Here is a 143,262-nt window from a genome sequence, read left to right as displayed (position 1 = left end):
TGGGCTCTGGTGTTAGTGGGTCTACTCAGGATAGTCAAGGGAATGGCTCTGTCTCCTTGGGGCTACTAATGTTTAGGGACTTTATTCTTATCCAGCAGAGTTCTTCTGTCCTTAGCTTTTGCCAGCTCAGAAATTCCTCTTCTTCGTCTTTTTCTTATTCATTTTTATGAGTTCCAAATTCTCTCGTCAAGGAAAGCAAATTCATCTTGTACTGCCTTAATTTTTTATGATTTCTGGGCCACCGACCTGCTTGCTACTCCTATTCCAGGGCAAAGGAAGGCTCTCTTTGTATATAATGAAATAAAATTCGAAAGAGATGGGAGTTCTCAGAGATTTTCCTTGACCCGGGGAAAGACTCTCATCAACATCATCCCATATTTTAGTGAGGAAAGCACAAAGCAAAATCTCGGAGGTGCTTCATCAGGCTTTGCAAATGGTGCCGCAGGGCTCAGTTATCTTCCACTCCATTTTAATTACCCTATAGGCTCTGGCAGCCTGTCCCATCCTGCTGTGGATATCTGAGCAGTAGGAACACTCTACATTAATGGGGGAGGGGAGTAGTCTTGGAGTAAAAGGGAGGGATGGATGAGAAGATTAAGACACATCAAAGGAGAAGATAAAGACTGATTAAAATCAAGCACCAGGGCTGAACATTCCATCTGTGAACTGATCTAGGGCGGATTTCAGCACCACATGTATTGTATATATTTCACACAAGGCAATCGGGCCTATTTTGCATATCTCCTGGAAGGTAGGAAAAGAAGCTTAAGGGCTCCAGTCATAGCAGATGTCATGGACTGGATGGACTCAGAGGATGGTAGAAGGCACCAGCTGGGGAACAACAAAGAGACAAAGTGTCAGGGAATCAGGAGCAGGAGCACTGGGGAGAGAGGATTGGGAGAGCGAAGGGGAAGAATCTGAGGGCAGCGTAGGGGAGTATGACAGTGGCCCGAGAGATTCCATGAGCTTCTCCAGCGAATCAGAAGATTCCCAGAAGGGGGCGCCGATGGTCAGGGCAAGGGGGGTCCCAGGGGGGACGCACCAGAAACAAGGAGCCAGAGGGGAACCCCAAAGCAGCAGTGGAGGATCGGGACCAGTTTCCCCACCAGAGCATAGTGGGGGGGAGGAGTCACATGTGTCAGGGCCAGCGTCTCCTCCAGAGAGGGAGTCAGGGCTGACCACGCCTCCATCGGAGAGTGGGGGAACGGAAGGGAGGTCAGTTGCAGCTAGCCCCCCCGAAGGGGGAAGCAGTGGCAGCAGCAGTGAAACGGTCAGGAGGAAAGCTGCTGGCTGGGCGCGCGCGCCAAGTTCAAATGTGCAGGCGCGCGGAACAGCAGGAGACCCGGATGGGGAACCAGCTCCTAAAGCCCGCCGGAGGGAGGGAGAAGGCTCAGGGGAATCAGCGGGAGAAGAGGCTAGAAAGGGCGGAACCCCGGCGGGCAGGCGGACCCAGAGGAGGAAGGAGCAGCGGAGAAGGTGGAGCAAGGCTAGGATCTTAAATTGGTGTCAGGGGGGAGGAGACTCAGACGGAGCATCAGTGGTCTGACACTTTAGACGTGGGGCTGCGCGCTGCGGCTCTGGAAGTGAAACTGAACTTCAATAAAGACTTTTATACTTAACAACGAAGCAGCGTTGGTCCTTTGTGAGCTGGGACCTAGGGCAGCCCTGACAGTATGCTCCGTCTCCCATAAAAACCTCGCAGCGTGAGTTGGTGCAGCGAGGGGCAAGACTTGGTGTTTTGCGAGCTCACGAAGATAGGCAAAGATGACTACAGAGAGCCAGGTGAAAGAACTGCAAGAAGCAGTCACGACGCTTTACGCAGAAGTAGCAGCATCCAGGAAAAGAGAAGAAGAAGCAGTAGCGCTCTGCCGGGATCTGCAGGCCAGGTGGGACCGTTGGGGGAAAGAGGGGCTGCCAGGACCCAAACCGGAGGGAGTTGGCCTCGGGAAGAGGGGGGGCAGCCTAGTAGCCCACTTTGATGGGAACCTGCAGCAATACCCTAACTTCAGAGCTGACGTGGTTTACGCGCTCAATTTGCTTCGGAAAGACTTTAGAGATGAGGAAGAGAAGGTGGGCTTCATAATCACTCATTTGCATGGGGAAGCAAAAGCGTGGCTGCGGAATTTGTGGCGCGAAAAAGACCCCGCCCTCAAAGAGTCCGATGCATTTATCAAAGCTATGGACGCTTGCTTTAAATCTACGGTAGATGTAGATATTGCTCGGAGGGAAATGCATGGACTACAGCAAGGGAAAGCGACGGTGAGGCAATATCACTCGCGCTTTTTTGCCTTACTGAACGTGCTGGGCTGGGAGAAGGACTCTATTGCTGTCAGAGACCTGTTCTGGGAGGGGCTAAGTGGAGAGGTGAAAGATGAGCTGGCAAGAGGGGAACGACCCCAAAGTACCCAAGAAGTTGCCCAAAGAGCGTTGGCAATTGGTGTGCGCCTGGAAGGACGCCCTTGGAGCAGGGAGGAAGGACGTAAGGCAAGCACCCCAGCCAGGACAACCCCTTTCTTTCCCAGAGAGGCGGGGCGGGCGCTGTCCATGCCTCCTTTGGGAAGGGGAGAAGAGCCGATGGAGATTGGTGGTGCCAGGGCTCAGACTGCCAGCAGAGCCCAAACACCGGGAGCAGTCAAGGGGAAGGCTCCTAGAGGGACCAGGAAGTGTTACATCTGCGACAGTGCACAGCACATGGCCAAAGAGTGTCCCCAGAGGCTCCAGAAGCACACTGCAGCCTCAGCAACAGTAAAGGGAACAGGTGAGCAGCCGAAACAGCTGCAGGGGGAAGAAGAAGCCTGGTTGGAAACAGAGCCACTGGGGCCCAACCAGGCAAGTCAGTGAAGCAGTCCCCAGAGATTTTACAGCCCACAGACCCCCTCCCACCCAAACCAGTGGTGCAACTCACCGCATCGCTCCAGTTGCCCAATGGGCACACCATGCAAGTACCAATAACCATTGACTCTGGGAGCAACGCAGACTTTATTGGAGTGGACTTTATCAAGCAACATCGCATAGCACTCATGCCAGCCACGATGCCCCTAAACGTCGTCACGGTCGATGGCAGGAAGCTACTGGGAGGAGAGGTGGTACAGCAAACACCACTGATGGTGGTGCAAATTGGAAACCACCGCGAAGTCATCAGCTTCAACGTCACCCACCTGTCGGACACGCCCATAGTGTTGGGTATGAGTTGGCTGGACAGGCACAGCCCGGCATTAGCATGGTACCAGCGGCAGTTGACCTTCTGCTCCTCCTACTGCGCAGAACACTGCATCCAGACCCGCCAGGAGGAGGAGGGGCAAGAGGATGAACCGCAGCTACACCTAGGCATGGTGCAAGCGGTACCCAACAAGTACAAGGAGTTTTTGGAGGTCTTCTGCGAGAGGGAAGGGATAAGCTGCCTCCCCACAGGCCTTACGACTGCAAGATTGACCTCCTGCCGGGAGCAACGCTGCCGACTGGGAAACTGTATTCCATGTCTGAAGATGAACTGCAAGAACTCAGGGAGTTCATAGATCACAACTTGAAGCGGGGGTTCATCCAAGAATCTAAAGCAGTGGGGGGGCAGTCCCGTGTTTTTCGTGAAGAAGAAGGACACGCCCCAACGGAGACTCATAGTTGATTATAGGACCATAAATTCCAAAACAAAGCCCGCAGCATTCCCCATGCCCAAGATCGACGACCTGCTCGCGACGGTGAGGAAGGGACGGATCTTCACCAAGTTGGATCTACGAGGGGCGTACAACCTTATACGCATGCGGGAGGGCGATGAGTGGAAGACAGCCATGTTTACACCTTTAGGCACCTATGAATATCGCGTAATGCCTTTTGGTCTGCAAAATGGCTCCCATACCTTCCAAGCTTTCATGCATCACGTGTTAGCGGGACTCCTCTACAAGAAGTGCGTCTGCTTCCTGGACGACATTCTGATCTTCTCGGAATCGCAGGAGGCTCACGAGAGGGACGTCAAGGAGGTCCTGCAGAGGCTACGGGAGCACAGACTTTACGCCAAATTAGAGAAGTGCCAGTTCGACATGACGGAGGTGGATTTTCTGGGCTACAAGCTGTCCGACAAGGGACTCGCCATGGACAGCGCCAAGGTCCGCGCGGTGTTGGACTGGAAGAGCCCGCGCAATCGGAAGGAGGTCCAGAAGTTCGTCGGCTTCGCCAACTTTTATCGCAAGTTCATCAAAGGGTTCGCGAAGGAGACGGCGGCCATCACGGACACCCTCAGCTCCAAGAAGAAGAAGTTCACCTGGACGGACCAGGCGGAGCAGTCCTTTCGGAGACTCAAGCGTCTCTTCGCGTCCGAAGAACAGCTGCTACATGTAAACCCCAGCAGACCAATGAGGGTTGAGACGGACGCCTCAGACAGAGCGGTGGGGGCCGTCCTGTTGCAGCAAGATCCGCAAGGGGAATGGAGGCCGTGCGCATTCTACTCCAGGAAACTCAGCAAGGCGGAACAGAACTACACCATCTGGGACAGGGAGTTGCTGGCCATTCATGCAGCTTTCAAGGCGTGGCGGCACTTCCTCGTTGGAGCCAGACACACAGTGCAAGTCCGCACGGACCATAAGAACCTGGAGTACTGGCGCACGGCGCGGTTCCTGAACCAGAGACACATCCGCTGGGCGGAGTTCTTTGCGGATTTCGATTTCCGGATAGAATACATCCCGGGAGACAACAACGTCATGGCGGATGCACTATCCAGGAAGCCGCAGTATCTCGAGGAAGCGGCGCCGGTGGCGGCCAAGCACATTTTCGCACCGAAAGCGTGGGCGTGCGCTTCAGCTGCCGTGGACCTGGACGCGGTGCGTCGAGCGCTGCAGACGGATTCGTTCGCACAATCCAAGATGGAGGAGGTGCGAAAAGGCACAGCGAAGGACGACGAGTTCCAGATACGAGACGGACTGCTCATCCGCAAAGGGGCTCTCTACGTGCCCGGAGACGACCTCCGCGCGAAAGTCTTGCAGCAGCTACACGACGCGCCCAGCGCTGGGCACTTCGGCAAGGACAAAACGGCGGAATTAGTAACCAGAGACTTTTGGTGGCCCAAGGTGAGGGGAGAAGTCGCGGATTACGTCTCCAGGTGTGACACCTGCCAAAGGGCCAAGCCAGTACACAGGAAGCCGGCGGGTCTACTAGAACCCCTACAGACGCCGCTCGAACCGTGGGAGAGAGTGGCCCTGGACTTTGTCACAGATCTGCCCAGCTCGCGAGGCAAAACAGCGGTGCTCGTGGTCGTAGACATGTTCACCAAGATGGCGCACTTTATTCCGTGCGCGAAGGTGGCCACAGCGGAACAGACCACCAAGCTGTTCATAGACCACGTGTTCAAAGCTCACGGCTTGCCGCGGTCCATCCTGTCCGACCGGGGTCGCCAATTCGTCTCGAGCTTCTGGCAGAAGCTGCTGGGCATCCTGAACGTCAAGATCAACTTAGCGTCGGCACGACACCCGCAGACCAACGGACAAGCGGAGAGGGTCAACGCCATCATGCAGCAGTACCTGCGATGCTACGCCAATCAACAACCCTCGACCTGGGTGGACTACCTACCGCTGGCCGAGTTTGCCTACAACAACACGAAGCACGGGTCTACGGGAGTGACACCGTTCTTCGCCAATAATGGGCGGCATCCCAGAACTTTCCCGGGGTTAGAGACGAAGGGGGAGGGGGAGCCAAGGGGAGCAGAGCACTTAGCAGCAGAGTTACAGGAGGTCCACGAGCAACTCCGAAGGCAATTGGAACTGGCGAAACACGCCTACAAAATGCAGGCAGACAAGCACAGGAGGGTCGGGGAGGACATCCAGGTGGGGGACTGGGTCTGGTTAGCAGCCCAGGCAGTGCCAGCCAGGACGCTAGCTAAGAGGAAGCTCAAGCACAAGCAGCTGGGACCTTACCAGGTCGCGGCACAAATCAATCCAGTGGCCTTCCGGTTGACACTCCCGGAGGGCTCCAGAATGCACCCAGTCTTTCATAGGTCAGTGCTCACACCCTACAGGGAACCCCACAGGTTTCAGGCGACAGGGAACGCGCCAGACACACTTAGTGAATCTCCGAAGAGGGAGGGGTCACGGAGGGCGACGCCACTCAACGAGGTCATGGAGATTTTGGACTCGAGGTGGGGGGAAGAGGGGGTGGAATACCTCCTCGCCAGGGAAGGTACCCCAGCCAGTGCCAACAGGTGGGTACCGTGCTATGCCGTGGAGGAGCACTATCTTAAAGACGAGTTCCATGCACTCTTCCCACACAGACCTATGCCGGCAGAGTTTTTCGACGACTGGCTCTTCACACCCACACTGTCAGCCAGTACGTTCCAGGGTTTTTCATCAGCTGAAGAGATGACGCCGGACACTAGCTCCTCGGAGGGGTCTCTCTCGGGGTTTGCCACAGACCGCTCCTATTGGTGGGACACTCAACCGGAGGTGGGGTGGCACAGGGAGCTGCTGCGGGGACCTTTGCAAGCAGTCTCACCAGAGGTACCCGGGGGAGGGGAGGACATGGACGTGTTGGGGGAGGATCCTGGATTCGAGCACATCAGCAGAGAGATGGAAGCAGAGGAAATCGACGTCGACGAGCCCGTTGCGGTTGGGCCGGATCCAGTGGACCGGCTACACACCAGGGGGGAAGAATGGTATCCCGCACTCACACCCACAGGACTGGAGCACCCGGAACCCACACCCGAAGAGGGGGAGGGGGGAAGGGGGGCTTCGAGGGGGGGATGGATGTCAGGGAATCAGGAGCAGGAGCACTGGGGAGAGAGGATTGGGAGAGCGAAGGGGAAGAATCTGAGGGCATCGTAGGGGAGTATGACAGTGGCCCGAGAGATTCCATGAGCTTCTCCAGCGAATCAGAAGATTCCCAGAAGGGGGCGCCGATGGTCAGGGCAAGGGGGGTCCCAGGGGGGACGCACCAGAAACAAGGAGCCAGAGGGGAACCCCAAAGCAGCAGTGGAGGATCGGGACCAGTTTCCCCACCAGAGCATAGTGGGGGGGAGGAGTCACATGTGTCAGGGCCAGCGTCTCCTCCAGAGAGGGAGTCAGGGCTGACCACGCCTCCATCGGAGAGTGGGGGAACGGAAGGGAGGTCAGTTGCAGCTAGCCCCCCCGAAGGGGGAAGCAGTGGCAGCAGCAGTGAAACGGTCAGGAGGAAAGCTGCTGGCTGGGCGCGCGCGCCAAGTTCAAATGTGCAGGCGCGCGGAACAGCAGGAGACCCGGATGGAGAACCAGCTCCTAAAGCCCGCCGGAGGGAGGGAGAAGGCTCAGGGGAATCAGCGGGAGAAGAGGCTAGAAAGGGCGGAACCCCGGCGGGCAGGCGGACCCAGAGGAGGAAGGAGCAGCGGAGAAGGTGGAGCAAGGCTAGGATCTTAAATTGGTGTCAGGGGGGAGGAGACTCAGACGGAGCATCAGTGGTCTGACACTTTAGACGTGGGGCTGCGCGCTGCGGCTCTGGAAGTGAAACTGAACTTCAATAAAGACTTTTATACTTAACAACGAAGCAGCGTTGGTCCTTTGTGAGCTGGGACCTAGGGCAGCCCTGACACAAAGGTTCAGAGCCAGGGGATTTGTCATGGGATGATGACCAGTAGTCAGAGGGAGAAGCCTCGGGGTGGGGAGGTGTCGGAAGATGAAGAGGTTACAGGGTTTAGTGAGTAGGGGGAGTCAATGGCAGAGAGCAGTCCAGAATCAGAATCAGAGGCAGAAGAGGAGGAAGGCCAGGATAAAGGTGGGATAACTGCAATACATACATACATACATACATACATACATACATACATACATACTCTATACATGAGCAGAATGTATCAGCAAGTCCTAGAAAACCCCAAAGTTTGCACAGGGACAAAGAATCTTTGATGGAAAAGGGACCCAAAGAGGAGACTCCAGAAAAGTCCAATGGGGACTGAGCATGCTCAGTAGGCATGGAACACCAACTGACCTGGAGGTGGGGTGGAAAAGTGGAAAGTAGACTGAATTGAATGGAGCAATCTGGAAAGGGCTGGCACACCGAACTGGAGTATTCCAGTATTTTATTTATTTTTTGCAGGTCAGATCTGCTCATTCCTGTGTAGAAACAAACAAGTCAGCTCTGCATTTCAGATCATCATTGCAGTGAGGTCAAAATGTGTCCTCTACCCTCCAACTGTGTCATTCCAAATTTTGGAAGATGAGGCTACCCATGGCTGCCAGCCATGACGACTATGCTCTGCCTTAATATCTGGAGGCAGCAAAGTTTCTGAATGAATGAATGAATGAATGAATGAATGAATGAATTGATTTATTACGGCCACAGATCAGAGATATGGAAAGCTTCTCAATCCCAACTGCTGGGAGGAGCCACAGGAGGGGAGAGCTCTTGTGCTTGGGTCCTGCTTGTGGTTTTCCCATAGGAACATCTAGTTGCCCCAAAAGTGAGAACAGGATGCTGGACTACACTGACACCAACTCCTGGGGGCCCTGGGGACCTGGGGGCCCACAAATTTTTTGCTGTGGGTGCCTGGTCTCTGCCCCTGCAACCACCACATGCTGCCTTACCCCTGGCACAACAGAGATCCCACAGCGGCACAGGCACCACTGTGGTGCTGGAGTGCCAGAGGTAAGGCACACTGTGCAGCAAGTCATGGCTTGATGTCATGATGTCACGTCACGCCAATGTCTTGACGCATAGTGTTGGACAACCGTGGTGTGGGGCCCAAGTCAGCATGCCTGTAGGACTAGATGGGCCATTGGCCTGATCCAGCAGGGCTGTTCTGATGTTCTTATGAATAGGATCCTACATCTCATCCCCCAGGGATTTGCATCTTCCTACCGAGGGATTCGTAAGGGACGCGAGTGGTGCTGTGGGTTAAACCACAGAGCCTAGGACTTGCCGATCAGGTCAGAGGTTCGAATCCCTGCAATGGGGTGAGCTCCCGTTGCTCGGTCCCTGCTTCTGCCAACCTAGCAGTTCGAAAGCACGTCAAAGTGCAAGTAGATAAATAGGTACAGCTCCAGCGGGAAGGTAAACGGCGTTTCCGTGCGCTGCTCTGGTTCGCCATGCTGGCCACATGACCCGGAAGCTGTACGCCGGCTCCCTCAGCCAATAAAGCAAGATGAGCGCCGCAACCCCAGAGTCGGCCACGACTGGACCTAATGGTCAGGGGTCCCTTTACCTTTACCGAGGGGATTCATGTAGGGGAACATCCTGTATCCACAGGCAAATCTCACCCATCCCGGTGTCAGTAAATGATGCTGATGTTTAACTACACTAAAGCACCACACCCAAAAAAAAAGTTGCTTTTTTTCCCCTGATGAACTCTTCAACTTGGGTAAAAAAAAAAAGGTCAATCCTCTTATCTCCTTTGACTTTTTATCCTCAGAAGATTGATTCTTCTCCTTGCCCAAGATAGCAGGTGCTTTATCCAAATAGCCTCTTTCAATTTATAGTCCAGTGCCTTGGAAAAGTTAATGTTTATAGCAGTTCCATGTGCTTTTTATTTTATTGCTCCTATAAATTATCCGCCTTCTTCGTGCTAGGGCAGCCGAACTCCTTGCCTCCTCTCTACCCCCATTCACACATTAAGCTGCAATCCTGCTTAACGTTTTCCTTGGAATAAGCCCCGTTCAGCACTAGAACTTGTGGATGTCCAGTGAAGCTGAATGGATGAAGATTCGGGACAGAGAAAAGAAAGCATTTCCTCTCGCAGTGCCTAGTTGAACTATGGAACTCACTTCCTCAGGAAGTGGGGGTGCCCACCAACCTGTATGGCTTAAAAAGAGGATTGGACAAATTTGCTACTAGTCACAATTGTTATGTAAGTTCATTGCCCGCAAAGTACCAGTTTCTAGGCTTGAATGCAAATGCAGGGGATCCAGTAGTGCTCCTTGTGGAAATAAAATGTTGCATGAGATGTGATTTCATGGGCCCTCACTCTTTCAGGCATCTCAGGGGGCTGGACACTACAATTCTATGAGCCAGGCATCTGTAAGTGAGCAAAAGAGCACTAGGCATGAGTTGACTTGTGCAGTGCAGACCAAACCAATAGATTCAGCATCCTTTACTCTGCCACACAGGAGGAATCTCTTCTCTTCCTTTCAGTTAGGGTAATTCCCCACTCCCTGTTAATCAGCCTTCCTGACAGCTCATCCATCCTTCCAGTTGGCCAGCTCAGCAGCACCAGCACTCCATGCAAGGCTCTTTCCCAGCTGCAAACCAGCCCCCCCCCCCACAATTTTTTCATGTTTTGTGATAACTTTTTTTGTTGATTCCCTGCTTGCTAAGGAGTGTTGCAAACCTGGGCATCAGCCTCTGGCTTGACTGCTGATCAGTGGCTTCAGGATGCATGGCAGATGGCACTCCGGGGCAAAATCAAAGAGCAAAGAGGAACAACACAGTTTCTGATGATTTTGTTGAACACTGGCACTACTCTGTTCAGTATTTTTGAAACCGCGAATGAACAAAGTTCCTACTGGCAGTTTGTGGACAATTGTGGGTAGATCTGTTAGGATCAACATAAGATAGAATCATAGGATTGAAAGTCCAACCCTCCCACAATGCAGGAATCACAGGTCCATTCCACTTACTGGTGGGGAGGAGTTGCAGTGGACTGCATGGCCACCCTCTTTCCTTCGGGGGTGGGGGTTGAAGTCTTGCGTTGCCCCAGGGATCCCGGCCATGTCCTCACCAGCTGGCCAATCTGGTGGCTGGGGGGCATGGCCAGGAACAATTTAAGCAGTGGCGCAAGTGGGGCTAGGACCATGACACGACCCCAGTGGGAACATCTGGGGGAGCTCGAGTTGGTCTGCATCGACGGGGCTCCCCTTTCTGGTGATTTACCCTTACCAGACTTCCTGTGCAGCAGGCAGGAGTCAGATATAGTTGGGTTCATTCAATGGCTAAGCCAAAACCGCTCACAGTCTAATCAATAAAGTTGTGGCCAAAATTTGCCCAATAACATTAACACAATACCTGTGTCCTGGTGTCTTCTTCTTTACAACGGGGTGGTCGTGGGGTCTCGACACGCAACTAAAGAATCCTTGACATTCTAGCCCTTCAACCTCTTTTAAAAAATCTCCAATTAGTCTACCACCTTCTGAGGGAGTCTGTTCCACTGTCAAGCAGCTCTTGCTTTCTAATGTTTAGTCGGATCTCTTTCCTTGTCATTTGAATTCATTGGTCCAGGTCCTCCCAACTGGAGCAGCAGAAAACAAGCTTGCTCCATCCTGCATGTGACAGCTCTTTTGATATTTGAAGATAACTATTGTATCTCTTCCTGCCAACCTAGCAGTTCGAAAGCACGTCAAAGTGCAAGTAGATAAATAGGTACCGCTCCGGCGGGAAGGTAAACAGCGTTTCCATGTGCTGCTCTGGTTCGCCAGAAGCGGCTTAGTCATGCTGGCCACATGACCCAGAAGCTGTACACCGGCTCCCTTGGCCAGTAAAGCGAGATGAGCTCCGCAACCCCAGAGTCGGTCACGACTGGACCTAACAGTCAGGGGTCCCTTTACCTTATTGTATCACTTCTCAGTCTTTTCTTCTCTGGGCTAAACATACCTAACTCCCTCAGCCTTTCCTCATAATGTTTGGTTTCCAGACCCTTTTATCATCTTGGTCTCCCTCATCCTGCACCCCTTTTGGCTTGTCAAAAGTTCTGTTGTGCTTTGTGAACATTTCGACAAGTATGGCATTTATACTTACCTTAATGCAGCTACCGGTAGTTAGAAATCTAGATACTCAAGGACAGCAGAGGGATTGGGATGAAGAGTGTACCGATTTAATTCTTGTTTCTTCATAAATACTGTGTTCTTGAAAATCAAGTTGAATATTGACAAGCTAGAACATATGCAGAGGATACGGATAATAAAAGGGTCTGGAAACCTAGCCTAAGGAGGAACGCTTCAGAGAGTTGGGTATGTTTGGCCTGAAAAAGGAGACTGAGAGGAGGAGATATGATAGCCATCTTCAAATTACCTGTGGCACAATGAGTCAGTGCACCTGCCTGTTAACCAGAAGGTTGGTGGTTCAAGGCCACTCAGGTATGGCTGTGGGCAAGATTTGGTTGGACTACATAACCCTTGGGGTCTCTGACTTCCGGGTTAGCGCCATCGGCTAATGGCAGATTCCCTCCGAGCTCCGGAGGGAATTGGCTCCGTAGGAGTTGGGTCTTGCCGCGGCGGTGACGCGGGGACCCTCAGAAACCACAGGCGCCGAAGCCTGTGGACCTGGTGACTCGGCGGGCACCATTAGCGCCCCCCGACCCGCGAAGGAGCCTTTTTAAAGGCTTCGGAGTGGGGGACGGGGTGAGCGGCGCGGTGCTGAGAGTCTATTGCTTCTCCTGCGGAGTGAAGCCGCGCTGCCATGGCTGGAGAGCGCTGACTTTTTCTTGTGATTTGGACCTAAAAACAACAACCCGTGAGTAGTATGGAATTTGGATTCGTAAAGGAAATTTCTTTTGAATTAGGCACAATCGGGGAAGACGTAAACAGGAAGCCAGTCTCCCCGTCCTGTAAATAACTTAAAACAAGGACCTGCTAACTAAGGTCGTGAGAACTCTTTCTTTTATTGGGCAAAAGATATTAATTTCACGATTTGGCACTACAAGTAATTGTACTGGAGGATAAGAGCTAATTTTGAGCTGAGGTACCACCCCCCCTCAGATCCGGGAGGGATCCGCGAGAAAGCCTGTTGGAAAGGTACTGAAGAATTTGACAGCTGTCAAACTAGCTGTCAAGACGGAAAAAGGGAACCTTGTTTCTACTGCTTCTGCTGGTTATATCTGTAACAATTTGATTATACTTTGTTGAAAATAAGGAAGAACTGATACAAACTAACTTGACTTTTGGATTCGAACTGTAAGGAACACTAAGTAACCAAAATCCCCCTAGAGGGCGTTTGGGATATTACAAGAATGGCTGAAGGAAGGGAAATTCAAGCTAAGTTGGACAGAGTTTTTGTTCTCTTGGGAAAGCTACAAGGCCAAGTGGATGTTTTGACCACAAATGTTGAAACTCTGGACTTAACAGTAAACAAATTCATTGAATTTGATAAGGATTTGACCCAGGAAGCCTATGCAGCTGGCCAAGAAGAGAAACTTGAGAGATTTGAGAGTGAGGGGAAAGAAGTATATGCTGTTCCGGAAGAAAAGGAAGGAGAAGCTGTAATGTTGTTAAAGATAAAGGAAGGCCAGAGGCCTGACACGACGGCTACAAAGGAAAATAAGAACTTGATGAAGAAAATCTGGTTTGAATCGGAAACTGAAAAATGGAGGGATCTCCTTATGTGGAGATCTAAAGACCTAAGGATTACAAATTTGATCAAGGTGGAAGGTGGAGCTTTGGGGACATTTGGATTTGAAAGGATTAAGAAACAAGATTCAGGCTCCACTTTTAAGTATGGAGGTCTGGCTGGAAGAAATATGGACCATATTGGACTAGAGCTCCTCCAAGATTTGGTGTTTAACACTAAGGACTATCAAAAAAACCGGCAGAGAGGAATGGAGAGAGAACTAAGAGCCTCCGACGTGAGGTCTCCAGGCTGATAGTAGATGGGCTGATGGACGTTTCAAGGGGATTGAAACCGGGAAAGGGGGGGTGGAGTTTGGGAATCCAAAGGGTGTATAATCTAACTTGTTCTGTTTTTATTTTGTTTGGATATCTATATGAAAATGGGGGAAATCGTGGAAGGGAATTTAGGCCGACTTTAGAAAAAGGTTTAAAGAATAAGCAATGATGTATAAACATGAAGTCTATAAGGCAAAATTGGTTTTATAGAAAAAGGAATTAAATATAAAAAGGTTTAAAAATAGGGATAAGAGCTTGTTGAACCAACAATTGGACCTGGAATACAAGAGGGAGAGGTTTGGGGAAGTCAGGGAAATATGTTATAGAAAATAAGGATTGTGAACCATATGTGTTTTTAAATTTTTTTCTTGTTCTTTTTGGTTTTTTCTTTTTTTTTCTTTCCTTTTAGGTTTTGTTATTGTATTATGGTGGAAAATTTTAATAAATAATATTTTTTTTAAAAAAATACATAACCCTTGGGGTCTCTTCCAACTATGATTCTATGAGGACGGTAGGTGGTATCAGAGCCAAGGGCTGCTGTTTGCTCCTAAGCCTTTTTCTCTGGAGTCTGCAATGAAGGGCTTCCTTTCCCTGGCAAACACTTTGGCTTGAATCCTGAGCACATGTACTTAGAGGTCCTGCTGGAGTCAATACATTACATGCAGACAAGGTCCTTGCAGTCAACTTGGATGACTTCAGAAGACGATTAGACAGATCCATGGAGGAAGTTAATGCTATCAGTGGTTCTGGAGGCTGTGACTCAGTGGTAGAGGACATCCTTTGCAGATACACCTGTTCATACCAACATTATCTCTCAATCTTGTTTCAGCTCCTGTGTTTCGATGGAATTGTTTCATTGCATATTTTAACTAAAGATCACAGAATCATAGACGGGACCCTGACATTCATCTAGTCCAACTCCCTGCAATGAAGGAATATGCAGCTGTCCCATATGATATTTATAGTCCTAGCGTTTTAATGAGATTGTTTCATTGTGCATTTTCATGGTGGATGCTTGTATTTTAACGCTATTGCAATAACCTGCTTAACAAGTGTCTTCTAACATTGTGATATATAAATTAATGCCATGCTTTGCCTACTAAAGGTCCCAAGTTCAATCCCAAGTTCATTTCCCAGGCAGGGCCAGGAGACACCCTGGCCTGAAACCCTGGAGAGCTGCTGCCAGTCAGTGTAGAAAATACTAAACTAGATGGACGAACAGTCTGAGGCTTCTTTCTTCGGAGCAACTGCCTTGGCAGGAGGGAGCATGGCCAGAGGTCTTGGGTTCCAAGCCACCAGTCTCAAAACTGAGATCAGGGCCTGGGTCTTACCCTTCTGCTGGGGGATGTAGTGTAGATGGACTCAAATGGGTCTTGAATCAATCCTTCGGGGGGGAAACTAGTTGGAAACCGAAACCGACGTGAGCTTCCGTGCAAAGCTTTGGTTAACTGTTAATTTTACAGTTCTAAATGACAGGCTTTGGAGAGATTGCATATTTCTTCTCTCTTTCCTCCCCACCCCCACTTTAATTCCGTGCATTCACAACACCAGTTCATTTGTCTGCAACTGTCACTTTTCTGTATCACCCAATATTTCACTTGAGATAAATTCATTTTTATGGCTGATCCATAAATCTCACAAGGAAGGAAAGAGGGGCTGTTGGAGGGAAAAGGAGCTTTATCATTTGTCACTCTTAACAAAGTGTAAATGGGATGTGAAAATTTTGGCTCGTGCTCCCTACAGCCCTGGAGCAGTGCTAAGTGGTGGCTGTTGGGGCCGATGGGGAGGGAAGGCAAGGAGGTCAACAGCAGGTGGCGCTATAATTGGTAAGTTCCTTTCCTATCCTGCTTCCTGCTGAATTCTAAAAGGGATGAAGGAAGAGGAGGAAGCTGCTAGGCAGGACCACCCTCTGGGATGGTTGCAAGTAAGAAGGTAGTCAGGTGGGGGCTCACTGCCAGGCTTCAGGGAATCCAATCCCCCTCCCTCATGGCTGGCAGCCAGAAATGGGAAAACAAGACGTTCTTACAATGGTATTTTATTCAACATTCACAGAGAGAGATGGATGATGCCACTTCTCAGGTAACGGCGTTACTCTGAGTAAAGTTCCACCGGGGTGAATGAAGGCGTTGTGACACCCAGGGCGGGGCGCCGCTACGTAGGGCGCATGTGCGGTGTCTCTACGTATGACGCATGCACCGTACTTAACAACGCCGGACATGCACTGTACATAGTGGTTTGCTGCCACTGGCGCTCCAGTGCCGTACGGACAATGGCGGGATCCCTCCATTGCCGCTACAGCCACAAATGGAGGATCCTCTGCATGCGGCTGTAGCGGCGGCAGAGGGATCCCACCACCGTCCGTACAGTGCTCGAGCGTGCCGGCGGCACACCGCTATGTACAGCACATGCATGGAGGCGTTACGTACAGCGCATGTGTGCAACAATGCACGTGCGCTGTGCATAGCGGTTTGCTGCCGGGGCGGGATCCTCTGCTCGTGGCTGCAGCGGCAAACGGAGGATCCTCCACATGCGACTGTGTTGGCGCGATGGCTGCTGGCACTGCCACAAGCCCCCGTGGGGTGCCTTCTTGTCACCCCCCCAGACATGGCGCCCAGGGCACATCACCCCCCATTGCGACGCCACTGAGTCCCACCCCCTCCATCTCTGCTATTATACATCATCTCTACATTGGCTGATCTGTGTTTTCTGCCTCTGAGCTTCCTGTTCTACTACTCTCAATGCACGCTGGGTCCTGGGAGAGGGGCAGGTCAGGAATGCTGTCTAAAGACACTGCGTCTGTGAGCCGTCTCTCCCCTGGTGCATCTTCTTCCTCCCAGTATTTCCCAGCTTCTCCCCTCTGCTGCCTCTGAACTATGACCACTGTTCTAAATCTATACTGTCCTCCTCTTCTTGGGAAGGTTCAGGAAATGGGGGGTCCCTGACACTCAGTGAGGGCAGACTGGGGTTGGTGGGACTATTTGCCTTTATGGGACCACTGCCCTGAAACGGCTTTGTGGGGTGGGGAGAGGTGGCTGGAGGTGAAACTCTCACCCAGGTGGAATCACACAGAGAAAACCCTCAGAGTTTTGTTTAGTTTTTTTAAAACCCTATGATGCCATTAAATTACCTGCTGCCCATCAGCAGATGACAAATCCATATTTCCAGTGGCCAAAAACTTGAATCATCCTAAGACATAGAGCTATATTCAACACTGTTCCCGCTCAAGGTAGACTGATGGGAAGCAATGGATGTGACTAATAATGGATCTACTCTGAGTTGGACCAGCGCTGGAGACACCCATGGACTCAAAGAGCTGGGAAGGATCCCAGAAGACATCTAGATCTGAAATATACTCAAAGTCCTGTAGTGATTTCATGCTCTTTATTGCTTGTAAACAGTGATTGAATTGCCCCCCAAACCTCAGGCTTTTATATACATTATTTACACAACGAGTCCCATCTGATTGGCTGATTCTGCTTCCCTCCTGGTGCCTGATTGGTCTTTTCCTGCAGGCCAATCAGTTGTTGCATTCTACGATCCTACCAGCCTAATAGGCTAATTAACTTCCTCCTGGAGCCTGATTGGTCTTTTCCTGCAAGCCAATCAGTTGTTGCATGCTACAATCCTACTTGCCTATTGTTCTAGGATCCAAGCTTAGTACATTACAAGATCAAGCTTCTGTAAAGCACAGGATCTACTGTGCAGGATGCAACTACACCATCCCTGCAAGGTGTCTTGCCTCTGCTTCAATATCTCCAGCAGAGGAGAGCCCACCACCTCCAGTGGCAGTCTGTGCCACAAGGTCATGGACAAATGCCAGGTCCTCTGTGATGCCTTCTACCAGAGCTTCTGGGAAAGTAAGTTCCACGTGTCCCTGACACACTTCAAGGGCGGTTGTCAAGAAAGGGCCAAGGAATCAGCTGTCCTACCAGGGATGAAGTTGCCTGGCGTAAGAGCCATCATCTTACTTAAATACCCAGCTGACAGAAATGGCACAAAGAGGAGGAGAGATGGATGTTTCAGGCCACCCTCTGTTTCCTCTACCTGTCAGGAATGCTTGGATTGACAAGGCGGGCTTTGCTAATTAAGCGCTGTGTTGATGGAAAACACATCATCACCCACCCATGTTAAATATTCCGGCATGGACTATTCAGGAGACAAAGCTCTCATTTTTGAGACTCAGGCGCCACACACTCTTGACATCTGTCTCCACCCACCAACCTTGTGCCCTCTAGACATTTTGGACTACAAATCCCATCAGTTCCCAGCTGGGGTGGGGGTTTCACAGTCCAAAATAGCTGGAGACTCGGATAAGAACTATCGTCGGAAACATCTGGAGGGCATCATCTTGCAGAAGGCTGCTTTGGATATAGGAGTGATTGACGGCTTTAGCAGAGGATTGGGCAAATTTGCAGAGGAGAGAGCTATCAATGGCTACTAGCTCCATGGCTCCATGTTCAGAGGCAGTGATGCTTCTGAATACCAGCTGCTGAGAAACACAGGAGGGGAAAGGACTCTAGTACCTAGGTCCTGCATGTGGGTTTCTCATGATCATCTGCTTGGCCACTGTGAGAACAGAATGCTGAACTAGATGAGTCACTGGCTTGATCCTGCAGGCCCTGCTAATGCTCCTGTGTTGTGTTTCTACCACCAATCCCATTCTGTTTCCACAATAATTGCTGGTCCATTCTATAGGCAGGCAAAATAAAACCTTGAGAGCCCTGGCAAGCCCCCCCCCCCACGAGAGAGGTTGAAGCTCTGGAACAAAAATACCATAGATCAAAGAGAATGTGCTCACAAAGCAAGGAACTAGGACGGATGCACTTTGCATGAGAAATGGGCCTTTCATCCTCTAATGCAAAACAACAAGGGAGTTAGGCAGTCAGAGAAGCAACTGGGTTCAAAGGGGCCTGGCCTGCCCCACTGCCTATGGGGAAGCAAAGGGAAGGGGATGTGCTACGACCAGGACAGAGCAAACTGCCCTGGCTGGCTCCTTTGGGATTGTCAATGAAGGGAAGACAGGACAGGGCAATCATGATGAATGGGAGAGGAGGCGGAGCTCAGGCAGAGCTCAGTGGGGAAACGGGCTGGTGAAAGTGCTTAATGAAAGGGAAAGGCTCCTCTCTGGGGCCCTGGAGAGCTGGCTTGATCCAACAGGCTCTTCTTATGTTCTTAACCCTGGCATCATAGGGAGTGCCTGCGATGCCAGCTGGGGCTGATGGGAATTGTAGTCCCAAACATATAGAGGGCAGGGAAGAGGGGGCAGGGAGGTTGATAAAGGTAAAGGCGCCCCTGACCATTAGGTCCAGTCGTGGCCGACTCTGGGGTTGTGGCGCTCATCTCGCTTTTCTGGCCGAGGGAGCCGGCGTACAGCTTCCGGGTCATGTGGCCAGCATGACTAAGCTGCTTCTGGCGACCAGAGCAGCACACGGAAACGCCGTTTACCTTCCCGCCGGAGCAATACCTATTTATCTACTTGCACTTGCTTTCAAACTGCTAGGTTGGCAGGAGCAGGGACCGAGCAACGGGAGCAGGGATTCGAATTGCCGACCTTCCAATCGGCAAGCCCTAGGCCCTGTGGTTTAGCCCACAGCGCCACCCACAAGGGAGGCTGATATCACTATCCAAATCACCTGCTCAATATTCATGTTGCAAACCCAACTGAAGAAGCCCTTTTAAGCCTCATTTTTGAGAAGAGAAGAGAAGAGAAGAGAAGAGAAGAGAAGAGAAGAGAAGAGAAGAGAAGAGAAGAGAAGAGTAATATAATAATAATTTATTATTTATACCCCGCCCATCTGGCTGGGTGCCCCCAGCCACTCTGGGCTGCTCCCAAAGGAATATTTAAAACATGATAAAATATCAAACATTAAAAACTTCCCTAAACAGGAGGAGTTTGAGAGGCGTCTGGGCAAAGTTTCCTCCAGTGGGACCCTTAGTTTCAGTAGCAGCTGCTGCCTTTGGGACTGGTTGGGCAGAAGACAGGGAACCCAACAGTAGGTGGCGCCAGAGCCAATGACAAGCAGAGCAAACAAATTCTAGTTTCGTTTGCTGAGTTCCACAAGGGCTAAGGAGGAGGAGAAAGCTGACAGGTGGTGCAGCCCCTTGGACTGGATGCCATTGGGAAAGGCAGGCAGGTGGAAGCTGGCTGTGGACAGACTGAGGCTGGGGGGCAGTTCACCATTTGCCCCCATTGACCAGCCTCTGTTGCCTGCTCTTTCAGTGGGTACTGGCAGGCATAGCAAGTTGTAGTTGGGGGCCAGCGATCTAAGCTATCACCTCTTCAATTTCCCACAATCCCCTAGAGAAAGAGGCATCCTGGGAAATTAAAATGGAGGTTCATTCTAGCCATCTGTCACTGCTCAGAGGGCTGGTTCAGACAATCTTTATAAGAGGGGGCAGAGTAGCCATCAGCAGGGGGCCTTGTTAAGTAAGGTTACCAGATTTTTTCAAAGAATCCGGGGACACTTTTTTTTTTTGAAAAGAGAAAAAAAGTTATTAAAAAGTTTTTTTTTTTAAAAAAAAGAAGAAGTAATATATTCTTTTCTGTAGTCTCCTCTGTCACGCAGCCTTCCTCTGGGCCCTGGCCTGCTCTCTTGGAGCGCTAGCCGCCATGGAGTAGGCTCGGCTCGGTCCTGGGCTCAGTCATGTGTCCTTGCACTCTTGGTACTCTTCTACCTTTCCTCCTCAGCGGCGGCAGTGGCGCAGCAAGGTCAGGGCTCCTTTCTCTCTTTTTCTCCTTCCTCTTTCTCTCTTCTTTCTCCTCCTCCTCTCCTCCTCCTCCCTGCATCGATTCTGGGGGTTTTCCTGGCCCTGGAGCGCCGCTGGGCAGTTGGCTGGCTGCTCTCACTCCCAGCTCGATTTGGGTCAGCGGTTCCCCCAGTTGATGCACTGGGCGTCCCCGGTTCCCCCTTGGCAGTGGCAATGGCAGTGGCAGTCTCAGCAGCCCAGAGCCAGCCTGGTTGGCTCTGGCTGTTGGCTCTGGCTGGCTTCAGGAGAGCCAGTGTGGTGTAGTGGTTAAGAGTGGTAGATTCGTAATCTGGAGAACCGGGTTCGTGTCTCCGCTCCTCCACATGCAGCTGCTGGGTGACGTTGGGCTAGTCACACTTCTCTGAAGTCTCTCAGCCCCACTCACCTCACAGAGTGTTTGTGTGGGGGAGGAAGGGAAAGGAGAATGTTAGCCGCTTTGAGACTCCTTTGGGTAGTGATAAAGTGGGATATCAAATCCAAACTCTTCTTCTTCTTCTGTTGTGGCACCCACCATTTTGCCTCTCCGGAAGTCCCCATATGATGTGTCTTGTGCCGTTGAACCAATCACTCAACATTCATTCCCTACTAATAAATCTGGGGGACATTAAATGAAATCCAGGGACGGATTTTGTCCGGGGAGAGATTTGTAAATCCGGGGACTGTCCCCAGGAAACAGGGAAGTCTGGTAACCAAACTGTTAAGGCATTGCAGCCTCACAACTGCCCAAGGATTCAGGTAGTGGTGTTGATTCTGCTCCGATTTAACACCCCCGCTTGCCTGAAACCATTGTCCCATGAGGACTAGAAAGCTGCCCAGAGATGCACAGTTAGAGAAAGAAAATGAGCTTCCACCCAGGGAAATAACAACAACAGCAAAAAAACCTAAGACTTTGGGAGAATAAAAAGAGGCTTTTACAAACTGTATGTGGAGAGAAAATCTCAGGAAGGAAACTGCCTCATTAATAAATGAGGCAGGGATGATTAAATTAATGATAACTCAAAGAAAAATGTCTTTAGTTACTGAAACATTCTGAAAATCTGTGTTAAAATAAAAGTGATGTTGGGATAATAAAGGAGTAGAAGAGAATCTCGGGGTGGAAGTAAGAATATGAATGAACCCGGCTTGGCTTGGTGGCAGATTTGGCAAGGGATCTTCACTCCCATTGCATCGCATGTGGGTCAAGATCATGTGGGGCTCATGGCACTAACAGGATTAGGAAATGAATTCGGCAGAAAAGGCTCACACTTCACGGAAGGAGAAGAGGAGAAAAAGAAATGCATGCGATGTGGTTATCTGCAGAGGATATAGCAGAGCAATTTAGAAGCAATCTGAGCCTTGGCTTATTATGACGAGTCTAATTAGGAAACCTATTAAGATAATGGAACAAAACATACAGTAAAGGGAAGACCTGCAAAGGTGAGATGCATTATTGCAGGCTTGGAAGGAGAGAAGGTAATGGAACCAGCCTTAACTGGATTCTTCCTCAATTCAGTAGTTTTGTACTTCTGGGATGGTTTTGAGAGTCGGACATTGTCCACATTTTCACCATACATTTAAAGCACCACGATACCACTTTAAACAGTAATTGGTTTCCCCTAAAATATCTCGGGAGCCATAGTTTGTTAAGGGTGTTGAGATGTCCCCCCTATCCCCCCTCACAGTGTCAGGAGTTCAGCCCTACACTCGAGTAGGACCCTGGCAGAGACACATGCCCGACTGGCATGTTCCCTCCCTCCTGGTCTATCATTCGGGAGCTTCAAAAGCTTTATTCAGCCCAAACATCACACTGACCGATGCCAACGGACATCAGCACACTTAGGGATCCATGGAGTTTGTGCATCATGTGTAACACCACCACATCCAACCTCTGTTCAAAAGCCTCCAGTGAAGAGAGTTCGCTGTCGACTGACGATCGTCCATTCTACCCTCAACCAGCTCTTACCATCAGAAACTTCTTCCTAATGTTTAGCTGGAATCTCCATTCTTGTAACTTGAATCTGTTGGTTTGGGTCCTCCTCTCTGGAGGAGCAGAAAAGACCCCTTAAAATATTTGAAGACAACTCTTCAGATAGGTCTTATTTCCACAGAGAACCCTCCAACCACAGTGTGGCTAGGAGACAAAAGTAATAGTCGTTTATAAAAGAGAGAAGCAAAGACTTGTTTTTCAACTGTGTGTGAGCCCTTTCTCCCTGGAGATGGAACACTTTCAGGGTCCCTCTGTTGATCATTTCTTTGTCTTTTTGTGCAAAAACAGTTTAAGCTCAGCTGCTTTTAAGCATTTGCAACCCATTGCACACAGCACTTTCCTATACTCTCATTTCCCGTGCATGTGTTTGGTTGTTGTTTGCAGTTTAAAGGCGGAGAATCATTAACAATCTGATCTGTGTGCCTTTTGAAAATTGCCCATGAAATGGCAACATTTTTCTTTACCTATGTCTGAAATTTCACAGGTCCCTTGAGAGAGCAGGAGAACTGCAGCAAACATCGTGCTGGCTGGATCAAAAGCAAACACAACAGTTACGGGCAGCAGAAGAGCAGCTGGATCTTCCCACGTAAAGCAATGGGAAACCAACAACACAGTCTAAAGCACACCCGTTTCAAAAGTAGAACCAGAGAGTTCAAAGGGGCTTGCTCGTGAGTAAGTGATCTAGGAGTGCAGCCTTAATGGAAGCAGGGAAAACAAATTAAAGCACAACAGAACTGAAGGTGGCTTCAATAAAAAGAAGTTCTGATAATGAAAACTAATGGAATGAATGAATGAATGAATGAATGAATGAATGAATGAATAACTTCACCATTCCCCCCCCCTCTTTTTTCTATTTCCAATCACCCAGCCAGTGTGGCTAATGGCCAATGATGCCAATGATCTGGAGGGCCACAGGTCTCTTGTGGCACCCTGAGCTTCTGATCTGCTGGGAAACCCTTCAGCCTGACCAAGAGGGATGCATTGTCTGGAGTCGCCTCCATTAGTCATCCTACGTGCGCACAGCTTTCTTTGCAAAGGTTGGTCAGTGGCATTAATATTTCATGCCGCCGTCCCCAGTGAGTTCCTAAGAGCAGAGTCGAGATAAAGGAGTCTGAACAAGCAGGACCTGAGCATAATAGCAACACGCATTCCTCTTGCAGTTTCCGGCAACTGGTATTCAGAAGCATTAAAAAATATATGAATAGCCTGTTGGATCAGGCCAATAGGCTGTCTAGTCCAGCATCCTGTTCTCACAGTGGACACCCAGATAGATGCCTGTGGGAAACTTGCAAGCAGGACCTGAACACAAGAGCCCTCTCTCCTCCTGTGATGTCCAGAAACTGATATTCAGAAGCCAAGCCTCATTAGGAACACTTGAGCAGACTCAACTGGTCCTGAATGTGGAGAACTCCCTGGTTCTGAATGGGGTAACTGTGCCCCTGAAGGACCGTGTGTGCAGCCTGGGAGTCATTTTGGACTCACAGCTGTCCATGGAGGTGTGGGTCAATTCTGTGTCCAGGGCACCTATCTACCAGCTCCATCTGGTACACAGGCTAAGACCCTACCTGCCCACAGACCTCTCACCAGAGTGATGCATGCTCTGGTCATCTCCTGTTTGGACTACTGCAATGTGCTCAACGTGGGGCTACCTTTGAATGTGACCCAGAAACTGCAACTAATCCAGAATGCAGCAGCTAGACTGGTGACTGGGAATGGCCGCCAAGACCATATAACACCGGTTCTGAAAGACCTGCATTGGCTCCCAGTACGTTTCCGAGCACAGTTCAAAGTGTTGGTGCTGACCTTTAAAGTCCTAAACGGCCTTGGCCCAGTATACCTGAAGGAGCGTCTCCACCCCCATCATTCAGCCCGGACACTGAGGTCCAGCACCGAGGGCCTTCTGGCTGTTCCCTCACTGCGAGAAGTGAGGTTACAGGGAACCAGGCAGAGGGCCTTCTTGGTGGTGGCACCCACCCTGTGGAACGCCCTCCCATCAGATGTCAAGGAAATAAACAACTAACTGACTTTTAAAAGACATCTGAAGGCAACCCTGTTTAGGGAAGTTTTTAATGTTTGATGTTCTGTTGGGCTTTTAATTCTGTTGGGTGGCTGGGGAAACCCAGCCAGATGGGTGGAGTATAAATAAATTATTATTATTATTATTATTATTATTATTATTATTATTATGCGGCCCTCAGAAGATTGCCCAGAACAGAATGTGGCCCTTGGGCTGAGAAAAGGTTCTCCACCCCTGCCCTAATTTCTCATCATGAATCTTTTATACGAGGCCACAGTTGCCTTGCCATGGTGCATGTGGGGGAAATGAGCTAAATTATGTACCGCTCAAAACCACAGATGGTTCTATGATCGTGCAGATCAAAGATAATGAAGAGGGTCAAGCTCCTGCTGCTGCAGTGAAGCTGTAATTTTTCTCCAGCTTCTCTCCCTGCCGGCCGTGTCTCAAGCAACTCTGATTCATTTTCTGTCTCTCCTGCTCATCCCAAGGTCACATCTACAGCTCCTACCTGGTGATCCTGATTCTTACCTTTAATTTTTAACACAGGGTGGGGGAATCTTTTGGGTCCAGTGGGCCAGATCCCGTTTTGCCCCCGCCCTAATGGACCAACTTGGGCAGTTGAGTGGGACAACCCACCTGCCAGTCCTCAGGTGCCATAATGCTGTCAGGTGATTGACACCTGTCAAAGTCCCTGGAGCAGTGCTTCCCAAATACCCAACAGTCAGGGGCAGGGAACTTCCAGTCTGGAAGCTGAATGCAGACCTTTCAAGTACCCCTATTTTCCAGGGACAGTCCCTGATTTAGAGAAGCTGTCCCGGTTTCTGATTTGATCCTGGAATGTCTCACTTTTCGTTAGGACATCCCTATTTTCATTGGTGAAATGATATTTTTTTATATATGTTGGGATGCGGGTGGCGCTGTGTTCTAAACCACTGAGTCTAGGGCTTGCTGATTGGAAGGCGGCGGTTCAAATCCCTGTGACGGGGTGAGCTCCTGTTGCTCGGACCCATCTCTTGCCAACCTAGCAGTTTGAAAGCACGTCAAAGTGCATGTAGATAAATAGGTACCACTCCGGCGGGAAGGTAAACGGTGTTTCCGTGAGCTGCTCTGGTTTTGCCAGAAGTGGCTTAGTCATGTTGGCCACATTACCTGGAAAAACTGTCTGCGGACAAACGTCTGCTCCCTCGGCTAGTAAAGCGAGATGAGCGCCGCAACCCCAGAGTCATTCGCGACTGGACTTAACTGTCAGGGGTTTCTTTACCTTTACCTAATATATGCTGGAAGCTGCCCAGAGTGGCTGGAGCAACCCAGTCAGATTGGAAGAAGGAGAAGGAGAAGGAGAAGGAGAAGGAGAAAAAGAAGAAGAAGAAGAAGAAGAAGAAGAAGAAGAAGAAGAAGAAGAAGAAGTCCCTATTTTCATCAGAGAAATATTGGAGGGTATGTGAACATGGTCCTCAATGTTTCTCTACCTGGCCCTTGGGATGCTTTCTAGGCCATGCCCCCTCCTAGAGACACACCGCTCTCTGGGCCTGATGGGCAATCTTCTTGATAAAGCCTCTTGTTTGCTTGGATAGAGCAGGCATGTCCAACAGGTAGATCGTGATCTACCAGTAGATCACTGGACATCTGTGGTAGATCATTGGCTCCCCTCAAAGAAGCTGAACAACTGTGGCTCCCCTAAAAAAAGCTAAACATTTTACCTTCTCCCTGAAAAAACTCAACAACTTTGACCTGAACCCAAAAAAAGGGTATAGATCACTGCCAGTTTTTAACTCTGTGAGTAGATTGCAGTCTCTTGGGAGTTGGCCACCTTTGGGATAAAGAATGGAGAGATTTGTGTAGCGTGTGTGTGCACCTTCACAGAAACCTCTTCTGTCGGGCTGTAGCAGGCTGTCCAAAGGTTAGAGTCATACCTGTTGCTCTGCCCACTTTTGTGTCACCTGACCCTTGGAAAAAGCGATAAAAGTGTTGGAAGTGAGCCGTAGCTCAGTGACTAGGAACTGCAGAAGGGTGCAGGTTCAATCCCTGCCTGAAACCCTGGAGAGCTGCCGCCAATCAGTGTACACAAGACTGAGCAAAATGGACTCGGTGCGAGGCAGCTTTCCTGCATTCCTCTGTTCCTACCCTCAGCCAGAGAAAGTAAACAGCTGTTTAGCATTCTTGGGTACCCCTCAACCTGAAATCGCCTCCCTCTTATGAACAATGATAAGCTGCCCCTAAAATCCCCAGAGACCAAGGAGAGGCCATTGGAGGAGCTGTTTTGCATCTCCCTGAAGACCGGCAACCCTTCAAGGTACTTGTTAATGGACAAAGCAGGTTTATTAATATGCACAGCCTCACACTCATATGCCCACGCTGGATAACTGCTTTGCCTCAATGCACCATAGTTTGGGGTGGAAACTTTGTCTTAACTGGTGCTGAAACCCAGACTTCCCAAGGCATTTTGCTGTCTGTGGAAAAGATGGCATCATCCCAATTCCATGTACGACAGCAGGCTGGACTGGCAGTGGGATTTTACTTCAGGCTGGTCCTCTACCGCACCTGTAAATCTGTCTAATGGTAGGGCTGGCCTTGGCTAAAGCTGGGAGCTGAGTTGCTCACTGCACTCCTCACACAGTACATTCCAAGCACATGGTTTCTCTCAGAGAATTCTGAGACGCGTAATAATAATAATAATAATAATAATAATAATAATAATAATAATTTATTATTTATACCCCGCCCATCTGGCTGGGTTTCCCCAGCCACTCTGGGCGGCTTCCAACAAAACACTAAAATACAATAACCTATTAAACATTAAAAGCTTCCCTAAACAGGGCTGCCTTCAGATGTCTTCTAAAAGTTTGGTAGTTATTTTTCTCTTTGACATCTGGTGGTAGGGTGTTCCACAGGGCAGGCGCCACTACTGAGAAGGCCCTCTGCCTGGTTCCCTGTAACTTGGCTTCTCGCAGCGAGGGAACCGCCAGAAGGCCCTCAGAGCTGGACCTCAGTGTCCAGGCAGAACAATGGAGGTGGAGACGCTCCTTCAGGTATACTGGACTGAGGCCGTTTAGGGTTTTAAAGGTCAACACTAACACTTTGAATTGTGCTCGGAAACATATTGGTAGTTTACCTCACACTGAGCTATCATTCCCAGCACGCTGTAGGGTAAACAGTATTGTTGGGATATATTTGCTATCATCATTATCTGTTTTCATTTACCGTCTTCATTATTTCTATCATTAACGTATCTCCTTTTTATGTTTTGACTTTCACATATTTTTATTGACAACAAGAAGAAGAACATTAATGGGGAAATGAAGAAACCCATCACCCGTTGTTACTTTTAATAATAAATTAAATCCAAGAATAACTAAATCTAATTATAAGAGAGCCAGTGGTGATCATAGTGGTTAGACAGTTTGGACTAAGGACCTGGGAGAGACCAGGGTTTAAATCTCCACTTGGCCATAAAGCTCACTGGGTGATTTTGGCCCAGTCACTGCCTCTCAGCCTAACCTACCTCACAGGGTTGTTTTGGAGATTAAACGAGGCGAGAGAGAACCATGAGCACCTTGGAGGAAAAGGTGAGATATAATTGCAATAAAAAGGTAAAGGTAAAGGGACCCCTGAGCATTTGGTCCAGTCGTGACTGACTCTGGGGTTGCGGCGCTCATCTCGCTTTATTGGCCAAGGGAGCCAGTGTACAGCTGGTCATGTGGCCAGCATGACTAAGCCGCTTCTGGCGTACCAGAGCAGCACACGGAAACGCCGTTTACCTTTCTACCGGAGCAGTAACTGTTTATCTACTTGCACTTGGACATGCTTTGGAACTGCTAGGTTGGCAGGAGCTGGGACCGAGCAACGGGAGCTCACCCCGTCACGGGGATTCGAACCGCCGACCTTCTGATCAGCGAGTCCTAGGCTCTGTGGTTTAACCCACGGCGCCACCCGCGTCCCATAATTGCAATAAATAATTGCAACAAATAATTATTTATTTATAATTGCAATAAATAAGTGAAATACATAATAATCAGAAAAAAGTAACTCATGGGACATTGTAATAAGAATGCACAAGGAATCCCTGGAATGAATGAATAAACCCATTTTGCTAAATAAATGTAGGGCCACATATACAATTCCACAGAGAGATGGGGGGGGGGGGAGAGAGAGAGGGAGGAATTCAGTATAACACTATCACAATCATTCTGGCAGTGCAAGCAGCTCCACCAGACAGAATGTTGCCACGTGATGGCCCTGCGTTCCACCACCAGAAATATTTTTTGGAGGGTGAATCCAGCACACAGGAGGATTCTTCTGCTAGCATGACTTGTTAGTTGAATCCTTCCCATAGGTTTGTACCCAACATCAGTCATACTAGGAAGAGGCTCGTTGCAATGAATGGACATGACTAACTTAGGTCCATTCATTTAAACAGGCCTATTCTGCATAGAATGGGATGCGGGTGGCGCTGTGGGTTAAACCACAGAGCCTAGGGCTTGCCGATCAGAAGGTCGGCGGTTCGAATCCCCGCAACGGGGTGAGCTCCCATTGCTCAGTCCCTGCTCCTGCCAACCTAGCAGTTCGAAAGCACGTCAAATGTGCAAGTAGATGAATAGGTACCGCTCTGGCGGGAAGGTAAAGGGTGTTTCCGTGTGCTGCTCTGGTTCGCCAGAAGCGGCTTAGTCATGCTGGCCGCATGACCCGGAAGCTGCACGCCGGCTCCCTCAGCCAATAAAGCGAGATGAGCGCCGCAACCCCAGAGTCAGTCACGACTGGACCTAATGGTCAGGGGTCCCTTTACCTTTACTTATTCTGCATAGAATTTAGTTGGGTTCAGTCCATACTGGATTTTAAATGTCATATGGCTGCAGGGACCTTGTAATAAAAGGCGGGGGAAGGGTGGGAGTGATAAACAAAGCAGTTTTGCTAAATAAATGCAGGTTCACACAGACAATCCCTATAGTCCTATCCAATGCTGATCACACTGGGGGTAGGCCAGCTGTAATTAACAGACATGGCACACTTATAAGGAATAAAGCTTATAGCAGAACAAGTGTTTCAGAATGGCGGCTGTGTTTGAACCTTCCCCACCCCGGGCTTCCTTCCCTGTTCCATTTCCCTTGTGCGTAATTTTTATTTTTATTTAGATATTCTGGGCAGGAGGGACTGTCTCGTTTCAGTCGTATGTAAACCACTCTGGGAGAGTTTTTTGGCTGAAGAGCAGAGCACTTTAAATATATAAATAAAAACCCAGGTCCATTAAAATTAATGGGTTTGCTCTGGGTGGAATTTAGCTGGATTGAACCCAGAGATATAGCTGGCCACACACACACACACACACACACACACACACACACACACAGATGCACATATATTGCATTCAGAACATCTAAGGTAGATGCTGTGTCTCAGTCGTGCAGAGATTTCAGCTGCTTCTCTATGATTGCTTTTATTTTTAATTGAATTCCCCTGACCATGCTGAGAGCGGTGGAAAGGGGTGACTTTCAAACATGAATCGCAGCCTAGATTCTCATTTAAGGCAGGGAATTCATTTGCTGCAGAAGTTGCAGAGACATTTCCCCCCAGAATAAACAGTTTCTTTTTAAAAGGGACTCCCGTCTGGTTAAAAATAATAGAATCTTTAACATCTTTCCCCATATCACTAATGACGCCTTTGGGTATTAAAGGCAGAGCAGTGGAACGAATCCAATTCTCTCTCTCTCTCCTCTCGCTCCCTGCAAGTTTTTTTGTTTGTTTTTCCTTCCTTTAGCTCGCATGGTGAAAATAGGGCAGTGCCATTCTTTAGCGGCTTCCCCAACCTGGTGCACTCCACATGTTTTGGATCGCAACTCCCGTCAGCACAGTCAATAGACAGGGGTCGAGGAAGCTGTTTTCCAGCAGAATCTGGAGGGCCATAAGTTCCCCATTTCTGATATAGGCTCATGTCCTGTCCTGGCTTTAACTGAAAGACCACAGGACACAAGGCAGGCCAGCAGTTTCAGCACCATGGAGAATTCTAAGTGAGCTACTTGCTCCTGGAGTGCCTCAGCCTTTTATGCTTCCAGGGACAACACACTCCTCCCACATTCCTCTCCTGTCTCAATCGGTGGAAGGCTGTGTGGTTTGGTCCAGGATATCAGATTGGGAGAAGACTGGTGAGAGAAAAGAGCACAGAGAAGAAACATGGAGTTTGGTTCCAAAGAGAAAGGGAACTAAAGGAAAAAGGCTGGAGTCAAAATCTTGTCATCCCGCCCCCGTACAAAAAAAACCAAGCCTGTAGCCCAAAGCATCTGGAAAGCTACCTGGTTGGCGAGAGCCATTCTTTGCTCTCCAGATAGGATTGCCAACTGAACAGGAAAACACCCAGACCCTGTGCTTATGAATGCAGCTTTGTTTGCAATAATAAAAGTGATAGGTGGAGCTTTATACAGCAGGGAGAAAATCACTGTCAATTGCTAAAGACCTCATGCCTTCAAGACACAGAAACATATTGGTGGGCTGTTTTTGGTGTTAGCTGTTTTTACTCCTGCCACCCTTTCCTCAGTTTCCCCGTGTCAGTTACTAAATTCTAAGCTAAATAGTACAAGGGACTTTTCCTCTGTTGCTCTGAACACTGGTACTTTGAGCTGCTTTACATGCACTCCAGTTTCACTGTATAAATCATTCCCCCTACATCTGATGTTCTAGCTGTGAATGCCAATGATTATGCCATCGTGGCTGGTGACGTAGTGACCTACAGTTTGGGGCCCCTGAAGCCTGAACTCTCATGTGCAAAAGAGGGAATGTACTCTGCTGTATGAATAAACTCATTATAGCGTGAGTTAGGAAGGATAATATTTAATCAATATATCCTCTCTTGCTACCCACAACATTCCCACAGTTCCTTCGGTGCTTCTATGCCTGTTACCTTTCTGTGTTGGAAAAGGCTTCATTGGCTGTGTTTCTGAGAGTCGATCCGCTGTTAAATATGCAGGAGAAGGAAGGGAGCAGCCATTGAGATGGAGGCTGCCTGCCTGAGTCCACAACAGCTTTTCCATCCGCCATGCAAAGGATTCTGAGAGGTCAGGGAGGGCAACTGAATCTATTGAAGCCCAGCTGTACATTTTGGCGAGATCCTGGAGGCTGCGGTGGCGTGCCTGAGACCCAATGCATCGCGGATAAAGGAGAGGCCAATTAATGAACAGACTGAACAACAAAGTAAATGAGCAAGGCATTAAATGAACATTAAGTAAATGAATGTGAGGTGCCAGCATCCCACAACCACCGCGACGAGGTACCCAGTTGCTAATAACTTCCAAGCCAATTTCTCAGAACCATCGAAGGGACTCTCCCCACAGACTCATAACTCTCACCTATGGGGAAGGCAGGAAAAAAGAGAGCAGAGAGGGATCAGACAGGATGAGGATTAAGATGGGGAGGGGGATATGTGGATATGCCGAAGCATTTAAGGAAAAGGACTTGGTTGGAGGGCAGCTTTGTGAAGCTTCTGGGCCAAATCTGGTCTCCCCTCCACACACCCAAGGTGTACTATGTTTTTATTATTGTTATTATATCTATTTATGCCCCACTTTTCTCCAAAAGTTCCCATATTTTAAAACAATGCAGTGGTACCTCGGGTTACATATAGAATCATAGAATCATAGAGTTGGAAGAGACCACAAGGGCCATCGAGTCCAACCTCCTGCCAAGCAGGAAACACCATCAGAGCACTCCTGACATATGGTTGTCAAGCCTCTGCTTAAAGACCTCCAAAGAAGGAGACTCCACCATGCTAAATATGCTTCAGGTTACATACGCTTCAGGTTACAGACTCCGCTAACCCAGAAATAGTGCTTCAGGTTAAGAACTTTGCTTCAGGATGAGAACAGAAATCGTGCTCCGGTGGCGTAGCCGCAGGAGGCCCCATAGGCTAAAGTAGTGCTTCAGGTTAAGAACAGTTTCAGGTTAAGAACGGACCTCCGGAATGAATTAAGTACTTAACCCGAGGTACCATTGTATTATAGAACACAAAGAAATTTTGGGGGGGTTAAGAACAATAATTAAAGCACATCAGAACATACCGTATTTTTCCGTGTATAACACGTCCCCATGTAGAAGATGACTGCTATTTTTGGCGACCCCAAATTAAGGAAATGGAGGGAGATTTCCCAGAGTTGTTGAGCATTTGGGGGGCGGGAATTGCCCCAGGTTATTGAGCTCTTTTTAGGTGAGGTTGCTGACAATCGATCACCCGCTTGAACGCCACTGCCCATCGCACGCCTGGCAGAAGCCACCAATTGTCTGCCCGCTCACCACCATTTCTTTACAATAAAAAACAGTGTCTTATACGTGAAAAAATACAGTATTTAGAACAAGCAATTAAAACCTAGTTTGCCCTGAGTGCAGCCTAATGGCATCTTAGTTTTCAGTCTGAACAAGGAGGTCTGCCAGCAGGAGGATAACAGAAAGGGAGGGACTCCCACAATACTGAAAAGGTTCTCTTTCGGGTCATTGCCAACAGTGTTTTTCCAAGGCAGCTTTAAGGGCAACCTTGCACAGCACACAATGCAGTAACTCAGCCTTGAGCTTAGCAAAGCAGGAAAGGCTTGCATCTCTCCTGGGTGCTGTATCCCAGTGTTGGGGAAGCAGTGATGCTGCACCTGGTGAATTCTTACCTGCTATGCAACCTGTCAAGGCACAGTGCCTCTGTCAGGGGGTGGGAGGTAGCAGCATAAGCTTAGTGGGGAAAGGAGACCCAGCTCATGGGTTAAAAACATCCAGGAATGGCTTAACAAGGAGGGGGAAGCTTATACAAAAGCAAGGACCAGGCCTGAGCTCAGACAGTATCAAAGAGCCCATGTATTGGTAATGAGGGCCTGGTTTTCTCTCTCTCTGCCTTACAGTGTAAATCATTTTTTATGCTGTGTAAACTTAGGGTGGCTGTCGAGTTCATCTGCACATCTCAGGTGTAACTCCATGCTCACTCAGTGCAGCTCTCTTTCGCCCTCTAGTGGCTGCTGCATCTATGCAGGTGTGTGTGTTGCAGGCCAGTGGAGGATTTTCCAACGCAATTTGTCCACTGGGAAAGTGGGTCCATTTTCCCTCAAAGAGTCAGCAATTTTTTCATTTCCAAAATATTTCCAACTGGCTCCCTTAGGAATGTCCTTGGTTCTTAGCGCTGCATCAAAAATTTGCAGTATACAGGAGGGAGTAGAACATCTGATGAGCCACCTGATGAACAGGCTGATGGACTAGCTAGCCAGTGGTAGATCAGGATGCTTATGGGAAGCCTGAAAGATGGGTAGGAGCAAGAAGCCACACTCTGCCCACCTGTGGTTCCCAGCAACTGGTCTTCAGAGGCATAATTCAGAGGCATAATGTTCCCCCATGCTTGGTGCAGGACTGCATCAATTGCACCACAGAGCATCCCAGAAGGTCCAGAAGCTGGTTGAGGTCCCTGGTGATGTCCAGAGAGGCCCATTCCCACAGTTCACTAAACACACAAGATGTAACCGGCTGTACGTTTGAAAAAATAATATATGCTATTCATTGTATTGAATTGTAGATTTCAACAGTAACGAATAAAGTTCAACGAATAAAGTAGAAGACCCAGTGGATCAGTTCATTCTCTAATCAGTTTATGCATAAGGTCCATATATGTGAAAGTGTCTATTCCACCTGTCTGTTCATAGAGTCCAACAATCCACACAAAAGGTTGTTCTACAGAATCCTTTCACAGAGTCTAAGACAAGGTTTTCCAGAATATTAGCCTTGTTTCACCGTCTTGGGCTTCATCAGTAGTACAAACTCTAGGTAATGCAAATAAGTAAAGGTAAAGGGACCCCTGACCATTAGGTCCAGTTGTGACCGACTCTGGGGTTGCGGCGCTCATCTCGCTTTATTAGCCGAGGGAGCCGGCATACAGCTTCCGGGTCATGTGGCCAGCATGACTAAGCCGCTTCTGGCAAACCAGAGCAGCGCACGGAAACGCCGTTTACCTTCCCACCAGAGCAGTACCTATTTATCTACTTGCACTTTGACGTGCGTTCGAACTGCTAGGTTGGCAGGAGCAGGGACCGAGCAACGGGAGCTCACCCCGTCGCGGGGATTCGAATCGCCGACCTTCTGATCGGCAAGTCCTAGGCTCACCACAGCGCCACCCGCATCCCTAATGCAAATAAATACAATATCATAATCTCACACATTTTTACAGCAAAAATAATATAAAAACCATCAACAACAGTACATACCATATATGATATCACAGGACAGTGGATCTTATAGCATAGTAAAGGTAAAGGTAAAGGTAAAGGTACCCCTGCCCGTACGGGCCAGTCTTGACAGACTCTAGGGTTGTGCGCCCATCTCACTCAAGAGGCCGGGGGCCAGCGCTGTCTGGAGACACTTCCGGGTCACGTGGCCAGCGTGACATCGCTGCTCTGGCGAGCCAGAGCCGCACACGGAAACGCCGTTTACCTTCCCGCTGGTAAGCGGTCCCTATTTATCTACTTGCACCCGGGAGTGCTTTCGAACTGCTAGGTTGGCAGGCGCTGGGACTGAACAACGGGAGCGCACCCCGCCGCGGGGATTCGAACCGCCGACCTTTCGATCAGCAAGCCCTAGGGACTGAGGCTTTTACCAACAGCGCCACCCGCGTCCCTATAGCATAGTAGTTTTGTGCATTCCCACAGTTCAAATTCTTAGATCAATAATCAGAGCACTCAGCATTTATATTGCCCCATTCCAGACAGTCTGTTAGCCTCTATCTAAGCCACTGGATCAAGCCAATGGCCCATTTAGTCATAGAATCATAGAATTGTAGAGTCAGAAGGGACCCCAGCAGTCATCTAGTCCAACCCCCTGCAATGCGGCGTCCTGTTCTCACAGCGGCGAGCCAGATGTCCCTATGGGAAGCATGCAAGCTGGACATGAGTGCAACAACCCCTCTGCCCCACCTGCGATTCTCAACAGCACTTATCCAGAGGAGCAATGCCTCTGGAAGTGGACGGAGAAGACAGCCATCATGACTAGTAGCTGCTGACAGCCATGCCCTCACTGAATTTCTCTAATCCCCTTTTAATGAGAGAGGCGCTGGTTGTATAAGCCCCAGCAGATCGTGGCTGAGAGTTGTCAGACTTCCCGGCAAGTTCCCTGTGCTCTGCTATTGACCTGAAGACCGAAGCGTCTGTCCCCTGCCTGTCTGCAGGGCTGGAACAGGGCTGGAGAGACCCTTCCCACAGAAACAGAGGTTGTTGATTCAAGATGAGAACCCCGAGTCAAGCCACTCCAGGGGAGCTTTTGAGAAACTCTGTTTCCCGATCGCTGCACCGCTGAGCACTTGAGGGGCTCCGGGTAAGGGAGCGGATGAGAAGGAGGGCACTCAGCACTCAGAAGGATGCGGCTCCCAGTGAGCCAGTCTGTTCCTACCGCAGTGTCAACACTCTGGTAGGAGCCCAGTCGTAGCAGAGCTGATTAATATTTGCAGAGCACTTTCGCAATGAGAGGCGCTGAGCGGGGTTAAGACTGCAAAGCTCAGGATGTGGCTGTCGGAACCTCACTGCGTCTGGGAGTCGGGAACAGCTGGCCCCACTCTTGGGGAGCAGGAGAGGTGCCTTGCAGTGGTGCGGGGGGGGGGGACAAAACCCCATCACAGCAGCATGTGGTTAGAATGGGAGTGAGCAAGCTTTTTTTTCCTACCAAAGGCCACATTCCCTTGGAGATAATCTCTCTCTCTCTCTCTCTCTCTGTCTCTGTCTCTTTCTCTCTCTCTCTCTACACACCCACACCCACACCCACCCACCCATCTCTCTCTCTCTCTCTCTCTCTCTCTCTCTCTCTCTCTCTCTCTCTCTCTCTCTCAGACCATATGCTAGGATGAATTTAGCCCAGTGGTACGTGGGTAGAGCTGTGGGTTAAACCACAGAGCCTAGGACTTGTCGATCAGAAGGTCGGCGGTTCGAATCCCCGCGACGGGGTAAGCTCCCATTGCTCGATCCCTGCTCCTGCCCACCTAGCAGTTCGAAAGCACGTCAAAGTGCAAGTAGATAAATAGGTACCACTCCGGCGGGAAGGTAAACAGCGTTTCCGTGCGCTGCTCTGGTTAGCCAGAAGCGGCTTAGTCATGCTGGCCACATGACCTGGAAGCTGTACGCTGGCTTCCTCGGCCAATAAAGAGAGATGAGCGTGCAACCCCAGAGTCGTCCGCGACTGGACCTAATGGTCAGGGGTCCCTTTACCTTTACCTTAATGCTGCAGGAAGTGGATACACTCATCTAATTCAGCACATTTACAGTGGACGCTCAGGTTGTGAACGTGATCCTTGCGGGATGCACGTTCGCAACTCGCAGCGTTCGCAACCCGTGTCTGTGCATGCGCAGGTTGTGATTCGGCACTTCTGCGCATGAACAGAGCATAATTTAGCGCTTCTGCACATGCGCGACTGCCGAAACCTGGAAGTAACCCATTCTGCAACCTGAAGTGGAGGTATGACTGTACTTATTTTTTAGTTTTACATTGCAAATTTAAATTCAAGCATTAACATCAACATCATCATTTAGATTCCCTGAATCCTTCAACTTCCCTCCACCCTTCCATGGTTACCATTGTCCTTCTTTTTTTCAACTGCTTCCCTTAATTTTCTCTATTTTTTAAAAGAATCCATTTCTACCATAGCTTTTCGTACTTTACAAGCATTACTCAAATCCTGCCAAAGTTTTTAGTTGTTTACCGTGTTCTCTTCAGTACATTGTAAAAATTTCCCATTTCCTTCTTAAAGTTCTTCTCTCCCTAGTGTCTGATTTTTTCAGGTCAGTTTTGCCATTTTGGCGTAGTCCATCATCTTCATCCACCATTTGTCTCAGGTTGGGACTTTATTTAATTCAGCACATTTAGAGAGCCTGAGGTGTACCAGCATATGAAGAAATGTACAAGTCCCCCAAATTCCCCAGGGGAGACCTCACACCTTACCTGCAAGTATTTATAGCAAGGATTGGGGGTGTGCTGGTCCTCCAACTCCCATCAGCCTCCAGGTTGTGGGATGTATTCCATTGGGAGCAGTCAAGTACAACATTCCTTGTTTTCCTAGAGTGGACATGCAAGGGATTGTTTGGTCCTGCCAGTCAAAACTTCCTGTTCCTCCTGGACTGGAGCATCCTTCCTTGCATGTGAATAGTGGGTGGGCATGACCTTTCCAGACCTGGTAAAAGGCCAAGTCACACTGCTACCTTTCTCTTTTTTCGACCTTCCTGTTCGTCCTGTCTGCTTCCTGCATCACCTGGACTGTACTGCTGGCTGCCACAGCAGTTCTCTAGGTTATCTCCCAAATGGGGTAAACCTGTTTGTACATGTTTGCAACTTTAAGCCTAAAGCCTGCCTTCAGGGATTGCACTGTGCTCTGCCTGATCGTGAGTAAAACTACTTTTTGCTACTTATGAATAAGACTGTAGTGTCTTTATTCTTTTAGGAGGGATTCAAAGGGGTCTTACCAGGAATATTAGAACATATCTCAGTCTGGACAAGCCAGATTGAATTGCTTATTGTCTTAAGAAAATCATGAGTTTGCAACCAGCTTTCTGCTGTGTGAGAAGGGGAATGCAGTCTGCTAAGTGCAGAAACTTGCTAGCACAAGTTAGGAAGGATATTAATAAACAATATATCCTCTCCTGCCACCCTAAACATTCCCACACTAGTAGCACAGTCAGTGTTCAAAAATGATGGGAGTTGTGGTCCAGCAGCATGGTTGGGGGGACCAACAGGTACCCCTGTGTTCTGCCTCCACTGTCAGTATGCCTCCGGACGCCAGTTGCCAGGAATTTCTGGTGCTGTTGCGCTCATGCCCAGCTTGCACGCTTCTCACAAGCATCATCATGGTCTGGCTGGATGCAGAGGAATGGTGGGAGAAACCAGCTGGGGAGCCCCCAAGGGAGCCCCCAGGAAAAGAAGACTCAGAGTCAGGGGTTTGGTGGTGGGACAATGATGAGTGGACAGAGGAAGAAGAAGGAGCAGACTGGGAGGATGCGGTGTTGGACACTGAAGAGGTAGCAGGGTTTCGTGAGCAGGAAGAGGCTGTGTCAGAGAGCAGTCCAGAATCAGAGGCAGCAGTGGAGGCTGGAGGGGAATGGGTCCAGGAGGCAAAGATGAGGCTGGCTGCTGAGTAAGTCTCCCTCTCCAGATGGGATCAGCTCCTCTCCCCCTTGGTGTCCCCGAACCTGACGAGGTATGAAGAGGGTGGATCAAAGTCTGATAAGACAAAGGAGACCCAGGTTGCTTGGGAAGAACCCAGAGGAGACTTAGGGGGTGGGGTGGGGAGGCAGGGAGCTTCAGTCCTCATTGGGGCAAGACCTACTGAGAAGAGCTGCTGTGATCATTAGGCCTGAGCTGCTTTGTTTCTTTGAATAAAGAGTAAACTTCACTGACACCTTGTGAGTTATTGCTGACCTGCTCCTGACTCCTACCTTGACGGGCATCTAGTTGGCCACCGTGAGAACTGGATGCTGGACTAGACAGGCCATTGTCCTTATCCTGCAGGGCTGTTCTTAGATTCTTATGGCCTGTGATGCTCCAGATGTTTGGGGACTGCTCCTCCCATCAACCTCAGCAAGCACAGACAACGGTCAGGGGGACAATGGGGATGTTGTTGTTGTCCAACAAAAGCTAGAGGGTCACAGAATCCTTAGCCCTAGACTTCAGGATGGCTTGGAGATTAGAGATGCTGAACCCCAGATGGGCAATACAGTAGTAGCTCGGGTTACATACGCTTCAGGTTACAGACTCCGCTAACCCAGAAATAGTACCACAGGTTAAGAACTTTGCTTTAGGATGAGAACAGAAATCGTGCTCCGGCGGTGCAGCAGCAGCAGGAGGCCCCATTAGCTAAAGTGCTGCTTCAGGTTAAGAACAGTTTCAGGTTAAGTACGGACCTCCGGAATGAATTAAGTACTTAACCCGAGGTACCACTGTACTGACCCCTTTGCCTTCCACTCAGGAGCCATAAGTAGCTGACCCAATGGGATGATTGACAGAGCACAGGAGGCTCCCAGCTTGAATCCTCTCCGATCCTAAGAGGCAGAATCCCCTCGCGATGCAACACACACACCCCGGGTGTATCAAGGTGGGCCACCCACACGCCTGTTGTCAGGCGCTGCATCTGTTCAGCCACCCCGTGAGAGGAGCAGAGTGTGCCTGCGGAGGTTGAAACGAGGACAGAAAATTGACCGCGCAGCTCTAAAGAATAAAAATGAAGTGGCTGGGGGAAGAAGGGGGGAAACGGCAACGTCGAGCTGGAACAAAGACACAGCTGTTGTGTACATCTCCAATGCACAGCTGCTGGTGGGTTAAGGCTGTGGGCGATTGAGGGATCTCACAAGTCCAGTCTTTCCTAGCTCAAGGACACAGTTTGGGGGTGCTTAGCCCAAGGGCCACATTACCTTCAGGGGAACTGCTTGAGAGCCATGTGCCAGGGGAGGGTGGGGCCAAGGTTGGGGCAACAAATACAACTCCCCACCCCGCTTTGCACAGGAGGCTGGTTTCTTCACACCCACAGACATCACCTCTATCTAGCCAGGCAAGCAAAAGTCATCAGTGGTGCTTTTCTTCTATATATATGTCAGGCGGCAGAGGAACCAGCTCCCACGGCAGGTTGCCAGGAATGGATAAGACAAGGAAAAGTCCTTATCACCTGCTTATTATTCAATATTTACAGAAAGAGGCTTGGGAATGCAGCCTCTTGGAATAATGGCATTGTCCTGAATGACTCTCCACCTCCTCTGTCTCCCACTTCCTCATTCGTCATCTCTCACTGAGGGCCCTTTGCTTCTGAGCCCTTTACTCTCCTACTTTCAAGGCTCGCCGGGTTCTGGGAGAGGCGGCTCTTGAATGCTTTCTGTGTCCGTCAGCTGGTGCTCCGTCTTCCTCCTCCTCCTCTCCCATTATTTCCCAGCTTTCCCCCTCATCCACCTCTGAGCTGAGATCTCCCTCAAACCCCTGTTGTAATTCTGAACTGTCTTCTCCTCTGGAAGGGTCAGGCTGGGGAGGTGGTCTCCACCCAGTTCCTGACAATGTATATAAAAGGTTCCAGTACTTACCATGAAAATGTTACAGTAAGTGTCACACTTTTAACCAGTGTTTTCCTTCTAGGGAAAAATGTGCCGGTCACGGGCACCATCTAAGGGGGGGCAAGGGGGCGAGGGCCCAAAAAAATTTTAAAGGGAGGGATGGGCCCCCTGAATATTCCACGACCTATGGTGTGAGGTGATAGCATCTCCAGGTACAGTGGGGACCAGCACGGTCAAGCAGGCTTACACAGCATTGGGAGAGCATGTGACGTCACATGTCTCATGTGTGATGTCACATGTGTGCGCCAGGCTTCTTCGATCTTGAGGGCAACCCGGTGCCTGTGGTGCTGGCACTGCGTACACTTGAGGACTGCTAGAAGAAGAAAGCACCATTCATAGACTTCCCAGAGTCTTTTCTGCCCATATTCTCTGCTGAGGGCAGCACAACCAATTGCAAACAGCCGGTGGCAGCTGGTGTCTATTGAGACCGGTACTGAAGAAAGCAGGGAGACCCACAGTAGGTGCCTCCAGAACCAACAACTGGTGGAGTCATGTTTGAAGACTCATTGTAAACAACTTAAAACATTAGCAGGATTGACAGCAAACCAGTGCAGTAAGAAATAATTAAAAGGAAATGCAAAGGGGAAATAGCAAACAGGCTTGAACTGGGTATGTTTTTTTGTTAAATATATTTGTAAAATGAGAAAATTGGGGGGGGGGGGACACACAACCTGGCAGAGTCAACTGAGTAGGTTTGTTTCTGTCTTCCTCCTTACTGAGTTCTGTGAGGGAAACACAGAGACCATAAGGTGGAGGAGGAAGCTGACAGCTGTTCTTATCAGCTTTGGTTCTGTTTGACTCCTTTTTCAATAAGTATATACACTTTTGGTTTAAGGAATTTTCAGGGGGTGGGTTTTATTGGATCTTTCAAAAAACAGAGCAGTTTGCCAGAGGCCACTAGATGAACTCCTACCGGTAATGAGATTTAAACAAGGGACTGCCTGGTGCACGGCTTAGCCTTTCAACCATTCCGCCAAACAAGGTTCTCTATTTACACAATCTTGTTAAGTCGCAGGAACAATCCTCAGATTTGCTTTGTCTTTTGCTTTCTGTTAATAGGAGTTCTGCTGTGTGCTTTACTCATTTAGTGCACAACGGGGATACACAGGAGCCAAGTCCTAGGACCTAGAGGAAGAGGTCCCTTCGTCCCCTCCAAAATAAAATATTTGAGGCAGCCTAGCCCCCCCCCCAAGTTGATAGGTATTACCATTCAAAAGGTATGTGTGCACTGTGTCTTGTGATAGAATATGTGAGGTGGGGCTTACCTCCCTTCCCCCAATATTTTATTCAAGTTGGCACCCCTGAAATAAGACACTGCCTTATCCTGAGTCAGACCATTTGCCCATCCAGCTCTATATTGCTTACACCAATGGTGTCCAAACCTTTTTCAAAGAGGGCCAGATTTGATGAAGGGCGTGAGGGCCAGCTTTTTTAAGGATTTTGCCCCAAAGTTGTTGAGCTCCCTAAAGCAGAAGAGGAGAGGAGACAGAAGGGAACAGTGACTGTGGTCAAACTTCAAAGAAACAAGCTCGCCATTATTATTGGCATCTCCTTTCCTGGGCTCCTTCAACTCCTGAGACTCTACAGCAGCCTTTGTCAACCTGTTGCCCCAGATGATGGAGACTACAACATGCAGCAGCAGCAGCAGATAGCATGAGAACTGAGGCATGATTTTATGAAGTGAACATGCCTGCACTACCACTGAGCCTTCCATTATACCGCTAGCTCATCTAAGCTAGTGTTGGCCACACTGACTGGCAGCAGTTCTCCTGTGTTTTAAACCTGCAACCTGGAGATGCAGTGGGATTGAACCTGCGTACCTTCTGCAACGTGTGTTATGTGTTCACTTTCTCTCTTTTTGTCTTCGGGAGTGTTTGTGTGTTCTGAGAATCACCAGGGAGATGGTGCCCACAGCATTCGCTCAAAAGTTCAAATGTATCCAAAATATTGGTGACCCTGGAAAAAAGGTAAGATGCCAGCTCTAAACCCTTTTGAGCAACAACTCTAAGAAATCACACCGGCAATGTTTTCATAAGGTATCCTCCAAAGGCAACAGGGAAGACGGTTTATGGAGTGCCAGGAAACGGGATCTGTTCCTGGGAAATAGGGACAGTTGAAGCATATGCTGTGAGCCCGTCGGCTATTTGTGCGATGTCTGCAAAGAGTGCTAAATAGCCCTCCAGCCTTTCTGGGTGATTGGCGCCAGCAGAACCTTACAGACACTTCAGAACATTACGCTGCAGAGTTGATCGCAGCCTCACATCTGCCAGGTGAGTCTGCAAGTTTGGCACAGACAAGCGATGCCAACGCAGGGGCTGACTGCACCGTCATGCAGCAAGTAGTCCTCTTCTCTCTAAGAGGCAGCTTGGTGCAGTGGTTAGAGTGTCAGGCTAGGAGCTGGGAGGCCAGAGTTCAAATCTGTACTTGGCCATGAAACTCACTGGGGGATTGTGTAGGCCATTCCCTGTCTCTCACCCCAGCCAACCTCACAGGGTGGCAGTCCAACCCCCTAAATTCACCCTTTGCTAGCAGTGCCTGGTCAACCTACACATCTGCCAGCCCCACCAAGCCTGGAGGTTTGTCTCCATCCAAGAGCCAAAATCACCCTGTTTCAGCAAGAGGGGCCCTTCTGTGATCACTCAGGTGTGCCTCTGCTTCTTATAAGTTTGCAGAGCTGCTTTTAATCAATGGCAAAGTGAGAAATAAGCAGGAAAGAATCAGGGTTTGAGTGCAACCTGGAAATAAATGAGGTGGGGGAGAGAGAGAGAAGGTTTCTGAGCTGGAATGGATTTCTGTTCTTCTGGGCTACCCCCCACCCCCGCACTGGCCTTCTGATGAGGACAACTGATTTCAACAGTGATGCAGCTTGGGAGCAACCAGCCATCTAGCTCAGGGAAGGAGGGGAGAGAGAGAGAGAGAGAGAGAATTACCCTGGAGATTGAAGTGTTTATTTGAGTGTCTTTTCATTTTCATAATTGACATGCCCAGCAGCCGCAGTTCCTGCCTCCCTGTCCACAGCTGCCAATCAAAAGTCATGGAAATCTCACAGAGAGCGAGACCCTTTTGTTTAGCAGATCTCTCCATTCAGGAGGCAAGTGATGTGTGTGCCTCAAAGCTTCAGCTGTGTGCTTTCGGCAGAGCAGGGGAAAGCAGGGGGTTCAAGGAGCATGACACTGAACCAGGAGGTGTGCAGTGCAAGGCCAGTCCAATACCTCAAGGGGCCCTTGGCACAGTACCACTGGCCCCACCTCAACACCACCCCCAGCCCCATGCATGCCTCTTCAGCCAGTGCTAGGATCTTCCATTCACATATCCATTCATAAATTGGCGTCAGTTGCATTATGCCTTTCTCAGACAAAAGCAATCAGTTCCTGATCCCTAGGAGGTGACATTCCTTGTGATCTGAGCAGTTCAGCCAATGGCAGTCCCTGGGACTTAACCCAGGCAGGCAGCTGAACCAATCATCAGCAGAGAATCCACCAACAGGGTCTCCATTAGCTGCCCAGAGTGACTTGGGCAACCCAGCAAGATGGACGGGGTATAAATAACAAATATTATTATTATTATTATTATTATTATTATTATTATTATTAAACATCCCACAGCAAATACAGAATTGGCCCAAGCTAAAACCAGCGTCTTCCTAGGTCTGGGTTTGCACTGATTCAATTTCATGTCCACGTTCTGCTTTAAATTTAGATATATTTTAGATCTCTCTGTGGCTTACGATTTCTATGTTTTGACATTTTGGAACAGACCAATGGAGCTAAATGCATAGGTTTGTTTTGATGTTATAAGACCAAGTATATGGTTGCAGGGTTTGGGACTTTTTAGTTTAGAAAAATGGTGAGGCAACATGCTAGAACTTTATAAAATCATGCATGGCGCAGAGAAAATGGATAAAGTTTTCCTCCTTCTCTCATAACGCTAGAACTTGTGGACATCCAATGAGGCTGAATTTTGGAAGATCCGGGACAGATAAAAGGAAGGGCTTATTAATGCAGCACAGAGTTAAACTACAGAACTCATGACAGAGGTGGCAAGGCAGTGTGGTGTAGTGGTTAGAGTGTTGGACAAGGACCTGGGAGAACAGGGTTCAAAATCCCCACTTGGCTATGAAGCTCACTGGGTGATGTTGGGCCAGCCACTGTCTCTCAGGCTGACCTACCTCACAGGGTTGTTGTGGGGATTAGGTGAGGAGAAGGAGAACTGTGTACAGTGGTACCTCAGGTTAAGAACTTAATTCATTCTGGAGGTCTGTTCTTAACCTGAAACTGTTCTTAACCTGAAGCACCACTTTAGCTAATGGGGCCTCCCGCTGCTGCCGCACCGACAGAGCACGATTTCTGTTCTCATCCTGAAGCAAAGTATTTAACCCGAGGTACCATTTCTGGGTTAGCGGAGTCTGTAACCTGAAGCATCTGTAACCTGAGGTACCACTGTACACTGCCTTGATCTCCTTGGAGAAAAAGGTGGGATGTCAATACAAACAAACAAACAAACAAACAAATCTGTGAATGATCACCATGATTCAGGAGACTGAGCTAAGCTGCTGCTCTCAGGTGGAAGGCAGGTTGCTGCTCTATCCACAGTTCTGAAGTAAGATTCAGCTGCCCTTCTGCTCAGCTTCTTTATAAGGAATGGTAGGAATCTTGCCCTCTGCCTCACAATATCTTGGCTGATTGCTGTCCCTGGTTTGTCTTGTTCTCCCTCCCGCATCTTGCAACATCTGGTTTGAGTGCAAACCATTGTTGTTCTTCAAGGCATGTATGTTCAACCGGAGTTAAACCTCAGGGAGCAAACGTATCACAACATTGATATATGTGTGTGGATGTAAGTCCATAAGAACGTAAGAAATGCCTAGTGGATCAGGCCAATGGCCCATCTAGTCCAGCCTCCTGGTCTCACAGTGGCCAAGCAGATGCCTGTGGGAAGCCAGCAAGCTGGATCCAAGCACAAGAGCCCTTTCCCCTCCTGTGGTTTCCAGCAACTGGTACTCCGAAGCATCGCTGTCTCGGAGGCGAAGTATGGCCATCATAGCTAGTACCCATTTATGGAGCCTTCCTCTGCATAAATTTGTCCAATCCTCTTTTAAATCCATCCAGGTTGATGGCCAACACAGCTTCCGATGGGAGCAAGTTCCATAGCTGCATGAAGAAGGACTTTATTTTATCCTGAATCTTCCAACATTTGTTTAAAAGTCCCTGCGTTTAAACTCTGCCTGCCAATTCATTCATAGTACCTGCTAATGTATATTTTGAACTGCTGGTCGTCTGTTGTAAGGCAATTACAGTTTTCAAGTGTGCCATTAATCAAAAGCACAAACACACTCCTGGATTTTGCAGAAGCTGGAGTAAAGTCTTCTCCAACTGTGTGTGTGTGTGTGTGTGTGTGTGTGTGTGTGTGTGTGTGTGTGTGAAAGAGAGAGTGAGAGAGAGGTGACCTTGAGCAGTCATCATACAATGGGTGCTCCCCGTTTTCATCTATAAAAAGGCAAAGAAATTGTCCTAAGACCACATTCACATCTCATCTTTAAAGCCTGCAGCTTCCCCTCAAAGAATCCTGGGAACTGTAGTTTGTTAAGGGTGTTAGGCATTGGAGCTCTGCAAGGGACACACTGTGGTTCTCAGGATTACTGGAGGAAGCCATGCACTTTAAATGTGCTGTGAATGGATGGTGATCTCGTGTCTCTCTAGGCCTAAATCGCATCACGTGTCTCTGAAAGTTCTATAAGTTTCCTCACCTCTAGGACCAGCCCTACCATTAAACAAGTGAGACAGCAGCCTCAGGTGGCCAAAGAAGCTGAGAGGGGAATGGCGGCAGCATCCTGTAGGACACAATGGGAGTGCCAGGTGGCCTGCCTTGTGTTAGTCTTCTTTCCTCAGGTGCTGTGACAATTGCTGTCCCATTACCAGTGGTGAAGCAAGATCATTCATCTGCCGGTCTGGTCAGCTTCAGTACATGGTAATAGCTTTAACAGAGGATTGGACAAATTCATGGACGCTAGTGATGGGTACTAGCCACGATGGCTATTCTCTACCTCCACCATCAGAGGCAATGATGCTTCAGAGTACCAGCTGCTGGGAACCACAGGAGGGGAGAATTGCTCTTGTGCTCAGGTCTTGCTTAAGGGTTTCCCACAGGGCATCTGGTTGGCCACTGTGAGACCAGGTTGCTGGACTAGACGGGCCATTGGCCTGATCCAACAGGCTCTTCTTGTGCAAGGCAGATAGCACCATTTTCGGGGCAGCTCAGGACCTTCACACACACTGTCCAGGCTTGTGCCCCAGGGAGGTCACCTTGGTGCTGCTAACACAGTGGTTTGACTTCACCCCCAGAAGTGCACTCCATTGGCTCTTGAGATGGATGCCAACAATGTTCTCCAGGATTGCAGGCAAGATTGACTTCACCCTCAGAGGTACGTTCCATTGTCTCTTGAGACAGATGGATACCAACAACAACAACAGTCATAACTGAGTGGTGCAGCATCTGCTTTGCTTGCAGCAGGTCCCAGGTTAAATCCCATGCATTTCCTGGCAGGGCTGGGAGAGACCCCTGTCTGAAATACTATAGTACCACTACTAATCAGTGTAGACAACTAGGTGAACCAATGGCTCTGACTCAGTATAAGGCAGCTCCCTATGTTTCTGTGTTCCTTTGTTCTGTGCCCCAAGTGGCAAAGCTTTCAGATGCATTGCTATTTCAACAACTATGTTCAAAATCATACAGTATGGAATACCAGTTAGAGTGTCAGGCTAGGAGCCAGGAGACCCAGCTTCTCAAATCCCCGTTCAGCCACATGGCTGACCTCCAGCCACCCAGCCGTCATCTCTTGACCCAGCCTACCTTGTTGGGCAGAGGAAATGGAGACAGGAGGGGGAGAAGAACCATGTGCAATGCCTTCAGCTCCTGGAAGGGAAAGTGGGATCTAAATGCAATGAGTGGATAAATACAACAGCAGGATCCACAGATGCTGCCTAGGGGTGTCCATCGTTGTGGTCTAGAAGAGATGGGAGGCCTTTCTCATCCCAGCTGGAGACACTTTAGGTTAGGGCCAACAAGGCTGGTGGCTGTGCCCACTTTGCATGCACTGGGTCCTGGGTGTTAAGTGCTCTACAGACCAGGGGGCACAACCAACAAAGGCCCTTGTGCTGCAGTCTGAATTCTGGACAAATGAGCACAATGGAGATGGTGGTGTTTTTTTTAAGTACTGCCTGTACTTTCTCTCTTCTTAATCCATTCCCATCCCTCCCTACCATTTTGGGCTCCCCCTCTGCAATCAAACGATGGCTCCATTTCTTTAGGAGATGCAGGGGATTTTAAAATAGATGAAATGCTTGGCCAGCAAAGTAGGAGGCCTTTGAACATGTACTACAAAAGATAGGAAAGAGAACAGCAAGACCAAACTGAGTGTGGCTGTCTGCATACAAGGTGTGTGGCTGCCTTGCAAGGAGAAGGTCCTAGATCCAGCCCCCAGTATCTCCATTGGGGCCTCCTGTTAGAAACCCTGGAGAACTGCTGCCATTTATTGTACACAATACAGAGCTAGATGGACCCCAGGCCTGGCTCACTATGAGGCAACTCTCTCTCTCTCTCTCTCTCTCTCTCTCTCTCTCTCTCTCTCTCTCTCTCTCTGTGTGTGTGTGTGTGTGTGTGTAGGGATGTACCGGCACTTCCTGGCTGTTGCCATTTTAGAATTTTCAGGTGAGATCTACAATCATGTACCAGTTTGCCCAATCAAAGATGATTTGGAGCTCTTGTGCAACAAACCTGCCTCCTTAAAAGACCACACCTTTTTGCAGTAAGGAAAGTGACTGGGAAATGCACTGGAAACCACAGAGTAACATTTGCTTGATGTAACATTGCCTGACCTCCCCACAAGCAAACCAGAACAAATGCTCAATAAACAGCCGATGTCGTCTAACCTTCCCGCAAACAAATCAGGAGTGCTCAATAAACTGGTTCTCCACTGTCCTGTGTGTCTATTGTCTTCCTTTCCTACCCCCATAAAGGATCGTTTGAGAGGCCCAAACAGCACCCAGAAGGAACGAAGGGTTCTTTTCATTTATACCTACTGCTTGGCCAGGCTCCAGGTGTTTTTAAGCCAACAGCCTGTGTGTTCCAGGGCTGGGAGGACACACAAAACCCATACTGGTTGTGGGAGGCAGTAGCTGAGCAGCCGGAGCATCTGCCTTGTGTGCGCAGGGTCCAAGGTCCAATATCCCAGTAGGGCTGGGAAAGAGAACTGTGTCACTGCCGGTCAGTGTCGACAGTACTGAGCTCGGTATATAAGGCAGCACCCTCTGTTCCGGGGTGTTGTTACTGGACAGGGGGAAGCTTTCTGCCTTCTGGACGTGGGTGCGGTGTGCTCCCCAAGGGCAGCCAAATGTGCAGTGCTCAAGTGTGGCGTGTGTGAGATGAGGAGTGGGTGGAATCTGAGCAAGGAGGTGAATGTTTCTCCCCTGCCCCCACCGCCCGCTCTCTCTCTCCTGCATGTTGCCGATCTTTTCCTCCTATTGATTTAGATGTTCCGCCACTCAGATGTTCATTTGGTTGGTAGTGGGGGGAGTCATGTGTGCATTGTACGTGTGCTGGGTGTGTGTGTGCGCGTGAGAGGGGGAGTCCGGGGGAGCAAGCAAAAGCGGGAAGAAGCCACACAGCTACACCGATTGGAGAGGCAAAGACTGCAAGAGAAACGGAGATTAAATTAAAAAAATAAATAGAAAGAGTCTGCCACTGAACTCCTACCGAGGGAAAACTTGCCACTGGGGTGGCACCCTCTCCCCCTCCTCTTCTCCCACCCCCTCCCCATGTGCAACCTCAGGGAGCTGGCCTAGAGCCATGCTGTGCAGCATCTAGCTCCACGAGGTCTTCTGCAGCTGAGTATTTTTTTTCAGGCTCCAGCGAGGAAGGATTGCAGCCTTGCGCTGTGACACGCTCAGAGCCAGCAGCAAAGGGACATGAGAGTTGCTGGTGAATGGAGAAGAACTGATTCTTCCTCTTCCTCCCCGGTTTCGAGGCTGGGGGTTTAGGAATTGGCTGCGGCGGGTGGCGAGGGGGGTGGGAGGGAGAGGAATCCTTTCGCCCCCGGAATTTTGCCACCTGGTTATTTGGATGCGGACAACAGGAGAAAGTCTCGCTGTGCTGTTCACCTGTGCAGAAGCAGCATCGGAGGCGGTTTTTGGAGAGAGAGAGAGAGAGAGAGAGAGAGCCCTTTCCACCGTGGCCCTAAATCTCTTCGAGGCCGGGGTGGCGAGGCTCCGATTTCAGCCGGAGTCGTCGGGATCTGCCGCGCCAAGGATCTGTTGTGACTAACATAACAACCACTTTTTAAAAAATATATTAAAAGAGTTGCGGTTTCTGCTGTGGTTGGGGACAAGGAGGGGGCTTCTCTCTTTGGCTCCGGGAAGACCACAGGTAGCCCCGTGGCAGGTGCGAGCCCTGCCTCCCTTTCCTGCGCTGCTGTGTGTCCGGCCAGGTCGCTTCCTATGACATTTGGGATTAAAGTTTGGCTTTCTGAGAGCGGCTGCCACCATGCCTTTCCACCCAGTCACCGCGGCGTTAATGTACCGGGGCATTTATACCATCCCCAATATCCTTGCAACGGAGCAGCATCCTGTTGACATACCTGAAGATGAACTGGAAGGTGAGTCTGTTTTGGGAACAAGCGTTAAAAACCAAAACCAAACCGGGTGGTGGTGGTTGCTTTCTTCTCTCTCTCTCTCTCTCGGGATGAGAGAAATGGTCCGCAGCGGTGAAAAACAACCAAGGTAGAGATGGTGGCATCTCAGACCCGGGGTATCTTTCGGTGTTGACTTGGGTCTGTGTTGCAGGTAGAGAGGAGAGGGCAGGATGGGACCCGTTTGGGGTTTGTTTGTTTTTTTGGTCCTAGGGATTCCAGCAGTCGAGGAACTGGGGGTAAACCCCGAAATACGCATCAGCCAGAAGGAGATGGCTGGCTGGCTATTGTGTGCTCGCGTGTCAGAGATTGTGTGTGCTTGCGCGTATACTGTAGATGTCACTTGGGAGGACAAAGGGCAGGAGGGCGAGGAAAGAGAGGGGTCAGGAAGGGGGTGCAAGCCTGTCCAAGTCCGGATCAGGTCCGGGAAGTGAGGCGGAAACACCAGCAGCCTCAGGACAAGGAAGCTCCCCAACCCCGTAAAAAAGGATCTGGTTTGCTGAGGGAAAGGTGGAGGAAGTGGGGTGGTGGAAGAACCAGCTCCAGGTGGCTGTGAGGCCGGCAGGTATCCGATGGGGGGTGTCGCAGGTGGGGAGAAAACTTCCGTCCGCGCCCCCTTTCTCTTCCTCTCCCTCGCTTTTGCACCCACCATCTCGCTCGCTCTCTCTCTCTCTCTCTGGGAAGGGAGATTTTCTGCAGTCCGTGCGTGGTGGTGGAACAGGTAGCGGAGGTGTGCATGGCGGGTTTGCTCCGGGCATCCACGAAGGAGACGGAGTCCTTCATGCGTCTCTCTCGCCAGCGAGGCACCCACTCATGGCTTCATCCTGGAGTTGTAACTTGGGAAGCACGCACGCCAGCAACCCTCCTTCCCCTCCTAGACGCACCTGGGGCTGTGGATACTCTAATGCAGGTGGGGTGCCCCACCGCCACCCGGTCTACCTTGGGCATCACCAAGCCTGACGGCGGTGGCCCCACAATGCAGAAGAATGTATGTATGTATGTATGTATGTATGTACCGGTATGTATGAATGAATGAATGTATTGGGGGGGTGGTCTGTGCCTGCTGCACCCGTGAGCTGAGGCTGTGAAGAGGGAATCTCTCAAACCCCCCCCATCACTTCCTTTCCACAGCTCGCCCCCCCCCCCACTCCAAGAGCTCCCGACCGTTCACTGCGCTTCCCCCGATTGAAATTCCGCTCGCCTCTCTTGAAGAATCCAATCTGTTTGGGTTGAAGGCGAAGCGGAGGAGAAGCCTCTCAAGCACCCCCCCTCCACACTCAATCGCAACCAGCCCCCCCCATCTCCGCCGCCTTCCCTTCCTTGCCTCAGTCAATCTATCGATTTGCCAAAGTCATCAGAGAGTGGCAGGGCGAGCGGGTTTGTTATTATTATTTTTCTTTTTTAGGAGAGGCTTAATGGAGATTGGCAGTGGGGTAGAGAAAGCGGGGGGAAGGGGGCGAGTGGTCAGAGCTCTTAAGTGTGTGCCGCGGGGGGGGCAGGGGGGGGGCTGTTGCTGTGTGTGACTGAGCATGGATCAACAAGTCCCTATCCGAAAAGTATCAAGGTCCTCAAGGAGCTGGCCCTGCTAGACTTATCTCTGTGGGAGGGGCTGTAGTTCAAATGCTTTGACTGCAGAAGGTCTCGGGTTCCATCCCCGGTCTCTCCGTGCAGGACTGAGAATGTTGCCCATCTGAAACCCAGGAGAGCAGCTGCCAGTCCGTGTTGGAAATACTGAGCTAGGTGGACCGATGACCTGACTCAGTATAGTGGAGGGCAGTTGCTGTGGCAGAGCACCGGCTTTGCATGCAAAGGATGTCAGGTCAAACCATTGGGTCCATCTAGCTCAGTATTCCCTACACTGGCTGGAAGCAGCTCTCCGGGGTTTCAGAGAAGAGTCCTTTCCAGCCCTCCTGGGACCTTCTGAATGCAAAGCAGCTGCTCTACCTCTGAGGACGCATCTCATCCTCAGGAGCTAACCTTAAGGATAAGTCAGGTCACTGGTCTGTTTAGCTCAATATTGTCTGCACTGACTGGCAGTGGTTCTTGGGGGTTTCAGTCCTTCCTCTAAAGCTGTTTTTGGAGGCTACACTGAGGGCGGTTTCTGAACCTCTTTTAGCTTGCCTGTTCACTTAACCCCTGCTGCTTACTCTCAGGAGCAGTTGCTCCCTGGGGTCTCAGGCCATTGACCCTTTTAGGTAGGGAGGCTGAACCAGCAGCCTTCTTCAAATCATGCTCAACCACCAGCTCTTCATATAGGAGAATGCTATGGATAGCTACTAGCCATGATGCCTATGTTCTCCCTCCACCATGGGAGGCCCCCATGCTCCTGAATACCAGTTGCTGGAAACTGCAGGTAGGAAGAACGCTCTTGCACTTTGGTCCTGCTTATGAGCTTCCCATTGGAGCATCTGGTTGGCCACTGTGAGATCAGGATGCTGGACTAGATGGGCCATTGGTGTGATCTAGCAAGCCCATCTTATGTTCTTCTGTTCCTCTTGCCTCCCCTAGTGAATGCTGGGCTGGATTTTCTGGTGCTTCCAGTATCCTTAGAAGCTCTGTTTAGAAAGGGCAGGGGTGGCTTTTTCCTTCCTAGAACTATTATTATTATTATTAAATGTATATGTCACCCTTCATCCAAAGTTCACAGGGTGTTTCATAACATAAAACACAGAATTAAAACACAACACACACATCTTAAAAGGTGCTCCTATCCAAGCCGAGGCTGGGTCATCCGGAAACAATGGTTTGCCTTTACTCACTGCTGGGCAATGCATGGAAAGATACTTGCCATTCCCCAGTTATTCCCCATCAGTTGTGCCAAACTAGCAGCCAGAGAGAGGAGAGGACCACCTCCTAGGCAAGCCCCCTTGGCAGACAAGAGCTGTCTGCTGGGACATCGCTGCTGTGCTGGATAATATCACTGTGCAGAAACCTGCTCTGAAAGTCCGCTTTGCCATCACGGCTTTCCTCTGCATGTGCCTATAATTGCTAGTAAAAGAGAGAGAGAGGAAGCTGCCTTATACTGAGTCAGACCACTGGGCTATGTAGTCCAATATTGTGTACACTTACTGGCAGCAGCTCTTTGGGGTTTCAGGCAGAAACCCATACCCTGAAATTTCAGGGACTGAACCTTTTTGCATGGAAGGAATGTCCTGTAAAGGAAGCTAAATCACAGTGAGTCAAACCATTACTTCATCTAGCTTGGTATTGTCTACACTGGCTTGCAGCAGCTCTCCGGGGTTTCAGGTGGGACGTTCCAAGCCCTACCTGGAGATGCCAGGGTTTGAGCCTGGGACCTTCAGCATGAAAGGCAAGCCCACTGCCATAGGAGGGTGTCTTATTCTGAGCCAGACCATTGGTCCGTCTAGCTCACTATTGTATACCCTGACGAGTTGTGGCTCTCCAGGGTTTCAGATCGGGGAAGTCTCCCTTTCCCAGCCCTGCTTGGAGATTCCTAGGATTAACCTGGGACTTTCTGCATGCAGAAAAGATGCTCTTCCCCTGAATCCACAGCCTGTCCCTACCACAAGGCTCTCCCTGCAAGCAGGGACCTCAGATGCAACAATTTACTCTAGACGGTGGAAGAGAACCTCTCACCCTACGGGAGAGAGTAAAGGTAAAGGGACCCCTGACCATTAGGTCGAGTCACGGACGACTCTGGGGTTGCGGTGCTCATCTCGCTTTACTGGCCAATGGAGCCAGCGAACAGCTTCCGGGTCATGTGGCCAGCATGACTAAGCTGCTTCTGGCGAACCAGAGCAGCACACGGAAACGCCGTTTACCTTCCCGCTGGAGCGGTACCTATTTATCTACTTCCATTTTGATGTGCTTTCGAACTGCTAGGTTGGCTGGAGCTGGGACCGAGCAACGGGAGCTCACCCCATCACGGGGATTTGAACCGCCGACCTTCTGATCGGCAAGTCCTAGGCTCTGTGGTTTAACCCACAGCACCACCCACGTCCCCATATGGGAGAGAGTAGAGGGGTGCATTTGGGGACATCCTCAAGGAAGGGTCAAATCTGCACACTCTGCTGTTGATTCTGCTCTTCACAGAGATGGCTTTCGACTGCAGAGCCTGATATTACTGCCTCACACATGCAGTGGAACAGACGGCAAGCCTTGGACACGGCATGGTGGTATCTGCGCTGGCTTCCTTCTGATGCAGCAGTCATAAATGGGTCGGTAGGGGCATCCCCAAGACCACCTCTCTCTGTGTGTCACAAGAGCACAATACATCCACTGATCACCTAGTTTGCAGTGGAGGAAGCAGGTAGAAAAGAAGACGGGTCTGCTGCGCCTTTCATAGTTGCGTAAAGGAAAGGGGGATTTTAGCAGGTGTAGCTCGCCATGCCAATGATGATTGCTCAAATGCACTTTGTACTCAACTATTAAAGGAGTGGAGGCAGAATGGAACATTGGAAGATGCCTGTACAAAGGAGAAGAGGAGGTTCCCTTACATTGAGTGGGGCCATTGCTCCATCTAGCTCATTATTGTTGACACTGACTGGCAGCAGCTCTCCAGGGTTTCAGGCAGGTAATATTCACTGCTTCATCTAGAGATGCCCTTGGGGATTGAACCTGAGACCGGTTGCCTGCAAGGCAGGTGCTCTACCACTGAGCTACTGCCCTTCTCCTAAAAATAAATTAAGTTTCTAGTCCTTATGGTTTTTAAAAGAGAGAACTGAATTAAATAGGAATCAGACCATTGGTCCATCTAGTCCAATATAGTCTGCACTGACTGGAAGCAGCTCTGCAGGGTGTCAGACATGGAATCTCTCCCAGCCCTACTATGGCAGGGATTGAACCTGGGATCTGCTTTGCCACTGGGCTATGGGTTTTCCATGGTGCCTTCCTCGAGGTTTTTCTCCAAACTGTTTTTCCATAGCTCGTAGCATCTTTTGACTCATATCTGATCATCTGACACATGGGTGCCTATTGATACTGTTCTCCTCCCAGAGCTACAGTTCCAAGAGTCAATTCCCCTTCACAGGGAATTCTGGGAATTCTGGCTCTAGGACAAAATAATGGGGGGGGGGTGTCTTCTAACAACTCTCAGCACCCTGAGGTCGGCGGTTTGAATCCCTATGACAGGGTGAGCTCCCACTGCTCAGTCCCTGCTCCTGCCAACCTAGCAGTTCGAAAGCACATCAAAGTGCAAGTAGATAAATAGGTACCACTCCAGCAGGAAGGTAAACGGTGTTTCCGTGTGCTGCTCAGGTTTCGCCAGAAGGGCTTAAGTCATGCTGGCTACATGACCTGGAAAAAATGTCTGTGGACAAATGTCGGCTCCCTCGGCCAGTAAAGCGAGATGAGCGCCGCAACCCCAGAGTCGTTCGTGACCGGACTTAACTGTCAGAGGTCCTTTACCTTTACCTTTTATGACAGTTTAAAGTGGCATCATAGTGCTTTAAATGTACAGTATGAATGTGGCCCTAACCAGGCAAATCAGGAACCCTTGATAATCAACTGCAAACCATCCAGAGATCTTCCAAGTGCTCCTGGTTGGTGAGCACTGGCTGGCAGCAGCTGTCTAGTGCTTCAGTCAGAGAGTCATTCCCAGAGGTACTGAGGATTGAACCTGGGCCCTTCTGCATGCAAGGCAGGTGCTCCACCACAGAGCCAGGGCACTTTCCTTAGCACACAGGAGCACTGAAAGCTACCTGAAGCAGATAATGGTCCATCTAGCACATCACTGTCTGCGCTGACCAGCAGTGGTTCTCCAAGGTTTCACGGTGGAGTCTTCCTGGAGGTACCAAGGCTTGGGCTCCTGGGACCTTCTGCATGCAAATCCAGTGCTCTGCCTCCAAGCTACAATCTTTCCTCCTCCAAGGTCTCTCGAAATTCAGCAGCATGCAATGCAATTCATCATCATCCTTAGTGCACATGCATGCAGATGCACCACCAATATGCATGAGCACTAAGGTCCCATGCAGAGGACAGGTTGGAGCTGGTGGCATAGATTCCAAGCTGTCAACATCACCGCAGTGTGTAGGACTGGCGTGCTTTCCTTGTGCACCTTCAACAGCAGCAGCAAAAAGGAACACCTGCTCGTCTTTTGGATTAATGGGAGAAAGACAATTGTAGAATCAAGGAACAGAGAATGTGGAGAAACAGCAGTATTTGGAGCATAGCAATCTATAATAATACGGCAGGTGGTGAGTTTTAATAGGCAACAAAGAGAAACCCAATTTTGTTTGTGATTTAACGAGAAGCTTCTTAATCGCACTTCTTCTCAAACCAGTACGTGATCTGGTGCGCAGAATACCCTTCGAAATTTGCCCTCCTACGAATTTTGCAATGCAGTATTCCAACCGATGTGTACAAAGAACACATATCTTAGGGAGGAGGCTTGGAAATGTATATATTTGTGGAAGTAACCTACAAAAATACATTAGATCAGGGGACGTAGCTTGCAAAAAAATGTGTATATTAATCAAAAACAGCACACACACAAAAGTATTTATTAGAAGACACTTATTCAAAAATGCTGGTGGATTTTCTGTGAGGATTTTTAAAATTATTATTTTGCAATAAAGAAATAAATCGTGAATTACTGCGGAAATGTGACAGACTGAATGTATGACTGAAACACCGAGAAGCAGAGAAACCTAAAATGGGCTGATATCTCCATCCCCATGGAGGGGTGAGGAGCAATCCCTTGGGATGAGGCTGGGGGTGTCACATGAGCTCCTATTATTATTATTATTATTATTATTATTATTATTATTATTATTTTCTGCAAAATGTTGAAGGGCATGGAGATGTACCTTGGAGTTCTCTGCAACAGAGCAGGGACCTTCCTGCACTGCATTTCTCCACCACTTCTTCAGTGCCCGGAAAGAAATAACAAAAAAAATTGCCATCTCAGTAACTGCCTAGGTGAGGCACCCTGTGTGATGCTCAGGTTGCCTCAGAACGATGCAAAGTATTGGGGTGAAATCTCAGCAAATTGGGGCTGACTCCTCAAGACCTTTCTGGCAGGGATGTTGCCTAGCAGTCGGCTGCTGTGATTTCATTGCGATCTAACAGTGCCATTGATTCGTATAATATGCCAGGCCTGGGAAAGTGATGGTTTGCTCTTCCCAAGCTATGTGGATTATGCAACACAGGGGCGAGACTATCTTTCCATCAAAGTGCATCATTGTGCTTTTTACATAATATGGGAAAGGGGGCTATAACCTGGAGAAACAGGAGCTGGTGGCAACGCAGAGCAGATTACAGTTGCTTATCACTGCTGATACGTTTCTGAAGGCAATCACTCTCTTGGTTCGCGTTGTCATGATAATGATGGAGAAGGTGAGAGCTTTCATAGGTTCAGGACAAGAGACAACCATTTCAAATTCTTTACTGTGTGAGACAGGGTTAGGGTGGGGTGGAGGAAGGCTTCTCAGCATCGTTTAAAAACCTTGCCCTTGGATATACGCACTGGAGAACTCAGCCCAAAATGCCCGAGAATATGAAACTGCTAAAATAAAGCCTAGCTGGACAGCATTTTGCTGTGGTCATTTTGGAACCTCTCTGGGAAACTGCTGTTGACATTAGCAAAGCTGTGTTCACAATGTTACCAATGCAATGGAGGTGGGTGGGAGGGAGAGAAGAGGGGGAGAAAATGTGCCTTTGGTGCGCATAGCTGGCACATAGAGCCATTTTTGTGGCTTCTGATTACAGTCACACTGTGTGGCATTGAGGAACGAGTTGTTTGTTACCCACAAACAGGTGTAATGAGGCCGTGATTGTTCGTTTTTAAATGAAAAGCAGCCGCTGGGGGCTGCAATTCTGAGCAGATAAGAAGTGTGCTTAACCCTTTCTTTGCAAGCTGTGTTTGCACTTCATCTTCCAGCTAACATCCCACCCCTCACCGCCCTGTGGGCTTCCAGATTCTAGATGTGTGATTACTCAGGGCTTCCCCAGATCGACCTGAGATTTATTTATTTAATCTAGAGATTTCTGTGCTGTAACGAATCGTGGCTTCATCAGCTAGTGAGCACCAGGGTGACATAACATGCTCTCACCCCCCTCCCACTGTGGTTCATATCCGGCTCTTCAGTTCTGTCTATGCCAAGCCACAGTTTCGCATGACGTTCAACACAAGAAAATGCCAGCGGTGTCTGTTTACAAGCTGAGATCTGAAATCTGGTTCAGACTATGCCATCTTAATCTTGGAGATGTCTGAGGGTGTCGGATTGTAAATCTGGGAGCTTCCATTTTTACAATCCACAGGGCACCCAATATAGTGTCACTCTGGGGTATTGTGGGAAGTTGAAATGCCAGCTCTTTGTGGACCAGAGCTGATCAGAGCTTTGCTGATGTTGCTGCAGCCAGGCAAGTCCACTGAGAACCACCACAAAGGAGAGCGTCCAATGATGTAGGAAGGGGATCAATGGAAGGCGATTTGCTGGTGAGGTGTGCCCCACCTTGGAACTGGCTCTGGTGAAAGCAGCAACCATTCCTCATTGTTTTTGCTAGTAGATTGCCTTCTCAGTCTGGGAGTTCTATTGTTATTTCCACTCCTAACAACCATCGATTCACTTTTTGCATGGCAAGTGCCCTCCCCCTATGTGAAATGAAGACACGGACACATTATTTAAGTTAATGGGCATAAAAGGTCACAACTTTATTGATTACAGGAATTGGAAGGTATTGGCCTTAGGCATTGGCTCCTATCGACTACCCGGCATGGAGGGTTATCCACCAATCGTGGGGGTCCTGTTGAAGTACGCCAACTAGGATCCCACGGGTGTCACCACTTGGGGGCGTGCCGGAGGCCCTCACCTCCCTAGGTTTTGGACAAGGCAACGCCCCCCGGAGTCCTTTACCGGACTACCCTTTTTCATTGGGGGAAGGTGATGGCGCTTCCTTCCTCCCTTCATTTGCATAAGAATTACCCCTGCCAATGCCTAACCGCCAATACCGAGGAAGTTGTGACGTTTGCTACGAGGTAGGTGAAAAAAACCAAATGGCTGGAAGTGCACCAAATGGAAAAATTCCTACCAGGCCCCTTGCGGGGGCCAACCGGAGTCCATAGCAAGGTCAGAGCTAGCTAAGCCTAAAGGGTGGGTGGGATGGGGAAACCGGCAGCTGGAACGGGGCAAAGAGGGTGGTCCCCAGGCGTGCCGGCCTTAAATGGACTAGGCCATGCCTCCCCAGCCCGCCGATTGGCGGGCCGGGTCGTAGACACGCCCGGGGATTCCCTCGTTCTCGCGGGGGCTGGCATTTAGCCCCCGCGTGTGTGGAGAGGGGGTGAGCCCACAACCCCACCTCCTCTCCAGCTCGGAAGTGGCTTTGGTGGCACACCATACGTTTAAAGCACACAGATTTCCCCCAAAGAAAGGAACTGTAGTATAGCCCTCTCAGAGCTACCATTTCCGTTTTACAGTTCTCAGGGTTAAACTCATGCGCTTTAAATGTGCTCTCAATATACAATGTGTACGCAGTCTTCCTCCATGAGATCTTCTTGGAGTAAACAACTGATGGTGAATCTCTCCCAAAATAACTGTCCAGCCAAGTGTGTTTTGACCTTGATGCTTTTATAGAATCATAGAACTGTAGAGTCGGAAGGGAGCCAGTGGGTTGTCTAGTCTGACCCCTGCAATGCAGGAACCACAGCTGAAGAATCCCTAACAGGCAGTCGTCCAACCTCTGCTTATAAACCTCCAAGGAAGGAGTGTCCACTACGTCCCAAAGGAGTCCATTCCACCGTTCAACAGCTCTCACCATCAGAAAGTTACTCCTAATGTTTAGTTGGAATCTCCATTCTTGCCATTTGAATCCATCGGTTTGGGTTCTTCCCTCTGGAGCAGCAGGAAACAAGCCTGCTCCACCTTCCATGGGACAGCCGATCAGATATTTGAAGGTGGCTATCCTATCACCTCTCAGTCTTCTCCTCTTCAGGCTAAACATACTCAACGCCCTCAACTATAATAATAATTTATTATTTATACCCCACCCATCTGACTGGGTTTCCCCCAGCCACTCTGGGTGGCTCCCAACAGAATATTAAAAATGCAATAAAACATCAAACATTAAAAGCTTCCCTAAACAGGGCTGCCTTCAGATATCTTCTAAAAGTCAGATAGTTGTTTATTTCCTTGACATCTGATGGGAGGGTGTTCCACAGGGTGCGCGCCACTGCTGAGAAGGCCCTCTGCCTGGTTCCCTGTAACCTCACTTCTCGCAGTGAGGGAACCGCCAGAAGGCCCTCGGAGCTGGACCTCTGTGTCCAGGCTGAACGATGGGGGGTGGAGACGCTCCTTTACTGGGCCAAGGCCATTTAGGGCTTTAAAGGTCAGCACCAACACTTTGAATTGTGCTCGGAAGCGTACTGGGAGCTAATGTAGGTCTTTCAGGACTGGTGTTTTATGGTCTTGGTGACCACTCCCAGTCACCAGTCTAGCTGCTGCATTCTGTAGTTTCCAGGTCACCTTCACAGGTAGCCCCACATAGAGCACATTGCAGTAGTCCAAGTGGAAGATAACCAGAGCATGCACCACTCTGGTGACACAGTCCACCGGCAGGTAGGCTCTCAGCCTGCATACCAGATGGAGCTGGTAGACAGCTGCCCTGGACACAGAATTGACCTGCACCTCCATGGACAGCTGTGAGTCCAAAATGACTCCCCGGCTGCACACCTGGTCCTTCAGGGACACAGTTAACCCATTCAGGACCAGTTGAGTCCCTTCAACTGTTCCTAATGAGGCTTGGCTTCCAGTGTCTTGATCAATCCTCTGCACACCTTCCAGCTTGTCAATCTCATCCTTAAACTATGGTGCCCAGAACTGGACCCAGGTGGGCAAAATAGAGTGGTACTATTAATTCCCTTGATCTGGACACTCGACTTCTGTTGAGTTAGCCTAGAATGGCATTAGCTTTTTTTTGCTGCTGCATCACACTGTTGACTCACTATGAGAACAGATGTTCTCGGCTTCATTTCACATAGTGACCATTTTGAACCTTGTAGCATTGTTAGTGGGAACCCCTGAAATTTTGCCTGCTTTGCAAATCTGTGCTATTATTTGACCAGTCTCCTTTCAGCTCCTCCTGCCCGCAGGGAGACATTCAGCAGGAGCTCAGCTCTTTAAAAGATGGTAGCAGGCGGGTGAAATGGCTGGTGGTTTGCTGCCCCTGGTTTGCATAATGAAGCTTTTGGGAGCCTGGCCAAGGCTTCCTGTTTTATTTATTTCATGAAATTTATACATTGCTTCATTGTAAAACACACACACACACAAAAATGCCTCGGAGTGGCTTACAAAAGATAAAACAGTAAAATCAATTGGGGGTGGGATACAACCTTGTTGTTGTTGTTTAGTCGTTTAGTCGTGTCTGACTCTTCGTGATCCCATGGACCAGAGCATGCCAGGCACTCCTGTCTTCCACTGCCTCCCGCAGCTTGGTCAAACTCATGCTGGTAGCTTCGAGAACACTGTCCAACCATCTTGTCCTCTGTCGTCCCCTTCTCCTTGTGCCCTCCATCTTTCCCAACATCAGGGTCTTTTCCAGGGAGTCTTCTCTTCTCATGAGGTGGCCAAAGTATTGGGGCCTCAGCTTCATGATCTGTCCTTCCAGTGAGCACTCAGGGCTGATTTCCTTCAGAATGGATCGGTTTGATCTTCTTGCAGTCCATGGGACTCTCAAGAGTCTCCTCCAGCACCATAATTCAAAAGCATCAATTCTTTGGCGATCAGTCTTCTTTATGGTCCAGCTCTCACTTCCATACATCACTACTGGGAAAACCATAGCTTTAACTATACGGACCTTTCTTGGCAAGGTGATGTCTCTACTTAAAACATACAAAAGTTGAACTAGTAAAACAGATTAGAATTGCCCCAGCTTTCTAAGCATCTTGGCTGCAGACAGCGTGAGTTTTGGAGCCTTTGCTCTCCCCCACCCACTACAAACACTATGCCATGGGTCAGCAAACTTTTTCAGCAGGGGGCCAGTCCACTGTCCCTCAGACCTTGTGGGGGGCCGGACTATATTTTGAGGGGGGAAATGAACGAATTCCTATGCCCCACAAATAACCCAGAGATGCATCTTAAATAAAAGCACACATTCTACTCATGTAAAAACACGCTGATTCCTGGACCATCCGCGGGCCGGATTGAGAAGGCGATTGGGCCAGATCCAGCCCCCGGACCTTAGTTTGCTGACCCCTGCACTATGCCCTTTTCCAAACAGATTGCTGGTTATAACATACACTCCAGGTGTCCTCATTGAGTGAGGGCATCCCCTCTTCCTGGTTCCCTGTTTCCAAATAAATCACGATTATTCCCTTGGAGGTTGTTTTGAGCACATGCCAAATGTTGTTTATTTGCCGACGGAGGCCATAATGTTTTTGAAGACCAGTTGCTGAAAACTGCAAGAGGAGAGAGAGTACCTTTGCAATCGGGTCCTGCTTGCAGGTTTCCCACAGCATCTTGCTGGCCACTGTGAGAACAGGATGCTGGACTAGATGGGCCCTCATTGGCCTGATCCAGCACAGTCCTTTTCAGTTCTTAATGCTTCTTAGTATCAGCTGCTGGAGACTGCAGGAGGGGAAAGTGCTCTTGCATTTGGGTCCTGCTTTGGGGCACCTGGGTGGCCAAATGTGAAGACTAGATACTGAGCAGGATGGGACCTTGGCCTGATCCAGCAGGCAGAATGGAAATCTGAGAAGAATGGAACAGCAGGTTTCTTGAAAGGGGATGTGCTGCACTGGGTTCTGAAGCAGGGCGTGCAAATTAGTCACCCCTAACATAAAGTTTCATCTCACAATGGATCTGGATGTGCTTTTCACAGAACAGCTGCAGCTCGGAACATATTCAGCTACATTTATTATCTGGAGTGGGCTGGAAAAAAGGCTCAGGCACACGGCATCCTGCCTGTCTGTCTGTCTGCCTGTCTGTCTGTCTGTCTGTGCACGTTCCTGCAAAGTAACTTTTTTTTAATTAAAAAGAATGTGTCTTCAAAGATGGGGAGAAGGGGTATCATAGGGAAAGGGGGTTGTTCTTTTGAAGTAACAATTGGCATATTTGCATGCTGGAAATTGCTTTTGTGGAGTGCTCACTGGAAGGACAGATCCTGAAGCTGAGACTCCAATACTTTGGCCACCTCATGAGAAGAGAAGACTCCCTGGAAAAGACCCTGATGTTGGGAAAGATGGAGAGCACAAGGAGAAGGGGACGACAGAGGACGAGATGGTTGGACAGTGTTCTCGAAGCTACCAGCATGAGTTTGACCAAACTGCGGGAGGCAGTGGAAGACAGGAGTGCCTGGCGTGCTCTGGTCCAGGGGGTCACAAAGAGTCGGACATGACAACAGTCGGTTAGTGTGTGGTGCGGATAACTCCAAGGTCACAGGATCAATCCCCATATGGGGCAGCTGCATATTCCTACATTGCACGAGATTGGACTAGATGATCCTCAGGGTCCCCTCCAACTCTACAATTCTATGATTCTCTTAAATAACTTGATATGAATAAGAATTTGCTTTGCCAGCAGCAGCCATTTTTATTTATTTCTTGCATAACATTTATACACCACTCTTTTTCAAAAACAAAACAAAACAAAACACCCCTCCAAGTGGTCTATGAAAAAGATAAAACAATAAAAATATCAATAAGAAAAAATAACAACAATGATTTAAGACTTAAGTTAAAATAATAGACTAAAATACAACTGCGGGAGGCAGTAGAAGACAGGAGTGCCTGGCGTGCTCTGGTCCATGGGGTCACGAAGAGTCAGACACGACTAAACGACTAAACAACAAACAAACAAAAACAACAACCTCACATCAATGTGCTGAACATCTGAGTACGCTTGTTGGGTTCAAGTCTCCCTCCGTTGGGCTGCTTGGTACAAAATAGCATGTTCATCACAAAGAAAGGCAGGGAAAATAATCCCACAAATGAGAATCTTATACAGAGAAGTGTGGAGAGGGCAGGACTATAGCTTAGGGGGAAAGCATCCATCTTGAATGCAGAAAGTATGAGGTTCAATTCCTGATGTCTCCAGAAAGGGCTGGGAGACAGTCTTGCTTGAAACCATGGAGAGATTCTGCCAGTCAACACTGAACTGGATGAACCAGTGGTCTGACCTGGAGTAAGGCAGCTTCCTATGTTAAAAATTGTGTTTGTATCTTGTATCTTATTCTTTGCACTGCCCTGAGCTTTTGGGATGATGGGCGGCATAGGTGCCAACTCCCTGATCCCCTGGGTGCCCGAGCACCCACAAAATTCCCCATGAAGGGGCCGGGCACCCACAAATTTTGGTGCCAGGGCCATGCACACTGCATGGCACCCACAGCCCTGGGCACCCACAGTTGCAGGGCCAAGTTGGCACTCCTGACGGACAGTATATAAATTTAAGAAATACATTAAAATACAGGGTTGGGTTTAGATTAGTCTCACTCAGAGCAGTCCCACTGAAATCAATTGGCCTCACTTAAGACCTCTTGGTTTATGTAAGTCACTAAAGGACCACAGCTCAGTGGTAGAGCACCTGCTTTGCATGCAGAAAGTCCCAAGTTGGCATCTCCAAGTAGGTCTAGGAAGGACATTTACAGTTCAGCCCGTGCTAGTATACTAAACTCCATAATCCAGCCTATGACTGACAAACCAGTAGACCTACAGCTTGCCTGGGTTCTTCAAGATGTGGATCCTTATATTACCCTACAGGTTGCTAAATTCCTAACAGCCGTCCTCTCGTACAAGAGACGGAATGGAATGTTAGCTGATTATTGATAGTTATAAGAACTTTCTATAATGACATCAGATATTGATTTTAGTGTAGTGCCTAAATTTTTTTAATCTTAATCTTAAACTTTTTTTAATGAACGGCTAATATCTGTCCTTGTGAGTTGTGAACTGTGTTATACTACTTGTGGTTTGTATGAGTCCGCTGTCTTATTTGATTTGTTTTGTTGTGTTGTGTTTCATGATGGGCGTAAAGCCGAATAAACATTTTGATTTTGAAGGACACTTACCTGGACAGCTGCTGCCAGTCAGTGTAGGCAATACTAATCTAAGTGAACCAGCAATCTGACTCAGCATAAGACACCTTCTTATGTTCCAATGTGCAAGCATGGTTAACAGTGCAATCTTAACCACGTCTGCTCAGAAGTATGTCCCATTTGAATTCAGTGGGGTTACTTGCAGGTACAGTGGTACCTCAGGTTACATACGCTTCAGGTTACATACGCTTCAGGTTACAGACTCCGCTAACCCAGAAATAGTACCTCAGGTTAAAGAACTTTGTTTCAGGATAAGAACAGAAATCATGCTCCAGTGGTGCGGCAGCAGCAGGAGGCCCCATTAGCTAAAGTGGTGCTTCAGGTTAAGAACAGTTTCAGGTTAAGAACGGACCTCCAGAACGAATTAAGTACTTAACCTGAGGTACCACTGTAATTGGATCTTCAGCCTGGATACAATTTACCGAGGAGAATTTAGAAGAGGTCTTTTGGAAATAAATCCCTCCTTCTCTTCTCCATGACCCACAGCCCGTTCGTACCTTCTGGGGGGGGGGTGATGCTACTTGGACCTGGGGGTTTCTGTCTGAGAAACCTCACTGCTCTACATCCACAACATGCCTGGTGGGTAAAGAAAACGAATTTGCATTTCCCTGGTCCTCCTGGGGTGATTTACAGCTCTGGACACTGCAGGAGATAAGGGTAGATCAAAGTCCAATGCATCACAGCCCAGGTAAATAGAAATCGAGCGCAGCTGGTAATCGAGATGGAATTCTAGTTCTCTTTGCAGGAAAGGACATGCGTAGGTCTGGGCTGAGATGCTCAATGGAAATGATTGTTATTCAGACAGAAAAAAAATTGCACTAGGCCAGTGTCTGTCAGCCCGATACCCTCCAGATGTTTTGGGAGGCAACCTCCATCAGCCCCAGCCAAATAAATGCTCATGCTGATGGGTCCAAAATATCTTATTCCCCCATACTGTGTAATATCTACTGTATTTTTTGCTCTATAAGACTCACTTTTTCTCTCCTAAAAAGTAAGGGGAAATGTGTGTGGGTCTTTGAATGCAGGCTGCGCGGCTATCCCAGAAGCCAGAACAGCAAGGGGGATTGCTGCTTTCACTGTGTAGCGATCCCACTTGCTGTTCTGGCTTCTGAGATTCAGAATATTTTTGTTTCTTGTTTTCCTCCTCCAAAAACCAGGTGCGACTTGTGGTCTGGTGCATCTTATAGAGCGAAAAATACGGTATATGAATCCTCCGGGAACTGACATCCAGGGATTTGGAGCCTAAGAACAATAAGAAGAGCCTGCAGGATCAGGCCAATGGCCCATCTAGACCAGCATCTGGTCAACCAGATGCCCCCAAAGGGAAACTTGCTAGCAGGACCCTGGCTTCCAGAAACTGGCATTTAGAAGCATTACTGCCTCCAGCTGTGCAAGGAGAGCAAAGTCATTGTGGCTAGCAGCCCTTGAGAGCCTTCCATGAATTTCTTTAATCCTCTTTGAAAGCCATCCAAGTTGGTGGTCCTCACTGCCTCCTGTGGCAGTGAGTTCCATAGTTTAACTATGCATTGGATGAAGAAATCCTTTCTTTTAGCTGTCCCGAATCTTCTAACGTTGAGCCTCGTGAGATGTCCATGAGGTTTAGTGTTTAAGAGTGGGGCAGAAAGGTGAGAACATGAAAGCACTATACAGTTGTATCTTGGATCCCAAATGCCTTGCGAGTTGAACATTTTGGCTCCCGAATGCTGCAAACCCGGAAGTGGGTGTTGCGGTTTGCGAGCGTTCTTTGGAACCCAAACTTCCTACGTGGGTTCCACGGCTTCCAACTGGCTGCAGGAGCTTCCGCTTGGTTTCTGAACGTTTTGGAAGTCGAACGGACTTCCGGAACGGATTCCATTTGACTTCCAAGGTACCACTGTACTGGCCTCCTGTCAGTTGTCCAGAATTGGTGTTATTTAGACGCGCCAGTTGCTTGACCCTCACAAGCAATTGAGCTGCGGCATCTGAGCCATCTTCAAGGACAGCCCCACGGAGATTGCACTGTGGCAGTCTAGCCTGCATGTGACCAGGACACATGCAACTGTGGCAAGGTCCATCTTCTTTAAACGAGGTTTAAACAGCTGACAAGTCATCCTCAGTGGATAAAAGGGTTTTATTGTGGCCACAAGAGGCAAAAAAAATTGTAGGGATCTCTGTGGTGGTACCCAGGGGAATTGTGCAATTACACCAGGAGTAAACTTATGGACTGCAATGTAGCTGCTTTTTTTGATACAAAATAACAAAATAGTAGCTTTGGGCTGCAAAGAAGAAACAAAGCAGGGAAGAGATTTCTGGAGACCCAGAAGGCAGAGGGAGCTTCAACTGATCTTCACTGGAGACGCCTCCGGCGGTGTTTGGAGAATGGAAGAAAACGCCCTCAGCATAGCAAAATGTTTGTAGCTGGAGGGCAGAGGAGGAGAAAATATCTTCCCATAAATGCAATCTTTTCTCCTCTGCTTTTTCTTATTATGTTTAGAGGGCTCTGTTTATATTTATTGAGTGGGCTGTCAAAGCTTCTCCACCGGCTGCTGTGAATCAGAGCTCGGCTGGTGCACGCCAGTGCCTTCGGATCTAGGCCCAAAGAGGAAGCAGCTGCCATAAATGGGGGGTGCGGATGTGTCTGGCATCTCCACTAGGAATGATAGCAGTGGGAAGAGAGTGCCAACCTCACTAAAGAGGCATTGGGGGGGGAGAGCCATAGCTCAGTGGTTAGAGCACCTTCCTTGCTTTTAGAAGGTCCCAGGTGCTACTCTTGACATCTCCAGGTAAGGCTTGGAGAGTTTCCTGACATCAACCCTGCCTGAAACTCTAATTAATTACTTGTTTTAATTTTATTCTGCAAACCACCCTGAGATCTTATGATACAGAAGAGTATATAAATATAATTAACATCAACAACAATAATAATAGCAACCCTGGAGAGCTGCTGCCAGAACAATGTCCTGACTCAGTCTATACCAACTTCCTACATTCCTATTTAATTCAGTCCTTAAAAAAAAGAAGAACCATGAGGACTAGAACCTTAATTTATGTTTAGGGAAAGAGTCATAACTCAGCCATAGAGCCTCTGCTTTGCGTGCAGAAGGTTCCAAGTTCAATCACTGACATCTCCAGGTTAAGCTGAGAAAGACGTCCCACCTGAAACCCTGGGCAGCTGCTGCCAGTCAGTGCTGGCAATACTGAGCTAGGTGGACCAAGGAGTGGCTCGGCATGAGGCAGTTTCCTGTGTTCCCTTTCTTTTTGCCAAATGCACCAGTCATTGGTTAGCAAGCTGATGGGGCCTCAGTGAAATCTGTGTCTTGCCTTCCCATCCGTTAAAACCAAGATCACCCCCTCTACATCCTTCTAAGAACTGTATCTAAAAACTGGGGTTATACAGTGGTACCTCGGGTTACATACGCTTCAGGTTACATATGCTTCAGGTTACAGATTCCACTAACCCAGAAATAGTACCTCGGGTTAAGAACTTTGCTTCAGGATGGGAACAGATATTGTGTGGCGGCAGTGGGAGGCCCCATTAGCTAAAGTGGTGCTTCAGGTTAAAAACAGTTTCAGGTTAAGAACGGACCTCTGGAACGAATTAAGTACGTAACCAGAGGTACCACTGTATACAAAAGCGCAGGGGGCCAGCCCTCCCTCCTCCTGCAAGCCCTATCTTATGCATGGATTTCACTTTGCTTTTCCTGCTGTGCGGGCTGATTGAGACCTGGACAATTTGGGGTCCGCTTAAGATCAGTTCAGAGGACCTTAATGGCTTGTGTTACTCTTTGAGCCTACAGGGAAGAAGTTTCTGGCTTCTACATTTGCAGTGCAATCCCATTTTAAGAACTGCTGCATTTGATATAAAACAGGGTGGTCCCCCCCCCCCACACACAGTAAGCTTCAAGGGCTGCCAAATTTGCTCTCTCTGACTGTCTCTGAAGTTTCTGTACATACCGAGGGAATTCCTGGCAGCAGAGGCTCTCTTGGGATTCATTATTCCTCCCTTATCAGTTCCATTGAATTACCAGGGTGAACAGGATCCACACCACAGGTGGTGGAGACATCTGGAATCTAGATCAGAGAGAGATTCCAATGCCCATTAGCCCCAAGGAAGCATGATCCAATGGTCAGAGATAATGTTTGTGTTAGTTAGTTAGTTAGTTAGTTAGTTAGTTAGTTAGTTAGTTAACAGAATTTATATCCCACTTGATTGTAATGTAACCTCTAAGCAGTTTACAGGAAATGTTAAAATTAAAAGGTGTTGTTGTTGTTTAGTCATTTAGTTGTGTCCAACTCTTCGTGACCCCATGGACCAAAGCACGCCAGGCATTCCTGTCTTCCACTGCCTCCCGCACTTTGGTCAAACTCATGTTAGTAGCTTTGAGAACACTGTCCAACCATCTTGTCCTCTGTTGTCCCCTTCTCCTTGTGCCCTCCATCTTTCCCAACATCAGAGTCTTTTCCAGGGAGTCTTCTCTTCTCATGAGGTGACCAAGTATTGGGGCCTCAGCTTCATGATCTGTCCTTCCAGTGAGCACTCAGGGCTGATTTCCTTCAGAATGGATCGGTTTGATCTTCTTGCAGTCCATGGGACTCTCAAGAGTCTCCTCCAGCACCATAATTCAAAAGCATCAATCCTTTGGTGATCAGCCTTCTTTATGGTCCAGCTCTCACTTCCATACATCACTATTGGGAAAACCATAGCTTTAACTATATGGACCTTTGTTGGCAAGGTGATGTCTCTGCTTTTTAAGATGCTGTCTAGGTTTGTCATCGCTTTAAAAGTACTTTCCCCCAAAAACCAGAGTCCTTTCTGTTGGGGATAATTCAGACTGAAATTCTCAGGTGTCAAAGAAGGTTGTGTATGTATGCTACTACTGTGGCCTATGTTTTGTTAGCCCAAAAATGGAAAACAAGCAAGGTCCTAACTAAAGAAGAATGGCAACTTAAGTTGACAGAATATGCACAACTCACAGACTTAACTTATAGAATAAGAGAACAAGAAGAACATACATGTAAAGAAGACTGGAAAACGTTTATTGAATATATGGGAAATAATTGTGTACAGCTGAAAATGCTGGCAGCATTAAGATAAATTCAACAGTGTAAACAAGTTTTGATGGATGCAATAATGGAATACTGAATAGTATAGTTTTTGTAAAATATGCATGGATTTATGGTATGTAAAATGAACCATGAAAAGAAAAGAAGTCACTGATATTTTAAGGATGTAAAATGAGTATTTTAAATTGTAAAAGAGAAAACTTAATAAAATTATATCCACAAAAAAGGGAATGTTAAAATTAGCAGTGGAAAGAGTTTAAAACAATTCAAAACATTTAAAAATATAACAATTAACAGTAAAAGGGCTTAAGCCACATCAGCACCTATGTGTCTGGATAGGCTAGCCTAAACAAAAACGTTTCAGGCAGACTCTGAAGGTGCCCCTCTGATATCAATGTGCAGGGAATTCCGAAGTGTGGGTTCTGCCACACTAAAAGACCCGCAAGTAAACTGGTCCCAAGCCATTAAGGGCTTTATATACTAAGAGTTGGGGTCTCTTCCAACTCTACAATTCTATCATTCCTTCAGGGGCAGCACAACTCCGCCCAGGGCAGGTAATTAACCAACTGAGGATGGGAATTGTATTCCAACTACACCTGGAGGGTTACCATTTCCCATCTCTGCTTAACTGAAACCACAGACCATGCTCTGTAAGTGAGTATCTGCTGGACCAAGCCAAGATTATGTCGTACTTCAGGCATCAGACCTATTTCCACCATATCCTCTTGTGTCTCACAGTAATGCCATTACTCCATTGAACGATGGAACTCACACCTGTAGGAAGCAGTGACGGCCACCAACTTGGATGGCTTAAAAAGAGGACTGGACAATTTCATGTGCTATTGATGGCTACTAGCCATCATGGCTATGCTCTGCCTCCCCAGTCAGAGGCAGAAATGCTTCTGAAAACCAGTTGTTGAAAGCCACCGGAGGGGAAACAGGAACCACAAGGTGTGTGATGGGCAGGTGCCAGCGTTTGCTCAGGTGGAGGATGAGAAGGGCCTGAGAAACTGATCGTCAGGTCTGCTGCCTGCTCCCTGGCTCAACAACTTAGATAGGGTTGCCTAATAATAATAATAATAATAATAATAATAATAATAATTTATTATTTATACCCCGCCCATCTGGCTGAGTTTCCCCAGCCACTCTGGACAGCTCCCAATTGAGTGTTAAAAACAATACAGCATTAAATATTAAAAACTTCCCTAAATAGGGCTGCCTTCAGATGTCTTTTAAAGATAGGATAGCTGCTTATTTCCTTCACATCTGAAGGGAGGGCGTTCCACAGGGCGGGCGCCACTACCGAGAAGGCCCTCTTTCTGGTTCCCTGTAACCTCACTTATCGCAATGAGGAAACCGCCAGAAGGCCATCAGAGCTGGATCTCAGTGTCCAGGCTGAACGATGGGGGTGGAGACACTCCTTCAGTTATATGTCCAGAAAACGCTGAAATGTCCAGCAGCCCAACAACTTCTATGCTTGGATCATGAAATATGGCAACCGTAACTTTAGAGCAAAGATGGAGAACCTGCAACCTTCCAGATGTGTGTGTGTGTGTGTTTGAATTTATTTTTTTATTTTCGGTTTTACAAACAATAACAATGAAAGAAATGAAATACAAACATCATATCCCTTTTTACTTTCCTCCCCCCCCCCTTTTGTGGATCTTTATGTTTTCATTTTCATTCTGCATCTCATCACTAACTTCAGTTATTATAAGTCCTTAATCAATCCATAGTTCAAATTTTTACTACAAGTTTTCTGTGAATCTAACCAATGAAGGTAGTTGCTTGGCATAATTTTTGCAGCCTTCTAGGTGTTGTTGAACTCCAGCTCCCATCAGCCCCAGCCAGTATGACCAACAGTCAGAGATGATGTGACTTGCAGTCCAAAGACACTCAGAAGGCCATACATTCCCCACACTTGATGTAGATGTTTGGACACTACCTGGGAGGTCCAGCCTGCACCTCCACCATTCCTCTCTCTTTCTTCCTCAGGTTGCCTCTCAGCTAGGGATAGTGGAACAGACCTTCTCTGTCCCACTCCAGCCCCACTTCCCCATTCCCCATAATTGCCACCGCATCCTTGAGCCTCCACTGGGTCTGTCACGGCAGATCAGTGATGATCAAAATAAAGGGCTACCCCTGTATAGAGGGCTGGTTGCTTCCTGTAAAATCCATCGCATGGGACAAATGTCCCCATTGTCCAACGCCCAAGGGACCTCTTTTCCATTGAAAAGAGCACTCAGGGCTGATTTCCTTAAGAATGGATAGGTTTGATCTTCTTGCAGTCCATGCAGTCTCCTCCAGAACCATAATTCAAAAGCATCAATTCTTCGGCGATCAGCCTTCTTTATGGTATTCTATCTATCTATCATCTATCTATCATCTCTCTCTCTCTCTCTCTCTCTCTCTCTCTCTCTCTCTCTATTTCTAGATAGATAGATAGATAGATAGATAGATAGATAGATTAGATAGATAGATGATAGATAGATAGATGATAGATAGATAGATAGATAGATAGATAGATGATAGATAGATAGATAGATAGATAGATAGATAGATAGATGATAGATAGATAGATGATAGATAGATAGATAGATAGATAGATAGATAGATAGATAGATGATAGATAGATAGATAGATAGATAGATAGATAGATAGATAGATAGATGATAGATAGATAGATAATAGATAATAGATGATAGATAGATAGATAGATAGATAGATAGATAGATAGATAGATGATAGATGATAGATAGATAGATAGATAGATAGATAGATAGATAGATAGATAGATGATAGATGATAGATGATGATAGATAGATAGATGATAGATAGATAGATAGATAGATAGATAGATAGATAGATGATAGATAGATAGATGAGAGAGAGAGAGAGAGAGAGAGAGAGAGAGAGAGAGAGAGAAGCAGAGTGCAAAATTAAGCCTGCAGTCATGCAAGATGTGGAGAAAATAGATAAGGAGTAGTTTTTCTCCCTCCCTCATAACACTAGAACTCCTGGACACACAAGGAAGCTGAATGTTGGAAGAGTCGAGACAAATAAAAGAAGTTCCTTCTCCATGAAGCACATAGTTAAACTGCGGAACTTGTTTCCACAGGAACACAGGGATGGTTACCAACTTGGATGGGATCAGACAAATTCATGGAGGATGAGGCTGTCAATGACTACTACCCATAATGGCTATATTCCACCTCTACTGCCAGAGTCAGTAAATGCCCTTGAATATTAGTTACTGGAAATCACAAGAGCATGCTGGCCCTGCTTTTGAGCTTCCCTTTGGGGCATCTGTGAAAACAGGATGCTGAACTAGATGGACTTTTAACCTGAACCACCCTGAGACTTCAGGATGAAGGGTCAGCAATAAATCATTACCACTACCACCATGGAATGGCATCTAGCATTCTGAAACGTAGGATAGGAGAGAGCTCTTGTACTCAAGTCTTGCTGGTTTCTCATGTGCATCTGGTTGGCCCCTGTTGAAAACAGGATGCTGCAATATATGGGCCATTGCCCTGATCCGGAAAGCTCTTCTTCATCCTGCAAACACGTGCTTTTACTACTGAGCTACAGCACTCCCCAAAAACCTTTCGCATGTACTGTAGCACAGTAACAGATGAAGCTGCTTTAGGCTGAGTCAAGCCAGTGATTCATTGAGACCGGCATTGGCTGATCTGACTCACAGAAACACTTCAGTCTCAGCCAGAGGTATTTCCCAGCTCTGCTACCCAAGGTGCTTTTAATTAGTTTTGGAGAACTCATCTAACCCCTGTTTTGAAACAGCTGTATTGGTTGCCAGTTCATTTCCGGAACCAATTCAAGGTAATCACTATGGTGTTTAAAGCCCCAAGTGACTCAGGCCCCAAACACCTGAAAGACCCCTTCCTTCCCTGGCTGTGGGGGCATCCTCTTAGTAGTCCCTCTACTCTCAGGTATCTGTTGACAGGTGGCCTAGGAGAGGGCCTTCTTTGTGGCAGCCCCTAAGTTGTGGAACTCCTTCCCCATAAAGGTGTGTCTGGCCACCTTCATTATATGGCTCCTGTTGTATGCCAAAGACTCACCTCTTTTTTTTTTAATTAAATATTTATTAGCATTTTCAAGAAACAAACAAAAACAAAAAATAAACAGAACAAAAGAAAAATACAAAAATACATAACAAAATTAAACAACAAAAGAAAAATAGAAAAAACACATAAAGTTACTAATACTTATTGTTCTTAGCCTTATTTCTCAGACCTCCTCACACCTCCCCTTCTTGTATTCCAATTTAAATTGTCAGTTCAGCAAGTCCTTAACTTATTTCTTTACCTTAACTTATACATTTATTCTAACATACCATTTTTTACTTTGCTTCTTTTTTCCATTTCCTCCATTTATTTTTAACAATCTTATTTTCAATTAATTTAAAAAAGAAGAAACCAATTTTACCTTATTAAAAACACACATCAATACTTATACCTCATTAGTTGTTCTTAAACCTTTTTCCTAAAGTCGACCAAAATTTCCCTTCCACGATTTACCCAATTTCCTTACCACTAATTAAAAATAAAAAAAAAGAAAACAAATTATCCTTATGTGCCCTTTGGATTCCCAACCTCCACCCACCCTTTTCCCGGTTCCAGTCCCCGACCAATGTCCATCAGTCTTTATGTTATTTATTTAGCCTGGAGACCTCACGTCTGAGGCCCTTTTATCTCTCTCAGTTCCTTTCTGCCGGTCTCTTTGATGGTCCTTAATGTTAAACCCCAAGTCTCGAAGGGGCTCCGGCCCAGCAGAATCCTTATTGCTTCCAGCCAGTCTTCCATACTTAAAAGCAAAGCCTATGGGGTGCTCCAACTCTTGTTTCAAATTTCTTACAGATCCAGATGTCCCCAAGGCTCCAGCTTTCACCTTCCGCAGATTTGTAATCCTCAGGTCTTCAGATCTCCTCCAAGGGAGATCTCTCCATTTTCCAGGCTCCCATTCAGACCAGGCTTTCCACATCCAATTTTTATTGTCCTTTTTTATCATCATGTCAGGCCTCATATTGTAACTCTCCTTTAACTCCTGCACATCTCCTGCTTCTCCTTCATTTTCTTCAGAAACAGCACCTTGCTCCATCATTTCTGCACTTTCAGTTTCATTTATTTGTTCAGTTAAGTAGGCTTCCTGTTTCAAGTCCTTATCAGGCTCAAAACTGTTGTTTACTGACCAGTGTAGTAGTGATACCTTTGTAGACATAACATTGTATTCATCTTTCAAATTTCCCAAGAGAGCGAGTGTTCTGTCCAGTTCTGCTTGGAATTTACGTACTCCAGTCATTTTTGTAATGTAGTATCCCTATTACCCCTCTAGGGGGATTTTAGTTCCTTAATGTTCCTTTCAGCTCAAAACCAAAAGTCCAGTTATTTTGTATCAGCCCTCGTTGTTTTCAACAAAGTTGTACCAAGTGAACCAGCAAAAACAGCAGAAACAATGTTCTCTTTTTCCAGCTGGCAACTAGCTGACTAGCAGCTCTCTTGACAGCTGTCAAAATCTTCCATGCAACAGACTTTCTCTTGGGGCGTTCCCGGGTCTCGGGGGGGGGGGTGAAATTCCAGTCCCCAAATTCTTTTTATCCTCCAGTAAATCCTTATAATGTCAAAACCGTGAAATCAAGATCTTTTCACTAAAAAACAGGTTCTCTCGACCTTAGTTGCCCAGTCCTTTGCTTTAAATTGTTTACAAAGAGGGGGGGGTGACTTCCTTTTTAGCCCCTTCCCGCTCGTTCCAGATCCAAAATTAAAATTTTTTAACGTTCCAATCTCCGTATTACTCACGGGTTTATATTTTAGAGTCCAGTCGGTCTTGAAAGAAGTTGGCGCTCTCTGTCAATGGCTTGCGGCTTCACTCCGTAGGCGAGGGAGTACTCTCAGCACCACGCCTCACTCTGCCTCCGTTCCGAAGCCTTTAAAAAGGCTCCGTCGCGGATTGGGGGGGCGCAAATGGTGCCCGCCGAGTCTCTGTGTTCACAGGCATCCGCGCCTGTGATTTTAAGGGTCCCCGCTTCGCCGCAGCGGCCAGACCCAGACGCTACGGAGCCGATTCCCTCCGGAGCTCGGAGGGAATCCGCCATTAAACAATGGCGCCAACCCGGAAGTCTCACCTCTTTACCCTGGCCTTTGCCACTTGAGATATATATTTTCAGGTCTCACTTTATTCCTGTGACTATAATTTCTTTCAAACTGTCTTTAATATTGAATTTTAAAGTGCTGTCCCCCACCTTTGGACCTTAGAGTGGAGGATGGGTAAGAAATAATAACAATAATGTGGTGCTAATGTCCAATATCAAGATGAAAATCTACCAGAGCATGCCACTTTATGGAAGTGAGTTGTGGGCAACTTACAACTGTCAGGAGTGACGCCCCAATGCCTTCCATATGTGCTGTGTCAGGAGAATTTTGGGTAACAGAATTTGGGTAACCAATTTAGCAGACCAACTGCGTTACAAGATGTCTGCAAACAGGACATAAAGGCTGGCAACATAAACCCTACCATCCCTTGCAGACAATCAAAGTGCCTGGAGACAGGAGGTCAAGTCGTCTATCTATCACAGTGACCAGAGGAGAAATGACCACTGGGAGGAGCACAGAGAGAAGAAACACCATTGTGCATCTGCAACAGCACAACCAGATGCCTTCATCTGTTCCAGCTGCAACAAAACATGTTTTTCCCCTATTGGTATTTACAGCCACAGGGAAAGACTAACAGGCAACTCTCTTCAAGATGGAGACTTGCAACTGAATACTCTACTCACATGATTTAGGGTTAAACACTCATGTGAGACCAAGCAAAGAACATCAACAGTGAATTATCAAATTGTTAAGAGCTCAGAGAGCTTCAGTATGCTTCAATAGAATTTTGCCAGTATTAAACCCTTCAGCGATATACATACAAGCATTTCTCCAGTTCAGTGTGCAATTAAACAATTATACTTAACAGCTTTCTCCTGTGATCTAAGAACATGAGAAGAGCCTGGTAGAGGGAGAGCCAATGGCCCGTCTAGTCCAGCATCCTGTTCTCACAGTGGCCAACCAGATGCCAGTGGGAGACCAGAAAGCAGGATTCAAGCACAAGAGCTCTCTCCTATCCTGTGGTTTCCAACAACTGGTAAACATTTTTGCTTTCAACTGTGGTGGTGTGGAGCATAGCCATTATGGCTGGTAGCCATCAATAGCCCCCTTCTCCATTATTTTTTTAAAAGCTTATTTATTAAGGTTTCACAAAGAAAAAAAAACTTTTCAAATTTTAACATAAACCATAAGTTTACTTTATCAATTGACTTCCCGCCCTCCCCTTCTATGGTTTCCATATTTACCCTTGAACGCTGCATATTCACCTATATTATTTAATACATTCAATTTAACCTATTTATCTTAATAATTCACATTGTTGCTCACATTTCAAGCCCTGCTCATATTTTCATCTCACTATAATAGCTCTTTAAATACTCAATAAAAGGTTTCCAGTCCTCAAGGAATTTTTCGTCGTTTTGGTCTCCAATCTTTGCTCTTCATCTTGCCAGTTCTGCCAGTACTCCATCATTGCCAAAAGCCAATCTTCCTTTGCTGGAACCTCTCCTTCTTTCCATCTTTGGGCACACAATAGCTGTTGTCATAAGTTAGCCAGCAACATGCTCCTCCTGTGACTTCCAGCAACTGGCATTTGGGAGCATATCTGCCTCCAGGTGTGCAACGAGAGCAAAGTCATTGTGGCTAGGAGCCCTTGAGAGCCTTCCATGAATTTGTCTAATTTTCTTTCAAAGCCATACAAGTTGGTGGCCATCACTGCCTCCTGTTGGAGCGAGTTCCATAGTCTTAACTACAGTGGTCCCTCAGGTTAAGTACTTAATTCGTTCCGGAGGTCCATACTTAACCTGAAACTGTTCTTAACCTGAAGCACCACTTTAGCTAATGGGGCCTCCTGCTGCTGCCGCGCCGCCAGAGCACAATTTCTGTTCTCATCCTGAAGCAAAGTTCTTAACCTGAAGCACTATTTCTGAGTTAGCGGAGTCTGTAACCTGAAGCGTATGTAACCCGAGGTACCACTGTATATGCCATTGAGGAAGCATCTCCCTAAGTGTGCATGCCTGCTGGGAAAACAGGAGGTTCCGGGAAAGGTCATCTCACTTTGCCCAAACCATAACTCTCTCTCTCCCTCTCTCATGCGCGCGCACGCACACACACGCACGCACACTGTGTGTGTGTATTTAATGTGCCTGTCCTGTTTCCACTTGACTGAAATTGAAGAGGGTGTTGAAATCCTGAGCTGGGAGTCGGTCTGCAGTACCTGTCCATTAAAAAAATAATAATGTGCATTTCACATTTGAACTTCACATCTTGAATCATCTCGAGGTGTGTTGATGAGCCACTGGAACCCCCGGAGGCACCGATTATGCTTCCCACCATCAAGCCGTGACTTGCTAGCATGCCAAATGTATAATGAATGCATTTTTATGCGTCAGGCTCCGGAGGACTTTGCAGACCTCCTCAATAGCCAGCTTTGGGGACATGGTCCACTTAATTCATATCTGGCTCCTTGATTGACTTCTGTCGGCAGGTGGTGATCATTCCCTTGCTGTGTGCGAAGGGAGGGGGTGTCTGAGTGCCTCAGAGACGTCAGTATCAGGAGAGCTGGATTTACAATGCTCTTAGATTCCGGAGGGACTCTGGGAAGAATACAGTGGATGGATCAGTGTCATAGGATGGAGGTTTTCCAACTAGGTTCAGGGGGCTTTTGAGACTCCTTGTAAGCTTAAATTGGATTTCTCAAAACAGTAATGTTAGGTGAGATTCCTTGTAAAGACAGATGTCTCACAAAGACATTGAAAGTCAACCTTCCTGCGTAAAGTGTGTCTGTGGGAGGGAAATGACTGCCTTGCTGTTGTGGGGGAAAACAGGATCTCCCTTGTTTCCCCGAACACTTGCAGAGTATGCAATTCCATGCATTTGGGGACCCATTTTTGCCATGTCTTTGTATGTTGGTTGTGCCCCTGTTGCGGCCCACCTTGTTGTTGTTGTTTAGTCGTTTAGTCGTGTCCGACTCTTCGTGACCCCATTGACCAGAGCACGCCAGGCACTCCTGTCTTCCACTGCCTCCCGCAGCTTGGTCAAACTCATGCTGGTAGCTTCGAGAACACTGTCCAACCATCTCGTCCTCTGTCACCCCCTTCTCCTTGTGCCCTCCATCTTTCCCAACATCAGGGTCTTTTCCAGGGAGTCTTCTCTTCTCATGAGGTGGCCAAAGTATTGGAGCCTCAGCTTCATGATCTGTCCTTCCAGTGAGCACTCAGGGCTGATTTCCTTCAGAATGGAGAGGCCCACCTTAGATCAGTCCAAACCCACCAGTGGCCGATCAATGTTCTCGGGCATAATCCCAATTCACATGGAGCAACAATGATGTCCAGAAAGCTTCTAGAGCATGTGTGGGGGACGCTGGACCCTTCCGAGGTTGCTAAACTACAGCTTCCATCAGCCCCAGCAAGCATAGCCAATGACAAGGATGATGGGAGTTGTAGTTCAGCAATCTCTGGAAGGCCACACCTCTAGACTATGCCCCACAGTTCTCAGCTGTGTGTCAGAGTTCCATAACTGCTAGATTTCTTTACAGCTCGCCCATGTGATAAACCTTTGGGCTACATTGGTAGCCTTTTCTGGGAGGTACCTTCAGGCCCTAGACTGACTGCTGATCCAAGCTGCCACTGGAGCCCCCTGTGCAGGAACAAGCATAAGAGGACTTCTTGCTCCAAATGAGCCTTGCTAGACCAAGCAGGTCTTCCTGATCTGCAGAGTTTTCCTGTATCTGCAGTTGCTCCTTGGTCCTGCATCTCGCTTTCTCATTTGGTCCAGACTTCTGACTTCTATTGAAGCGGAATATCGGAAAATTCATGAAAGACAAAAGGAAGAACATCTTCTCACTGCACAAGCTATGGAATTGTCTACCACAAGAGGGAGCAACGGCCACCTACTTGGGTGGATTTAAAAGAGGATAAAACAAATTCATGGAGGGGAAGGTTATCAATGGCTACCAGCTGCAATGACTACCTTCAACCTACTCTGTTGGAGCCAGAATGCCCCTGAGTCCCAGCTGCTGGGAATCACAAATGGGGAGAGACCTTCTGTGCTCTGGTTCTGCTTTTCAGCTATCCATAGTTTCCTGGTTTGGGTGTAATGGGAAACAGTGGTTTGACAAGACCCAGAAGTGTTCTGTTACAACACATAAGAGAAGGGATGAGTAGTTTAGGCATAACACTATTTCCTGGTGTTTGTGTGAACTGGATGTTGGAATAATTGTGTCTTGGGCCTGATCCAGCAGGGTTCTTAAGGGATGCAACAACCACCATGGGGAAGGCTGATTTGGGACACAGGAAAGTTCCTTATGCTGAGTCCATCTAACTCAGCATTGCCTTTCAACACCAGTTGCTAGGAATTGCAACTGGGGAGAGAGTGGTCCAGCACCTGAGCTTCCCTTTGGGACATCTGTGAGAACAAGATACTGGGCTGGATGGACCTTTGGCCTGATCCGGTCAGACTTTTATCACATTCTTATGGATGGCTTTAATAGGAGATTAGACAAACTCATAGAGGATAAAGCTATTGATGGCTACTAGCCAGGCTTGTTATGTCCAGCCTCTACGGCTGGAGGTAGGAGGGCTCTGAATACCAGTTACTGGGGATTGTAGGTGGGGAAAGTGTTCATATAACATTCTTATGTTCCTGGGATCAGCAGTTGTGCTCAAGCTTCCCTTTCATCTCTTTGCTTCAAAGGCTGTGGCATCAAGTTGTGCACAACCCCCAAGTGATCTCTCTTTTGCGCCAGAGTTTGGCGAGCCAACTGAAGACACACTATACTTCCAGAATGTCTTTGATAATGCCCTTTGGGCCACAGGCACCTCAGAAGCCTGGACACAGCATCAAAGAGAATACCGCTTTGAGGAGTACAGGAAGGTCTGATGAAAAGACAGGGAGGTAGGAAATGATCTTGTTTATCATAAGAACACATAGAAGTATAGTGGACCCTCCAGATACGAACTTAATTCGTTCCGGGGGTCCATTCGCACCCCGAAAATTACGTAAATAGAGGCGCATTTCTGTGCATGCGTGCGGCACGATTGAGCGCTTCTACGCATGCATGCGTGGCGAAACCCGGAAGTATACACTTCTGGGTTTGCTGTGGCCATAACCTGAAGATTCCGTATCCAGAGGGATATGTAAGTAGAGGTATGACTGTAGTGAGTATTTGCCCAGGTGGGCTGAGATGGAGAGAAGGGGGCTCGCTCCCCAGGCTCAAATCAAGGTGCATGGACAGATGCCATGCTGGCTGGGGAAGGTCTATAGCTTTCCTGAAGGCTACAGTTGTCATATGAGGCTGTGCTCCAAATCTCTCAACCCTGAGAGGCAAGGCTGCTGCCAGATGCAGTAGAGAAGAGAGGGGAAGTATTTTCAGCCCAAGGACAACCTCTTGGGGGCCACATGCAAGTGGTCTGCAGAGCTGGAAGCAAAAGTAGCCAGAGCAATGGGATGGCAATTTGACTTTTGTACAGTAGGCTCGTTTAAAGCAACCCTGGATAGCTCAGCTGGTTAGAGCGTGGTGCTGATAATGCCAAGGCTGCAGGTTCGATCCCCATATGGGACAGTTGCATATTCATTCCTGCTTTGCAGGCAGTTGGACTAGATGATCCTCAGGATCTTTTCCAACTCTACAATTCTATGCAATTCCAGGGAAGCAAGTGGTATTGTCAGAGTTCAAGGGCACATTCCAGCCAGGCAAAAACATTCCCCAAAATGTGTGAAGTAGGGTCAGTGATGGGTGTGGCCTAGGAAGAGGGGTGTGGCCTGCAGAGAGGGTGTGGCCTAGGAAGAATCCTGAGGGCAAGGCAGAGAAGGCCACAATATACTCAGTCAGTGCACTGGTCTATCCAGCTCTCTGCACTTACTGGCAGTGACCCTCTGTGATTTCAGGCAGGGAGTCTCTCCCTGTCCTGCCAGGAGATGTCAGGGGTTCCACCCAGGACCTTCTACATTCCAAGCAGATGCTCCTCCAACAGAGCTATAGACCTTCCCCAGCCAGCATGGCATCTGTGCATGCATGCACATTTCTGGTACTGGTTCCATAATTTTGGGGGTCCATGGAAATGGCACCTTCAATGGACACTCCCAACCTGCAAGGGGGTGAGACATGCAAGCTGAGAATTCACTCAGGCTTCATCAGATCATATTGGATACTCTGTGGCAACTGGAAGGAGTGGCACTGCCAGGGCTGGGGTGGACCCTCTTTGGGGCAAATGCCCAACCTAGACACCTTCCAGAGCTAGTCCTAGGATGCACACAGTGTTCTGGGGGCAAATGCAACTGCTAGTTGTGTCCGGGGTTCAGGCCACTATGCAGAGAACTACAAAGTTTTGGTTAATAATCACAGGCTGCCCGTTTGTTTCTGGGCCCAGTTCCAAGTACCTACAAAGCAGGGACAAGGAAGTGTTTTCCTACACAAGGTTCTCTGAGCGAGTCCCACAGACTCGGACACTGACGCAGGCTGTGGTGCACATCTCAGAGGCTGGCAACGCTCCAGCCCCCACATTGATCTCCTCATTAATTCCACCATTGTCCTGTCTCCCCGCCTGGTTTCACAGTCTGCTCAGTGCCACCTGCCTCCCCTGCGCCAGCAGACTCTTGAACAGGACTGAAGGTGCCCCGTGGACGATGCATGTCCTTGTATAACGGCACCTTTGCTTGCTTGCTTTTAGCTCATTTATCCAGCTTCACAAAGGGCTGTTGCCATGGAGGGCAGGGAAGGGGGAGCCTCTTCCTCTCAAGGGTATTGCAAGCCTCGTCCCTGAACTTGGAAGGGCCATAGCTGAGTGGCAGGGCGTTTTCGCCGCATGCAGAAGATCCCCAGTCCAATCCCCTGCATCTCCAGGTAGAACCAGAAATTTCCCTTGCCTGAAACCCTGGATAATATTGTCAGCGCTGACAATACTGAGCTAGATGGGTGCGACTCAGTATAGTAAAGGGATGTAGCTCAATGGAAGAACATCTGCTTTGCATGCAGATTCAATCCTTGGCGTCTCCAGGTAGGGCTTAGGAGAGACCTCTGCCTGTATCCCTGCACAGACTCTGCCAGCCATTCATTGTTGACAAGACAAAGTTGGATGGACCAACGTTCTGATGTAATATAATGAAGAACCATAGCTCAGTGGTTCAACATCTGCCTTGCCTGCTGAAGGTACCAGATTCAATCATTGACTTCTCCAGGTAAGGATGGGAATGTCTCCCTGTCTGGAATCCAGGAGAGCCTCTGCCTGTCAGTTTAGGCAATAATCAGCTAGATGAATGAACAAGTCCAGCTTCCTCTTCCAAACTTTTCAGCTGACGTTCAAAAAGCCCCTAGTCTGTCCTTGAAGAGACAAGATAGAAGGACAATGCATAAGGCCTGCCCTCTGTCCATCTTGATGGCATCAAGTGGCCTGTTTTGCCTGCATTGGTGGTCAGCTGGTTGTCGTTGCTGATCAGTTGATCAGCAGTGCCTGGAAACCCCTATTGGCCCAGCTGAATCTTTACCTGCCCCACACCTGACATCATATATGACGGCACATGTAGGGAAGGCCATTTGGCCAAAATTGCTACAAAGGGCAAATGAGGAAGTCTGATGAGTGTTCTCCCACCCTTGATCTATGGCCCTCCAGCAGATGTGGGGATCCTTTGGCCCTCAGGATGCTTCTGAATTATGTGAGATCATAAGAAGAGCCTACTGGATCAGGTCCATCAAGTCCAGCATCCTGTTATCAAAGTTGCCAGTTTCCAAAGGGAAACTCTCAAGCAGGATCTGGGCACAAGAACCCTCTCCTCTCCTGTGGCTTCCAACAACAGGTCCTCAGAAGCATTCCTGCCTCTGACCATAGAGGAGGAGCATGGCCACTCTGGCTGGCAGCCCTCCATAGCTCTCTTCTACACGAATTTGTCCAATCCTCTTTTAAAGCCATCCAAGTTGCTGGCCATCAATGCTTCCTGCAGAAGTGAGTTCCATAGCTTAACCGGCTATCATCCGTGCTTGCTGGGGCTGATGGGAGTTGTAGTCCACCCAGCAGCATCTGGAGGGCTTATGGTTCCCCGTCACCTGCTTTACAGGATCTTCTCATTCTCCTTGCAAACCCGCCCCGCTCCCAGTACCTGCTTTTCAACTCTGCAGCCAAGTCTCCCTCCCCCCACCCCCTGCCCTGGGGGCTCCCAATCCTTGCAACCAGCGCCCCCCCCCTCGTGTGCTCACCCACCCAGCCAAGTGAAATTAATTTCACCGTGCAGGTCCCATGAAACGCTTGCCTGTGTAAAACACTTGCCTAAATGCCGAACGGTATTATGTGCCTCCGGATTCGCTCCGTCTATTAATTTCACAACCCTAATTTACCAAACCACCAATCAAATATTCTTTGGCAATATTTGTACTTTATCACCCATGATGTTTAATTGCTCGTAGCTTCCCCTCTTTCCAGGACTTTTCGAGGTGGTTCTCTGTTTAATATTCAAACCAGGCAGTGAAATGAGACACATTAATCGAACCGTGCGGTTATGAAAACCTTCTTTTCCTTCTCCTTCTCCTTCTCCTTTTCCCTTTCCTTTTCCTTTCTCTCTCTCTCTCTCTCCCCCTCTCTCGCCTTGGCTGGAAACGGAGGCTGTATCTTGCTTCCTGCAGAATGTGGGCAGGACCGCCCTACAACCTTGTTGGCTTCGGGAATAATGGCTTGGAAATGGATCCTTCTCTCTCTCTCTTTGGCTAATTTCCCTTTTGTCACAGACAAGATGCCAGCACACAGAGAACGACAGATGTTAAGCCTTTGTCATAGTTAGCTTGGGCTTGTCAAAGTCAGGACGGGGAACGGAGCCGAATGGAAAGGAAGTTTTCCAAACTGCGCTATAAATATAGTCAAAACCACATCTTTAAAAGCAATTAGGCGAAAGGCATCTTTGCGGATTAATTGCATGGTTTTCGGTGGATTAACCGGTTGATTAAATCTGCATGCAAATAGGACAACGGCCCAGGAGAATGACGAAAAGGGCTCTTTCTTTGTTTTTAGATCAGAGAGGGAGAATCTCAGGCCAGGAGTCCGCATGCAGCCACAACCCCCCCCCCAGCCTTTCTATCTGCCCCTTGGGACTCCCCCCATGCCACACCCCTCACTCGTCCTCCTTCACACCTCTGGTGGTTTTGCTTGGCTGCGATGTCCCCTTGAACTCTGATAAAGCCTCCGTATAGCTTGGGTGGAGGAAAGAGCAGGGTATGTGTGAGAGAGTGTAGGAACTCCCCTACCATACAAAAGTTGCTCCGCCCACTTTTGCCTCTAGCCCCACCCACCATCGGCACGTGGCGCTTAGAAGGTCACCTGGAAGGGAATGAGGGCCCCTGGCTGAGAGAATTCTCTCACCACTGTTTTAGATTATGTAGGTATGTGTCCCAGCAGGCAAGCCTCAGAAGAGGTATTCCTTCCCGGGTGTGAGGTGTTAAGGGTAATGGTTTAATTGACACAGAAATGAAGAATGGCTTGAGGTAGGGTTAGCACAAGTCCAGAATTTCCTGGGCATATCCAGAATACTGTGTCTGGGCATAAATCAGTAAGAATGCCTGTGAAAATCCTGATTGTGTGGCAGCCCATGTCAGCAGTGTCATTTTATTTTATTTTTGCCATTTTTCCATAAAAATAACCCAAAAGCTTAATATATATATATATATATATATATATATATAGCCCCTCCCGTCTTATGCTGGTCTACGACCATAATAAAGATTTGTTGTTGTTGGGTAGTTAAAAAAAGGTCAACAACTTAGCTGCCAGCCCCCCAAAAAAGAAAAGAAAAAGCTCAACAAATTTTCTGTCCGTATTTTCACTGTTTGAAATATGGCAACCCTAGCTAAAGGTAGGGTTTAACATGGGGTTCCACCATGAGGCTATACTGAAACCAAGGAGAACACTTTGCATTCTTGGTAAGTTAATGATTAATTAACTGATGGTTCTCTCTGGTAGCTAACATTTGAGTGTTGTAACCTTAGATCATGTGAGAGGTATTGGGTTGCAAATGTCCATTTTGAAGGGAGTTGCCTTTGAGTCAATTTCATTGTTCCGCAAGGGACAATGACAATAAAGATATCGTATATGTCTTTGTCTCTCAAACTCAATGGAGTGAAGATGTAAAATGAAGCTCTCCTGAAGGGAGAGTAAACAGCCTTGTGGCTGAAATTGTTTGGCTGTTTTGGCTGTGGAGAAAGAAACATTTGCTTTTAGGTCTCTTTGGATTATTTCATATTTTCTAAGATGCTGAGCCTGTACTGGACAGCACAAGACATTGTATGCATCTTTTGGACATAACATTTGATGTATTCTGTTTCATTTTAATGAGTTCTGCCAGTAAAAGTTTAAATAATATTTTTATGGGTCTGGGCAAAGATTTATTCCAAAAGGAGTCAGTTCTTATGCTTCCAGTTGCTTCAAACTGCAACAATATTAATATCTGCAACAAGAGATGCAGAGGAAAGTCTTATCTAAGATTTGTAGGTAGTTATATTAATGAGCGCTATTCATCAGCCAAAAGGCTTTTCATCCAATAAGCCAGCCTTTGGCAATGTGGTGCCCTCTGGATGTTTTGGACTACAACTCCTATCAGCCCCAGAAAGCACAGCTTTGCTGATGGTCTGGCTAAGAATAAGGCAACTTCCTACATTATTATGGAAATCAGCCCTTTATTCTGAATACTGAGTATTAGAACCTTACTTTATTTTAAGGGAAGGACCAAAGCTCAGTGGTAGAGCTATCTCTCCACTTGCTTCAAACCACCCAAAAGTGTTTAGGCAGCTCTGTTATTTACTTATTAGTAAAAAGAGGAGGGCAATCGCTCATTGGCAGAGCATCTGCCTTGCAAGCAGCAGGTCCCAGATTCAGTACCTGGCATCTCCAGGTTGGGCTACCTGAACCCCTGGACGGCAGCTGCCAGCCAGCACTGAGATAAGTGGACAAGGCACCTTCCTATGTTTTGCTGTTTCAATAGCTGGCTCCTTCCTTTTTTGCACAGAGTGCTCCAAAAAGGCCAGAAGCAGTATTCATGAATTCTCCATTTGCCCATTTCACCTCTTCTGAGCTAAAGGGTTTCACACGGAGCCCTCAGCCGCCTAGAAAACATCCTCGCTGCAGCAGCTGCTGAACAACAGTCATAACTTACCAACCAAGAATTCATTTCCGAGAGCAGAGGAAATTGGGACACACACACACCCCACTGTGACACTTCGGTTTCAGGTTTAATGTTCCTATTTAGTTCAAATGCCCAATTTCTACACTGATTTATACTTCTTCTTTCCATTTATCTTTGCTCTGTTCGAAACATTTCAAAAGGTCTTTCTTCAGCAATAGAAGTGGTGGAATAGCAGGAAGGGTGTTATGTAATTCAAGCCCTGGGACACAAGAGAATCACCTCCTTCCTTGACCCCCTTCATCACTTTATGCAGGATTTCTTAAATACTCTGTGAGCATCTCTTATTTGCATGTGAACCACTGAAATGAAATAGTGGTGAGTGGTGCACATTGAAATTGATAGGGTGGGAAGCAGGGAGCTGGACAGCAGGTGGCGCCACAGCCCATGACACGCAAAGCCAACTAATTCTAGTTTTGCCCTCATCCTCCTCTGCTGCAACACTAAGACTAAGGAGGAGGGAGGTGACAGGCAGGGCCACCCCCGAGCAAGTTGTAAGAAAGAAGGCTGGCAGGTAAAGGCTAACTGGGAGCAGACTAAAGTTGATGGGTCACTGCCTCTTTCACCCTAACAGACCAGCCTCTGCTGTTGAAATGGACTTCCACTGAGCGATGATATTTTAAAATTTAACGTGAAATGTTAACTTGGAATATGGAATGCCCTAAGGCTACTTGAGGGACGCGGGTGGCGCTGTGGGTTAAACCACAGAGCCTAGGACTTGCCGATCAGAATGGTGGCGGTTTGAATCCCCATGACAGGGTGAGCTCCCGTGCTCGGTCCCTGCTCTTGCCAACCTAGCAGTTCGAAAGCACATCAAAGTGCAAGTAGATAAATAGGTACCGCTCCGGCGGGAAGGTAAACGGCGTTTCCATGCTCTGCTCTGGTTCGCCAGAAGTGGCTTAGTCATGCTGGCCACATGACCCGGAAGCTGTATGCCGGCTCCCTCGACCAATAAAGTGAGATGAGCACCGCAACCCCAGAGTCGGTCACGACTGGACCTAATGGTCAGGGGTCCCTTTACCTTTACTTTTTAAGGCTACTTGAGGGTTTTGCCAAGAGATCTTGTTGGCTACTAAGAGAACAAGATGCTGGATTTTATTATTATTATTAATACCCCACCCATCTGGCTTACCTGGACCATTGGCCTGATCCAGCAGGGCTTTTCTGATGCACTTAAGCAGACATATGTAGGATAGGTCAGTCGGTAGAACATGAGACTCATAATCGCAGGGTAAGTGGTTTGGGCCCCACATTGGGCAAACGATTCCTGCATTGCAGAGGGTTTGACTTAGATTACTCTCATGGTCCCTTCCAACTCTATGGTTCTGTGAGTGTATGACTGTGGTGTTCAACATGCGGGCACCTCTTGAGTGTTTACGGAGATATCATGCAGGCCGTCACGCAAGCTGACAGCTATCAACCACTGCCAAGCAGCTAATAGGGCGGTATGTCCACTGTCAGATTCTATCAAGGACTTGACGCAATTACCTACCAACCCGCAAATGGTCCAGTGCAAGATCTCATTACATAGAGCTATCAAATGCAGTCAAGTCCCAAGCACCACAGGATGTCAATTCGAGTCACCAAAGATCAGAAAAATAGTTCAGTGTTCTAAAAGAATAACCAGCATCAAAACTGGCTTGCAGCTGTCCAGGTCTGAAAAAGTTAACTCAAGGACCTTGCGGTGTAGGTTGGTTGGTGTTAAAAGGGGGGAAGGGACACCCCAGGAGCCAGGTACAATTTTTCTTGTCGACATTTATGTTTATGGGAACAGTAATTGAGAGGAGTTATAGTGGATCTGTGTGCAGTGGGCATGCCATAGTGCTCTATTGCCCACGTGCCCAGGGTCTTAAGAAGCTGGCACAAGCTGCCATCACACAGGGAAAGATTCTTTAAATACAGCCCTTAAAGTATTTCAAGCAGCCTTGCCCACTCTACCGCCTGTTCCTTGTCTGTGTTTTATTTACTGTAGACTGAAAGTGTGTGTGTGTGTGTGTGTGTGTGTGTGTGTGTGTGTGTGTGTGTGTGTGTGTAGTTTCTGGGCATTGCTAGACAGGGAAAATTAAACTGCTGGTACCCTAATGTCATACACACACACCCTATGGTGCGACTGCATTTGGAATACTGTACTTTTTCTGGTTGTCTCACCTCAAAATAGATATTGTAGAGTGATGAAAGGTTCAAAAAAAGGGAAACCAAAATGATGGAGAGGGTGGAGAGACTCCCCTATGAGGAGAGATTGCAGCATTTGGGAGTTTAGAGAAAAGGAGAGTTAGAGGCGATATGATGGAAATGTATAAAATGATGCACAGCATGGCAGAAGTGGACAGAGAAATGTTTTCCTCCCTCTCTCATAACACCAGAGCTGGCAGACATGCAGTGAAGCCTGAATGATGAAAGAGTCTGGCCACATAAAAGAAAGGGCTTCTTCACACAGAGTTAAACTATAGAGTTGTCGCCCCCTGTCCCCCCCAGGAAGCAGTGATGGCCACCAACTTGGATGGCTTTTTGAGAGAATTGGACAAATTCATGGAGGAGAGGGCTGTCGGTGGCTACTAGTCATGACGGCTGCGTTCTGCCTCCACAGTCGGATACAGTTACTATGCTTCTAAAGAGCAGTTGCTAGAAACCGCAGGAGGGGAGAGGGCTCTTGTGTTCGAATCCTGCTTACGGTTTTTCCACGGGCATCTGGTTGGCCACTGTGAGAACAGGATACTGGACTAGATGGGTCATTGGCCTGATCCAGAGAGGCTCTTCTTATGGGTATTTTTTAGCTCAGAATATGGACACCTGTGTGTGTTCTGGGCGCAGCCCAACCACAGACTGTGGGCCTTGACAAATGCCTAACAATGCCATCTCCCTCATAGTCAGCTACAGTGGTACCTTGGGTTACAAACGCTTCAGGTTACAGACTCCGCTAAAACGGAAGCAGTACCTCGGGTTAAGAACTTTACCTCAGGATGAGAACAGAAATCGCACGCCAGTGGCACAGCAGCAACAAGAGGCCGCATTAGCTAAAGTGGTACCTCAGGTTAAGAACAGTTTCAGGTTAAGAAGGGACCTCCGGAACGAATTAAGTTCTTAACCTGAGGTACCACTGTATTTGTTTGAAGGAGCTGCCCCAGGTCCTTTCTCCCCTCCATTCTCCCCTCCTCCCAGCTCCGGAACATATGCCCATGCTGCCCAGGGCAGATGCGCTCCCGAGGGGGGCATGGCATCGATGGTGCCCTCCCAGGCATGGGATAGCCGCTCGGATGCACGGAGCAGCGTGTGTGCCCTGCAGCCGGGGGCGGAGCGAGCCGCTCACAGGGCGGAGCAAGCCTCCCATGATGGACATTCGCCTCGCCGCCCACCCATGACTCCCAAGCCTCCCCCAAGCTGTCAAAACAAAGGGGGAAGGGGGGAAGGCCACTGGCAAAGTGGCACAGCTCCTCCCCTTACCCCGATGGCCCGGGGTAAGCTGGAGAGTCGCTGGCGGGAGGTGCGCTGGATGTCACCCCCCTCAGTGAGGGCACCTGGGATGATCCGCCCCTCCACCCCTTCCTACGCCCCTGCCTTCTCCCACTGTATTGTCCCTCTGATGCAGGATGTGGAAACAGCTTCCCCATTGACAAAGGAAGCCCACGCCCCGCATCCTTTCGAGCTACACACCTGACAAGTAAAATACCCAAGTCTACTATATGTTTTGGTGAGGTGTACACTGGTGTGCAAGCGACGCAGATGGCGCTGTGGGTTAACCACAAAGCCTAGGACTTGCTGATCAGAAGGTTGGCAGTTTGAATCCCCGCGACGGGGTGAGCTCCCATTGCTCAGTCCCTGCTCCTGTGAACCTAGCAGTTTGAAGGCACATCAAAGTGCAAGTAGATAAATAGGTACCACCCTGGCAGGAAGGTAAACGGCGTTTCCGTGCGCTGCTCTGGTTCGCCAGAAGCGGCTTAGTCATGCTGGCCACATGACCCGGAAGCTGTACGCCAGCTCCCTTAGCCAGTCAAGTGAGATGAGCGCCACAACCCCAGAGTTGGCCATGACTGGACCTAATGGTCAGGGGTCCCTTTACCTTTACCTTTACACTGGTGCGCATGCAGAGTGCTGCTATTCTCAAGCAGGTTTCAGTCACCTGCAAGCAAATTCAGGCCACTCGGTCAAAGTGGATTCAGAGCTCTTGCACAACAAACCCACTTCCCCAAAATATCAGACCATTTTTTGAGACAAAGCAGCTGGGAAGTGAAGGATGAGAACGTAAGTGGTAACTCCAAACATATGTAGTGGACAAGTGTCAATGTATTTGTGTTCTGGGATCAGGTTTTCCATGAAACTGATAAAATTGCTCATCAATATGTCAGGAAGACTCCAGAGCTTGCTCTGCTAAATTTATTTACAGATGATAATATGGACTTGAGAGATAAACCACGATAGGATACTTATTAGAAGCTACTCATATGACGATTGCACCTTTTTGGAAAGACCATTAAGGTGCTAATTTAACAGCATGGTATGAAAGGTTTCAGCAGATAAAATCACATGTAAACTAAGAATAGCTAGAGGAAATAAACACAGAGATTGGTTTGTGAGAGACCAGTGGAATTTTATCGCTTATTGCTTATACAAATACTTCAGACAGCAAACAGAAAGTCCCTAGGGTGTACTCCAGAATATGGATCTGTTAAATGTTTGTTCTCACTTTTTATTAATTTAAATACGCTATCTCTGCATTTATATGAACTTCTTTGTGGGTGTCTGTGCATAGAAGCTTATTGGTGTTTCTGCTTCTGATTTTGTTCAGCTTGTTACGGGGTAGATTTCATAACGCCCTTTCGTCTTTTGTTAAATTGTTGATGCTTGTTATGTAACTTAAGAAAAGCATCTTAGTAAAGATGCTTAAAGAATTATGAAAGAATATTACGATTATAAGAAGTTAGTAAGGTCTAGATTTTAGCTTTTTAAATTTTAAGGTTTATTCTATTATAGAAAGATAAGACTAAAACAACTTGGGGTAATGTAATCGAAAGGATTTGCTGGGATAATTTATAACTAGGATACAAAGGAAGGGAGGAGGAGGAGGTCTAAGAAAGAAGGTAATGACAGTTAAGGATCTGAAAATAATGAATTTGTTTTTAAATGTCTTCTTTTTTTGTCTTTTTTGTCTTTTTTTAGGGGTTTGGGATTGTTGTATTATTGTCATTTTTGTGTCTCTTTTTATTTTGAATTTTTTCTTTTTTCTTCTTTTTTACACAGTGGGAAGGGGTTTGTTCTTTTATTATTATTTTCTTTAATGGTTTGCTTTTTTCATTCTGTAATATTTTGAAAATCTTAATAAATATCTTATTAAAATGAAAAAAGAAAATAAATAAAAGACAGACACACAGAGACAGAAATTAGTTGTTTTCAACTGTTTTTAATATTGTGTAATATTGCATGTTAATATTAATGTTTGTGTCCATTGTTGTAACCCACCCTGGGAACTGAGGGTGATGAGTAGATTAATAATAATAATAATAATAATAATAATAATAATAATAATAATAATAATGCTGCCCTGCTGGATCAGGGCAGCAGCCCATCTAGTCCAGCATCACGTTCTTACAACAGCCAGGCAGATGCCTGTGCAAAACTCTCAAATGAGACCGGAGCACAACAGCCCTCGCCTCTCCTGTGACTTCCAGCAACTAATATTCAGAAGTATCCCTGCCTCTGACTGTAGAGCAGGAGTAGGCAACCTAAGGCCCATGGGCCACAAGCAGCCCAAGGGGGTCGTTTAACCAGCCCCCGAGCCACCCCCGAACTAAGTCATTCACTCAGCAAGTCCCCATGCGCTGCATTAAACCAGCGCAGCGTGGCGCGGGGACTCGCTTCCGCGGTGCCAGAAATCACTTCTGCGCATGCTCAGACACCAGAAATTGCATCTGCATGGACACAGACGCTGGAAATTGCATCTACGCAGACACTGGAAATCGCATCTGTGCATGCTTAGATGCTGGAAATCGCATCTGTGCATGCTCAGACACTGGAAATGACATCTGTGCATGCTCAGACGCCGGAAATTGCATCTGCGCATGCTCAGACACTGGAAATCGCATCTGCACATGCTCAGGCGCTGGAAATCACATCTGCGCATGCTCAGACAATGGAAATGACGTCTGTGCATGCTCAGACGCCGGAAATTGCATCTTCGCAGATACAGACACTGGAAATCGCGGCCGCACATGCTGCGGGATGACGACGACTGAGGAGGAGGCGGAGCTGGAGCCGCAGCATTAAGCTGCTAAACACGCCCCCCGGAGACACCTGGTTGGCTGCCTCCGGTGGGCGTGGGCACCAGCCAGGTGAGGAGGGGCGGGGCTAAGGCCCCCAGCCAGGGGCGGAGCTCGGGCTCCCGCCCACAACCACTCCCCTCTCTTCCAGGGAGGAGAGTCTTTTTGTCTGTTTGGAAGAGGGGGGGTTCTGCGCCTCACTGGGTTTTCTCCTGTGAAACATGTGTGTTTGTGTGTGTGTGTGTGTCCCCATGACAGTTTTTGATTTCCAAATGTGCCCTCAAGGCCACAAAGAGTTAGGAGCCCATAAATCCACACATAAATAATAAATTGCCACCTTGCCTGGATGGGGGTTTCTTGTGTGTAATTAAATGGTAGCTTAAGCAAGGAGGGACTGGCTTTGTTTCTGACATCTAACTTGATCTCCTTGCCAATTTCCTGGAATGAATCTGAAAGCAAGGTGTTTTACTGCCCATAAATTTCAAGTGAGGTTTACGAGATGCTGAGGAAGACAAGGGAGGGATGGCTGTTACCCTTTCACCCTGTTCATCTCCCACCAGAGATATCTGGCTGGCTGGTGGCTGCTGGAAGCAGCACACAGGAGCACATGCTGATGCAGTTCTAGTAAGGACACAAAACAAGTGAAGATCACGCCACCCTTTGCATGGAATCAGGTTGTTGCTGTTGTTTAGTCATTCAGTCGTGTCCGACTCTTCGTGACCCCATGGACCAGAGCACGCCAGGCACTCCTGTCTTCCACTGCCTCCCGCAGTTTGGTCAGACTCATGTTTGTGGCTTCGAGAACACTGTCCAACCATCTTGTCCTCTGCCATCCCCTTCTCCTTGTGCCCTCCATCTTTCCCAACATCAGGGTCTTTTCCAGGGAGTCTTCTCTTCTCGTGAGGTGGCCAAAGTATTGGAGCCTCAGCTTTAGGGTCTGTCCTTCCAGTGAGGACTCAGGGCTGGTTTCCTTAAGAATGGATAGGTTTGATCTTCTTGCAGTCCATGGGACAGGTAGCTGTTCTAAAATGTTATAAGCATTCAAGATCCAACTTGCTTCCATCATGGGGGTTCAGAGCAAATCAAAATAAGGTTGAATAACACCATAGCCATTTAGGGGTTTTAGTTTAGAGAGGTGGCATCATAGAAGTTTATAAAATTATGTGTAGCATGGAGAAAGTAGATAGAGAAAAGGTTTTATCCCTCTTTCATAACACTAGAACTCAGGGACATCCAGTGAAGCTGAAGATTGGAAGATTCCAGACCAAGACCTCTAAAAGGAGTTGTGTCAGGAGCAGCCGTGTTCTCATGCCCTGCATGTTCTGAGAACAGTATGTTGAACTAGATGAGCCACTGGCCAGATCCAACAAGCTCCTCTTATATTCTTATATTCTCTGGTAGGGATGGGTGTGAGATTCAATTCCATTACAGTGGTACCTCAGGTTACATACGCTTCAGGTTACACAAGCTTCAGGTTACAGACTCCGCTAACCCAGAAATAGTGCTTCAGGTTAACAACTATGCTTCAGGATAAGAACAGAAATCGGGCTCCGGTGGTGCGGCAGCAGCAGGAGGCCCCATTAGCTAAAGTGGTGCTTCAGGTTAAGAATAGTTTCAGGTTAAGAACGGACCTCCGGAATGAATTAAGTACTTAACCCGAGGTACCACTGTAGTATCAAAAGGCAAACCACCTGATTCTCACTTTCCAAAACAGTACTGGACCTTTGAAATTTGCACTTTGCCAAATGTTGAAAGGTAGTATTGTTTTCAACCAAGTAATGTGTACAAAACTGCATATTCTGGGGCAAAGTGTACATAAAAATGTATGCATTTGTAAAAAAAAAAAACCCTACAACCATACAAATATGCATTCTGCTTTGCAAAACCGTGTACACTAGGAAAAATTGCTTACAAATACACCTGTCGAGAGAAATTCGCACTAAAATTATGGTGAATTTTCATGGGGACTTGTTTCTGAAAAATTTACAGCCTAATGTGGAAATGAGGAGAACTAAACTTAAAAATGGGGGGGGGACAAGAAACCAAAATTGACAAATATGCCTATCCGCAAGGCCTGGTCACAAACCCTAGTAGCCTAAATAACAACCTCTTCCCTCTCCCTGCAGAGATTCGTGAGGCATTCAAAGTTTTTGACCGGGACGGCAACGGTTTCATCTCCAAGCAGGAACTGGGCACAGCAATGAGGTCCCTTGGCTACATGCCCAATGAGGTGGAACTGGAAGTCATCATCCAGAGACTAGACATGGATGGTAAGACTTTTTGGAGGGGGGTGGGAAAAGTTTTGGATGTTCCCCCTCCCCCTCTTGTTGCTCTTCTCTTTTGAATCAAACTCCCTGTTTCTTCTGTGTGCTCTCCTCCCTGACTAGCCTTCCCCCAATCTGGTATCCTCCAGGTGTTGTGGACCAGCCAGCATAGACTCCCACTCCTGGAGGGGAAAAAATGGCATTTGGGAGGAATGATCTGTCCCTGAAGGCATAAAAGGTTTCAGTCAAGTCCCAGGCACTCTAGGAGCAAGTAGCTCACTTAGAGCTCTCCGTGGTGCTGAAACTACTGGCCAGCCTTGTGCTCATTTGTCAAATCCCTGTGCCTTCTCCCTGGTGCTATTAGGCAAGGATGTGGGGAATAGAGAGGTGACATGTTTGGGGGAGGGTGCTCAATCTTGATTCCTTCTTATCCCACCTTCACCCCACACCTTTCCCCCTTCTGTTTCTAGCTTGCTTAGCCAGGCTGCCTTCCCTCCCGCACTGAACTTCATGAGCGTCCCTGGCTGGTGTGCCTCTAATGTGACCATTGCCAGAGCTATTACAGATTTGATGTCCCCCAGCTAAAGGGAATATTTGTCTTTCAGAAAAGAGTCTCATCCCAGAGTTGTAAAAAAAGGTTGACAGCTCCATAAAATTCAAGCTGCGAATTTGCCGGCACTCAGAATTGCTCTTATCTCTGGGCTGCTTTCCATGGAAGGGATTGATATTAAAGGTGGCAAAACTGACCCTACTTGACTGGCTCCAGAGAGTAAGCCAACTGGACTCGGGTCCCTGGCCCACAGATTCAGGAAGGGCCCATTCATAGGGACAAGGGGCACCCATGGAGTAGCTGAATTCTATCCCTTCTTTTGCTTGTCTACCTTATGTGATGGCCCCCATTAGCTACTGTTTTAGAAGGCTGCAAAAGAGGCACGATTTTCCCTCTTGCACCACCTGAAGCTGCTGGGAGTTGTAGTGCAAAATAACTAGAGGGCTCCAGCTTGGGGAAGACTGCTTAATTAGGGGAAAGGCCATAGCTGAATGGTAGAGCTTCTTTTTTACATGCACAAGATCTCAGGTTCAATCCCTGGCATCTTCAGGTAGGGCCAGGCATATCCTCAGTCTGAAACCCTGGAGAGTTGCCACTAATCAGTGTAGACAATACTGACCTAGATGGACTAATGGTGTGACTCAGTTTAAGGCAGCTTGCTGCATTCCTAATTGTAGCTCTGTGGTAGAGCATCTAGTTTACATGCAGAAGGTCCCAGGTTCAATCCCCAGCAGTTCAAGGTAGTGCTGGGAAAGTCTCTTGGCTGACAACCTGGGGAGCCACTGATGGTCAGTGTAGATAATTCTGAGCTGGATAGACAAGTGGTCTGACTCAGTATAAGTTAGCTTCCTTTGGCACAGCACATGCATTGCATGCAAGTGGTCTCCCGTTCGATCCCTAACATCTCAGGGTAGGGCAAGGAAACCCTGGAGAGCTGCTGTCAGTCAGCACAGATGATACTGGAGCACATGGACCAGTGGTCCGACTCAATGTAAGGCAGCTTCCTATATTACTAACTTTAGCTCAGTCAGTAGAGCATCTGCCTTGCATGCCAAAGGTTCTGGATTCAATTCCTGGCATTTCCAGGTGAAGCTGGGAGAGAGCAGTGCCTGAAATCTTGGAAAGATGCTGCCAGTCAGTGTGGATGATATTGAGCTACGTGGACCAAGGTCTAACTCAGCATAATACAGCTTTCTATCTCCATCTTTTAGTAGCAGTCAATTATAGTTGCATGCAAAGGAAAGCCATGGTGGCAAAGTGGATTTGAGGAGCAGGTGTCTGCACAGGGGTATTATCCAGCTCAGTAGTGATGCCTTGGCTGGCAACTCCTGTGTGCCAAGGGGGCTTGCCCAGGAAATTGGTTCTCTCACACACACACACTGGCTGCCGGTTTGGCCCAGCAGCTGGGGAATGACAAGTATCTTTCTGAGCAGCCCAGTGGTGACTATAGGTAATACATAGTTTCTGGATAACCCAGCCCACCTTGGCTCTGCACTGGCAAAAAGCACATCAGCTTGAATAGGGACATTATTTTCAAATATGTTTGGGGGAAATAGTCTGAGACCTCAGAAAGCCACTGCCAGTGGGAATAGGCAGTGGTGGACTAAGTGAACAAGTAAGCTGACGTGGTCTAAAGGAGTTTCAAAAATCACCCCCGATGTCTGAATTGATCCTAAGTTCACAGCCTGAAAACAGCTTTAGTTGGAAGGCCGTTGCTCAGCAGCAGAGTATCTGCTTTGCATATGCAGAAGGTCTCACAGGTTCAATCCTTCAATACGGTCATACCTCATGTTACATCCACTTCATGTTACGTTCTTTCAGGATACGTCCCGTGGCGACCCGGAAGTACCGGAAAGGGTTACTTCCGGGTTTTGCCCCTCGCGCTTGCGCAGAAACGCAAAATGATGTCACGCACATGCACAGAAGCAGCGAATCGCAACCCACGTGTGCGCAGACGCGCCGCAGCGGCTTGCATTCTTTTCATGGTAAATGGGCCTCCAAAACGGATCCTGTTCGCAACCAGAGGCACCATTTGTACACACCTTTTGGTGACAGGCAAAAACATTCCTCTTTAACCAGGCCTTTGGCTGATTGACAGCCAATGCCCTTTTAAAATGTGCTGAGGGCAGGGGTTATAGGGTTGTTCTTGTTTTTATTTTGTGTTTTGTGTTTTTATTTTGTGATTTTATGTTGTCAACTGCCCTGAGACTGGTGAGCATAGGGCAGAATACATGTTAAACAAACAAACTATCCATGACATCTCCAGGTAGGACTGTGAAAGACTCCTCCTGCCTGAAACCCTGGAGAACCACTCTGTCAGGGACTGGACTGAACAGGAAGAATGGAAATTGAGCCCTCGGTCTGATCGGCTCCTCTCAGAAGAGGAGGAGGAGTGGGAAATTTTGACCCCCATGTCTGCAGCAGTTTCGGGAGGAGAAGGAGACATGGATGATGCACAGCAGAATGAGGAAATGTCTAGTTACGAGATAGTGGAGGAAGAGGGAGAAGTGAGAGAGTAGACAGCAGAGACCTCCCTGGAGAGTATGGGAGACCCTCCTAGTCCAAGGGCTCACTGGTCCCTCCACAATCAGGAACAGAGAAGGTGGAGGGATTTGACTCCTGTGACTTCCCATAGGTTTCCAGGATGTTGTGGGAGACAGAAGAGGAGGGACTCAGAGTAGCCAACGTCTCCTATGCATGGAGACGTAGATCCTTTGTCTTGCAACCAGATGACTGAATCAAAAGCCGTAAAATACAAACAGTTTGTTCTTCTTGCCTCTGAGGCTACCGGGGGAGAAGAGGATACTGTCAGGAGCTTGTCCTACTCTCGAGTAGGACCCTGGCAGAGACACATGCCCGACTGGAATGTTCTCTCCCTCCTGGTCTTTCGTTCGGGAGCTTCAAAAGCTTTCTTCTGCCCAAACATCACAGCGATCGATGCCAACAGACATCGGCACACTTAGGGATCCGCAGAGTCTTCGCAGCTTGTGTAACAGACCTCAGCAAGTAGGCATTTTGGCTAAACTACCTTACGTACATATAAACACACATGGAGCACTGCAACATGGCTCCCTCTCACTCTGTCTCATCAGACAGCAAAGAGAAAAAGAACAAAGGATAATAGTCCCACTTCACGGAACACAGCAACACAAACATCCTGTCTCCATCACTTCCCACTCTGTGGAGTCAAAACATACACCGTCATGTGATAGACAAAAATCCCATGACTGCAATAATGGAGCAGGAATTCTAACAGATACTCCACACTTGAAACACTGCCAGTCAATGTAGACAATGAACCAATGAACCAACCAATCGATGAACCAATTGTCTGACTCAATACAGTGAAGGGACGTAGCATCTCCTTTGCATGCCAAAAGTCCTAGGTTCAATCCTTGGCATCTCTGAGTATGGCTGTTCTTCACTAAGATGAGATGGGTCCTAGGGCAAGGGTGGTATTTCAGTGGTAGAACATCTGCTTTTCATGCAGAAGGTCCTAGTTTCAATCTGTGACATCTCCAGGAAGTTCTGGGAAAGACTCCATCCTGAACCCCTGGAAAGTAGCTGCCAGTCGGTGTAGACAATACTGAACTGGATGGACCGATACTCCGACTCAGTATAAGGCAGCTTCCGGTGTTCCTGCACTGATCAGCTGGAGAATAATATACCTTCATTTTCTGCTGCTGCCTCTGGGCGGCCTTTGTTGCAGTGACAGATTAACAGAGCTGTCCGTGTAATGGAGATAATTAACTCTGGCATTCCCCAATAATTATCCAGAGGCCATGCCAGCTCATCTGATCTACTCACCAGATCACCAGGGTAGATAGAAGATCCCCAGAGGGATGGTGTTTTCAGCCCAACTCTATTTCCTAGGTTATTGACTTCCTTGCTGGATTTTAATCTGTGAGCTGGTTACCTAATGGGCTTTTTAACCTTTGTGCCTGTTTCTTCGGGGGCAGCAGGGAATGGGGGGGGGGGTCCAATCAGATGGAATGGCTGTTTGTCAAGGCAGCTGGGATGCAAGATCAAAGGCAGTGAAAGGCAGTGTGTGAAGTGATACACACAGAGGCAGAGCATCTAGCTAGCATATATATTTGTCTCCTAACACATGCACTAATGGGAACTGAATTGGTGGTGACTGACCAGGGATGAGATATATAGGGGTCGTGGCAAATAGCTTGATGAAAATGTTGGCCCAGCCTGCCTATCAGCTGTGGTGGGGAAAGGTGAATTCAATGCTAGGGGTCATTAGGAAAGGGATGTAGAATTATTATTATTATTAAAACCTGCCAGAATCATAATGCAGTTGTATAAATCTATCCTGTGACCACACCTGGAAGATAGGTCAAAAAGGATACTGCAGAGTTGGGGGGGGGAGCAGAGTTCAGGAAAAGGGCAATCAAAATGATCAAGGTACTAGAGCAAGCCCAGACTTTCCCTGACCCATAAAAATGGACCCTGTGTTTATGTCTTTGAATAGTTAGTTAGTTAGTTAGTTAGTTAGTTACAGTGGTACCTCGGATTAAGTACTTAATTCATTCCGGAGGTCCGTTCTTAACCTGAAACTGTTCTTAATCTGAAGCACCACTTTAGCCAATGGGGCCTCCTGCTGCTGCCGCGCCGCCAGAGCACGATTTCTGTTCTCATCCTGAAGCAAAGTTCTTAACCTGAAGCACTATTTCTGGGTTAGCGGAGTCTGTAACCTGAAGCATATGTAACCTGAGGTACCACTGTAGTTAGTTTAAATAATTAAAGCAACCTTACAGGAGAAGCTATGTGACTAACACAACATATCATTTGGACCTCAAAAAACATTCTGTGTGAAAGCAAAGCTAAAAAGCAAACATATCCCTTCTCAAACTATTTAGAGACAAACAAAAGCAAGAAATAACTTACCATATAAATATAAATGTAAGACTACCGTCACATAGGTGGTTGGCGAGCAATGCAAGCAGGGGAGGTAACCCCTAGTAAGAACACATACTTCTAACACTAGTATGCCCATTTGGTTGTTTTCTATGAAGCATTGCTAAGAGCAATTATTGCCTTCCACAAAGAAGTTGCCTGCCTGTGAATTGTTTTTACTGATTTTAGTATTGTATTTTTATATGGTTTTAACCTGCCATGGGGACGTGATGCTGCCTCGTTTTCACTTGTGCTGGTGTCTGTCATTTCTAGGCGATGGACAAGTGGACTTTGAGGAGTTTGTGACGTTGCTTGGCCCCAAACTTTCCACATCCGGCATCCCGGAAAAATTCCATGGCACTGACTTTGACACTGTGTTTTGGAAGGTAAGGAAACACCGATTCCCGCCCCCCGCCCCTGAAACCTGATGGTTTGGCCCTCTTTCTTGATTTTACTGCAGATATATGTACTGAAGATGCGTATTTTCCCGTTTTTCATGGTGACTGGAACTGCTGGTTCACACCAGGAGGTAGGCATCACCATTTTCCTTAATTATGTCATGCTCCTTCATGCTTCCCAGCTCAATTTCCATCTCGCAGAGGAAGGGAATGGGGATTGTTCAGGGTGTTTCTACATTTTATGGCAGCCCCCCCTCAGCCTGGTGCCATCTATGTGTTTTGGACTACAACTCCCATCAGCCCCAGCCTGCATGGCCTTCCACTCATTGAGGTAGGGATGGAATCTGGGAGAAGTGATGGTGAAGTCATAACAGGTTTCAGTCATCATTGGAGCAAGCAGCTCACTTAGAGCTCTCCATGGTGCTGAAACTACTGACCTGCATTGTGCCCTGTGGAAGGACATTAGCCTATCAGGGATGGTGGACCTGTGGTCCACCAGATGTTGATGGACTACAGCTCCCATCATGCCTGACCATTGGCCATGCTGGCTGAGCCTGATGGGAGCTGTAGTCCAACAACATCTGGATGGCCCCCCACCTCCCTATCCCTAGCCTATATGAAATCCTAGAACAGCCTTCCCAACCTGGTACCCATAGATGTTTCAGACTACAACTCACATCAGCCCCAGCCAGCATGACCATGTTCTTATCTACCCTACCATCATACAGCAGTGCTGGTTTGGGGCTGATGGGAATTGTAATCCAAACCCTTTGGTTTTGTAGTCCAAAACCAAGTTGAAGGAGGCTGCTGCTGGGTTTAGCACCCTGTCTTTAAAACAACGTCCATAGGATCACTTTTAGCAAATCAATATATCAAAACACTCTATTCCCTCCACCGTTTTCAAGTAGCCTCATTTGTGCAAATATGCCACACAGCCAGTCTGTGATTGCCTTGCCACCTTCCTTTTAAAAGATCCCTGGGTCTAGAATTACAAACACCAGTCATTGACTAAGGAGCTTCTCTCTTTTATCTTAAGATTCATAGCATTGAGCCTGTTCATGCAAAGCCCTAACAATGGCTCGGTAGTTTCTTCACGTGAACCACATTCCTCTTGGCCAGGGACGTAACACCATTTCAAGCCAGTGGGATTGATATTTATTTATTTAAAAATATTTACATGCCGCTGTATCAGAAAAATCCATATCAAAGCAGTTTCCAGCAATAAAACCATACAATAAAAACCATAACAAAGGTTAAAACAGACGTCAATTAACCACTTTGGAAAGATGTACTCTTAATTACCTGCATAGGGTTGGCACAATAGTAAGGTTTTCAGCATAGAATATGCCTGCTGAATATCTATTGGCAATGAGTTCCACAAGACTGGCCCAGTAACATTAAAGGCTCAGTTTCTTGTTGCTGTCAAATGAGTCTCAGCAAGTCAGGGAATGGCCAACGATGCTCCTGCAGATGATCTCAGATACTGATCTGGGGCATAAGGGTTCAGGCGATCCCTGTGGTACCCTAGAGCTAAGTTGTTCAGGGCTTTGTAAATTAACCTTGAACCTGGCTTGGTAGTAGATGGGCAGACAATGCAGCTGTTTTAGCAATAGTGTCTCATCTCCTTGACCAGAAGCTCCTGTCAGCCGTCTGGCCACTGCATTCTGCAGACCCGCACAGAGTGCATTACAGCAATCCAGCCTCGATGTTACCAATGCATGGACTACAATGGTCCGGCTATCCCTGTCCAGGAATGGCTATAGTTGATGAAGCCGGTAAAACGGTCCCCCAACCTCCCCTGCCCAGAGCTGCTTTGAGAGATGGATAGCGCCACCCACCTGTCAGTCATCTGACATCACAATGCCATCAGGTAGCATATTTTCCTTTGCCCATGTGGTTTGAAATGGAACCAGAAGTCATTGCTTGGATACAACCCAAATTTCCATCATATCCAATCATTGGTCATGCTGGCAAGGGCTGATGGGAATTGTAGTCCAACAGCATCTGGAGGGCACCACATTGGCTAACCCTGGTGTACGTGTGTGTATATGTGTGTATGCTTCCTGGCTCAACCAAAGCTCCATGCAATAGATTCAGGAGCTGTGACCATCCTGTGACGACTGTTCCTACCTCCACAGTGTGACATGCAGAAGCTGACGGTTGACGAGCTGAAGCGGCTGCTGTACGACACTTTCTGCGAGCACCTCTCCATGAAGGACATCGAGAACATCATCATGACGGAGGAGGAAAGCCACATGGGGAATGCAGAGGAGTGTCCTGTTGATGTGGAGAGTAAGCAAACCTTTGTCAGCACTTGGAACACTGGGTGCCATGGGATTTCAGTTTGGGAGCCATGGGAATTATGGGAGCCATGAGAGTTGGACATCAGCTCCGTACGTACCCTTCTACCAGCTGGCCATAAAAGGGAACTACATGCCCTTGAATCCCATAGGCAGGAGCATCTAGGTAGAAGCCTTCCAGCCAAGGTATCAGGTGATGGGGAAGGAGCCAATCACCTCTGGCTTCTCCCTGTAGGTAGGATAGGGGTTCTTTAAACTGAACTAAAAGTGCTCTGGGACGCGGGTGGCGCTGTGGGTTTAACCACAGAGCCTAGGACTTGCCGATCAGAAGGTCGGCGGTTCGAATCCCCATGACAGGGTGAGCTCCCATTGCTCGTTCCCGGCTCCTGCCAACCTAGCAGTTCGAAAGCACGTCAAAGTGCAAGTAGATAAATAGGTACCGCTCTGGCGGGAAGGTAAACGGTGTTTCCATGCGCTGCTCTGGTTTGCCAGAAGCAGCTTAGTCATGCTCCCTCGGCCAATAAAGCGAGATGAGGGCCGCAATCCCATAATCGGCCACAACTGGACCTAATGGTCAGGGGTCCCTTTACCTTTACCTTTAAAAGTACTCTGGGAAGCCACATGGTTGTCCCTCAGTACCTCTCTCCATCCACCTAATTCTGATCCAGGGCTCAGAGGGATGGGGAACCTTTGGCACTAGAGAAGTTGTTGGACTCCAATTCCCATCATCCCTACCTAGCTTAGCCAACAGTCAGGGATGGTGGGAGCTGTAGTCCAGCAATCTCCAGAGGGCCACAGGTTCTTTACCCCTGCAGTACTATATACCTGGGCAAGAAGTGGTTCTACAGGGTCTCTGGCTGGTATGTTCCCTGGCCCTGCTACACCAAAAGAACCAGATCTTATGCATAATGTTCATAAAGTCCAGACTGTCCTCAGGATAAATCGAACTAGACAGCAACCCTCCAGCAGGTACTCAGTGGTTCAGGAAGCTTCCTCACCTAGAGACCCACACTGTTAAACTGAGTGGGGCAAATTAGCTCAGCAACCACCAGTTGTCATGAATTCAACCTGAGACCTTCTGCATGCAAAGCAGATGCTCTACCACTGAGCTAAGGTCCTTCATTGACGTTTTTCACTTTTAACCCACTGGCTATGGTCTGGCTAACCCACTGGCTATTCCCATTCTCCCAGCTATTGGGGTATCCATCCCTCAGGCCTTCCTTTCCTCTCAACCTATTCAGGGGCATAAGGGACGGTGGGTGGCGCTGTGGTCTAAACCACTGAGCCTCTTGGGCTTGCTGATCAGAAGGTTGGCGGTTCGAATCCCCGCGACGGGGTGAGCTCCCCTTGCTCTGTCCCAGCTCCTGCCAACCTAGCAGTTTGAAAGCATGCCAGTGCAAGTAGATAAATAGGTACCACTGTGGTGGGAAGGTAAACGGTGTTTCCGTGCACTCTGGCACTCACCATGGTCCTCCATGCGCCAGTAGCGGTTTAGTCATGCCGGCCACATGACCCAGAAAACTGTCTGTGGACAAACGCCAGCTCCCTTAGCCTGAAAGCAAGATGAGCACCATAACCCCAGAGTCACCTTTGACTGGACTTAACCGTCCAGGGGTCCTTTACCTTTTTACCTTTACTTATACAGGGGCATGATTCACCCGCTAGCAGCCAACCTCAAAGAGGGGAGGGAAACCATCCTTTTGGGTTGTCTTCTACAAAGGCTGTAGTATCTAACTCTCCTTAAGAAACTGCAGCACCTGGGAACTAAAGGAAGGGCAGAGCAGGTGGTTAGCTGTTCAGTGTCCCAAAAAGACTGAGGACTGGGACAAATGCCCCACATGTCCCATGTCGATCCGGCCCTGGCAAGGCCACAACATCAGCAAGTCCTGTCTGTTCCTGTGCTAGATCTTGCTCACTCGTCTTTTGTTTAATTAGGGAAGTGGTTGTTCTGTTTAGGCTATGAGCTGCTTTGAATACTAATGCCAATGGTGGCTGCAAGGGGACCAGTGGAGAAAGAATTGCTTTGCATGCCAAATCACACCAGCCCAGAGCAGCGGGGGGTTGGCAGTCAGTGTGTAGGAAGGAGCAAGTCTCAGAAGTTGCATATATCACTGGAAATGGATCCCCAGATATTGCAGGGGGGGCAGGGGCTCCAGGTTGAAGATTTCCCATGGGCATCTGTAAGAACAGGATACGGGACTAGATGAACTACAGTCATGGGGAAGACCCCAAAATAATTGTTCAGGGTGGCATTATTGGCTACCAGTATCTGATGGTTTGGAAACCCAGCGTCCATGCTTCCAGGGGATTAGCAATATTTGCTGGCATGTGTCTTTTATTCTCCCAAACAGCTCTGATGTTAATATATGCTGTAAGGGTGTGGAAGTGGAACTGAAGAACCAGGAAGATCAAGTATTTTATATATATATATATAAAAAGATTGGAGTACATTCCTAATTTACTTAAAAGACCACTGTAAATAGTTAAAATCGTTGGCAGGGATGTAATGACACTTGTAATGTGGAATTAATGATGGTAACTATGGATATGTAACAGTTAAAAGGTAAAGGGACCCCTGACCATTAGGTCCAGTTGTGGCTGACTCTGGGGTTGTGGCGCTCATCTCGCTTTACTGGCCGAGGGAGCTGGCGTGCAGCTTCCGGGTCAAGTGGCCAGCATGACTAAGCCGCTTCTGGCGAACCAGAGCAGCGCACGGAACCACCATTTACCTTCCCGCCGGAGCAGTACCTATTTATCTACTTGCACTTTGACGTGCTTTCGAACTGCTAGGTTGGCAGGAGATGTAACAGTTAGATAACGGTAAAAGATGCAGAAAATCTAATTTTATTCCATGTTTGAAATGGTTAAAGATAAAATGTATAAAATTTTGTAAAACACACATACACATACATACATACATACATACATACATACAGCGGTACCTCTAAGTTATGAACTTAATTTGTTCCGGAGGTCCGTTCTTAACCTGAACCTGTTCTTAACTAGAGGCGTGCTTTCGCTAATGGGGCCTCTTGCTGCCACTGCGCCGCCAGCACATGATTTCCGTTCTCATCCTGGGGCAAAGTTCTCAACTCGAGGTAACTCTTCCAGGTTAGCAAAGATTGTAACCTGAAGTGTTTGTAACCCAAGGTGTTTGTAACTCAAGGTACCACTGTCTGTGTGTGTGTGTGTGTGTGTGTGTGTGTGTGTGTGTGTATGTGTGTGTATGTATATATATATATATATATATATATATATATATATATATATATATATATTAAAGGAACTGATGCTCATGAAGGTTCTGTCCTTCAAGGGCTAGAGCAGAGATAGGCAACCTAAGGCCCATGGGTCACAAGCGCCCCACAGGGGTCATTTAACTGGCCCACGAGCCACCCCCAAACCAAGCCGCTCGCTTGGCAAGTCCCTGGACTCGCTTCCGCAGCACCAGAAATCATGTCTGCGCAGAAGCAGACACCAGAAATTGCATCTGTGCAGGCGCAGGCACTGGAAATCATGTGCGCATGCACAATCCGGCCTACAGAGGGATCTCCGCTGGAGTGAACTGGCCCAGGCGAGGTAAACCTTGCCGACCCCTGGGCCAGAGAATCTTTAAGCTGAGCAGGTATCCTTTTTCTGCCGCCATCCCAAAGTTATGCCACTGACTTCTATGCTCTCTCTTTTCTCATTCTCTGTTCAAACCACCCTCCTCGTCGTCCTCCTCCTCTCCTTGTTCCTCTCCTTCTCCCCTTTCCTCCCTCTTCCTCAGCCTGCTCAAACCAACAGATCAGACAGACGTGCGTCCGCAAAAGCCTCATCTGCGCCTTTGCCATCGCATTCATCATCAGTGTCATGTTGATTGCTGCCAACCAGGTGCTGAGAAGTGGGATGAAGTAGCCACAGCTGGAAGGATGGATGGATGGATGGACGGACGGACGGACGGATAATTGGAGAGATGGACTTCCTTGAAGAACAAATGGAGAAAACAAACTATACATATCTATAAATACCTATAGCCACGAGGGCCAGGGGTGGGATAGGGGGGGAATTGTGATTCCTCCACGGCAAGCCTCCTGCACACACACCCATAAACCCACCTCCCCTCCCTCCTGTATTTGGAGGGGAGGCTCCCCTCCTTACCCGAGATGCTGCTGTCTTCTCTCAGCAGATAGCATGGTCTCCCCCTGGGGTGGGTCCAGCTCAGTCCGGCTGGGGAGTCCCTGGAACCACCCCCTCCCCATGGTGGAACTTTTAAACTCAACTTTAAAAGCATGTCGACGTGCATGGAGACCCCACCCCACCTCCTAAAATCTGAGTGATGCAATACCGTGTGCTTTTATAACCAGATATTAGACTCCTACAAATATATATATATATATATGAAATTATTATTCTTCTTATTATATATAATATACATATATATATTTATGATAAACTGAATAATCAGTTAAGCAATACACTTGCGTCAGGATTTTCCAATCTGAAATTCAGGCGCTGCATGAACATTAAACACTCCAAGGGCTGGACGCGAATCACTTGCTGTTTGTATTTTCATCCGACCTCCCCCCTTCCCAGCAGGCCCTTTGGGGGCATCTATGCACTTTTTTCTCCCTGCCCCCTACCCTCCCAAAAAGAACCTGGGAGGGAGGGGCTTACTAGAGCCTGCTTATGTGGACCTAGGGGTTGTTCAGATGGAGGACGCCGGCCAAAGGTCGGCTTGCTCAGAGGAGGAACCGCGCTTTGGTGTGGCCTCTGCAGCCGTTCTCTTCCCCACTGCATGCGAACGAGCGACGGCAGGCCACACCAGGCGCGGGGAAATCCCTTCTTCCTCCTCAAGGGGGCGCTGGGCCAGAATGATCCAGGAGACATAAGAGACTCCACCTCCTTTGTGCCCTGAGCCATCCACTCACGACGGTGTCACATCCTGTATATATAAACAAAGGTGTCCAGAGAGCACCACTGACATCACCAACTCCACCATCTTTCCAGCTGCAAATTTCCCTTCCGCTAAGCCCAGTATAACGTCACCCGGCTAGAGGGGAGGTCTCTTTTCCAACAGTGTTTTGTCTTGAGGTGGAGACGTCTGAGTGATGGAGATATCACTGCTATTCCTGGGCAGCCTGCCTCAGCAGTTAACTATTTCCCCTGTTGTTTAAAAAAAAAAAAAGAGGAAGGAAGGGAGGGGAAAAAGAGAGAGATATCTATCTATATATATATTGTGCCTTATTTCTGATTTGAATTTGTCCAACTTTTAACTTGCAAGCTGTTGGTTCTTGTTATACTATGGCTAGATCAAAGAGACTTTCGCTCTTCCCATGCTTTCTTTCCATGAATGTATTTTGTGCCGCAATGAGTCAATTCTTAAACTTTAAAGAAAAGCCAAGCAGGTCCTGTTCCTCAAGTCTGTTGCCCTTTTCCGCTTCTGTTTTTTGGAAATGTGTTCTGCTCAGAAAAGTACACCGGAAGCTGGTACATTAGCATCGTATGGGGCACTGCCCCACCAAACTCACTGTCGTCAGCCAGCCCCTATCTGCCTGCCTTCTTAGTTACAGTCAGTCCAGAGACCTGGCCATAAGATTCCTCCTCTGTAGTCTCATCAGTGTTGCCCTTGTAGAACTCAGCCGGAAGGAGGATGGAGACAAAACTAGAATTAGCTGGCTCTGCATGCCATTGGCTCTGGCGCCCCCTAGTGTTGGGCTCCCTGCCTTCCACCCAACAATCCCTATGGGCACCTCCGGGTCACGTTAAATTTAATCCAGCCTAACACTAGAGCTGTTCAGCAGAAACCCCTCATGTGCATGAGAGGGGGGCCGTAGGATCGAGACTGAAGCACGTGCCAGTCACAACCCCTCAGCATTTGGTGTTCATCAGAAAGGACCTTCCATGCATCACAGGTGGTTGGACTAGATAACTCTTTGGGTCCCTTCAAACTCTACAGTTCTATGATTCTATGCATGCAGCAGTGAGAGCAGGGCATGTTGGCACTGGGGGCACAGCCAGCAAGAGTGGTCCCACTTAGTGCATGTTGAGGAACTACGGATATCTGAACAGGCAGGTCCCCCCAGATACATTTTGTTGCCTAAGTTGATGGAGAAGACAACTCCCTGTCCCGATTCCATGTATCAAAGATGACTGGACTGCCTGTTGAATCTGAATGCAATGCCCTCCAACAGAGAGGAATTGGCCAGGGGGTCTTAGGAAGAGCAGCCAGGGGCTGCTGCCGTGGTTCAAGGATGCCTTGGTTTGCCTACCAGTAGAGATAGCCCTGTGCACATTCCCTGCTTTGCAGAGAGTATTATATGCCGCAGAAAACTGATATGTCTTTAGTGTAAATCCACTCATCAGTTTAAGGTTTAGACATCATGCTGGCTAGATGAATCATGCATCTTTGGGACAGCACTTGTAGCCTGGACATCAGAAAGAGATGGAATTGTTAGTAACTGTATTGTGAATCAAAGCTCTGGTCGAGGATGAGGTGAGATAGCTCAGGCCTCTTTGCTGAGCTACATTTTGCCTGCTCTTGGGACTGGCCTAAGCAAGTAATGGACATAATGGGAGTTCTCTGCCTTGAATTCCTGTGCATGTAGGCCTGTCCGGTTCACATATGTGCTTGTCCATCAAGAGGATGGCTTGTACGCATGACTAGGCCACCCGAGACACAATACCAACAATGGACCCCTCCTATTGTGTCAACTTGTATCATGGTTTTCTATGGAGTTTTCACATGTTCAGTTTTTTTGTTGGCAACTGTGCATTGGCTGCTTTTAGGGGGAAGCTAGTGAATGTCCCTGAATGGCTGATTATGTGAATGAATCACTCCAGCCACCCGCTTTGAAAAGGTGAATCAGAGGCAACATTATAGAGGTTTATAAAAAGCACTCATAGGAAGGAGGAAGGAGGAAGCGGAGAGAGAGAAAGGTTTTTCCTCCCTCTTTCATAATGCTAGAACTTGTAGAAATCCTATGAAGCTGAATGTTGGAAGAGACCAAAGAAAGAACTTCTTCATGCAGTGTGTAGTTAAACTCCCTTCCACAGGAGGCAATGGTGGCCACCAACCAAGATGGGTTTGAAAGAGGATTGGGCAGATTTGTGGGCTGTCAATGGCTACTAGCTAAGATGACTATGCTCTGCCTCCGGTCTTGGAGGGTATATGCCCCTGAATGCCAGTTTGCTGGGGCTCAGAAGTGTGGAATGTTCTCTTTCACTCAGGTATATTATTATTTATATCTTACTCATTTCATTTACAGTCATAACTCATGTTACGTTTGCTTCATGTTACGTTCTTTCAGGTTATGTCCTGCGGCGACCCGGAAGTACCGGAAAGGGTTACTTCCGGGTTTCACCACTCATGCATGCGCAGAAGTGCTAAATCGTGCTTCACGCATGCGCACAAGCGCCAAGTCGCGCCACACACCTGTGCAGATACGGCGCTTCAGGTTGCGCTCTTTTCATGTTGCGAACGGGCCTCCAGAACGGATCCCGTTCGCAACTGGATGTACCACTGTATATCCCAACATTTTCTCCAGAGAGCTCAAGATGACGTACACAGTTCCCCCCTCCTCATTTAATCCCCACAACAACTGCATGAGGTAGCCTAGGCTGAGAGGCAGTTACTGGTCCAAGTTCACCCAGTGTGCTTCATGGCCAAGCGGGGATTTGAACCCTGGTCTCCCTAGTCGTAGTCTGACACTCTAACCACTATGGGCTTCCCATGGGAATCCAGTTGGTCTTTGTGAGAACAGAACATTGGACTAGATGGGCCATTGGCCTGATTTAGCAGGGCTTTCCTTGTGTTGATAATATATTGTAAGACCAGTATGGGTTTTTCCCCAAAAAACATATATTTAAGCGAAAGAACAAAACCACCCCCTCTGCTTTTAAATCAACAGATGAGCTATTGCCAAATAAGCTAGCATAGGAGATACTGGTGTGGTATTGACAACTGGCTATGCTCGCTGAGGCTGATGGGAGTTGAAGTCCAATGACATCTACAGGGTTCCATGCTGGCTACCTGCAAAGCAGGTTTTGCCAACCTTGTCCCCTTCCAGATGTTTTGGACTACAACTCCCATCAGCCTCAGCTGTGCTGGCTGAGGCTAATGGGAATTGTAGTCCAGGACTTCTGGAGAGCACCAGGTTGGTGAAGAATACTATGGAGCTTCTTCCATGGTCAATCATTTGTGTATTAGGGGTGAGGAGAAAAGGAAGGGATTTGGCAGAATTGGGATGTCAAAAACTTGTCCTGGTTTTCTTTATCAGGAACCTGGGATCAAAAAAGTAAGCTTTTGAGGACAAAAAAAGGACGGAACCCAGAATAAGGTGTGGACTGCACTATGTATGTTCACTTTGCTTGGCAAACCCCCCCCGCCGCCGCCGCACTCTCCCACCCAATAAACGCTATTGGTCTGAATGTTCAGGTATAGCTTTCCATTTGGGGCTGGTACAATAGCAAAATCACACCAGAATCCTCTCTGGCCAGTTTCAGATAGCAAAGGCGACCCCACCTGGTGGCAGCTGGCATCTACTAGCATCCTTTCTAAGACCTGCCTTTTAGTAATTTGTGAGACCACTTCCGATAACAGGGAAAAACCGTGAGATGTATTTGAGGATTTTCACTGTCACACATTCTTCCGAAACCTATGCACACAGCCAACAGAAAGTGCTGAGCACCCGGAAGGATCTGTGCATCCAGATGCCAGAAACTAGCTACAGAAGCTTCTCTCTTTGAGCTAACAGGTGTTAGTGCTTCAGGGGCACTTTTGGGAAGGGAAGAGAAAGAGTTTGGGGTTGTTGTTTTCAAACCTTTGTGTGTGTTGTAATCTTGATCCTGCTCTCTCCACCACTGCAAGTGCTGGTTGTTGTTTTTTAGGGGGGTGGGAACCAGACACATTAAGTGCACACATTTACTTCCATATCTGACTTTGACCTTTCTATAAGGGTTTTTTAAATAATAATAATCCAATCATGGTGAGGACTTGCATCCAGCAATTGACAGTCTCGGTCTGCTAAGCGAGTCCCTCCATTGGGCAGAGTGAGATGGAATACATGGAGTAAGTATTGATGGCAAGGAGTAAGTAATAATGTCCCAGCCCTAACTGGAGATTAAACTTGGAGTCTCCTGCATGCAGATCAGAAGCTGTATCCCTGAGCTATGGTCCATCACTATACTGAGTCAGAAGCCTGGTCCATCTAGCTCTGGCTGTCTACACTGACTGCGAGGAGCTTTCTGGGGTATTAGGCAGAGGACATTCCCAGCCCTACCTGGAAAGGCTGGGGCTTGAACTTTGGATCTTCTGCAGGTATATGCTCTGCCACTGAGCTATGGTCCCCTGTGATCTGGGTCAAGGACAGGTAGCATGGGATGATGGGAGTCGTAGTCAACACATCCGGAGGGCCCCAGGATGGGGAAGGCTGAAATAAAAGTTGCCATGACAAAAACCCCGCTGGTACAATTCGCCAAGGTGTTTGAAATAATATGCACATTCTCAGAATTTATTCAAAAATGTAAGCCCGAGGGGGTTTATTTTTAAAAAAGAGAGAGTCTTGGTTCTGTTTGCAATGCTCCTGACAGAGTGAATATTGTTCCATTGTTACAATCAAAGAGGGAATTGCTCGCCATCATTTATAATAAAAGGCATAAATCATACTGCTAATTTCTAAATAAAGAGCTCTTGGTTGCTGTTTGTTTTTTTAAGTATAGATTAAACAATTCAGCCTGCTGTGCATTATTAACCATAATTTTTGCATGCTGTTGACAACAGTCCTTACTGTTGTTTTTCTTTGGGGGGGGATGCCTGTCAATTTGATGGGCAGGTTATGTGTGGCGAGGGAGGTAGTAGCTGCTCTTTTCCAAGACCCTGTGTGTGCATTTGTGTGTGCACATGCATGACAGTGCAGAATGTGTCTCTTTGTGCTGCCAAAACTTATTGCACCTCTCTGTGCAGTCCAGTAAGAGCCATTCATGCAGCACATAGTTAAACTATGGAACTCACTGCCACAAGAGGCAGTGATGTCCACCAACCTGGATGGCTTTAAAAGAGAATTGGACATGTGCAAGGAGGAGAAGGCTAGTAATGGCTGCAGCCATACTGTCTAAGCTCTGCCTCCACAGCTGGAGGCAGTGATGCTTTTGGGTACCAGTTGCTGAAATCCCCAGAAAAGGGGAGTTCTTTTGCACTCAAATCCTGCTTGTAGGTTTCTCAAGGTGGTCACTGTGAGAACAGGATACTGGATTAGTTGGGCCAATAGGCCTTGGAATGGTTGACACAATATTAATAATGAACAGCACAACCCCTGGCTTCTAATCTAAGGCTGTGTACACACACCCATTTGCTCTGCATCCTGTGAGCTTCCACTGCAGGTTTACTGCTCTACACTGCAGGTGTAGAGATGGTGTGAGCAACAATCTACATCTATCCTGTCATTTCTTATGAAATGCTGCATTTTGATGCATTTCCCCCAAACACCAACTTCGATCCAAAATGAGGGAAAGAGCTGTAGATATTCCTGGGGCAACGTGCTCACTTGGAGCTCTCCGTGGTGCTGAAACCAGTAATTAGCCCTGTGCCCTCTGTGTGCTGCTGAAACTACCAGCATATCTGGTGCCCTGTGGGCTCCCAATCGAAGTCAAGTCAGGACTTGGGACTGCAGCTCCAATAAGCCCCTGCAAGTTTGACCATATTAAATACTGCATTTTGATGCATCCCCCCCCAAAAAAAAACCCAATTTCAATTAGAACTGAGAAGAAGAGCTCCAGATATTCCTGGAGCAACTTGCTTGTTTGGAGCTCTCCATGGTGCTTAAACTACCAGCCTGCCTGTGGACTTCCAGACAAGTACAGCTCAGGGTATTAACCTAACTCAACCTGGTTCCCTTCATATGCTTTGAACTACAGCACCCATCAGCCATGACCATATTTTGCTGGGGTTGATGGGAATTGTCATCCAGGTTTGGGAAGACTGCTCTAGAGAAAATATTCTCTTACCTTGCACAGCTATAACCAGATAAAGTGTTTCATCCCACAGCAGCAAAGCCTGTTAAAGCCTCACTTAACTTTAAGGACATGCTAAGTTCTGCAAGGCACAGTGAGCGCAGATTTAACTCAATTCTCTTAAATGCTGCAGCTGATATTAGCTTTGATCTGTTGAAGACAGAGCAATTTGACCGTGCGACCAGGATCAGAGGACGCATACCCCTGTGTCTTCGCCATAACGTTGTGCTCAGCTATAATTCCAGTTCTGCAAAGAGGGATGTGAAATGTGTTACTAATGAAAACGATGCCTCGTTTATGTAAAATACTTTCTTGAGATCATTTCTGCCTGCATTCTAGGCAGAAGTCTCTGACACTTACCTAATGGATGATCCTCCCTTAGTCCCCCAAATTATGAATTTTTAATAGGAAACAGATTAAAATAATAAATAAAAATGGGGTAAACTCCTAGAGTCGTTAGCAAATCCCCCAGCACTATATCTGCAGAACCTCTGTCCTCCCCCCGCCCTGGTGTGCCTTTCACATCCTAGGCCTCCCACCACATGGGAGGCATCGTTTAATTCAGAATATGAATTAAGCTAGGTTTGCTTTTCCTCCAAATCTGCAACCTTAGAAATCTGGAGAATGACCCAGGCTTCTTTCATGCTCCCTCTGTTCTCTGGAATTGCCATCTTTTCCATATTTCCTCGTTCCTGACCCAGTCACTATTAGTTTGTTCAAATCCAGCATTCCCTGTCTTGCCCTTCCTTGTGTTTTTCTGCCCCAGATCTGATTCTTTTGTGCTTTTTCTTCAACAAAATCACAATTGCAACATCCACCCATCTAATGTGGGGTGAGCAAAGTGTTGTTGAGACTTCTGGGGCCTCCTGTGCCTTTAATTTAAAGTTCCCTGTTTTCAGGTCCTGCTTGTTTTATTGCTCTCTCATGAGCAGAGGAGTTACTGATGAATAGGACTATCACTCATCCCTTCAACAGTCTCTTAAGTGGCCTGACTACAAGAGAGCAACTTTTTATTCAACATTGCAGCAAACCGTTGCTGAAAGAGACTTATTTCCAAAGAAACATTATAACTTGGAAGTCAGCCACAAGGAAAAGGCATTGCTGGAGAAGATGGTACTATTCTGAGAGATGGTGTGGAACCTTCATTCAAGCTCCACTTCCCACTTATGGCAGAAATGCAATGCAGGGATCCATTGGGGAAGCAAAGGCAGCGGCCACATCCATGTGATCAAACCCCAGCTCAATATGCCAGGTCCAATGCATTCACCCCTAGCCCCTTTCCTTCCATGAGAATATAAGAAGAGGCTGCTGGGTGAAGCCAGTGGCCCAACCTGTTCTCGCAGTGGCCACCCAGATTTCTGCAATAAACCTGCAAGTAGAAACACAACCACAAGAGCACTCTCATCTCCTGTGGTTTCCAGCAACTGGTATTTAAAAGCATTACTGCCTCCAGCCATGGAGCAGAGCATAGTCATCAGGGCTAGTAGCCATTGATAGGCTTCTCTTCCATGAATGTGTCCAGTTCTCTTTTAAAGTCATCGAAATTAAAAGACGCCTGCTTCTTGGGAGAACAGCAATGACAAACCTAGACAGCATCTTAAAAAGCAGAGACATCACCTTGTCAACAAAGGTCCGTATAGTTAAAGCCATGGTTTTCCCAGTGATGTATGGAAGTGAGAGCTGGACCATAAAGAAGGCTGATCGCCGAAGAATTGATGCTTTTGAATTATGGTGCTGGAGGAGACTCTTGAGAGTCCCATGGACTGCAAGAAGATCAAACCTCTCCATTCTGAAGGAAATCAGCCCTGAGTGCTCACTGGAAGGACAGATCATGAAGCTGAGGCTCCAATACTTTGGCCACCTCATGAGAAGAGAAGACTCCCTGGAAAAGACCCTGATGTTGGGAAAGATGGAGGGCACAAGGAGAAGGGGACGACAGAGGACGAGATGGTTGGACAGTGTTCTTGAAGCTACCAGCATGAGTTTGACCAAAGTGTGGGAGGCAGTGGAAGACAGGAATGCCTGGCGTGCTCTGGTCCATGGGGTCATGAAGAATCGGACACGACTAAATGACTAAACAATACAACAAGTTGGTGGTCACCAATGTCTCTTGTGGCAGCGAGTTCCATAGTTGAACTATGCACCCCCATTTGCCTCTTCCCTTCATATGGGAAAAGAAGCCAGAAAGCTGCGATCAGCTGTAGCTTTCCGTTACATATGAACCAGGAAACTATGGTTAACGGCTTCCAAACAAGCTAGATAATGAAGCTGTGGTTTAAAGCAGGTTTCCAGATCCCAGGTTGTTAGGAAGCCATTAAACATAATTCCTGGTTCAGCTGTTGCCTGTAGCTTCCTGGTTTAAAGAAACAAGGAGGGTTGTATATGGTTGCAAAAAAGCTTATGAAGCCAGGATTTGATCTCGTAGACCATGTCATAATGAATGAGAATTCTCATTTTAGACTAGGGGCGGAGGAGAAATTTGGTTCAGCGCACATTTAAAGGGGAACCTGACTCATTTGCACTTCCTGAAATGATACAGGGGAAACAGCCATCCTCCCAGATACACCCTAATCTGAATTGCGCAGTGGAGTTCTCCAGCCAAGTTATGCATTCAAAAATGCATGTACTGGGGTGAAGTGTGCATAAAAGTGCATATGTTAGTGAAAGCAACAGACAAAAAAAAGGTAGGGAAAACTGATTTGCAGAAAGAAAGAAAAATGTGTATTAGGCAAAGTTCCATAAAATGGGTATATTAAGAGAAAATCGCCTTAAAATACTGATGAATTTTCCTGAGGACTTTAAAAAAATAATAATCTCAAACTGATGTGGAAGACTAATGGAAAAATGAGCAAGTGAAATTGACAGATTTGTCCATCCATGATTTACCTACTTAATGGAGGTTCAATAGGATGCATTGCCTGAGGATATCCATAGGAAGCTGCCTTATACAGTGGTCCCTTGGTTCTCAAACTTAATCCATTCCAGAAGTCCATTCCAAAACCAAAGAGTTCCAAAACCAAGGCGAGCTTTCCCATAGAAAGTAATGCAAAATGCATTAATACAGGGGTCAGCAAACTTTTTCAGCAGGGGCTGGTCCACTGTCCCTCAGACCTTGTGGGGGGCTGGACTATATTTGGGGGGGGGGGATGAACGAATCCCTATGCCCCACAAATAACCCAGAGATGCATTTTAAATAAAAGGACACATTCTACTCATGTAAAAACACGATGATTCCTGGACTGTCCACGGGCCGGATTGAGAAGGCGATTGGGCAGGATCCAACCCCAAGGCCTTAGCTTGCCTACCCATGCATTAATCCATTCCAGACTTTTAAAAACAACCCCTAAAACAGGAATTTAACATGAATTTTACGATCTAACGAGACCACTGATCCATAAAATGAAAGCAATAAACAATGTACTGCAATCACACAATCAGTCAGTCAGTAGCTAAAATGGGTTCCACACAGCCACAAAAACAAAACAAAAAAGAGCAGCCCAAAAAAAAACGCAAAGAAAAAAGCAAAAACAGAGAGCGTAACACTCAAAACGGAAGTGTGGCACTCAAATTGGAAGCGTAACACTCAAATGGGGCCCGTTCGGCTTCCAAAAAAATTTCGCAAACTGGAACACTTACTTCTGGGTTTGCAGTGTTTGGGTTCCAAGCTGTTTGAGTACCAAGGTGTTTGAGAACCAAGGTACCACTGTATTGAGTGAGATCATTGGCCCTTCTAGCTACATGGACTGGCAGTGGAGCTCCAGGATTTCGGACAGGACTCTCTTCCATCACTACTTGGAGATGCCAGGAATTGAACCTGCGAGCTTCCGCATGCTAAGCAGATGCTCTGACCACTGAGCCATGGCTCTTCTCCAAAGTCCTAGCCCTTTTCCCCCTTCTTACTTGACAGGATTGGCCATGCTCAAGATGCTTATTTCTGTTCAATGGATGTTCTGGCCGTCTTCTTATTTTAAAAAAAAAAAAAAATTCTGATTTGCTTTGCTTGTTTCCAATTTCCTGTTGCTATGATAAGAGTTATAGATCTGTACATTTGTATCTCCCCCCCCCCTCCCAAGCCCAGTTCAGGAAGCTTAAGTGCATATCAGACATGGTAAATGACACACAAATTTGCTAAAGGAAAAAAGCTTTTCCAAAGCTGTCACTCTGCAATCATTTATAAAAGGAGGCCATGGGAGGGGGGGGAGGGTGTCAGTAACTGGAGTTCTGTGAGAACACTGAATTATGCCTTGCAGGACACACACACACAACCAGAAAGAAAAACAGAAACAACATCACCTCACATTAGCAATAAGAACAACACATCAATTCTAATTTAATCCTACATATTAATATAAGCAGTCTATGTGTTCAAACAGATTGATGGTAACGAGACAGTGTGATGCAGCAGCAAAAATAGCTTTGGAAAGGGTAATGCAATTATTTGCTGCAGCAACACAAGTATAGCGTCCAGATCAAGGGAAGTAATTGTACCACTCTACAGTGGTACCTCGGTTTACGAACTTAATCTGTTCCAGAAGTCCGTTCTTAAACAGAGGCGTGCTTTCCCTAATGAGGCCTCCCACCAATGATGCCCTTTCACCGTTCCGCTTCCATTCGTAGACCAAGGTAAAGTTCGCTGACCGGAACACTACTTCCAGTTTTGCGGAGTTCTTATACCGAATAGTTCGTAAACAGGGCTGTTCTTAAACTGAGGTACCACTGTATTCTACCTTGGTTAGACCGCACCTGGAGTCATCGTTGTTTAAGGATATTGACAAGCTGGAAGGTGTGCAGAGAAGGGTGACCAAGATGATCAAGGGTCTGGAAACTCAAGCCTCATGAGGAACAGGTGAAGGAATTGGGTATGTTTAGCCTGGAAAAGAGGAAACTGAGAAGCGATACTATAAAGGTAAAGGAACCCCTGACCATTAGGTCCAGTCGTGGCCGACTCAAGGGTTGCAGCGCTCATCTCACTTTATTGGCCGAGGGAGCCGGCGTACAGCTTCCGGGTCATGTGGTCAGCATGACTAAGCCTCTTCTGGCGAACCAGAGCAGTGCACGGAACGCTGTTTACCTTCCCGCCGGAGCGGTACCTATTTATCTACTTGCACTTTGACGTGCTTTCAAACTGCTAGGCTGGCAGGAGCTGGGACCGAGCAACGGGAGCTCACCCCGTCACGGGGATTCGAACCGCTGACCTTCTGATCGGCAAGCCCTAGGCTCTGTGGTTTAAGCCACAGAGAAGCGGTTCTCTGAACCAGCTGGCAATCCCTTCTGAGTGGAGAGATGCTTTCACACGGACGCTTCGTTCCATTAGTACCACCAACCCTCCCTCCCTATTCAGAGTCCCACCACAACTGTGCCAGTGACCACTGGCACGGAGAAGCTGAATGAAAGGGGGGAGGGCATGAATGTGGAGGAAAAGTGCAATGCATTTTAACAAGCTCTTAATGGAAGGCAACAGCTGGGAGCAATCTAGAGCGATAGGCTGTGGGTGATGACCCATCAAGCTGTCTCCAGGCCCCCAGCAACCACCCTGCGAACTCTGGCCCTCCATCCAGGCACCTCTGGTTAATAGGCTATAGGTGCTGAATTAATACCCTGCTGGGGCACACGCTGCCTGCACTTCCCCCAGCCAAGCTCCTTTCCGATGGCACTCTTTAACAAGTTCACCCCTAACAGCTGGCACATTGATGATGCATCATGCCATTACAGCTTCCTACTCACAGCACTGTTTAAAAAATAAGGAGAATACAAGGCTATAAAAAGCTGGTAATTTATGACTCCCTACAGGTAAACTGTGAGCTCTGGGGCTGTGATCACACAACTCAATGACTTCGGAGTTTGATGAGATCAGGTTGTCCCCATATAGCTTCTTCCCTGTCCCCTTGCAATGGCTTCTGCTGTAGACACAGAACCACATGTGTACGTGTGTGTGTGTGTGTGTGTATTTAGATCAAAACCTGTTGCCAGCAGGCATCTATGTATTATATTAGAACCTGTTGTTTACCACACTTAAGAGGGAGACACCTTCTCTCTCTCTTTTTAAATTGCATTTATATCCCACCTATATTTCCTTGGCTCTGAGCCTTCTTCCCCTTGGGTTTCCCTCCCACCACTCCTCTACATTCAGCCAGTCCATGACTCCTGATCTATTAGGTCCTAGTCCAGCATTCTAAACACTGCTCTGCACTGGTTCACTGTCAGGCTTCGAGGAATCCGATCCCTCCCAAAGTGGCAGCCAAGAAGCAGATAAACAAGAGTTCTTACCAAGTAAGGTAAAGGGACCCCTGACAGTTAGGTCCAGTCGCAGACGACTCTGGGGTTGCGGCGCTCATCTCGCTTTATTGGCCGAGGGAGCCGTCGTACAGCTTCCGGGTCAAGTGGCCAGCATGACTAAGCCGCTTCTGGCGAACAAGAGCAGCGCACGGAAACGCCGTTTACCTCCCCGCTGAAGCGGTACCTATTTATCTACTTGCACTTTGACTTGCTTTTGAACTGCTAGGTTGGCAAGAGCTGGGACCGAGCAACGGGAGCTCACACCGTCGCGGGGATTTGAACCGCTGACCTTCTGCTCAGCAAGCCCTAGGCTCTGTGGTTTAACCAACAGCGCCACCCGCGTCCCTTCTTACCAAATACTTCATTCAATATTCACAGAGAAATGAAGAAATGCAGTCTCTCTTAGATAATGGCGTTGCTCCAAGTCCCACCCTCTCTGTCTCTCCTATTCTGCGTCACCCCTGTGCCGGCTGATCTGTGCTTTCTGCCTCTGAGCTTTCTGTTCTACTACTCTCAATGCCCCTTAGTCCTGGGAGATGGAGGGGCGGTCTGGAATGCTGTCTAAAGACATGTGAGTCTGTCAGCTGTCTCTCCCCTGGTGCTTCTTCTTCTTCCTGCTGCTCTCCCAATATTTCCCAGCTTCTCCCCTGTGTCGCCTCTATGACCTTCTGCAAACCACTGTTATAAATCTATATTGTCCTCCTGTTTCCAGGAAGGTTCAAGAGGAGGGGGGCGGTCCCCACCATTCTTCCTCAGTCCAGCCCCCGACATTCACCTTCTTCCTTGTCCCATTTCTTAGTAGCCTTATGGTGGTTTTAGACTGCTCAATGTGATTACAGGGACAAGAGATATTTTGCACTAGATCCACGATCCTCCAGGGCTTCAGTCATGCAGACGTTGTCACCATCCAGACAAGGTGAGCGTAATGCTCTTGCAATGGGGCTGCTCTTGAAGACACTGTAGAGATCTCAAATGGTTCAAATGTCAGGATGCTGGTAGGAGATCATGAAGCACTCTCCCTACAGAAGCTACATTGGTTACCAATTTGGTTCCAGCTTCAGGGCATGCTTTCTTGTGCTGGTTTTTCCCTTCAAAACCCTAAATGATCTGGGACCCAGTTACTGAAAGGCCTGGCTCTTTGCCTTTATGTTGTTGTTTTTTAAAAAATATTTTTTATTGGAATTTTATTTACAACATAACATAAACCCCCCACCCCCCAATACACAATTCACCCTCATTAAACATGAACATAACATACACAGTGAGCATAACATACAACAATACAAACAACGAAATAAAAGACTTCCTTTATCCTGTATCTGGCCTCCTTATTTACTTCTTATAAACTGTTTCCTTTCTGAATAATTATTAAGATTTTTCTAATTATAACCTAAATATCCACAAAGTCTCCTGCAGACATTAATCGAAACAAGTATGTATTTTAGGGCACTGTTTTGTGAAGTATTCTCTGCATTTTCCCCATGCTTTTTGAAACTCTTGTCTAGTGTGATCTCTAATTGCCTCTGTTAATCTAGCCAGTTCAATATACTCTAACGGTTTGTCTTGCCATTCCTTTTTTGTTGGCACAGTTTCTTTTTTCCAGTTTTTAGCAATAAGGATCCTTTGCTGCTCCTGTGGCATAGAGGAATATTTTCTGATCGTCTCTTGCTATACCTGCGTCCGTTATCCCTAGTAGAAAAGCTTCTGTATTTTTCATAAAGTTATGCTTAAACATTTTTTTAAGCTGGTCATTTACTGTGTTCCAGAAGCTTTTGATTTTTTCACAGGTCCACCAAACATGTATAAGTGTCCCCTCTGTTTTACACTCTTTGCCTTTATGAACCTACCTGGTTTATAAGATCCTCAGAGCAAGCCCTGCTCTCCCAGTAGATTGGACCCAATTGGCAAGTCAGGCAAACGATGATAGGAGGTGCAAAACCCAGCAAAAAAACAAGGGCCACAGATCTCCCATTGCTGCTCTGCAATGAGGGCTTTTAAACAGGTGGCACCTTGACAGGTGCCCTATGATGCCAGCCCTGACCTCAGCCTTGCCATCAGCACACCAAGCGCAGTGCCCACACCAGCTGCAGATCCCTGGCACACAAACAACAGCGTACGTATAGCAGCCAAGGGCCAAATCTCAAACACAACGCTGGGCATGTGCAATGTCACAGGGGTTAAAACTCTTGGCGTTCCCCCAGCACACATTTAAACTAGGCAGCAAAGAGAAGGAAGTCAAACAACGCAAGTTTGGACGCTCAAATGGTACTGCCGATTTAATATTCTCTCCCACACACGTGTCCCAAAATCTTGGTTCTGTAGAAATATTACAAGTACACAGGAAGTACAAATTTCAGCTGAACTTTATTTAAACAACAACAACAGATATTCCCACCCTCTGCAGGTAAAGCAAAGAATCCAAGTTGGAGGGACTGCAAAATCCAGGGAGCTATGGGGTTCTTGCTGGAGTGGTTGATGGCATCTGTGGGTTAGGATGGTTTTCCCGCCCCCTCCCCATTTTCTTCTGCTTTCATCATCCAGAACGCTTCCTCCTTCTGAACTTTCTCTCCCAGGGTTGGTGGGTCTTAGCCCCACACCCACCACGCTTTGGAGCCACACTGTGGGAAGATGAGCACTTTGGATCTGGTTAATCCAAGGTGCACCCCTCCATAACGTCCCCCCTTTTGCTAACCCCCACAGTACTGACAGCGGAGCTCACAACGGAGAGCCTTGAGATGGGACCATTCTACCCTAGGACACCCTTCCAAGGACTGCCAGAGCGAACCCTTCAGTGCCCAATCGGCTGACTTCTTCCATTAGCAATTTTCACATTTTCTTTTTTCTCACCAAACCATTACGTTAAATAAGGTCCACTTCGTTTTGATTCCCCTTTGCATTTTCCGCATTATATATGCATGAACTTGAGCAGCAGGACAGCTGTCAATAATCAGAAAAGCTGAAAAGACATAGATGTACATCCTGTATCAGGGATGGGAAGGATGTGGCGCCTCCCCAAGATTCCAGCTCCAATCAGCACCAGCCAACACGGCCACCGTATGATGAGGATGGGAGCTGTAGTTCAACATCTGGAGGCCCACAGGTTCCCTGTTCCTGTTGTATTTCCTCCACAACACTGGGAGCAAAGGCATAAGAGACACCGCCTGGTGTTCTGAAGGGCGTCCTGGTTGCGTCAGCAGAGTCATCCCCATTGGAGATTGGGTGGCACCTGCCATCCACCAGGAGGCGGAGCCTGCAGGGAAGGTGGAAGATCCTGGACCGAAGGCCAACCAGGTGGATACTGGAAAACTGACTCTTCCTCGGAGAGGGGACTGAGAGAAGAAAAGCACAGCATTGGAAATCAGATACTTTTTTATATTAAAAAAAACCCTACAAGACTCCATATTTCTACAGTGCTTTTGCAGGGCTCTGGGTGCACCACCAACATCTCAGTAACCTTTGCAACAACAACCCTGTGAGGTAGGGTCAGTGTCAACATCTCAATATTGCAAACAGGGAGGGTCAGACTAGACAGCGGTTCTCACCCTGTGGGTCCCCAGATGTTGTTGGCCTACAACTCCCATCATCCCTGAGCTCTGGCCTTGCTAGCTAGGGGTGATGGGAGTTGTAGTTCAACAACATCTGGGGACCCACAGGTTGAGAAAGGCTGGAGTAGAAGAAGAAGAAGAAGAAGAAGAGTTTGGATTTGAAGAAGAGTTTGGATTTGATATCCCGCCTTTCACTCCCTTTAAGGAGTCTCAAAGCGGCTAACATTCTCCTTTCCCTTCCTCCTCCACAACAAACACTCTGTGAGGTGAGTGGGGCTGAGAGACTTCAAAGAAGTGTGACTGGCCCAAGGTCACCCAGCAGCTGCATGTGGAGGAGCGGAGACGCGAACCCGGTTCCCCAGATTACGAGACTACCGCTCTTAACCACTACACCACACCAGAAGGTCATGGCTTGGGCTGGAGTCACTGAATTAGGGAAACCCCAAGGTTTGAGATTTGAAGAATGCACTTCCTGGCCCACGGGTACAAGTTCTTCCCAAAGGACAACTTCCTTCTGTTAAAGTCAGACTGTTTTCTGTCTCTTTAGCTACCAGTTGGGATAGGTGGGACTTTTGCTGTTCCAGGTGTTGCTGAACTGCAACTCCCATCATCCCTGACCACCAGCCAGCCTGCTGGGGCTCATGGGAGTTGGGAGTCCAACAACATTTGGAGGTCTCAAAGCTTCCAGTACCCAGTCCACCTGCAGTGGCTCTCCAAGGTTTCAGACAGGGGCTTTCCCACACCTATTTGGAGATGCCAGGCACTGAACCACACTGGCGAAGTAGCTTTCCACTTCCCCACCTAATCCAATTAAGAACGTAAGAGCCTGGCTGCTGGATCAGGCCAATGGCCTGTCAGGTGGCAGAGGAAACAACCCCCATGGCAGGTTGCCAGGATAATAATAATAATAATAATAATAATAATAATAATAATAATAATAATAATTTATACCCTGCCCATCTGGCTGGGTTTCCCAGCCACTCTGGGCGGCTTCCAACAGAATATTAAAATCAATACAGCGTCAGACATTAAAGACTTCCCTAAACAGGGCCACCTTCAGTTGTCTTTTAAAAGTAAAAGAGTTGTTTATTGCCTTGACATCTGCTAGGAGGGCGTTCCACAGGGCTGGCACCACTACCGAGAAGGCCCTCTGCCTGGTTCCCTGTAACCTCACTTCTCGCAGGGAGGGAACCGCCAGAAGGCCCTTATCCAGGAATGGATAAGACAAGGAAAAGTCATTACCATCTGCTTTTTATTCAATATTCACAGAGAGAGGCTCCCACTTCCTCATTCGTCATCTCTTCTACGGGTGGCGCTGAGGGCCCTTTGCTTCTGAGCCCTTTGATCTCCTACTTTCAAGGCTCGCTGGGTTCTGGGAGAGGGGAGTGGGTCTGGAATGCTTTCTAAAGACACTGTGTCCTTCAGCTGTTGCTCTCCTGGTTCTTCCTCTTCCTCCTCCTCCTCCTCCTCCTCCTCCTCTCCCATTTTTTCCCAGCTTTCCCCCTGATCTGCCTCTGAGCTGCGACCTCCCTCAAACCCCTGTTGTAATTCTGAACTGTCTTCTTCTCTGGAAGGATCAGGCGGTCTCCGCCATTCCACTTCTGCCTGGTCCCTGACATGACCCATCTAGTTCAGCATACTGCTGTCAGTTTCCAACCTAGGCAAATCTGCAAGCAGGACCTGAGCGCAAGAGCACTCTCCCGTCCCAAAAAGTGAAGTAAAAAAATAATGGGAGTGCCTAAATGAATACCTCAAAAGTCAAGGTTCGAGGACAGAAATCTGGCTGAGTCTGGAATAACCTTGTGAAGTGAAAGGATATGAAAGAGGGATTTGTATCTAGATGTTAGGATAGAGATGATAACAGGAAGACACAGTAAGAGATAAAGGAGGCGCTGTGGGACTGGTGGAAGTCAATGTCTTGTTGTTGTTGTTTTAGTGTCTATAATATTAATTTGTAAGATATGGATTTGTTTTTTGTTTTTTGTTGTTGTTGCTTTCTTTAGTTTTCGAATGTTGATTTTTGTGTGTTGCGTCTCCTCCCCCATCGTTCTGCCCGGACACTGAGGTCCAGCTCCGAGGGCCTTCTGGCGGTTCCCTCACTGCGAGAGGCCAAGTTACAGGGAACCAGGCAGAGGGCCTTTTCGGTAGTGGCGCCCGCCCTGTGGAACGCCCTCCCATCAGATGTCAAAGAGATAAACATCTACCTGACATTCAGAAGACATCTGAAGGCAGCCCTGTTCAGGGAAGTTTTTAATATGTGACATTTTAGTGTATTTTTCATCTTTGTTGGAAGCCGCCCAGAGTGGCTGGGGAAACCCAGCCAGATGGGCGGGGTACAAATAATAAATTATTATTATTATTATTATTATTATTGATATCTTTCGTGTTGTTGTTGTTGTTTGGAAAATAGTAATAAAATTTATTTAAAATAAAAAAAGAGCACTCTCCCCTCCCGCATTGCTGCTTCCAACGGTGGAGGCAGAGCTTTGCCATCACCTAAATCTCGCGCCCCAGCTGCAGAGAGTGCATTACCTGTCAGTCTGAGCTGTGCCAAGCCGCTTGGCTCTCTTCTCCAGCCACTCATCAATGGTGCCAGGCGTGACGACTGCCTTGTCCAGCCGCTGCTCTTTCGCCCTCCTCTCTTCTGTTTTTTTGGAAAGACAGACAAGGGCAATCTCATTTAGCCCGACAGCCTTTCACCCCATTGAACACACTCCTGGTTATTTCCCCTTGTATTCCTGCAGCTGACAGTTCCGGCCCGGGTGCTGTGGTTCCCTTTACGGAACCACCTTCCCAGCTGCCATTCCGTCTGCGATTTGGCCAGTTCTGGACGGATGGTTCTGCCTTCCCATCTTATCCAGTCCTCCACCTACGCAGCTCCAAATCGTGGAACAGCTTTTTTTCAAAAGAACAACAGCAACAACGTCCTTTGCCTTGGCAGAATTTGTACAGGCTGGGAGGATCACTGAGTGCGGTCCACACGGCAGTTAAAAAGAAACCGGGGAGAGGGCCAATGAGACTCACAGGTTGTGCACAGAGCAGCAAAAGAAGGGCCAGCTGCAGTTCCTGCTTCAGAAGGCAGGTCCATGTTGCTCTCCAAAAACAGACAGAAGAGCCACAAGAACATCAAAAGAGCTCTGAAGGATCAAGCCAATAGTCCAGCATTCCTGTTCTCACTGTGGCTAACCAGAAGCCTTTTCTGGTAAGCCCACAAGCCAGACCTGAATACAAGAGCCTTCTCTCCTCCTGTGGCTTCCCGCAACTAGAATTTAATGTTGTTAGCCGCTCTGAGCACAGCGTTGGCTGGGGAGGGCGGGAGATAAATAAAATTTTATTATTTATTTATTATTATTAGAATTCAGAAGCATTACTGTCTCCGACTGCGGAGGCAAAGCAAAGCCTTTGTGGTGCTGAACAGCTGTTGATCAGCCTTCTCCTCCACCAATTTATCCAGTCCTGTTTTAAAGCCGCCCTGGTTGATGGCCCCCTGCAGCAGCGAGTTCCATAGTTCAATGGAGCAATGGCATGACTGCAAGGCACAAGAAGGAGGAGAAGGAGATTTGGAAACAGGTTTGATGCCTGAAGTATTGGCGCAACCTCGGCTTGGTGAGTTCATCACTGTGTAAGGAAGCACTTTTGTCTGTCCCAAATTTTCCAATGTTTGGAGTCGTATTTCCTAGTATTAGGAAAAAGAGGGACTAGATCTTATGGGATCAAATTCTGCGGTTTATGTGTTGGAAGCAGTACAGTTGCTGGAAACCCCAGGAGAGACTCAAGTCTTTGCTTACAGGCTTCCCAGAAGTGGCACTTTGTTGGCCACTGTGAGAACAGGATGCTGGATTAGACAGACTATTGGCCTGATCCAGTAAATAATAATAATTATATTATTTGTACCCCACCCATCTGACCGGGTTGCCCCAGCCATTTTGCCCAGCTTCCATCTGATATAAAAAAATAATAACACATTGCACATTAAAAAGATTCCCTATACAGGCAGATGAAGGTGATTGACTACATGGAATTGGCGGAAATGACTGGCAGAATCCGAGACCAGGGAGAAGAGTCGGTGAAAGAAGATTGGAAGAAATTTAAAGACTATTTACAGAAATATTGTAAAATTTATGAATGTTAGAAGGATGTTGGATAGAAAATAAGTGGTTTCCAGCTGTAATGCTTTAAGAAATATGAAAAAAAGGTTTACAAATGGGTTAAAGTTTAATGGTAAGGATTTGCTGAACTAACAAACTGAACTGGAATACAAAAAAGGGAGGTATGAGGAGGTCTGGGGAAATAAGCGTAAGGAAGATATGTTATGAAAATTAATGTGTTTTTAACTGTTTTTATTTTGTATGTTTCTTTTTATTTTTTATCTTTTTTGTTATACTTTAAAAACTTTAATAAATATCTTTTAAAGAAAAAAAGATTCCCTATACAGTACAGGGCTGCCTTCAGCTGTGTCCTGAAGATAATATAGTTACTCATTTCCTTGACATCTGATTGGAGGGCATTCTACAGGTCGGGTGCCACTACCAAGAAGGCCCTATGCCTGGTTCCCTGTAACCTCACTTCTCGCAGGGAGGGAACCGCCAGAAGGCCCTTGGAGCTGGACCTCAGTGTCCGGGCTGAACGATGGGGGTGGAGGCGCTTCTTCAGATATACAGGGCTGAGGCCACTTAGGGCTTTAAAGGTCAGCACCAACACTTTGAATAGTGCTTGGAAACGTACGGGGAGCCAGTCAGATCCTTTAGGACCAGTATGATGTGGTCCCAGCAGCTGCTCCCACTCACCAGCCTAGCTGCTGCAAACACCATGATGGCTATTGCTCTGCCTCAATGGTCAGAAGCAGCAATGCTTCTAAACATCAGTTGCTGTAACTCACGGGAGAGAAAAGTCCCGACCTTTAAAGCCCTAAACGGCCTCGGTCCAGTATACCTGAAGGAGCGTCTCCACCCCCATCATTCTGCCCAGACGCTGAGGTCCAGCGCCGAGGGCCTTCTGGCGGTTCCCTCATTGCGAGAAGCAAAGCTACAGGGAACCAGGCAGAGGGCCTTCTCAGTAGTGGCGCCCGCCCTGTGGAATGCCCTTCCAGCAGATGTCAAAGAGATAAACAACTACCTGACATTCAGAAGACATCTTAAGGCAGCCCTGTTCAGGGAAGTTTTTAACGTGTGATATTTACTGTATTTTTGGTTTTTATGGAAGCCGCCCAGAGTGGCTGGGGAGGCCCAGCCAGATGGGCGGGGTATAAATAATAAATTATTATTATTATTATTATTATTATTATTATTATTATTATTATTATTATAAAGTGAACTTGTGCTCAGGGCCTGCTTTCTGGCTTCCCACAGCCATCTGGTTGGCCACTGGGAGAACAGGATGCTGGCCTGATCCAGCAGCCAGCCTCTTCTTACACACAGGCTGAATTTCTACACCCTTGGTTCAGGAATCTGCGCGGGCTTGGAGCTGTGGTTTCCCTGCCGCCCGGTTATGACTGGGGCAGAACTCGCATTCTCACCCTCCGTCCCTGAGCAGGGACACAGGACTCACACTGATGCCCGTTGCAAACAAGCCAGGCATGGAATTTTTGCCTTGGTGACCCAAAGCAAGCCCCTTCCGCAGGATAGTCTCTCCTTTCAAAGGCGGCCTGTGCTGTTGCTTTTCTACGGCTTTGGTGCATTAATGCATATTCGGGGAGGGGAAACATCCTGGCTCGTTGACATTAACAGCGCAATCACGGGCCCGAAGGCAGAATAAGCCAGAGACAGCTTGAGTGATTGCAGGAGGCAGTCGGGAGGAAACGTTCCATTCATCAGCAACAAGAACACAGATTCCTGGGGGCACCTGAATACCAAAAAACTCAATGGGAAAGCGGGGAGAGAGGGACTTGGACAACACTGCTCCCCATACTAATGATCAGATCACCCTGCCCAGTCCCCAGAGGAAACCATTCCAGAACAGAATCCAAAAAAGGCATCTCCTACCACCTACCCCAGAGGACCCCTCCCACCTCCTGCAGCACCCACCCTCCTGCCAACCACCTGCTCCAAACCAAGACGGTGCCATATGTCACGCTTTTAAGCAAAATGTTAAACATTTTCCGACAGGGTGTGAAATTAACACCGCCACCACTCCAGCAGAGTGAAGGATCGCGCCAGCTCGGCAGTGGCAGCCAATTATTCTTCCAGCCTGCTGAATATTCATGAGTGCAGCCGGAGAAAGAGGGGGGAAAGAGGGAGGAGTAGCCAGAAATGGGTAACATGGAAGAGTCTCCCCCCCCCACCCCCATCCACCCTACAACCTCTCTGGTTTAGGTTCAGGAGAGGAGCCAAAAACAGGCATTTTCTACCATTGTGGAATGCCCTGCCCCCTGCCCCATCCATCATCTACTCATTGTGTCATATGTATTGCAAAGACATCTTTTTGCCCAGGCTTTCCCTGACCCAGAAAACTGGCCCTGGTACTACTGAATTTCCGATTTGTTTGTTTGTAATAATGCTGCTTTGTTTTTTTTGAAATGTTGCAGCTCCGTTTTCAACAATACAGTGGTACCTCGGGTTAAGAACTTAATTCGTTCCAGAGGTCCGTTCTTAACCTGAAACTGTTCTTAACCTGAAGCACCACTTTAGCTAATGGGGCCTCCCGCTGCCACCGTGCCGCAGGAGCACGATTTCTGTTCTCATCCTGAGGTAAAGTTCTTAACTCAAGGTACTATTTCTGGGTTAACAGAGTCTGTAACCTGAAGTGTCTGTAACCTGAAGCGTCTGTAACCCAAGATACCACTGTACTGTTTTTAAGTTGCCTCCATGCATACCACGTAGAGATGTCAAACTATCGAGTGGTATGGAAATGCTTTTAAAATAAATGAATCACAAATCTCCTGTGTCGTGCCTGGCCTGGCCCTACACTTGAAGGGTATAAAACATCTTGCTTACCCCCAGTCTGTCCAAGTGAAAATCATATTGCTTCCCCTCAAAGCGGGGCTTGGACAAGGCCCCCACCACCCCTGACTTTAGCCTCTTTTCCATACTTACATAGGAAGCTGCCTTATACTCAGTCCACCTAGCTCAGTATTGTGTACACTGACCAGCTCTCCAGGATTTCAGCCAGGCACCTCTCTCATGTCTACCTGGAGATGCTGGAGGGGATTGAATCTGGGACCTCCTGCTTGCTAGACACCCTACCATTGAGCTACAGCCCTTCCCCAAAGACAATGGGATAATTGTTAAATTGTCAATAACTTCCATAAAACAGAAACGCTGTAGCCATTGCTCCCCACCCCCATCCAAGAGCCCCACCACCACAAAAAAAGCATTGTGGGTTCAGCTTATCTTGCTCAGAACTCCCAGGGAGATAGCAAAGAAAGCTTAACCCCAACCGAGTGCCCCTTTCTGCACAGTGGGGACACGAAAAATCAATTGCGGCAGGCTTGCCAAATGCCAGAAGTCTAGGCAGCAGGGTCGTCTTTGCAGGGGAGAGTCTTTAATTAAAAAGGTTTCGATTTGCGGAATCAAGCAGAGGAGTTGGGGACGGAGTGTTGTGCTCCCCTGCCTTTCTCTCTCTCTCCAGCTGATTCAATTATTTGCTTTTGCCCAGCCCATTTACCCTACATTGATAATCAATAGCTGTATAATTGGTGAACAAACATAACAGGAGCTGGGAACAGCTGCTCGGATCTCTCTGGCCTTCCCTGGCCTCCACTTTGTAGTGTCGGCTGCAGAGTGGGGGGCTGCGTTTGGGGAAAGATGTCCATCACAATGACCGCAGTCAAGGCTCTGGCAAGAAGCCAGCCTCAGTGCCATAGCAGGCATAATGTAACACAGGAGATGCTAGTTTGCTCTTGGCTTAAAGGCAGCCTAACAGTGATTTGCACAGGGTCTACAGAAGGGATTAGCACTTTTCCTTATGTTTATCCCACACCCTGTTAAGGCCACGGGTGCCTACGTTCTCCAGACCCCATTTACCTTGCACATAAGCATTCAGCTGCTCCAGATCTTCCTCCGTCATGTGGGAGAACCTGCAGTTGGGGCCGAAATCACACCGTCCTGCCGAGAGATCCAAAGCAAGCACAATTTTAAAGAACAAAACCGCAGCCTCAGGGGAACAAAGGAGCTCACCACCACAGCAGGACCAAGAGCAGCATTCAAGAATTGTCAAAACTTGCATCACCCCCCCCTTTCCAATCCTGGCAGTATGGCCCTTCCTGTGTACAAAACTCCATTCACGGGATTTTTATATAACCATTTGAGCAAACAAATTCAATTATTTATTACAGTCTGCATCTATTGCCACCTGCCGCAAATTAAAAATTAGGGAGAAATAAATGCATTGCGACAGCTACTAGCTTCAGCGGTTTCCAAAGGGTGGGAAGACAAATTCATGGAGGCTTAAAGGTAAAGGTAAAGGGACCCCTGACCATTAGGTCGTCGTGGCCGACTCTGGGGTTGCGCCGCTCATCTCGCTTTATTGGCCGAGGGAGCCAGCGTACAGCTTCCAGGTCATGTGGCCAGCATGACTAAGCCGCTTCTGGAGAACCAGAGCAGAGCATGGAAATGCCGTTTACCTTCCCGCCGGAGTGGTACCTATTTATCTACTTGCACTTTGACATGCTTTTGAACTGCTAGGGTGGCAGGAGCAAGGACCGAGCAATGGGAACTCACCCCGTCGCGGGGATTCGAACCACCAACCTTCTGATCGGCAAGCCCTAGGCTCTGTGGTTTAACCCACAGCACCACCCGTGTCCCGTTGGAGGCTTACTGATAGACAAATAGAACCTCCAAGCTCAGAGGCAGTATATCTTTAAACGCTAGTTGCTAGGAGGCGACAGCAGAGGAACAGGGCTGCTGCCCTCTTGCAGGCTTCCAAGACATATCAATTTGGCCGCTGCAGGGAATCTAGACCAGACAGGCCTTTGGTCAGATCCAGCAATATCAAAAGCAACACAATAGCCAGAAACAATAACAATGTGAAAAACTTTATGGAATAATTCAAAACATGAAAACTAACAAACTGAAGTTTCTGAAAGTCTCTGAAAGTCCTTAAATGAATCATGGTGCCAGACTTTACCCCGGCGGAGAGCAAGCTGTGAAGCTTTGCATAATCAACAAATTTCCAATTCTGATGTCCAACTCTGAACTCTGCTGAATAGTGCTTCCAGAGAACAACTACTGTTTTGTTGAATTCTTCATCAGCCAATTAGTTCAACACTTGTAAGTAGAAAGATATGTAATTTCTACATTAACCAATCTTTTTTCAAATAGATATAATGGAAGATACCGTATTTTTTGCTCCATAACACTCACTTTTTTCCTCCTAGAAAGTAAGGGGAAATGTCTGTGCATGTTATGGAGCGAATGCCTATGGATGGCGGGGGGATCTGCTGCAGTCGTGAGCAGAGGATCCATGGTTCCCCTTCCTTCCCTCCTCCGTGGCTCACTTTGAAACAGCAAAGCGGGAGAAGAGCCACTGAGTGGGGAGAAGAGAGGGACAGAGAGCCTGGTTACAAAGCACGGATCCACATGGATCCTCAGGATTTTTACACTGGGTCACCCCAAATTCACCATCAGATCACATAGCATGTCCATGGCTACAGCTTGCACCAAAAAAATCATGCACCCACTGTTGCCTGGGGCCGCAGTGGTGCAAAAACATTGTTACAAAGCATGGATCCACATGGATCCTCAGGATTTTTGCATTGGGCTACCCCAAACTCACCGTCAGATCACATGTCTGTGGCCACAGCATGAACCACAAAAATCATACATCCACTGTTTCGTTTAGAATATTTTTTTTCTTGTTTTCCTCCTCTAAAAACTATGTGCGTGTTATGGTCGGGTGCGTGTTATAGAGCAAAAAATACGGTACTCTGGAACAGTGCTCATGTGATTATACAAAGCTTCACAGCTTGCTCTCCGCCGGGTAAAGTCTGGCACTGTAATTCATTTAAGGCCTTTCAGAGTCTTCAGTTTGTTAGTTTTGATGTTTTGAATTATTCCATAAAGTTTTTCACATTGTTATTGTTTCTGGCCATCGTGTTGCTTTTGATATTGCTGACTCATATTTTGCAACACAGGGGTGGGTTTACTTTGGTCAGATCCAGCAGGGCACCCCCCATATTTGATACTCTTCTCCCTGCCCCTGAGAACAGCTTCTTGGGGGTGGGAGGAGCCCAACGAAAAGAAAAGCATACCCGATAGCAGGAATTCCCGACACGGCTTCTTACTCTGCTCCTCCTGCAGGATGGTTGCATTATCTGTAGATGGCAAAAGATCATAGAAGCATAAAGTTGGAAAGGGTCCCAAGGGTCATCTAGTCCAACCCCCTGCAATGCAGGAATTTCAGCTAAAGCATCCATGACAGGTGGCCATCCAACCTCTGCTTAAAAGTATGGAGAGGATGATGATGATGATGATGATGATGATGATGATTTATTCCCCGCCCTCCCCAGCCAAGACCAGGCTCAGGGTGGCTAACACCAAATATAAAACAATTGATTGAAATACAACTTAAAAACAAGATTAAAATACAACATTAAAATGCAGCCTCATTTAAGCAGAAACTCAAAAACTTTTTTGGGGATGAGAAGGTCAAGTCTTCACCAAGGCTAACTATCCAGACTGGTCCTACGTGGGCCAGAAAAAAAGCCAGGGAAGTCCCCAAGCAGGAGTTCCGTCACAGAAGGATAAAGGAAAAAAGAAGGGGGGGGAATCAAGTTAATTCCAAGCCAAAAGCCAGGCGGAACAACTCTGTCTTACAGGCCCTGCAGAAAGAAACCAGATCCTGCAGGGCCCTGGTCTCATGAGGCAGAGCGTTCCACCAGGCCGGAGCCAGTGTTGAAAAGGCCCTGGCTCTGGTTGAGGCGAATCTGACCTCCTTAGGGCCCAGGACCACTAGGGTGTTGCTACTTATGGACCTAAAGGGATAAAATAAGGTGAGGGGGCCTCACTCCGCACATCCACTAGGGCAAGCAAGAGGCGTCCGACAAGAATCCCACCCAGGCTTACAATCGGGCGTTCCATATCCCCTGTCGGGGACAGCAGATGCCTCCGAATACCATTTGCTGGGACTTGTAAGTGGAAAGAGAATGCTGTCATTCTCAGGTCCCGTTTGCAGGCTTCCCCTAATAAGCATCTGCTTGGCCGCTGGATGGTGGACCAGATAAGCCACAGGCCTGATCCATCCAAAGGGCTCTTCTTTCTTACCAAGCAGCCTCTTACCTCGAAACAGATCGTACCAGACCTTCTTGGCCCGGAGGTGCTGAACCCCGTTTAGGTGCTTCTTCCTGTTGTGGAGGTTGTCCTGGAAAGAGCGGTTGCAGTAGTCGCAGAAATAGCGCTTCCCCATGGAGACGCTTGCTGAAGGAAACCTCTGCAGGGAAGATCAAATACAGTGGTACCTCGGGTTACATACGCTTCAGGTTACATACGCTTCAGGTTACAGACTCTGCTAACCCAGAAATAGTGCTTCAGGTTAAGAACTTTGCTTCAGGATAAGAACAGAAATCGTGCTCCGGTGGTGCGGTGACAGCAGGAGGCCCCATTAGCTAAAGTGGTGCTTCAGCTTAAGAACAGTTTCAGGTTAAGAACGGACCTCCGGAACGAATTAAGTACTTAACCCGAGGTACCACTGTACTGTTTACCCACATGTCAATGAAATGATCAGACTTTGGGAAACAAACTTCATAACGGGAAAGATTGAGAAAAGCGATGGATAATGAAAATAAGAAGCAAAATGTACAAGGAAACTAATATAACTAACAGTAGTGGTAAATGAATACAGACAACAAGAATTGTATAAACATGAGGACTTATTTGTTTATAGATACACTATGGACAAATATGGAAAATGAATAAAAATATATAAAATGGAAGAAAATAATGTGATCAAATTATATGTGATATAAAAAAACCAGAAGGAAGGAGGGAAGTCAGCTCTGAAGAGCAAGTATAAAATGCAATACAATACAGTGGTACCTCAGGTTACATACACTTCAGGTTACAGACTCCGCTAACCCAGAAATAGTACCTCGGGTTAAGAACTTTGTTTCAGGATGAGAACAGAAATCGTGCTCTGGTGGCGCGGCGGCAGCGGGAGGCCCCATTAGCTAAAATGGTGCTTCAGGTTAAGAACAGTTTCAGGTTAAGAACGGACTTCCGGAACGAATTAAATACTTAACCCGAGGTACCACTGTATGTGTATGTGGAGTACCTAATTGAAAAACTAATAAAGATTATTTGGAGAGAGAAAAAGAAATTATCAGACTTTGGCTTCTTTTCCTTGATTGCACAGCTTTCCTACAGGTTTACTCCCACAAGATGTAGAGATTTGGGGGACAGCTTTAAAATAAGGATTAGACAAATTCATGGAACAGAAGGCTATCGCTGGCTACTAAGCCACAATGGCTATGTTCTCTTCTTCACTAATGAAGGCAGTAAGCCTTTGAATACCAGTCACTGAGAATCACAAGTGGGAAAAGAGCTGGTGTGCTCAGATCTGGCTATGGGCTTCTCAGAAGAAGCATCTGTTTGGTCACCCTGAGAACAGGATACTGGACTAGATGGGTGTTTGGCCAGATCCAGCAGACAGGCTCTCGGTACGTTCTTACAGCTTCAGAGACTACAGCTCCCCCTCTTCCACTAGTCTCATTAACAGGCAAGTAATATTTATTTTTGCAGCCTAATACTATTTGTGGGCTCATTTCCCAGGCTGACTTAATAGAGTCTATTGCAGTAATAGCAATCCCATCCGCCTATAAATCTGATCAGCATTATTGCATATCGCTTCAAGAACCATGATGGTTGATAATCAGTATATAAATATTGTAAAAATTATAAAAAAAACAACAACATTACAGCTCAGCAGAGGAGACTAGTCTAATTTATGGTTGAGTCAGAATCATTTTGGGCTTCATCGATCAAATCAGCTCATTTGCTGCCCAGAAGGCAACTGAGACTTGCTTCGGATGCTGGGATGATGGTTGCATATAGGCTGGAGTCTAGTAGTGGCACCTAAAGAGCTATCAAAGTCATAGAGGCACATGATTTTTTGAGCCAAAAACTATAAATAAATATGGTGCTAGTTCCCCACCCATCCTTGAACTATTACTTTTGAATTTATTTATTTTTAAAATTCTTATAGCTACAATGGGAAACCAATTGCTCCTTATGCTCCACCTCAGTCACAAAGGTTCTCTGATGGGGCATTTCTGGTGGTTCCCGACTCCCCTGAGGTTCGGTTGACCTCTACTGGGGACAGAGCATTTAGCATATAATAATAATAATGATTTATTATTTATACCTCGCCCATCTGGCTGGGCTTCCCCAGCCACTCTGGGTGGCTTTCAAAAAAATATTAAAATACTGTAATACATCAAACATTAAAAGCTTCCCTAAACAGGGCTGCCTTCAGATGTCTTCTAAAAGTCTGGTAGTTGTTGTTCTCTTTGACATCTGGTAGGAAGGCGTTCCACAGGGCGGGTGCCACTACTGAGAAGGCCCTCTGCCTGGTTCCCTGTAACTTGGCTTCTCGCTGCGAGGGAACTCCCAGAAAGCCCTCAGTGCTGGACCTCAGTGTCCGGGCAGAACGATGGAGGTGGAGACGCTCCTTCAGATATACTGGATATAGTATATATACTTCAGATATACTTCAGATATAGCATGGCAGGCCCTGCCCTGTGGAACTCACTGCCAGTAGAAGTTTGACAGGAAACATCACTCCCTTCTCTCAGACATCTTCTGAAAATGGTGTTATTTAGACCAGCCTTTGCAACACGATTTTTTTTTTAACTGGTATTTATGGACATTTTTTGTGATGTTTTTAGTGATATTTTATTGATGTTTTCATACTTTTTGGAACTTGTTTTTTTTAAGAAGAATGCAATTTATAAAGCTTTAAACAAGCAAACAAACAATCAAGGAATTAGGCACCCAAACATGCCTAAGATGAGTCATACAAATGTTACTTTAAAATTGCTTCAAAATCTGTTTGTCTCTTCAGACACTGCCAGGTTCTTTGATGTTGTCTTTGCTGCAAAAATCTTAGCGCGGCTGCCAATCTGAAGTGATCTCTGCTGATGAATGATTGGTGGTAGAACATGTGTTTTGCAAGCCCCCATCCGCCAGTTCAATCTCCAGCATCTCCAGGGTTGTTTTGTTTTGGGTTTTTTAAAGATCAGGTAATGGTGAGAAAGGAACCCCAGAAGCTGCCCTACATACCCAGACAAACCTTTTGGTCTATCTAGCTCAGTATTGCCAATACTGGCAAGCAGTGAACATTCCTTGTTCTATCCGATCATACCAGTGAAAGTCTCAGATATATATATAAAATGTTATTTTTTATTTTGGCAAAGTAATACAGTGGTACCTCGGGTTAAGTACTTAATTCGTTCCGGAGGTCCGTTCTTAACCTGAAACTGTTCTTAACCTGAAGCACCACTTTAGCTAATGGGGCCTCCTGCTGCCGCCGTGCCGTCGGAGCACGATTTCTGTTCTTATCCTGAAGCAAAGTTCTTAACCTGAAGCACTATTTCTGGGTTAGCGGAGTCTGTAACCTGAAGCGTATGTAACCCGAGGTACCACTGTAATAATAAATAAGAATAAAAATGTGCACCCCCAACCCCAAGACCGTTCCATTGTAATTATTCAGCCTCCCAACATTTCATCACCTCTTGCGATGGTTTGACCCCTGTCCGTTTTAACAGTACAAATTCTACAAACACCTTCCATATCTCCTTAAAATCATTTCTCCTGCATATTCCCCGTCTTACCTTAGCAGCACATGCTAATTTACCATTAATAGCTATTTCCCACACCTCTTTATACCAAAGTCTCAGGTTCAATCCCTAGCATCTCCTGCCAGGGCTGGGAGCGTCTCCTGCCTGAACCTCCACAGAGCTGCTGCCAGTCCGTGTAGACAATACTGAGCTAGGTGGTCCAATGGTCTGACTCAGTATAGGGCAACCTGGATGGACAAGTGGGTCTTACCTGGTAGAAGGCAGGTAAATAAGAGCCGAGGCTATGGGAGGCAAGGAAGTAAAGCAAAATAGCCCAACAGGCCACTCACCTCCCTTTACACAGACATCACAGGCATCGCCCCTCACACCTGGTAGAGGAACCCAGCAGGCAACATCTCTAACTATAGTCCTCTATCCAACTAGCAGCTGTAGTTTGGGGCAGGGTTCTAAAATCCCCGGAAACCACACAAGACTACGACTCCCAAAGGTTTGAGTGCCCAAGGATCACGTGACACCAACCGTGGGGCATCCCGGGAAATGAAGTTTATCTATAGGCGGACTACAGGTTAGGGGGCTGGAGCGGGACTCCAAAGCCCATCATCCCGCGCGGGAAAAGGCTTCGTTACCCATAAAGCTTTGGCAGCCGGAGGGGCCGCCCTTGCTAGAGGAGGGCGAGAGCTGCGCGTGCGCGGTACCTGAAGGCTGCCGAAGATGACGCTCGCCAAGCAGGTCTATCGAGTGCTTTTACGCCGCAGCGCTACCTTCGCTCTCACGGTCGTGGTGGGCGCCTTGCTCTTCGAGCGAGCCTTCGACCAGGGCGCGGACTCCATCTTCGAGCAGGTTAACAAGGAGGTAAGTCGGCCTGTAGGGTCGCGCAGGCCCGAGCCGGGGACTTGCGTAGAACGCGGGGCGGGGCTGGGCGAAGGTCAAACGGGGCCTTGATATACGAGAGGCCCCGGCTTCGGGCCTCTCGCGCTTCTTCAAAACAGCTGAACGCCTGCTTGGGCTTTCTCTGTGTGTCTTGCATGGGGCCACCAGAAAGGTACGAGGGACAGTCTCCCAAACAAGCGAAGGCCAGAGGGCCTGAAAGGATGTGCAGCTTGCAATGACTACGGTCTGTTAAGATCCTTGTTTTATCTTGAGTGGTGACCAATCTTAACTACCAGGATTGTGAGCATAGCGGGGTAATGAAAGAATTTAATCAGTCACTAACGCACTTTAATTTATAGCAGAACTAACAACAGTTGAGACTGCAGTTCCTAGAAGTCTTGGGGAGATGCCATGGCAGGTAAACTACTGTATAAACAAATAAGCTGTGCCAAGTCAAGTCCCAAGTGTCTACTTAATGCTGAATTACATGCATGAACTTTTATTGTGCTAGCCAAAGGCCATGGCATTGTTATTCTATGGTTCTTGCCACCCGTTATGATCTGTTAGTTCACCTGTGAAATTTGTAGTTCAGGTTGTGTAGCATCTACTTGAGAAGAACATGTGTTTCACCTTATACATGGAAGAGAACAGTGGCCTGTGCTTCTGGGAAAGAGCCATAGGAAGTGGCTGCTTTTGCAAATAAATCAAGGTCTCTTGCTCCCTCAAAAGATTCAGCAGTTTCTCTCCTGCTGCCCAGAATGCTTAGAACTGCTTTCCAGAACACCTGTGGGATGCACTCTCATTCCTTCAAAATCCCTCAATCAAGCTAATGTTTTCTGTGAAGCATTTGCCACAACCTTCTAGTTTTCATGTCCTACTGTAACTATAACCTTAAGAATGTGTAGCTGAAATAATGGCATATTTTTCCTGTTTTATCGTTCTCCACATCTTCCCTGTGACAGATATTCAGATTGTAATCTCCCTGGGGCAGGCACCTATCATCTGCTCATCATCATTTTATTTATTTTATAGGCACTTTGGTGATCTATAAAGTTAATAGAAATCAAGCTTTCTTATTCTGAGGGGTTTTTTGCTGTTGACATATATCTGGATGTTTTATTCTCAATGTGGTTGTACTTTTGGGGGAGAATTGGGGAGGCCACAGCACTGATTTTTGAGGCAAAGAGAGTGTTAAAGGCAAAGAAAGAGAACAGTTGACAAGTAAAGGGTGCAGTTGTATGAGAAAATGAGGATGCGTAATATAGACTTTAACGCTGTAGTCCTAATTACACCTTTAGGGAGTAAAAAGGTAAAGGACCCCTGGACGGTTAAGTCCAGTCAAAGGCGACTATGGAGTGCAGTGCTCATTTCGCTTTTGAGGATGGAGTAAGTTCAGTTCAACAGGACTTCTGAATGAACATATTTACTGGAATGATGACACTCCTATCATGTTCAGGTTATCAAAGCAGATGTACATCTTGTTACCTCTGTTGTCACCTTTATTTGAAATCACCTTGGGAGTACTATTGAGTGGTATTGCTGTGCTTTGCAAAATACCACCCATTAATTCTGGTGGCAGTAAGCAGTGGACTGTGCCAGATTGTAATATTCTGTTCAGCTGCAAACAAGCATTCCTGAGGTTGTTGCTTAAGATTACTGTATTCTTGTGTCTCTTGTGATGCAGAAACTCTGGAAGCACATCAAGCACAAGTACGAAGAGCCACGTGACGAGTGAAGCAGAGATGCTGGATTCCTGATGGACCTTCTGTGATCTTCACTACAAGCTCTTCTTCTTGACCACCAACTGCTGAGGCAGAAAATGTTTGTCCATATGTGGCAGTTTGATCCAGAGTTCATCCTCTCAAGAACAAGCTACCTGGGCTTATGAACTTATTTTGCTGTGAAATGTAGCTTAATAAAATACATTCTAAGACATTGTGTACTTCAGACCTTCCATTTTAATTTCCTCTGAGCTGATTCCTTAGAAATGTGGGACTTTAGCTCTCTATTTTTGGATGAAGAAAAAAAAATCAATGAAAAGCATGCCATTCTGTGCTTGCTCTCACCTAAAAATCTGCAGGCATTTATAGGCTTAAGGCTAGTTTAAGTGTCTGCTTTCTAAATACTTCTTTATTTGGAAAGCCTCAAATAGAGTGATGCAAAATCTTCAAGCAGTTCTGCACTGAATGTGGCTGCTTTCTGTTCAGGGTGCCAACCTTGCCCTCCATCAGGTTGGTTAACCTGCGATCCTCTAGAAGTTGTTGGAATACAGCTCACATCATCCCACTGATTGACCATGCTGGCTGGGGATGAAGACAGTTAAGAGTTAAACCTATGGAGGGGCACAGGTTAGACCCACTCCTGCTCTATAAGGTGAAGAGACTCAAGCAGAGCATTCCACTACCGCCCTCCACCGCAGGTTTACTCAGGAAGACGGCCATTGGTGCAGAACCTGTGCCCCCCCCATGTTGCTAGACTACAACTCCCATCATCCCTGACCACTGACTATGCTAGGTGGACCTGAAACAGCAGCTGGAGAGCCACAGGTTCCCCGCACCAGATGTAGAGTCTACTGAGCTAGATAGACCAATGCCCTGACCCTGCTATAAGCCAGACTCCTTTGTTCTTAACTCTTTTAACTCAATTTGCTGCAGTGCTGGACAAATGGAAAAAATTCTTCCCTTCCTAACTTGTAATAGCTGCTGACGCTTCATGATCAATGCAGACAAGGTAAAACCATTTTGCAGGAACTGACCAAATCAGCAAAAGCTCACTCTATGCTGCCTTTCTTTTGGCTGATTTCCATGCGGCAGTATTGACTGAAAATGCCATCCTATCAGATTTCAAGTGTCTGTTCTGGGGGGTCCGCCTGCT

General features: G+C 47.6%; 3 protein-coding genes across 4 annotated transcripts; 2 read left to right on the top strand and 1 right to left on the bottom strand.

Moving 5' to 3' along the window:
- Positions 1-48,904: 48,904 nt before the first annotated feature.
- Positions 48,905-109,363, top strand: CABP7 (calcium binding protein 7). 2 transcript variants are annotated; one of them, XM_053368290.1, is made up of 6 exons: positions 48,905-49,987; positions 95,690-95,833; positions 101,556-101,668; positions 101,743-101,811; positions 103,819-103,972; positions 107,750-109,363. In XM_053368290.1, the coding sequence occupies exons 1-6, from the start codon at positions 49,876-49,878 to the stop codon at positions 107,875-107,877; spliced, it is 720 nt and encodes a 239-aa protein (XP_053224265.1). In that variant the 5' UTR covers positions 48,905-49,875; the 3' UTR covers positions 107,878-109,363. The 2 variants fall into 2 exon arrangements, with proteins under 2 accessions (XP_053224265.1, XP_053224266.1); XM_053368291.1 differs by lacking the exon at positions 101,743-101,811 and having other exon boundaries at positions 48,914-49,987.
- A 14,599-nt stretch (positions 109,364-123,962) lies between these two features.
- Positions 123,963-140,029, bottom strand: ZMAT5 (zinc finger matrin-type 5). The gene is made up of 6 exons (XM_053368292.1): positions 139,848-140,029; positions 136,004-136,154; positions 134,977-135,039; positions 132,752-132,832; positions 127,323-127,434; positions 123,963-124,574 (listed from the first exon to the last, which is right to left on the bottom strand). The coding sequence occupies exons 2-6, from the start codon at positions 136,128-136,130 to the stop codon at positions 124,445-124,447; spliced, it is 513 nt and encodes a 170-aa protein (XP_053224267.1). The 5' UTR covers positions 136,131-136,154; positions 139,848-140,029; the 3' UTR covers positions 123,963-124,444.
- A 137-nt stretch (positions 140,030-140,166) lies between these two features.
- Positions 140,167-142,323, top strand: LOC128403490 (cytochrome b-c1 complex subunit 9). The gene is made up of 2 exons (XM_053368293.1): positions 140,167-140,370; positions 142,073-142,323. Exons 1-2 carry the CDS (start codon positions 140,230-140,232, stop codon positions 142,121-142,123), a joined length of 192 nt encoding a protein of 63 aa, XP_053224268.1. The 5' UTR covers positions 140,167-140,229; the 3' UTR covers positions 142,124-142,323.
- The last annotated feature ends 939 nt before the right edge of the window (positions 142,324-143,262 follow it).

Source organism: Podarcis raffonei, chromosome 16 (genome assembly GCF_027172205.1).
Source record: "Podarcis raffonei isolate rPodRaf1 chromosome 16, rPodRaf1.pri, whole genome shotgun sequence".
In the NCBI taxonomy this organism is placed as follows: Eukaryota; Metazoa; Chordata; class Lepidosauria; order Squamata; family Lacertidae; genus Podarcis; species Podarcis raffonei.
The sequence above is the reverse complement of the archived record's forward strand: the minus strand, read 5'-3'. Positions and strand labels throughout refer to the sequence as shown.

What these genes read in the sequence shown, in the direction of transcription:
- CABP7 (XM_053368290.1), top strand. Translation starts at nt 49,876, where the DNA reads ATGCCTTTCCACCCAGTCACCGCGGCGTTAATGTACCGGGGCATTTAT. An exon ending in ACCTGAAGATGAACTGGAAG is followed by an intron (nt 49,988 to 95,689) that starts GTGAGTCTGTTT and finishes CTCTCCCTGCAG; the next exon opens with AGATTCGTGAGGCATTCAAA. An exon ending in CCAGAGACTAGACATGGATG is followed by an intron (nt 95,834 to 101,555) that starts GTAAGACTTTTT and finishes TGTCATTTCTAG; the next exon opens with GCGATGGACAAGTGGACTTT.
- ZMAT5 (XM_053368292.1), bottom strand. Translation starts at nt 136,130, where the DNA reads ATGGGGAAGCGCTATTTCTGCGACTACTGCAACCGCTCTTTCCAGGAC. An exon ending in TCGGGAATTCCTGCTATCGG is followed by an intron (nt 132,833 to 134,976) that starts GTATGCTTTTCT and finishes ATCTCTCGGCAG; the next exon opens with GACGGTGTGATTTCGGCCCC. An exon ending in GCTGAATGCTTATGTGCAAG is followed by an intron (nt 127,435 to 132,751) that starts GTAAATGGGGTC and finishes CCAAAAAAACAG; the next exon opens with AAGAGAGGAGGGCGAAAGAG.
- LOC128403490 (XM_053368293.1), top strand. Translation starts at nt 140,230, where the DNA reads ATGACGCTCGCCAAGCAGGTCTATCGAGTGCTTTTACGCCGCAGCGCT. An exon ending in TCGAGCAGGTTAACAAGGAG is followed by an intron (nt 140,371 to 142,072) that starts GTAAGTCGGCCT and finishes CTTGTGATGCAG; the next exon opens with AAACTCTGGAAGCACATCAA.